Below are 122,049 nucleotides of genomic sequence, written 5' to 3'. Positions count from 1 at the left end.
TTGCAAGACAAGTAAAACAAGCTACTTTCCAAACTTTATCCACCAATCCACCGTCAGATAGAACTATGATTATGTAGCTAGAGCAAAACTTGTAAGAGAAACAACTTAGCAAAGAAATGAAAATGCACCAATCTACCCTCAGTGGGCACTATGATTGTGGAGCAAGACTTGTAAGAGAAACACTTAATAAAGAAATGAAAATGAAAATGGAACAAGACTTGTAAAGAAATAACTTGTGAGAGAAACAACTTAGTAAAGAAATGAAAATGCAAGTCAATTCTTAACACCATATTGGTGGTCCACTATTCTATAGCTCCTTCGCACACAAAAAGCTTAGCAAACGTGTGTGTGTTCTATACTATCATCACTACCACATAAATAAGTGGATCAGATATAGAACTAACCACATAATCATAATCAATCAATTCCATTACATATCATCAAATATATTATATAAAGTAGTATCAATAATGGAAAATTGATTGGTAATCACCGCCATTGCATATAGTCAAATACATTATACAAAGCAATAGTACCAAATAATGGAAAATTAACTGGTAATTGAAATTCCACGTTTTCAACATCATAAAATTGATCGGTAAAAAGAACCACCAATCGCTAAAACTATGGTACTTTACATGAAGCCATCTATGGTCATAGTTAAGACATGGTGACATGTATTGTTTGTTGATGCCAAGTAATGAAGCTATATCTACCACCACACAATCCATGAGCCTAGAGGGAAGGTCAATGAAGTTGTTTAGTGGGAAGGTATGTGTAAACCCATTATCACGTCATGTCTTTATGGACTAGTAACAATGATGGTTAACATAACCACATATCAAGACATCAAGAAAAATATGAGTGTAGGCTTAAAAAACTCTCAATCCTAGTGAATTTATTATGATTAAGCAAAACTAAAACGAATAAGATCACCATAACAAAATTTGAGTAAGTATTAAAGGCACATCGTGTTAAGTCCACTATATAGAGTACTACCATACATAAAATTGATAATGTAATCAAGGGAAATCATGTTAGGCCCACTATATAGAGTACTATCATAGGTAAAATGACTCATGTAATCAAACCTTGAAACTATGAGAATATAGCTTAAGAAAATAGCACTTGAGTGAGTGAGTACCAAAGACAAATTATGTTAGGTCCACTATATAGAGTACTACTATAATGTAATCAAATAGGAAACTATGAACATATAGCTTGAGAAAAAAACACTTGAGTGAGTGCCAAAGGAAAATCATGTGAGGTCCACTACACAGAGTGCTATTATAGGTAAAATTAATAATATTATTAAACCATGAACCTATGAAACATGAGAGGGAATTATTAGCACTAGAGAGCACCTACTTGGGCTACCATCCAAAAATGATTAAGTTAATCACTTTACTAAGATCAAAGAGCTAGAAGCTCTGATACCAATTGAAATGAAGAATTACTAATGCAGAACTTGAAAGCTAAGATATAGGAAATCACCATGAAAGCTTGCATGTAGTTAAGATGGTAATCACATACAAGACCATGATGCCTAAGTGATTTAGCCTCTCACAAGCCCAATGTATGCAAGCCAAAGGCTCCAAGATTGACCAAAAGATAAAATGTCCAAAGATATCAAAAGGTCAAAAGATGTCCTAAGCCCATGCCCCATGTGCATATGCACCCTAAACAACTTCATTACAAAACCATAGTCCCTAAACCTAGCTAATAAAGTTGTTGCTTCATCACAAGTTTAGACTTTTAGGGTCTAGTCCTAAGCTATCTTAAATAATTTTTTTAAATCCTCTTACTAGCCTTATGATCAAGAACCTCCCGTAGTAGGTGATGTAGCTGGGGAAGCATCTTGTGGGGGTTTGAATCCAGGATAAGCAAACACTTTCACCACTTGGGCTATCACTTTATTGGCATGATGAATCTAGTTTTAAGAGATCATTAAAAACAAAATGCCTATTGATATTAAAATTTAGGATTTTTAAACATTTTCTTGTGCCTTGTGGAAGGTGAAAAGGCACCTTATGTAAAAACACAAAAATAACTAAAAAACAAGACCTTTTATCTTTTATATGTGATGCTTTCTAAGTGGTGAATGCATGTAATCACACTAATGAAACCTTTTCTTAAAATGCACCATTTAACATGCTTAAATGCAAATACGTATATATTTTTTTCCTTGAAAACCCAAAAAAGGAATTAAATAAAAATCTAAAAAATATAATAACACACACAATCACATGAAGGGACTCTAGAAACCATTTGCCTTTCAAGGTGTGACCATCTAATTAACATCGAGAAATATTTGGGTATGCCCAACAGTGAGGAATATATAAAAACAAGGAACTAAGCCCTAAGTCTATCCTTGATGATGGCACCAATGATGTTTGGTTGGTTACAATCTTACCTTGCCAATATATGTATTAAGGGGACTTGTTGAGAAGAGCCAAAAAATGCAACTTCTGCATGTGGGTGCACTAGTATCTCTATTAATCACAGCATGAAGTACCATTTGAAAACCCAAAGTCTAAAGTGAACAAAAACTTAAAGACACATAAAAAATACACACAATCACACAAAAACCCTATGTCTTTCAAGGTGTGACCCTTAAACCAACACTAAGCAAGATTTAGGTATGTTTAATAGTGAGGAAAAGACAAAAACAAGGAACCAAGCAGTATAACTATCCTCGATTAATGATGTTTAGTCAAATCTTGCTCTCACTTGCCAATAAATGTATGGTGAGACTTGTTATGAACAGCCACAAATGCATCTTCCACATGTGGATGTGCCAGCTCTAATGCCGATATCATCTTTATGTTGTCATATCACAAAGTACCTTAAGATTGAGGTGGATGGAGAGAGCTTATCTCGCCTTTAAATGGAGTCAAGATAAGGTCATCTATCCTATAGAATCCGTCACTCAAGAGGGTAAGAAAGCTCCTAAGCTCTACACTCATCTATTCACAAGCTACCGTCTTAAACATGTAAGCATTGAACTAACCAAAGCAAGAGAGTACGACTGAAAGAAGGATAGAGCTACCGTCTTAAACATGTAAGCATTGAACTAAACAAAGTAAGAGAGTACGAGTGAAAGAAGGACAGAGATACCATCTTAAACATGTAAGCATTGAACTAAACAAAGCAAGAGAGTACGAGAGAAAGAAGGACAAAGCTCATAATATTTAGTTCAGAATATCAAAATACAAGAATATCCCAACTGACCTTACCCATCATAAATCTGTATAAGGTAGTATGCAACCAAATAAGAAAATAATAGAAAGAAGCCATGCCATGTTGCATGGCTTCTCTTACTTAGTAGTACAAACCACACATAAACTCCCCAATGAAACTACACAAGCCTACAACTAGTTCATCCAATGGCCACATGTCTTTCAATTCAATGTAATGTGTCATAATTCAAGTGCAATGAAAACCTCATGAGTAATCAGTATACTCTTGTTTTATAAATCTCTTTTCCATCAAAGTCTTGTTGAAAAGTTTTCTTTTTTGGCCATTGAAATCTAGTGTCAACATTATTATCTCAAGAAGGCATGCTAATGTAGTTCATACCTATAACTCTAATGTTATAATCCATAGCACAATTTCCACTTAGCTCTTGAATGATTGACAAATGATTTGACAAGTGTCAAGAATCCATATCTTATTTTACAAGTCCCAAGAGTATGCTATTTCTAATACTAGAGAAGAATCAAAGAGGGTGTGGAGTGCCTTGATCAACTATAGCATTTGTAAAAGTTTGCATTTGATGTGTGCAAGTACACTTAAAAACATTGAATGGTTGGTATTGAATTGTTTAGATACATTTCATGGAGTCTAGAAAACATTGAGAAAAGGTGTTTCATGACGAAAATATTACATGTAGCTTATAAACTTGAAAAACCATGCAAATATGGGTGCCCAATTCTCGTTCGCAATTATTTTAAGTTGGGGTTGACACCAATAAACTGGTGGAGCTTTAGCACCACATTTAACAAACAAAAAAGTTCAAAGGAGCATCGTTGTGTCACACCTAATTTGTTTGAAGTAAGTCTAATCAATATGTGTTATCACTTAGCGCCTCTTAATATCTAATGACACGCATAAGGGGATAGCTTTTCTATCTTAAATACCTAAAATATGTACTTTGTTATAATTGACATAATACTCATGTTACAATCAAGTATAATACCATTCAAATAAAGACATGGGTTTATGAGAACTAATACATTGCCTACTCTCTGCATAAAACATAGGACTTCCATCACCATCACCATCACCATCACCATCACCATCACCATCACCACAGAGAGAGAGAGAGAGAGAGAGAGAGAGAGAGAGAGAGAGAGAGAGAGAGAGAGAGTGGACCCTTTATGTTCTTTACCTTAAACCACTATGTCACACGTGACTCTATGGAGATCCACACATGAGGAATGGGACTTTTAACTACAAGGAATGCATTGCACAAAGATCTATATCACAAAGTTTATCTCAATAACTTTCTCTATTTGGGGGGTAAAAAGAGAACCATATTTCTTGATTTTGAACAATCTAATCTTTATTTTCTATCTATAATGAAAACCACTCATTTTGGAAAAAACTTCATCCATCCCATCGTGTCTGTTCTTCATACCAATGCTATGTCTCCCTCTCACATCGACCCACCAATCCCTCTCTTCCATACTTGCAGTAAAAACAGCGAGGGCAAAGTGCATGCAATACTTCCTTGAATGTGCTTGTCTTAGAGCTCTTGTTTTGGTAGAAAGGCTCGATAAATTTATTTTTGTGTATGAGGGGAGGTAATAAGGCACGGGCAATATAGAGGGGGGCCCAAGAATCATGGAGAGGATTTGCGAGTTTGGGGGGAAGGGGGTTGGGTGGGGCTAATGTTGCATGTCAAAGAGGGGGTTGGTGGGGCCAAGCTACTAAGGTCTCTCTTTAGTGTATTTAATGTCGGATTTGCACAAAACGAGGCACATGAACATTGAAGGTGCCTCGATGCTATACATGTCTCTATTGATTAGTGGACTTGGCTTTAGATGTGTGCTAAATGTACTCTCATCTTGCCCATTGTGGCTAGTTTTAAGTTTGATCTTTGTATGTATGGACACCTATTTGAATACTCAAAAAAGAGAGGTGAAATTTTACTCACTCAAAAAGTTACGTTAAACCTTCACCTCAAAAAATTGTATGGATCCATGCATTTTGAAGGGTGTCAAAAAAATTAACCCTCCCCTGCCATTGCATTTGGCTCATCTTGTTTAACTTGTAGCTTCGGTGGCCCTCAGGCCAGACCACACAATCGTGACAATCCACGCTAGACGAAACTGGCAAACTAGTTCTTTCAAAATGTTGTCCACTTCACAAGCACAAACGAGCTGAGACAACTTTCTTTTCTTGCATTTAAATATCCAACCAAAGTTGCAACCAATTGGCAATTTAGGCTGGATACACACTACACTACCGAGGCACCCAAATTGAGTGCCCAAGCCATAGGCAGACACTTGGGCGGGTACACACAGCCATCATTTTTGAAATATAAAAAGAAGCTGACAGCTTGAGGGATTTTACATGATTTTTGAAAAATTTAAAAATGCTGAAAGTTAAAAAAGCAGACAGTTAGAAAGACTTGGCCGGGGCAGTCCATGTTGGCTGCCCATAAAAATGATCTTTTGGGCATGAGTTGGCATCCAAATGCATTATTTGGGCATGAGCTTTGTGTGTAAAGGGCCATCACAAAAATTGGTCCTAGGCACTCCATTGTATTTTGTGCCCACATTACCAGAGAGCCAGGTGCACATCTGATTTGATCAAGGCAATAAGAATACAGTCAATGACATTGGTTTGCATAGAAAGAACGCGGCAGGTGGCGTTCTGTGTGTACCCACCCAGCCTCTCTGCCTCAGAGCAGCGTAGAAGCTAGGCTGCTCTCTTCTTTCTAGAGTACCCCATCTATGATTTAGGTCTTGAAATAGAGTAGTAAATGACAGTGACGAAGCTAGAGTGAAATTTGCGTAGAGAGGGAGAGAGAGAGAAAAAAGGTAGCGTTTCCCGATTTCACTGAAGTGTCGTCCTTTTTGGCCCACATACATACATACAGCTGCCAGGACCTGGACTCATGGGTGGGCCCTCCACATTCCCAATTGCTGACACTGCAACTGGTCGACTGTAGGTTACTAGTAGTAGTAGTAGTAGTACGTACTACCTCTCCTCTTGCATACCCCTGTGATGTATTGATTCTCTAACAAGTCCCCCCTGCTGCTTGCTTCACGTTGCGCTCTCTTCCTCTCATTCATGTGTGCCATTTCGTCCTTCTCAACTCTTGACTCTTAGTGTTGGGCTCTAAGGACTTCGCCCTTTTCCTCTTGTCTCTCTTTGCAGAAAAGCATGCGTCCTGTCCGACCACCATTCATGTCCCCGTGCTGGTGTAGCTGAGGAAGGAAGAAACAGCTTGGCGGTTTCAGTGACAAGAGGTGCATATCACACGAAGAAGAAGGAGGGAGGGAGAAAAGAAGGCTTTTGGCTGCTGTAGCAGGAATACAATCGTTGAGATACTCAACAGGACACACGAGCACAGAGGTTTTGTCTGCGGCTGGGGTACCAGAGTGCCGTTTGCTTGAGTGGGCTCTTTATCTTGTAGAAGAGAAGAAGATTATCCGGGTCAAAGCAAAAGGCAGCATTAGCTGCTGCCATTGCAAGTGAAGTGGAGCTTGCTTGGTTACGAAAAGATGAGCTTTACATGCTCTCTTCTTACATTGGTGTTTCAATGCTTCTTCGTCAGTCTCGGTTTTACTGTGGCAACACCATGGGAACAAACTAGCCATCCGCTGGCATGCCATGACCCCAGTAGAGTGTGCTCTGCCTACCTCTACTACATGTTGAGCTCCAACGAGTCCAAGGCAGACGTTGCCTCCCTCTTCAATGTTGGCCTGCATGATTTGACGTCAGACCCACACAGCAGCAAGCTTGATTCACAAGGCCTCTTCATACGAGTCAACTGCTCCTGCTTCTCCTCCATATATCTAGCCAATGCCTCCTACAATGCCACCTCAAACATGCGTTTGGCGTCCATCATCTTAGAGGACTATGCAAACCTTGCTTGGGCTAAGAACACATCAGGAACCATAACTGCTGGAAGCACTGTGCCTATCACTCTCCTTTGTGGTTGCCTAGACAACACCCGGGAATACGGGTACTTGCTCAGCTACCTTGTGCAGAGCCAAGATACTCTCTCAAAGCTTGCTGCTCGGTTCGATTCATCCATTCCATCCATGGTATCCCTCAACAACATCACCAATGAGAACCTGATTTTCAAAGACCAGGTCTACTATGTGCCCATCAACATAGGTGAGCCTCTCTCTCTGAAATTTGCACCATGCAATGTCTCCATGCTGAATTTGTTTGAATGGCGTTCTTTGCAGCACCGCTTACTGCGCCATTTACAACCGCAAGTGTTCCAGACAGTTTACCACCTGCTGTCTTACTTTCAGGTATGCTTGCTGCCACAGGCCTCTACTTTTGTGTTTACAGAGCTGTACTAGAAGAATAGTCCTATTATGTGCCAAGGGTCCTTTAATCTCTTTGTGCAAGTCAGTACTTGAGAGATCCAATTGTATGCCTTATCTAAATGTACTTCTTTTTAATGTTTTCTGGAGTACTTGTATCAGACCCTAGGAGGGCTCAAAAGTGGGAACAGTACCACAGAAGATGGGGCATTGTCTCATGTGGGTGAGAGCATCGCCTACATGAGGCTAAATCAATGTGTCTACATGCCAAAAGCATCCCCATCGGAAAAACACCCATAATACATCTCCATAGAAACAATTGTTGCTTAAAGGGCAATTTTCTCTTCCTTATCTGTCCCAATGCTGCTTTCCACCAAGGCAAGGATTTAGACATCCTCCCTAGATGATTTGCATGCTCATGAATCTTTTGGGGGGGGGGGGGGGGGCGCACAAAAGGAGCTTGTATGCCCCAGCAACTGTGAGCTGATGAAAAGGAAGACGTGTATATGTAGGGAGCTGCCTGTCAAAAAGCGAGTCTTTGAGTTGGCCTGCTTCTTGAAGCGCAGGCAGTGGCTGCAATGGTTGCATCATCTCCATAATGTTAGAAATTGTGCATCTCTGTGTATTTGGACTATGCCCAAGTGTTGGGTATTTATGCCATTTATGCTTTTTATCCCTTTAGTAGGTTGTCAGAGGCTGTCGGCCAGCTCTTCCTTTAGTCGGCCAGCCTCCTTGCATCACTATAAAAGGGGCCTCACATATTCACTTCATGTAATCCAATCCAAGCACAAGTGCAACACTTCCTTGCTGGCTATTGCCAGATCTTGTCCACAAGCTCTTTGTCTCCTTTGTGCTCTCTCTCTCTCTCTCTCTCTCTCTCTCTCTCTCGCTCTCTCTCTCTTTTTTTTCGTGAAATGGTGTTTTATATTATATGTAAAATGTACATCAGCCACATGGCTCACACAGAACCTCTCTCTCTCTCTCTCTCTCTCTCTCTCTCTCTCTCTCTTCTTGTCTATGCTTTGGCCTGTGCATACTCCAACATGGTATCAATCGCTTAGGATATCGGCTGCCATCATCTGCGATTCTGATCCTTCCATCTGCCGCGTTTTCTGGAGATCCAAACAGTGGCTGCGTTTTTCTCTGCTTTTTCTGCGTTTTCTGCTCCCGACGCTCTTCTTCATCAGCGTTTCACTTCCCCGGGCTGCCTTGCTGTTGCTGCTTCGTGCCAAGTGTCATTAACAAGCTCCTTGGTGTTGTTTTTCAGTGTTTGATGGTGGTGAAAGAGATGTTTTCTGTGTTTTTACAGCGTGGACTGCAGTGGAAGGTGTTCTCTTCTCATGTGGTGCAACTTGACAAGTGACCCCGACATCTTTGCTTCTTCCCCGGCTTCCCCTTCCTCCGGTTGGGTGTTTCCTGTGAGTTTTGGTGGACTGTTTTGTTGCTGCCCAGCCTCTTTCTATCTCAGATTTGAGAGGGGGCTGATTGGTCCTAGTCATAGTCACAAGGGACGGGGGACGGTGACGGGGGACGGGGATGGGGACGGGACGGGGGACGGCCATAAGTAGGGAACGGGGACGGGGGAGGGAACGACACTCAAAAAATACTTTTTTTTTAAAATTTTTCTACTCTACACTTATTCTACTTTGGAAGTACATCAAAATGAGCACAAATTTACACTAAAATGGTAAGCTTTCGAGTCATATTAATAGTTAAGTAGATACAAAATGAGTCATGACTCAAGAGTCAGGAGTCAGGAGTCAGGACTAAGCCTTAAGGAGGCAGAATACATGGACGGACTCAAATGAGTCAATGACAAAAAAGTGCTGAAGACTAGAGGCTAGAGGCTAGAGCTAAGTAGTAAGGCCCATGAATCATGATCCAATGATCATCCACGTGAAGTGCTCGCCTCATGGTCATGGGTAGCTTGTGCCAAAGAAGCATCAAGCTCATCCTCAGTCTCATCCTCACTGGCATGCTGCTCCTGCACCTCATCCTCTTGTTGCTCTTCTTGTTGACTCATCTCCCACTCGGTGAAGGAATCTGCCTTCTTGGTCACGCTCTTGCAAAGCATTCGCAAGTTCGCGCTGACGAAGACAAGGTCATTGGCACGCTCTACCCCGAGTCGGTTCCTCTTCCTAGAGGCAATGTGGCTGTGGGTACTCCAAAGTTGCTCCAAGCAAGAGGAGCTGACGGCCTGACTAAGTATGCGGATGGCAAGCTGCTGCAGCTCCGGTCCATCTGAACCAAAGTCCTCCCACCATAGAGTAGCACCAACTTTGGAGCGGTCAACATGTGCATCATGACAGCCATAGGAGCCATGAAATGACCTGTACATCGAAAGCTGGTCCCTGATCTTGCGCCTAACCGATGCATCAGGCACAAGATGATCCAAGATGATCCTCCATCCAGCACTCATCTCCCGGTCGCTCTCCTGCTTGTTGCCTTGGAATTCTGGGTCCACCACATAAGTTGCTGCATGCAATGGAGAGTAGTAGGAATTTCACCTTCCTAGACACAAGGCATGGATCTCCTCGTATCTGTCTTCGTCAGGCACGAAGTCTTTCAACTTCTCTATCATGCGATCCATGGCCTCGTAGACCTTGCCTATGCATGGTTGCATAGCGTCTACAATCCTCAGTAGGTGGACTATGGGTCTCACCATAGCATTTGTGGTCTTCACACGCTCTCACCAAGAGGCGTCATCCGCCCATAGCCTACACTCTTGGCCAGTGTTTGTATGGGACTCTTGCATGGCGACAAACATGTCGCTAAGGAAAAGCCCCCTCAAAGCATTGCTACAATCCTTCAACCGGCCTAACATGAGAAAGTTGTAGGTAAACCGGGTGTCGGAATATTTGAGGAGAGAGAGACAGGACCTCTTGTTGAACTCATGCCGAAGTCTTTGGTGGTTGAGGACAAAGGAGACCATGGTGTTGGCCTCCTCAATGAGCGGGTTGATCCATGGTAATGCCCCGATGTCCTTGAGGAGGTTGTTTAGGCAATGAGCCATTCAAAAGGACACCGTGACATGTCCATACATACCTTGGAGAATAGCTCCCGCCGCCCTATTCGAAGGCTCCCCATCCGCAACAAAGCCCACTACATGCTTGGGGCCAACGATCTCCATGGTGGTAGCCCACTCTGTCGCAAGCACATCCGCGCTCTTCCCAGTGCCGGATGCATCATGAGATGAGATGAAGTACATCTCTCCGCAGGAATATGCAACCATGCCGTGAATACTCCTCTTGCGGGTGTCACTCCATCCATCCACAATGTGGGAGACTCCGTTCCTCTCCCATTGCCGCTTATCCACCTCCTCCTTTAACTTGGGGTTCCAATTTTCCCCAAGTGTAGATTGTCGCCGTGGGCCACGTAATGATTGACAGGCCGTGGAGATGGAGGGTGCCGGCGTTGTGGATGGAGTAACATTCCGACTTGATGGTGAAGGTGATGGTGTGCATGATCCCGATCCACCACATGACTCCATTGTAGAGGCTTGAGTTCCTCTCCCCATCGTCGCGGGATCCACAGCCACTCGTGGTGTTCTTCTTGTTGCTTCGACCGCTTCGTAGACGCTAAGCTTGTCAAGAAGTTCCCGTCTCTTCTCGGGCGTGACATTCGTGCAAAACCTCACCTCATGCCCACTCTCATGTAAGAGGTGGGCTCGCACTTTGTCGGCGCCACCCGTTCGCCGGTACGGGCAAAGCTTGCATACCCATGGCCGAGAACCGCCTCCATGAGCAGATGGGGTATAGTTAACCTCCTCCCACCATGTCCATCCTGTTGTCCTTCTACGAGATGCCCCGGCACGTCAGGAGGATGCCATGGTTGAAGATGGCTTGACTCTTGAGCCTTGAGGGGAGAGAGAGAGAGAGAGAGAGAGAGAGAGAGAGAGAGAGAGGCCTAGAGCCTAGAGGTTTGGAAGTTGGAAGACTCGAGAGGCTTGAGGGAGAGGTGAGAGAGAGAGAGAGAGAGAGAGAGTCTAGATTCTAGAATCTAGATAGTAGGGTGGCGGCCCGCGGGCCTTGTGTGAGAGCCTAGAGGCTTGGAACTTGGAAGTTGGAAGCTAGAAGAAGCTTGAAAGCTTGAGCCTTGAGAGTTGTGTGTGCTTGTAGCCTTGTAGAGGCTTGTTCTTATATAGATAGGCAAGAGAGAGAGAGGAAAGCCTCAAAAGGACAAGAGAGAGAGAGAGGGCCAAGCCTCAAAGGCTCAAGGCTCAAGGGCCAAGGCCCAAGGCCAAGCCAACAGCCATAAAGGGCAAGCACAATGGCCAAAAACGGCGAGCGCAACGGAAAAGAAACAGCCAGCAACGGCTCTCTGCCGTCCCTCACAGAGCCGTCCCACACCGGCGTCCCGGTCCCTGCGGCATCCCCGTCCCCTGTGAGTGACGCGTCGTGGGGGACGTCCGTCCGTCCGTCCGTCCACCCCCGCCGCTGTTCCGTCCCGATTTCCTCGAAACAAAATGCCACCACGAACAGCAAGGAACTTTGCTTGGCTCCGAATTCCCACACAAGTGTGCAATGAACACCAAGAATAAGATGATGAGCTGTTGGACACACCATGCCCATAATCCCCAACAGGGATAACGAACACATCACATCCCAAAAGCCTCGAACAATGAACTTGGAACAGATCCTCTCCATAATCTCTGCTACACCAAAGATGACCATGTCCTGCCAGATTTTTTAATGCTTGGAACTTCGACTCACGCTTTCCATGCACCAGAAAATGGAGCTGCTACTAGCCACCTCTCCCGCCCACAAGCCTCCTCTGGCTAGAAGCATATGAGGGAAATTGTATGTATACTAGAGAAGTACACCATCTTGGTTCTCCCGAGCCGAAAGTGCCCTGGGAGCCCTAGATGAGTTAGTAGAAGTATCTGAGTCACTGTCGTGTGTTGTGTCTTTGCTCTTCTTCTGAGATGAAGACTTGTCCTTGGTCTTGTTCTTCTTCTTGGACAAACAATCCTTAGACAAATGTCCTCTCTTCTTACATGAGAAGCAACAACTCCAATCTTTCTTTTGGACGGAAGTAAGTGCCTGATCAAAACTGTTAAGAGACACCTTGATCTTACCATGAGAAACGAGAACGGACTCTTCTTCCGAGAGAAGGGAGCTCAGGTCATCAAAATCCAATTGAGTGGTTGTGACCTGGCACCTCAAAGCTCGAGAAACCACATCATACTCCGGGGGAAGCTTCATGAGGATAAGTGCAGCCAACTGAGCAGAGGACAAAGTAGCACCCACTGCCATAACTGGTCATGGATAACCTTGGCCTTCATGAGAAACAACTACATAGAACTGCTAGCAGGAAATAGCAGACCGTACAATTTTCCTTGCAAAGTAACTATCCGCATCGATGAATCTCGAGCAAAGAGATCCTCCAATTTGGACCATATTTGATGAGCACTAGTAAGAATTTGCACAGTCAGTGAGACCTCCTTTGTAATGTTCCGCACAAGCACTAAATGCGCCTTCGAATCACAATTCTCCCAGTCTTGTAATTCCACAAGGAATTCATCCTCTTGATCCTAGGTCCACCTCATCGAGTTTGAAGATGCTCGGGCTTCTTCTCAGTGCCCTAAACAATCTCCCATAAACCCTTATGGATGAACCAGATCCGCATACTCAGCTTCCAATGGACATAGTTGGTTCCGTCCAACTTGTCATCCTTGTTCGTATAGGGGGGAGCCATACCCACAGCAACAAAGTACACAAATCTCAACACTCCAAGACTCCTCTCGAGCACTTTCCAACAAAGCGAGGCACTGGGACCAGTCACAGGGGACGAAAGGGACGGCTGCTTGGAACGCGGGGACGCCTCTCCGAGGTGATTCCTGTATCTGTAGTACCAGAGGGTCCATGGTTGCATCTTCATGAGCTTATCTTCTTCAGACTCTCGCAAACTATGAACTGCAGAGGGGGTGTTAGAAAGTGTGCATCTCTGTGTATTTGGGGTGTGTCCATGTGTTGGGTATTTATGCTTTTTATCCCTTTAGTAGGTCGTGAGAGGCTGTTGGCCAGCTCTTCCTACAGTCAGCCAGCCTCCTTGCATCATTATAAAAGGAGCCTCACATATCAATGTAATCCAATCCAAGCACAAGTGCAACACTTCGTTGTTGGCTATTGCCATTGTAAAGCTTCATGCTATTATAAAAGGTGATCTTGTCCACAAGCTCTCTGTCTCCTTTGTTCTCTCTCTCTCTTGTCTATGATTCCGCTCGTGCATACTCCAACACATAATGACTCTCCAAATCGACCTATGATGCAATCTCAAATGACAATGTGTAGGAAACGAAAAAACTGTACCTTGCTCATCAATAATAACCCATAGGTGGCAAATTCCAAGCATAGAAAGGTTATAGGACTTCTTGGTTGGGATAATGCAAGAGGCACTTCAAACACTCTACTCCAATGAATGCTTTCCATAATCAAAAAAGTTTCCCTGGTTTGGGGGCCTGTCCGACCAATGTAGGTGGTGTAACAAAGCTTTCCATTCTTGAATGAGAGCAGTAGCACAGGGAAAACTCGTGATTTTGCCATTAAAATCTCCAAAAACTATATCATCATAATGGGTGACCCAAAGCCTGTATGTTTCTATACGCACGGAGACACACATATTGCCCAACATGCGAGCCCATGGCTTTGTTTGTGCCACAAAATCAGGTAGAAGTATTGCCTTTCTTACAAGGACATGATAATGGATATTGAGAATATTAAGTCCACCATGCATCTTAGGCGAGCAAACCAATTCTTGCTTCATCAGACGAAGGGCTTTTTTGTCCGCTTTTGTTTTTTACAGGCATTCTAGGACTTCAGACATGAAAAGGTCAATTTGTCTACCATACCAAGGCAGCAAAGGGAAATAGAATCGCACATACGCCATGATTATAGATTACACTATTTGGAGATGAATAGGCAATGGCCATGCATAGAGCTTCCAATATTCAATTTTGTGTTGTAGCTTCTGCATCACCCACTCAATCTCTTCTTTGAGGGAGATCTCCCATCCGATGGGATATCCAAGACGCCTTACTATTTGATAAGGTGGCACAATTTGTCTTGGCCAAAGTAATTTGTGCCAATCATAAATTTTTAATGGTAACAACTATGATTTTGCAAAGTTGACATTCATCCGAGCAGCTAATCCATAAAGCGACAAAGCTTGCATGAGAACCCTCACATCAGGCTTGGTATAGGCTTGAGCCACAAACTTATTTCCATCCGCCATGGAAATAAGTTTGGGTTCCAAGGAAAAAAGAAAGAATCATTGGCATAGGCTTGAGCCACAAACTTATTTCCATCCGCCATGGAAATTCCATGTAGCAGGCTATCATGTGAGAGTTTATACATATACAGGAGCATCGGTTGCATAGTAATGGCATATAGCAGAACACCAAGAGGACAGCCCTGTCTGACAAATTTGCCTAACTTCCAGGGAGCTGAAAATTCTCCTCCCAAAATGCATTTCGCTGTAACATCTTGATATAGCCAGAAAACAACATTTTCCGTTTTGCACCCCAATCCCATTCTATCCATTACGTGTGCTATGAAATCCCACTGGAGAATATCAAAGGCTTTAGCTATGGCCACCTGTATAATGAGGACATTGTGGTGTGTGTATTTGGCATATTCAATGCCTATATAAGCATTGGCTATATTGTCCACAATTTGCCTTCTTGGGATGAAGCCATATTGATTGGGATGAAGGCCAACATGCAATATACCTTTGATTCTATTCACAAGCATCTTAGTCACAAGCTTGTATACCATAGGCATTAGAGAGATGGGATGCCAATCCACTAAACCTTCACAAAACTGTTTAAGTAAGCCCTCTTCCCTGGATAGCCTTGGTTGATCACCGACATTCAATTCATGGGCAAGGGCTATTTGAGGATAGAGTTCGATATGGCAACCGTCCAATAGACCAACAGTAAGTGACCATTAAGAGGATGGGCTGTTTAGAACATCCCAAAATGCATGGAAGAAGTCCACCGTAGGCCCATCCCATCTTGGGGACTTTCATTTACCCAGATTTTTGAGAGCATCATCCGGTTCTTCCTCAGTAAAAGATGCATCCATACTAGCTGCCTCATGCGGTGTGCATATAGGTTGAACATACTGCAAGAGTTCATGACACGCATGGAATACTTCCTTAGAAGGGGGCTGAGGGGTAGCAAACATGTATGCAAAATGGTGATGACAAACATCAGCAAGTTGTGTTTTGTTACATGTCCAAGTTCCATGAGATAGTTTCACTCTTGCAATAGAGTGCTTTTGTTTGGATGTGTGCTAATTTTTAAAAAAGGATTTGGAAGAACAACCTTTATCCAGAAGTGGATTTTGTCGAGCTCGAGTTTGCCACTTGTTCAACTTCCGACTATCATTTTGGTCAAGACTATGTTTGGCCAGCACCATATTCTGGTGCTCATCAACTATCAAAGGTCGCAATTGGCTAATTTCAATGTATTCTTGCAGGGCTGATTTTGCATGAGCCACCCGCATCCTAGTTTCCCCATATACCATCTACCACACAGTGCGCACACGCGCGCGCGCGCACGCGCGCGCATCCAAAGATCAAAAGCACTCGAAGAAAAGCTGAATACAAGATGCATCCATGTCACCCTCAAGGCAAGCAGCATATACAGACTGTCGCAATGAGGCTCGGAAAGATTCATATGATTGGAGATTGTGCCTTCCCAAATATGCAAAATTGTGTTCACTCCAGATGGTCCATAGGGCCCAATATCTCACCCAAAATAGAAAAAGTGAGTATTGGGACAAAGTTCTGAGATGTCTGCCAAAGAGCCAGAAATGTTTCCCAAATCTATGAGTTGGGAAGCGAAGGCAAAGATAATCAGAAATACGCCTGAGGAGGATCCTAGAACAAGGACAATGCCAAAGCAAATGAGGAATTGTCTCTGAAAGAGCCATACATCTTAGACAGGTGGATGATGCAATATGGCGTCTTGCAAGTGTAACCCCCACTGACAATGTACCTGTCAAACATCTCCAGAGGAAAAGTCTTTGTTTCAAAGGCATTTTACTTTTCCATATCATTCGAATATTCTTCCTCCACCATGAAAGGGGTTTCCTTATATGCCATAAAGAATTGCCATATTGCTGGATCCATGGAGCAGGCTGAAGTAAAAGATAGGCTTTAATGGAGGTTAGAGCGGGGAGAGGAACAGGATGAGTGCCTGTAGTGGAGGAAAGCAGCTGCCAATCCATAAGCCGATCCATAGGAGCCATAGGAGGAACTGGTAGAAAAGGAAATAATAAATCAGCAATTTTCTTCCATATGGTCCTGTGATGCATTCCCAAAGGATAGGAAGCCATAGCCTGGGGAAAAGATAAAACATATCCCTGATCATCCACCACATCTTGTATATACCGAATTCCCAATTTAGAGAGGTTGTATGCTCGGATCGGTTCCTGTTCGTTTCTCTTTGGTTGGATGACTATTGCAAGCCTTGGAGCAAGTGTACAAGGAGCATAATGCAAGTGGAGTGTCAAAGATGGCACTCCAATGAATACTTTCCTGTCTCATGGAATTTGTCCCCGAGCAATTATTAGGAGCCCATTTAACTTTTGAAAGTAGCTGTTTCCAGTCCAAAATCAAAGCAGTAGAGAAAGGGCAGCCTGGTATCTTTCCTGCAAATCTCCCAATGACAACCTCCCAGGGATCAGTAGTCCATTGGCCATAAGCAGAAGTCCTCATATTAACACACATAGATGCAAGCATACATGTCCATGGCTGTTGTTGGCGGAAAAAGGTATGCACCATAGTGATTTTCCTTGCAAGGACATGATACCGCACATTTAGAATATTTAGACCACCATGCATCCTTGGAGAGCACAACAATTCCATCTTCATCAGTCTTAATGCTTTCACTGTCGCTTTTGTTCTCCAGAGTATTTCCATGGCTTGTGACATAAAGGCTGAAATATCCCGAGAGGACCAATGTAACAATGGCAAATAAAATTGCACATATGACATTACAATAGACTGCACTATTCTGAGCCTGACATGAAGCGGCCAGGTAGATATCTTCCAGAAATCCAATTTATGTTGCAGTCTTTGTAAGACCCATTTGAGCTGCTGCTTCCTAGTAATATGCCATCCTATTGGATATCCCAAATGCCTGACTACATCTTTTGAATTCACCACTTGCCCAGGCCAAAGGAGAGAATGCCAATCACATTGTTTGAGAGGAAGTAATTTAGATTTGTCAAAATTAATATTCAGACCAGCTGCCAAGCCAAACAATGAAAGCGTGGTCATTAGCATATGTACTTCCTGGGGTGAATTCTGTGGCATGAAAAAGGAATCATCAGCATATGCTTGAGCCAAAAAGGATGATGTCCCAGGGATTGTGAGCCCTTTCATCTGCCCTGTATGTGTCAGATGATCAAGATACTTTAGAAGGGGATGGGTGACAATGGCATATAGCAAAGCACTAAGGGGGCAGCCCTGTCGTACTGATCTACCCAATGTCCATGAGCGGGAGAGATTTTTTCCCAAAATACACTGAGAGGTAGATCCAGAGTAGAGCCAAAATACTGCATTTGCCATCTTGGGACCAAAACCAAGTTTGAACATAATTTGAGAGATGAAGTCCCAGTGAGCAGTATCAAATGCCTTAGCAATATCCACTTGCAAAATAAGTACATCTTGATGGGAGTACTTAGCATATTCAATTGCTGTCAAGGCATTGGAAATGTTATCATGGATTTGTCTACGCGGGATAAATCCATATTGATAAGGATGAAGACCCACATCCAATATCGTATGCAGCCGGTGCACCATCATCTTTGCAATAAGCTTATAAACTACTGGCATCAAAGTAATGGGCCTCCAATCCGACAGATGATCACAGAGATGTTTTTTAGGCACTAGTTTTACTATGCCATGTTTCCATGAGTGTGGCATCTGGTTTGCCTGCCAGGCTGCATTGATCATCTGTAATAGGACTTCTTTCAAGTTTCAAGTCATCCCAAAAGACAATATAGAATTCCACCGTAAGGCCATCCCAACCAGGAGACTTATGTCTGCTAAGGTGAAACAATGCATTCTCAAGCTCTGTGGCAGTGAAAGATCCCTCCATGGTAAGAGCAGCATCCTTATCCACTATTTCAGAGACATGTCGAAGGAATTCAATCCTAGCATCAATCATTTGATTTGATGGGGAGCCAGGAGGGGAGAACATGTTCTGAAAATAATTATGGCATTCATCTTGGAGATCAGAGAAAGAGTGCGTCCATGAGCCATCCAGCTTTCTAACTCGTAGGCATGAATTTTTCTTACGAGTAGCATGCAGGCCCTGAAAGAAAGCTTTGGATGAAAGGCCCTTATCCATGAGGGGCTTCGTTCTCGCCCTGATCTGCCATTTATGCAATTTTCTCTGATCATTGGCATTCAATTGAAAATGAGCATGTGAAAGAGCTTCCTGTTCACCCTCAGAGAGAGGTCTTGACTGAGAAAATTCAGTCAGTTGTTGTGCTGTCCTTTTTGCTTCTTTGATCTTATTTCTCCATTCAGACATATACCACTTGCCATAGCTGCAAATGATATTCTGCAGTCTGGTAACCAGGCTGTCCCATGCATAATTGATATCCTCCTGGGCATGCTGAAACAAAGGCTGTATTGCAAGTTTAATCATTTGCTGGAAATGTTGGTGCCTTAAATAGGCCTGATTTACATGCAGTAGCTTGCTAGAATGGGAAGGCAAATCATCCAAAGGCAGGCCAATGTGTAAATCCATCCAAAGCGGAGCATGATCTGATAATCCCAGGGAAAAGTCAATGGAGAGATGAGGACTGAAATCTGCAAATTGATGAGGATAAAAGAGGTACCATTTGTCTAACCTTGCCCAGTATGTGGTGAATGCATTGTGATGAAAAGTGTATCCGGGCAAGGTTTCCTGGAGGAGCAGCCATAAGTCTTCAGCCTGCACCGCAAGAAGCATACTCTCCCATTGCTGCCTTTCCAAAGATAACATGTGAGATTTAGAAGTAGTGTTATCTCTTGGCAGAGGGGAATTGTTAAAATCTCCACAGATGAATGCATTGGACCTCCATGGATATCTGGATAAGGAGTCCCATAAAGAAGCCCTCATGGCAGAGGTCTGCGAAGCATATACAGAGGCAAACTCAAGTATATCCCCATTGACATTGCATTGTATAACCAACCATCTGCCACTACTGTCATTAAAAGCTAACTGAGGCTGCAACTCATGTCTAGCCAGAATACATACCCCTGAATAAGTGGAGGTGCCAGCATAAAATATGTCATAGCCACTAAAATATCCATGCTGACCTGCCATGGAATGTTGATTGTGCTCTTGTAAACAGACAATATCAGGCTGCATTTTATGTACATAGTGCCACAAAAGTCTCCATTTTGAAGCATTGCAAAGACTCTGTACATTGTATGTAAAGCACTTAAGTGTTTGTAGCATGTAAAAGATATGTACAAGGTGACATCAGAATGTACAACATCAACAAGGCAAAGGATCGGCCTGCATGGGTTGTATTCCATCATGGCCCATAAATGAGATGGCATTCTCTTCTTCATCTGAATCACATATAGGGATGCCCTTTTTCAAAACCCCGACCCAGTTTTGTAGGACAGGAGCTGAAGTAGAAGCCTGTCCTGGTGAAGGAGAAGAAGCATCCCATTGTCGAGATTGAAGGGGACGTTGCTTTAATGCAATCACCTTCTTGGGTTGTTGAAACCCATCATGATCAATCACTGTAGATTCCTGCATTTTCTCTTTTCCTTTGTCTTTTGCTTTGGCAACAGGTGATTGTATCTGATTGATGGACTTGGCATTCTTTGCTGCATTTGCAGTGGGTGTCTTAACTTGGAGCTTTTCATTCTTTTCTCGTGTCTGAGGCGGCAATGCATTAGGGGGGGGCTTATGTAATACCGTTGGGCATTCAGATGCCAAATGTCCATACTTATGACATGCAAAACATGCACCTGCAAATACACCCCACTTCAATTCGAAATACTTCTTGCCCAGCTGCACTCCCTCCACTTCCACTGCAATAGAAGGAGGGGTAGGTATGTCGGTATCCCATAGGATACAAAACCTGTTACGGTTGCCCATGGGACGTGGAGGACAAATTACTTGTCCCAAAGCAGCAGCCAGGCCGGGCAACTCTTCACGCATATAATCTGGAAAATTAACAACCTCCACCCATACAGGGCAATGATGCCTGACAAGACTTTGATAGTCCTTGTTGGGGGACCATGGCATGGCATGTACCATCTGTTTCCCGTAAAACAAGGGTGAAAATTCAAGCAACCTTTGCTTGCACGCAGCATCCGACAAGTGCACCTCATAAAACCCTCTTGATGCAAAGTACACTCCCTCTACAAAACATCCTCCAAGGATAGACTTTATCCATTGCGCAACATCACTTGCAGCTGGGATTTTCCCTGGAAAGAAAATTATCACTGCCGTTTGTGACAACCTTCTGAGAGGATTCACTAGGGACGGCAATTTCAATTTATAAGTAACCTCCGGGACAGGTTTGCCCCATTCCTGACGGGACTGCAAGAAGTCATCTTTAAGTGTATCAAATACATACTGAGCTTCAACAGTAAGCGCATCATCTTGTATTGCAGGCTCTGACTGACGGCGTTTGGTCTCTGCTTGTCTTTCCTTACGAGCATATGTACAGATATCTGCAGCAGTAGCCATGTTGATATTTAGGCTGAAACAGGAGGGCAGATGTGCGAAGGGGTAAATATACAGAAATCAGAAAACGGCCTGAGGTAGACGACAGCAAAAGGGGGAGGTACAAGACAGAAAAGAGAACAGGGGAAGGAAGCTGGAGATGAAGGCGGCCAATCCTGGGTGCTGGAATCTGAAGCGCAGCCTGCAGGCTGTGGAGCGGCAGAGGGCAGAAAGACACGCGCGCGCGCGCACACACACACACACACACACACACACACACACACACACACGTTTCCTTTTTGGTGTGAAAACCATGCTTCCATTAACAATGACTTATGTACAATATAGGAGATGGACTCAAGATAAGTCCATCTCCAAAGAACATCAGAAGCAGTGGACAAACACCTCGAAGTGGCTAAAAGCGATGCCCTCCAATTGTAAGCAGTCATGGAGGGATTGTCGCAAATTTATCTTAAAGTAAGCATATGCCTCTAGAGGTGTTTGCCCAAACATAGCATTGTTTCTCATCTTCCATATTGTCCATAGAGCCCAATATCTAGTCCATAGAAAGAAAACATCAAAGTCAGGAGAGTTGGGTACACCGGTCCCAAATATCCATGATTGCTTTCCATATTGCATGCCTGGAAAGTGTTGTGATATCGGCCAATCATCGAAGAAACTCCCACGTCTCCAAACAATGCCATATCAGATGTGGTACAGTTTCAGAATGAGCTCCACATCAGCAAAAGATGGCTCCAACTATCCCTCTTTTAGTGAGCATCTCCTCAACAAGGAGGACACCCACTAAATAACGCCAAAGAAACAATCTTTGCTTTAGAGGCAGCTTACTTTTCCATAACCCTGGGGTGTTTTTTCCACCATCTTTCACTCTTTTGCATACCCCATAGAGTGTAGCCATTTGTGTGAATCCACAGTGGTGGAAGCAAATGGTTATACATGCTAGCTGGAATTAGCTTATCCAAATGTAATCCCTGAGCATTGTTGGTTTGTCCTTTCACTTTCGAGTCATGTAGCTTCTCATTTTCAACAAGTGGAGGTAATGGTTCATATGGCTGCAATAACCTTTTAATCTTCTTCCAAATCGATCTATGATGCAAACCCAAGCTATGCTCACTGTATGCCTGCAGAAAGGATAGCACATTCCCTACATCCTCCACAACATCCTTTAGCGTGCGTTTATCGAAAGATGCCAAAAAGCATGCTTTACATGGCTCTTGCATAGCTAGTGGTTCTGCAAACAAACAGGATGAGTGGAGACTTTCCAGTGACAGAGTTACCAATTGCTGAATTACATCCCACCCATTTGAGGTCTTTCAATGTAGTCTTCTAATCTTGCACCATTCTTGTAGCATATGGACAACCCACAATGTGGCCCTCAAATCGGCCTAGCACCGCTTCCCAATGCGAGTTCACCCAAATTCCATAAGCCATAGTTTTCATGCTTGTACACATAGTTGCAAGCATGATTGCCCAAGGTTGCTCTTGCCGAAAAAACTTTGGAATCATGGTAGTCTTTCTAGCTAAAACATGGTGGTGAATATTGAGAATATTCAAACCACCATGCATCTTCGGCGAACAAGTCGCAACAGTCTCAAGGTTTTTTTACTTGTCTCGGTCTTCCAAAACAATTCCAAAGCTTCAAACATGAAAGTGTGCAAATCTTTCTTTCTCCAAACAAGTGGAATTGAACACAAGTCATGATTACTGATTGTACAATGCGTAATCTCACATGTAAGGGCCATGTAGATAGCTTCCAATAAGCAAGTTTCGCTTTGAGCCTCTATAGTACCCATTGTGCTACCTTCTCGACCGTCATATCCCATCCCGGTGGGTATCCAAGATGCCTTACCATTTGATTTGTCTAAACTATTTGACCTGGCCATAGAAGTCGGTGTCAATCCATACAGCATAACGGAATCAACTTTGACTTCTCAAAAGTTTATATAAAGTCTTGCAGCATTACTAAGAACTCTAATGATGCGTGTGAGATGAGTTGGATCATTTTTAGGCATGAAGAAAAAGAGTCATTTGAATAGGCCTATGCCATAAATGAGTTCCATCCAGTTTTTGCAGATCGTGAAGTTGTCTTGTGTGCACCAATTTGTCAATGTCAATTTGTCAATGTACAAGAGCAAAGGATGCATAGCAATTGCATATAGTAATGCACTCAAAGGGCAACCTTGTCTTACCGATTTTCCCAACGTCCAATGTTTGGAGAGATCCTTACCCAGAATACATTGGAAAGTGCTATCCCTATACAACCAATAGATTACATGCTACATTTTTGTCCCGAATCCCAGAGTAGCCATTACATCAGCTATGTAATCCCATTGCTCTGTATGAAATGTCTTCACCACATCCACCTGCATGATTAGCACATCTTGTTTTGTATATTTGTCATATTCCATAGTGATATAGGCATTAGAAATATTATTCGTTATTTGCCTTCTTGGTACAAAACCATATTGTTGAGGATGCAATCCATCATACAAAACACCTTTCAGGCGGTTGGCTATCATTTTGGTGGCTAGCTTATATATTACAGGCATTAGAGTGATTGGGCGCCATTCACTTAGCGTTTCACACAATTCCTTTTTAGGAGCCAATGTAGTCAACGCTTATTTCTAGGATGCTGCCATTTCACTGCTTACCCATGCAACATTAATCATATATAGAATTGGGTCTTCAGATCCTCCTAGAATGTGTGGAAGTATTCCAACATCAGGCCATCTCCATCCTGGAGATTTGTAGTGACCCATGTCTTTTAATGCATCTTCCAGTTCAGTTTCACTAATTAATGCATCAAAATATATGGCGTCCCCATTAGTCACTATAGGGTTTACACATGCCAAGAATTCACTCTGTGCATTTTGAACATCTACTGTGATTTGTGAAGAATGCTCAAAATTCCGAGCGAAATGTTGCACACGTGTTTGCCAACTCAGCTTTTGTGCTTGTCCAATGACCATCAGCTTTTTTAGTTCGAGCAATCTTTTGCCTTCGTCTATTCGCATGTAGACTTTTGAAGAAGGCTTTGGAAGAGCAACCTTTGTCTATTATTTGTTTGTAGGGTGCCCTTACCTACCATTTTTGTATCTTCCTTTGCTCATCTAGACTAATACAAGTTTTGGTCTCACACAAAACCATCTGATAATGCATGACAATGGCTAAGTTTTGTCAATGATTGTACTATTTGTTTTTGTTACATGCGGAAGCTCTGGGAGTCTTCTTTCAGCCCTAAACACCATCTTGGAACATGGTGATGCAAAACGCATATAGAAGAGAGAGAAGAGATAGAGAGATATTTGCGATTTAGTATATTCTATGGTACAAAAAGGTACATCTTGGCTAGCCCATGGTTGCCCCTCAAAAGGTGGTAAAACTCCTAATCTATTGCTAATCTAAGACCGAGTCGTGGCTGGACTGAATGAGTCACAACAATGAGCCAAGATGCCTTACATAGGCCTTGGAAAACACCTATGGACTAGCCGACCTGTTGTCGGCTAGGTCTTGGACAAATAAATTCATAGTTATCATGTACGATACCATACAGTTCATATGATACGATACCATACGAGAAAATATGGTACAATATAAATTTTTTTCTTATCGTACGATAAAATGCAGTGTTTTAAAAAATACTTATAAACTTACGTATTTCCAATTTCGAGATATGGAATATTTTAAAAAGCTGAAAAATGAGATGAACTGGGGGAAAGGGAGTCAGCCCTTATATATTCCCCCAAAGTGCTGGTCGGCCAGCTATAGCAGGCCGACAGCAAGACAGTAGTATAAAATGCTTCAAAAATTCCTAAAAATACCAAAAAATGGTAGAAAAATGTTGAATAATCTCTGCTAAGATATACCAATGTAGGGCCTCATAAATGGCCAATACAAGCATGAAAAAAGGTGATGTAGACCCTTTGGAGATGATATAATCTAACACCTCTTCAGCACCAAAGGAAGCAAATAGAAAACACAGATGTAGGCCCAGGTACTAGACCTGTAAATGCTAGAAACTGATGTTTATTGCTGAAAACTGAGCATGAGGGAAGCTCGTAGGTGTTGTACAATGGTAAGAAGTAGAAGCAGCTGCTAATGACCTTAACTGACTGCTGAAAAATGAGATGAATTGGGGGAAAGGGAGTCAACCCTTATATATTCCCCCAAAGTGCTGGTCGGCCAGCTGTAGAGCAGGCCGATAGCAAGACAGTAGCATAAAATGCTACAAAAATGCCTAAAAATACCAAAAAATGGTAGAAAAATGCTGAATAGTCTCTGCTAAGATATGCCAATGCAGGGCCTCATAAATGGCCAATACAAGCATGAAAAAAGGTGATGTAGACCCTTTGGAGATGATATAATCCAACACCTCTTCAGCGCCAGAGGGGCTGTCCAATACCAGCACGCTGAAGTAACACCTCCATAGTAGCTCTCGGAAGTGGTTTGGTGAAGAGATCAGCCACATTGTCCTTGGTAGAACAATAGGCTAGTCGAAGAAGGCCCAACTTGATCTAGTCGCGTAGAAAATGATAATGCACTTCAATATGCTTGGATCGTCCCCGTATCATAGGATTTTGTGCTAGAGCAGTAGCACTTTGAGTATCCAAGAAAATAGTAATCGGGGAAGTGTCGGCACAGCACAAATGCTCCAGAATCTGATGAATCCAAAGTGCCTCAGTGGAGGAGAGAAGGTAGGATTTATACTCAGCCTTGATGGAAGAAGCAAAAACAGTTCTCTGCTTTTGAGACTTCCAAGAAACCAATCCAGTACCAAGTATGAAGCAATATCCAGATGTAGACCTCCGAGTATCAATGTAGCCTGCCCAATCAGAATTTGTGAAGCCAACCAAATCAGCACCACTGGAGTAGGTGATGCCATGATTTGAAGTACCTCGAAGATAACGAAGAACTCTCAAAGCTGCCTGCCAATGAGACCTTTGAGCAGCTAATGAGAACTGACTGAGGACACTCATAGCATAGGAGATGTTTGGACAAGTGTTGGCAAGAAAGCAATGAGCCAACAATCTGCCGGTACTCTATGGAATCCACCAAGGGTGTATCATCCTCCTTGGATAACTTGGCACATTGGGATCCATGTGACGAGAGAGAGGTACAATCTGACAACCCATAAGGTGAGAGCAGCTTCTTCACATACTTTTGCTGAGAAATGAAGATACAGTCATCTTTCTGCCAAACCTCCAGCCCAAGAAAATAACGTAGAAGGCCAAGATCAGTCATCTCAAATGTCTCTTAAAGCTTGGACTGAACCCATCTGAGCGAGAAAGAATGATGTCATCAACATACAAAACAATGACACAAATATCTTGTCACGATTGTGACGTGTTTATGTATCAGATTCTCTCTTCATTGCTGATTACTGTTACAGATGCAAAGAGTTACCAGCCAAAGGGAACCCCTACCCTCGACTGGTTGCGACTCTTCGTCAAAGGATGTACCTCTTCATCGAATAGCCACATCTCTTCGACGAATGGTTGTATCCCTTAGTGAATGGTTGTGCCTCTACATCGACTGGACACATCCCTTAGCCTAAAAGTTGTACCCTTTCGTCTAAGGTCATGTCCTTTTATCAAAGGACATGCCTCTTCAAATGTGTCTCTTCATCTCCTATATAAGAGACCTATTGTACTCAGTTTAATAACAAGTCAATTCAATCTTGTCTCAAGTGTTCTCCTGAAGGTTCTTGTTCTAAGTTAATTACTTAAGTAGTAATTAGTACACAATATGCAGGATTAACAACATAATCCTCACAGTGGTATCAGAGCAAATTTTTTCCTACCCGTGGGTTGTGAAGCCCTCACCCTCTCCGCGGCACTCCCTCATCCACCTCTCCTCTCGGTGTTGTATGGAAGAAGCAGAGCGATGGTAGACTTGGCGTGAATCCTTGCTTGCAGTAATGTAAACAAGCAGCAAACTTTTTTCCGTCCTGTGAGATGCCCAAACCCTAACCCTAAAATCAGTCTAAACCCTAATCCTAAAATCAGCCCGCCCAAACCCTAAAATTGGGTGTAGCAAGTGTTGAATGGAAGAGCAGGAGAGAATGCCCCATTTAATTCTATCCAATTTTGCCAATTTTGCTTGATTAAGCATTTTCCTAATTTTCTATTAAAAAAAAAACGATGGGAAGCAGAGAACCAGAGAAGCAAAAACTCACATCAAAGTGCTTGTAGTATGCCTGTATTCTACTGGAGGCCCTCATCGCATCTTTTCGGGCTGCATTTCTCTCCACGCAGGGTCGCCACCCTTTGATCTTGTTTTTTTTTAAAAAAACGTAACGTTTCAAAAAAACCAATAGCCTTATGATTTAAGGCTTATTACACGTGGCTCCACCAGCCACGAACGGCAACCCGCCAGCGCACGCAAGGAAACCGGCAGACCAGCGCATCAAAAAAACAGCGATTATTAAAAAAAAAAATCAAAGGAGCACCTCACGGCCAGCAATCAGCACATTTTCTAAAAAAAAAAAAAAAAAGAGAACCTGACGGCCACCGCCAGCGACCAGCGCATACAAAAAAAAAAGGGCCAACGGCAGCATGTGGCTTCATCTGTGAATTCTGCCAGCCACTTCCCAGGTTCACTCTCTCTCCTCCAGCGCTGGCCCATCTGCAAGCACCATCTTGCGCGCGCAATGGCAGACGAAGTTTTCGATGTGCCCGTTCCGTATCTCTCGTATGTAGACGAGGTTCCCAAAGATGAACTGTCGGCGGATCCTCTCCCTTCGCAGGAGATCATTGTCATCCCGGATTCACCCATGTTTGAGCCCGGGGTGATCATTATTCCCGATTCCCGGAACCAGTTCCCGCACCAGTTCCAATTCTTGCACCACAGGCAGCACATTTGTCCCAGGATTATCTGAGTGCCGGGTAGATGCGGTGAACACTGTTATGATCAAGAGATGGTCTCCATATTGATGGCTATAAACAAATCCTTGGAGCAGCAAAGTGCACAGCAACAAGCTGCATTCAAGCGGTTTGAAGCCATGTTCCATCAACAACCAAAAGCTCGTATCGATGAGCTTCAACATGTTTCTCAACAAAAATTCTCTCACCCTCAGCATGGTTCTTCAGAGACAACTAGACACAAAGTATCTTCGTGCGAGCAACGCAAGCCTCAGCATGGATATTCTTGGAAATGTTACAGTTCTAAGCAACCAACTTCTCATTGGAATCATCAGCAACAGAAGCAGCAACATGAAGCTTCCAAAGGATCACATCTTGGAAAGAAATCCGCCATATCAAGATGGGCTTACTTAGTGGCACGTGTGTCCGACCCTAGTCAAGTGCTCGGTCGTGAGCGCCGCGACGTTGGACAAGTTTCCCCTCGCGAGCAATGCCCTACATTCAAGTCCTTGCAAGCTCTTGGTGGCAGTGTTGAAGACTTACTCATTCTCACGTTGTGCAAGAGGATCCTTGAGAGGTCTAAGAGGCGCAAACAACCTCAACCTCCCCCTTCTACATTGGAAGCCTTAATACCTGCTGAGAAAGCTGAAGATTCAGAAGATTCTGGTACATGTGTGACAGATACAATGTCCACAACCCCTTTTTTTTGCCGTGACCCAGGCAGAAGCACTAGCCTCGTCACCGCCCGTGCAAAACGAAGTCTTTGCCTCTGACCAGATACCTGACGCCGTGGTGAATGATGATTCTTCTTCAAAAATGAAGACTCCAGTTCTTACCTTCAGTGGTGCAAAGGATAAATCAGACGTAGCCTCTTACAGCATGACTTCAGTCGCTGCAAATGAATCTTTGGACATAACTTGTCCCGAGAACAACTTTTTGAGCAAAGAAAGCATATGGAAGATATTTCTTCTCAACCTACGACAACACTTGAAGACTTTTGTGTTCCAGAAAAATCAGTGGAATCCCTTTCAGACATCCAACAGGTGGTCGTCGCCTCTTAGCCGGAAAGCGTGGTGACACAATCAGATAATTTACCAATAGTTTCACTTGAAGCAGATAAAGATTCAATCTTTTCTTGGACAAAGCTCGAAGTTCCCAATGATGTTAACAAAAGTTCTACTCAAGTTCCAGATATGATTCTCATACTTTCGGTAAAGATGAGACAAGTTGCAGATGCAGTTAATATTCAGTTTGGTATGTGCAAGCTTGTTATGGTCAACAATAATGCCATGACATGGGATCTAGCAGCTAGAGCTTTGGATGCAAAAGCAATTCAATCATTTTCCTTCTTCCAGAGTCTCAACAACTACCCCTGGATCTTATTTTAAGTGGGAGGGAATGTCACGATTGTGACGTGTTTATGTATCAGATTCTCTCTTCATTGCTGATTACTGTTGCAGATGCAAAGAGTTACCAGCCAAAGGGAACCCCTACCCTCGACTGGTTGCGACTCTTCGTCAAAGGATGTACCTCTTCATCGAATAGCCACATCTCTTCGACGAATGGTTGTATCCCTTAGTGAATGGTTGTGCCTCTACATCGACTGGACACATCTCTTAGCCTAAAAGTTGTACCCTTTCGTCTAAGGTCATGTCCTTTCATCAAAGGACATGCCTCTTCAAATGTGTCTCTTCATCTCCTATATAAGAGACCTATTGTACTCAGTTTAATAACAACAAGTCAATTCAATCTTGTCTCAAGTGTTCTCCTGAAGGTTCTTGTTCTAAGTTAATTACTTAAGTAGTAATTAGTACACAATATGCAGGATTAACAACATAATCCTCACATATCTCCATCGAAAAGAAGCACATAGAGATTGGTGTCAGCATATGCCCTCTCAAAGCCAAGAGATAACAAGAAGGCATCAATCTTCTGATATCAGGCATGGGGTGCCTATTTGAGACCATAAAGAGCCATCTGCAGAAGATAAACATGAGTGTCCTGTCCCTGAATCACAAAACTAGAATGCTGCTCAACATAAGCTTCCTCCTCTAAATCTCTATTCAGAAAAGCGGATTTGACATCCATCTGGAACACGGGCCATTTGGAGTGTGCAGCCAGAGCCAAAACAATCCTGATGGTGGTATACTTGGTTGTAGGAGCAAATGTCTCATCAAAGTCTTAACCTGCCTTCTGAGCATATCCTCGTGCAACAAGGCGGGCTTTGTACTTGTCCAAAGTACCATGTGCATGAAACTTGACTTTGAAAATCCATTTCACACCAATAACACGACGATGTAAAGGCCGTGGTACCAAAAACCAATTGTTATTTCTCTCAATAGAGGCCATCTTTGCTTCCATGGCTTGCCGCCACTGCAGGTGTGAAAGAGCCTCCTTTGGACTCTCAGGCTCATCAATCTCCTGGAGAGAACTCATGAGAGCATAATTCATTGTGTGATGAGATGTGGAAGCGCGAGATGAATGGCGAGGTCCATGGGTGGTGGTAGAGATCTGGTTATGGAGCTGTGCATTAGTGAGACTAGAATCTCTCTAGAGTTATTGAACCTACCAAGGTAGGCCAGTCTTCCTCTCAAAGCGTGAAGAAGAAGATCCAGTTGCAGTAGAGGACTCATCTGATGTTGCTGGAAGTGGTGATGAGGTAAGCACTGGTGTGGGTAATCCTGGAGTCAAAGCAAGACTCATAGAGGGATCGAGAGCTGCAGAAGCTAATGCAATGGGAATGGGTGACTGTGAAGGAGTAGCTGGCACCGAGATTGTAGCAGGGGGAGGAGGAGGAGTTGGACGTGGAAGAGGTAAAAGATCACTAGCATCTGTTGGGAATGGATCATCCAGAAAGTCGGAAGATGCATCAAGTGGAGAGGAATCAGTGCCAAACAAGCTCTCATCAAATTGAGCATCACGGGAAATGATGATGTCATCAACCTCATGATCCCAAAAGGTACCCTTTGGATTTGAGACTATAGCCTGTGAAGATCATCCTCTTTGACTTCGGTGGGAGTGTCGTCCTTTTCTTATCTAGAACATGTACATAAGCAACACAACCGAAAACACGAAGATGAGATACATAAGGCTTGTGTCCTGTAAAGGCCTCCTCCGGAGTCATCCCCTCAACCGCTTTTGTGAGAGAGCGGTTTATGAGATAAACTGAGGTAGCCACAACTTCACCCTAAGCAGGAGGGAGACCTGCGTGATGCAACAAAGCATGATCCATTTTTTTGACGGTCCGGTTCTTTTGCTCCTCAACTCCATTCTGCTGAGGAGTTTAAGGAACTGGAGTCTGTCGGTGAATGCCCTTCGAAGCAAGAAAGTCGTCAAATGGTTCAAACTCGCCACCATTATCAGTCCGGAGGAATGAAATTCTATCCCCAGACTGATTTTCCACCATCGTGATCCAAGTCCTGGAACTGGCAAAAGCATTTGACTTGCGAGCCAGAAAACATACCCAGACTTTGCGAGTGAAATCATCCACAAGAAGAAGAAAATATCGAGCCCGCCAAGAGACTCAACCTCCATATTTCTTGCAAGATTTGCATGTATAAGCTCCAGTCTTCGGGTTGCTTGATGAGTGGCCTCCTCTGGAAATGCATCTTGATGATGCTTGCCCATCATGCAGGATGAGTAGATGTGTGAGAGAGAAGGATGAGTAGATGTGTGAGAGAGACTTGAGCTGAGGTAGTCCACTGACAACCTGCTTAGAATGGAACTTCTGTAAGGTAGCAATGGGTACATGACCGAAGCAAGAATGCCACAGAGTAGTATCTGCCTCAAAAACCAAAGCCAACACGGGTGAGAAAAGCTGATGAATATGGGAATCAGTGTGAGGGATCTGGGAAGAAAAATTGGTGATCTTGTAGAGATTCCCATCATGGACTCCATTGGCAACAACTGAGAGAGTCTTCTTGTTGATTACTTCGATGACCTCATCATCAAAGAACACACCAAGTCTCTTCTGAGAAGCTTTGTATACTAAAAACAGATTTTTGGAAATTCGTGATACATGCAGAACATCATGTAAGGTGGCAGAGGAACGCAAAGAAACATTACCAACACCAGTGACAAGAAGTGAAGAGTTGTCGCCGATACGAACTGAAGAAGAGAGTCTGGTAGTCCTCCAAGATATGGGCTTGATTGGTCATGTGGGCAGAAGCACCACTATCACCAACCCATTCCACCGCTTTAGGTGTGATACTAACCTCTTCAAGAGAAGTAATATCGATGATCATGAGGAATGAATCCTTTGAAGAAGTGGATGAATCTATGACTGCCATGTATGCAACTTTGGCATATCCCTCCTTTGAAACTTTGCCTTTATCTTTGGTGTTGTCCTTGTCAGATGCTTTAGAAGCATCCTGGGCTTTATACTTGGCTTTTGCTGCTCAAGAATCATCACGACGAGCAAAGCAAGGAGTCTCAATATGACCTAACCTGCCACAATAATCACATTCATTGCTTTTGTCCTTGGATTCCTTAGAATCTTGTTTACCCTTGCCTTTGCCTTTGCCTTTGCCTTTGCCTTTGTTTTTGTTGTTGTTGTTGTTGTTGTTGTTGTTGGAGTTCCCTTTTCCGCCTTTGCCTTTGCCCATGTCAGAGGCAACAAAAGCAGACTTCGATTAGCCATCCAGATACCGGCTCCTTCTAGCAACAACTGAGTGTAGAAAGACCCAAGTATGATAGTTGATTGCTGTAAGCTTCATGGAGTCAGTGACTCGGGGAGGATTGTAGGATGGTATGTGGGTAGGGGTGGGAGCAAGACCTGGATGAGAGAAACTCAGAGAGGAAAGAATGGGAATAGGGACCACCTGCGGAGTGGCGGGAGTTTGGGATCCAGGCTGTGATGGTGCTGGAGAATCAAGAGGAGAAGGAGCAGCAATAGAGAAACCTCGTGAAACCATGTCCTCTGACAAGAAACCTTCTCTGAAGAAAGGGGCTGAAAAAAATCAGCAAGTCCTCCTCTCAGGCGGTGCACAGCAAGAAGAAAAGGAGGGAGGGTGGGAAACTGAAAGGAGAGGAAGATCATCTCTCTGTCACCAATTGGCCGACCATTTGGTCCATCTCCAGTTTTTGCGTCTCGTTCACTTGAGGCCAAGCTGGTGTCTCGTGTGAAGAGGCCAGTATTTTTGCTGACATGGATGGGAGCCAGACTGGTGCTACCCGTGTGTTAGCAGGATGGTGTCATATGGACGGGAGCCAGACCAGTGCCACCCGTGTATGACCTGGACTGTGTTCGACCCATGGGATTGTCACGCCATGGAAGAGCCAGTATTCGTGCCGTGTTTTGCCTATGGGACTGTCACACCATAGGGAAACTCGTGCCTGGAACTGTGTCTTACCTATGGGACTGTCACTCCATAGGAAGACCATGTTTTTATGTTTTATGTCGTGCCAGTTTTGTGCCGACAGATATTTTGTACTTGTTCCATGAACGGGAGATATGTCCATGTTACTATTTGCACATGCACACATGATTTGCATGTTTGAAATTGTTTTCGCATGACATGTATTTGTTTGTTTGCCTGCTTGACGTGTTACTTACTGAGCAGGGACGCCTGCCAGTGAGTCGTGAAGTCTGCTCTGTATTCTGACGAGTTTTGGTGCATGTGAACAGGTGGTAAGTATGTCGCACATATTGTTTTAATGTTTCATATTTTAACCTTTTATTTTATAAGGTTAGGTGTTCACATTCACTTAAATGTGGGCACCCCCTTTGGGCACCCACCTTAGGGGCCAAGGTGGGGAGCCCCACTTTAAGTGAGTGTGGGGGTGGGCATGGTCACCTACCCATACTCCCCACCCACATGCGAACGTGGGAATCACCAAAGTAAACTCCACTTTAATTTTATTAAATCGCTTCCATCCTTCAAACGTGGACACCACCCGACGGATCATTTCAACCTTGCGCTCGTTCTCCAACTGGCGGCTGTGTACTCTCTTTGCTCCCAGGCGGCTGAAGTTTGCTGCGCATGCTCCTCTGGTGGGCTGTGCGTACCATCTGCAGCAAGAATCTGCAGCAAGACTGCTGCGCATGCTGTTTTTCCCACTAAGCATGTTACCTCTCCCACAGGCGCATGCTTTTACCTTTACCATAAGCGACTGCTTCTAAGGCTGCTGGCTGCCCTATCCTCTGCACTACAGGCTGCAGCCAAAGCACCTCCCCATGCTTCTCTACAGGCGACTGGCTACTGTTCATGCTTTTCTACTGTCTATGTAACTGCTGGCTGCGCATGAGCTTCTACAGGCGGCTGGCTGGCAGACAGCAGGCGGTTCTTAGCAGACGGCTGCACTTCTCCCAGGCAACTGCATCCCCACCACCTATAGGCGACTGTGCACTCCATCTCCAATAAGGCAAGAGGCTGTGTACTCTAACTCCAGCAAGCTGCTCTTTCTCCCCACACAGCAGCCAGGTCTCTCTCCTCCCTTGCAAGTGGATGCTTCTTCTCTCACAGCAGGCGGCTGTGCCCTTTGTGGTGGTACTTGTCTTGGTGATTCACCACGAGGCAACTGTTTCTTCAACAAGGGTGGCTACATCTTCTCCACTGGTGTTCTACAAGGGGATTTTGCATCTCCTGGGTGGCTTCATCATTCCACGAGTATTGGTTTTCTATCAACCATCTACAAGTAAGTGAATTTCAGATTTAAGTAAAGTATTTTATGTTTAAATCTGATAAGGGATTCATCCCGCTCGGCCAACACCCGTTCGGTGCCGGGTTGTCCAAGCTCTATTGGAGAACCTCGGTCCAAAGGTGCTGAGATCGGGAGAGCCAGGCGTTAGTACGAGAGCGCCTATTTGTGCGTGGTCTCGGAACACCAGTGAGGCGCTCTCCGCGGAGTCCAGTGAAAGCACAGGACCGTAGAGATTGGACCACACTAGTGGTCGTACTGCTTCGAGCTTCTACATCAAGTTTCGACTTCGAGCATATTTGTTTGGTACTGTTTTCATATGTACATGGACATTATCTGGTTCTTGGAACCCATGGAGCATTGTATTTATTAAATACTCCCATTAAATATATCATATATTGAGGGGGGGGGGGTCGGCCCGTTCCGGCCCCAATGCTGGTGTCCATCTTTCCATTTCATTTCATTTAAATTTCAAGTCGTATTAAGTTGTCCATTTCAAATTTGTGGTTTTAAAGTTGTGCTATTAAGCGTGTGGGTGTCCAACGGAGTCTTTTCCACTTGACGGGATCGGTTTCACTCTCCAAGATGTAGTTCCGTGTCCTCAGCACCCTAGAAGAGGGCTTTAGCAATTAGAAAAATCAGCAATCTTTGCTGAAAATTACAACAGTCCCAAGTGTTAGATGAAGAAAACACAGCTTTCTTGAGGTAGCCTCTGCTCCCGGAAGAAAACACAGCACCTTCTACACGCTGAAATCTGCAGAAAACGCAGCAAACTGTCGAAGCCTCTGCCCCAAAACAAAAAACGCAGCTCTCATCTGCTCACAAGTCAGTGTTTTTGTCTGATACCATGAAAGAAAGTGAAGCAAATAGAAAACACAGATGTAGGCCCAGGTACTAGACTTGTAAATGCTGGAAATTGAAGTTTATTGCTGAAAACTGAGTACGAGGGAAGCCCGTAGGTGTTGTACAATGGTAAGAATTAGAAGCAGCTGCTAATGACCTCAACTGAATGCTGAAAAATGAGATGAACTGGGGGGAAAGGGAGTCAGCCCTTATATATTCGCCCAGTGTGCTGGTCGGCTAGCTGTAGCATGTTGACAGCAAGACAATAGCATAAAATGCTACAAAAATGCCTAAAAATACCCAAAAATGGTAGACAAATGCTGAATAATCTGTGCTAAGATACGCCAATGCAGGGCCTCACAAATGGCCAATACAAGCATGAAAAAAGGTGATGTAGACCCTGTGGAGATGATATAATCCAACATGTACCATCTACCATAGTCTGCAATGACAGATTGCATGCAATGAGCAAAGCGATACCAAGCTACATCCAAATCTTCTATTAGTTGACCTGAAAGTGACGCAATAGCAGCCTTCACCATTGCTTGAAATATGCCATGTGTAAGATAGGTGTTGTTAACAACCAAAAGGCGTTGATGCTGCAATGAAGGTTCGTGGACAGACATTTGAAAATACAAGCCCATCCATAAAGGTATAGGATCAGACGGTTGAGTAGCATAATCCACCCATAGCATTGCATGCGAATGCATCATACTGCCAAGCATTTAGCATGTACCATCTATTAAGATGTGCCCAATAGCGATTAACAACATTACGTTTAAATGTAAATCCAGGTAAGTATACCATATTGGCCAACCACATATCATTAGCATCCGTCTGAAGGATGAAACTCTGCCATCATGTCTTTCATTCATCAGCATATGAGATGCATAGAAGTATTCATCTCTGGGGGAGTTATTGAAATCCCCACATACAAAAGCATGTGTGAGCCAAGGATAGGTAAGACCTTGCTATGGCTCCTAGTGAGGTGAGAGAAAAGTTTTGAGGGGATAACTTTCACACTTGGCAAACCAAGGTAAAATTTCATCAACCCTTGTAACAACTCTTCTAAATCTTCAAACTCCATCTCTCATCGACATTGAAGCTTCTTTCTTGGAAGAAGAGAAGAGGATTCTAAAGAAGAGTGAGTACCATGTTCATGGTGCGTATTTTGTCAAAGGGCAAGCCTCATCCTCGAAAGCCACTCCTCAAACCAAGAAGACCTTCAAGTGCACTTTTTGCGGCAAACTAGGACATCTTGAGGAGTTTTGTTATGCAAAGAAGAAGGCCCAAAAAGCCTATCTTGCCGAAGAGAAGAAAGAAGAAGACTCTCCATCAAAGGCCACCCATGAGGTCAACCTTTGCTTTAATGATTATGATTATGCCTTTTGATAGACTTGGTCCACTCTACTCTCACATTTTGTTTAAAGCTTAGGTCATCTTTCACATGGACATCTTTCTTTGTAAGACAACCACTTTTGTTTGTGGTCCTCACCTTAGTCATCATAATCATTGTATCTCAAGCTTTGTAGGTATCTTTGATCGTGGGAGAGCATTCAAGTCTAGGTCATCTTAGCCTTTTTTTGTCTTATACCCATGTTTGGTTCATGGAAGAGTGTTAGAAATAGTGACCCAAACATATGGTTGTTTGGTTCATGGGAGAGTGTTAGAAATAGTGACCCAAACATATGGTTGTTCTCTTAAGGTCTCAATAGACATTGCGAAGCCATGTGTCCAAATTTACAACATTGGAAACAGGCTTTAGCAAACACGCCCGAATTAAGCTCATAATATTTTCTGCCAATAGCTAAAGGTGCAATTCTAGGTTTGTGCACCCCATTAGAAATGTGAGGGATAGTGGGTTTATTAGTGTCCCACAAAATACAAAAACGATTTTCATTTCCTGTGGATCTAGGTGGGTATATAATCTTACCTAGCAATGTTGCTATGCTTGGGAGATGAGCGTTGAATTCTTGCGGGAAGTGCACCACTTCCACCCACAGAGCTATGCGGGGAGCTTCTCCCGACTAAGGGGATTTATCAGATTTTCTATATGTTTTTGTGTGTGAGTGTCAAGGGTGTTTTGCCTGGGATGACCCCTTAAAAAGATTTGTAATAAATGTTTTCTGTGTTGTGTTGGTACTGCCTTGTGTTATAAAAGGCTCTGTAACTTCCTCATTAACCCTATTTTAAGTCAGGTGGTAGTCTGGAAGAGTTGATGAATCTTATGTGTGGTCAAGCTCCATTTGCAAGCTTGACTATGATGTGTTATATCATGTCAGGTATGGCCACTGTGACCTTTTGCATCACGCGGTGCCAATGATTCCAAATTGCCATAAGTATGACCGCCACTTCATAAGACCTTCGCTCCGAAGGGGCTTTGTTGGGTATTCCAGAGTCTCTTATGTCTTGTATGTCCACCACGTATACCTGTCACTATGTGTGCACCCATCTATGTGATGCTAATACTATTGATGATGCTGATGATGATCATGCTGAGGATGACCATGCTGATGTGATACTACTGATGCTTCTGACTAATGACTGAACTGCTGATTAGTCAGGGATTATTGATATTCATGCTAGGGATTAGTCATGGCACGGGCGTGCACGTGACACTATAAAAGCATGTACTTAGTATACTTCAAATTACATCAATCTAATCCAATCTACATTGATCGTGCCAATACGCTCTTGAGAATAGTTTCCGCCCCCCCTCCCCCCCCTTCTCTCTCTCTCTCTCTTAACCATGGAGAGATTTCACCTGCCATAGCCTTTTGTTCTGTAACCATAGTAGGCTCGACCAATAGTCACATAACCTTCAGATGGACTACCTATCTCCCCTTTTAGTATAGCCTTGACTCCCTCTTTCATGATCTTTCGTGGCAAGAGATCAATAGCATCATCCATCTTGACTTGACTTGGATTTATATAGATTGGGCATTGAAATGTGGAGCCGAGCTTTCCGAGAAGCTCTCATCATACAAGGAGCACTTCTTGATGGTCACTGAGGATGGATTCATTGAGAGGTCCAATTAACTTCATTGACACATGTTTCATGCCAGACAATTGTGTTATCAAAATTGCCTTTAGATTGAGACAAGGAGATTACAGGCCATTCCACGAGATAGATAGATATGAAGGCAATGTAGTACTGGTAGGAAGATAAGAGTCACAGGATCATGAATGCTTAGATCCCCCGTGACCACTACCTCGGGTTCTGGCCTTTGTCATGGGTGATGCATTACAAAGACCAAGGATGTCTTGGATTTCACTTACTAGAGCGCAAACATCACAGAGATAGACTTCTGAGGCATCACAGACCTGCAAGACCCTTTGGGACCAACGAGCCCGTGACCAAGCCACACGACATCATCAAGTGAGCATCTTGAGGCTCGCGGTAGGCCAGCACCACGCACTCGTGGGGGTTACTTTGTGAGAGAGCACATGCCCTTTTTAGAGCTAGATGCCCCAGGTCCAGGAGACCTTGACACTCGACATTGAAACTCCAGATCTGGGACCTCCACTATAGGTGGTGGTTATGGAGGCCAAGCACACATGACACATTGGTTCACCAGCCCGGACATTTTCCAGCAAGAAAGGGGTTTGGTGGACTCCATGACGTCTAAATATTTGGAGAGTACAAGCTTTGGGAATGGGGGATTATCCTATACAAAAGCTTGGTCTGGCGCTCAAGATGGTTTCTTGGACACAAAAATGGGCATTGGAGCTCCAAGTGTCAAGTGGAAAGCATGTATGGCGAGCTTCGAAGGATTTGGGAGAGATCTAGTATTGAAACATGGTTCTGCATGGTGCTCACATACATTTCTAATAAGGTGGAATACAAAGGATCACACTTTGAAAATCCAAGAGGGTTACTATTTTTGGACAACCCCCAATTAAAATTCCGTTCATGTCATTACACCCATTAACTAAGCAAACAGGGGGGGCTTGTTGAAGTGCCTTTGATAGAAGCTCTACAAGTTGAGATATTTTCAGAGATGAAGTTTATGGATGGGAACCATCTCTTAAATTGGAACATGTGGCACGGCAATGGATCAAAGTGAGACAAGTGGCCTCACACTTGTCACCTCAACTCTCCACTTGTCATTATAGCTTTTACTTTCCATTCTAGCTCACGAGAGTCCCAAATCTCAATAAATCGAAGCCCTCTCTCTTCACTTGGGCAAGCTCTATTGCTGCAAACTAGACTCTTATCATATTGGCAACTCTTCTCTGTTCTCTACTCCAAGGTAGGAGAACTAGAGGCAACGTACAAAAATGCAAAACTAGAACTGAAAGACAAAAATAAGGAGGTAATCTTTCTTGAAGCCCAGTGTAGCAAAGCTAGAAACCAACTTCACGATGCTAAACGGATATTTGAAAAACGGCGTTAGGATTACCAAGAAGAGCATAACATAAATGCAACTAGAGTGCAAGAGCATAGGTATGAGGGATCTCAGAAGGAGTGTCAAAGCTTGAAAGACAGGGCCACAAAATTGGAAACTATAGTTCAAAAACAGCCGTGTTCAGCCTAGTCTTGCAAGAACAGGAAGATGCAGCTGCTCTCATGGAAACTCTCTCTAATCCTGCATTAGAATTGGCAATTGGAGTTAAGGACCCTTCAGCAAACCCAACAGTTATTCACCTCTACATTGATACTATCCCTTACAGAAAGGGGTATATATTTAGGCAATTAGTTATGATGATGTGGAATGGATTACTAGAAAGCTGTCCAAGCGAAATGCCTCCACTTTTATAATGGCAGTTTTTCATGGTGATTTCGCCATAGAAAGCCCCGAAGAGCTGTTTGCATTCCCTCAGCACCCTATTATCCTAAATTGTAGAGCATGGGTTTGTTTATTACTATAGTCCCAGGAATTTCCAGAAGATGGGCAGCCAATTGTATTAGATCTGCCGAAGGGGCTGGACTTCAACAACCTAGGTCTTGATAAACACTCCCTACCACTGCTTACAGGCTGTCCTATTGCTAGCTGCTCTCTCAAGAGGACCCAGATTGTGCAAAGAGGAGGTGGAGAGCCCATTCCCTACGCCAGCTCTTTGAGGCAGCAGACCAGCGCATACTGGGGAGATTCATTCTAGACATACAGCGTCACACAGAGACATCATTACAGGCTCAGGCAGCTCCAGAGGGGGGACGACAGACACAGATTACTACATTTTTTCAGAGATCCACCCCACTCCCAGCCCCTACACAGCAGGGAATTACTCTCCAAAGAGCAGAGACACTCAGAGCCCGCAGGAGATAGAGGACACTGGCTTTCGGACACCACGCCTATACCAGAGAGAGATGACAGAGATCAGAACTCAGTTTCATAGAGAGGGTGCGGAGCGAGTGGCTCGCTTCAGAGCAAACCTAGGCATGTTCTTCAGGGAGCTGTGGACACCCCCTTCATTGATGTATACCATTTTATACCCCCAGTATGGTACAGGATGGAGCTAGCTAGGTTGCATATCATTGATTGTATACTCCATGCATATAGCTTTGCATTCTCCTAGTAGTAGAGCTCCATCCCCTCCCCACTCATTGTACTTATTGCACACCCAGATTCAGCTTTTTAGTTTAGTACTTTTTCATTTTGTTGGGATGACAGAGGATACCCCACACAGGTACACTGATTTGTCTCATAGGCCGAGTTCGGTCTTTTGGAAGACGTTAATAAAATCTTTCTTTCTTTCTTTCTTTCTCTCTCTCTCTCTCTCTAGTTGCTGCTTCCGGATGCTCCCTACTGATGTATTGTAGGGCTAGATACTTACCTTCAGTTCTTTCTTTTCTTTTCCAGACAGTGTATCAGATGTCACATGGTTGTAACTTTGGTCTCATAGGTCACTTTGGCCTTTTGAAGATGTTAATATAACATTTCATTTCATTTCATTTCTCTTCTCTCTCTCTCTCTCTCTCTCTCTCTCTCTCTCTCTCTCTCTCAACTGATCAGCATACATGGATCTAAGGAGATATTTGATCTAAGGAGAGGGCAACACTTCAACTGATCAGCATACATGGATCTACCTGATATATGTTTTCTAGTCTTTTCTAGTATTTTCTACTAGTATCATCTCGGAGTCTTACAATTTTGTTCTTATAACTGTAAGACAATCAGTTTATTGTACTTTTTAGTCTTATTTATTTGTTCTCTTTGATGAGACACCAACTTCAGATGTACTCTTAGTTTTGGTCTCATAGGCCATTATGGCCTCTTAGAGACGTTAATATATCATTTCATTTCTCAGCTGTCCATGAAGTATACCGGATGTTGGAGATTGTTTTGAAGGCTTCCATCGCGAAGAAATATTGAAGGCAAGGGTATTTGATTTTTTTATTATGATTCTCAACCACTAGCCATTTCTCTTTTCTAATTGGTTATATATGGACAGCCATTGGACACTTGCTACAGCAATTTGGCTTGTATTTGAGCCATTTGGCACTTGCTATTGCCGTGGGGTATTGTATCTCAGCCATATTGGCTTATGGACAGCTTTATGGGCATATGATTCAGCCATATGGGCTTGTGGGAGAGCTTTTTGGACTTCTAATTCAGCCATATGGGTTTATAGATAGCTATGTGGGCTATTGGATAAGTTATATTGGCCGGTATCCACATGAAGTATACATATTCTTGGCATTTTCATGGGGCGTTTTTTGATGACAATCCATGTATATGAATTATTGATGGTTGGATGTGGATAAATTTGGGAGCACACTGGATAAATCTGGAGCGTGTGCTCCCCCAAAGCTTGTACATGATATTTTTCTCCTTGGGTAATTGAATACACCAAGAGGGAGGGAGGGGGGTCGGTCCATTCTGGCCTCTATGTGGTGTCAAATGTGCACATCTCTCTTTTACAATTTTGTGAAATTAAGTGGCATATGTTTAAGTTGTGGCCAATTTAAGTGCTTAATTGCATTAATAGACTAGTGTTTTGAGAAACCCCTTCTGTCCCACGCGAAGTTACATTAGTATCAGAGCTTTGGCTCTTTCACCCTCGTGTGAAGACGATCCTATTGGGGTCGCATAAACACTGGCTATTAGTGTAGGTAAACACTGCGAGCTTATCTACTTATGGGAGGAGACATGCATCATGAGCATGAGCAGAAGAATGTCTGGCTTATGGATATATGAGTTCGTGTAATCTACTTTGGAAACATAGACTTTGTTTTATGCCTGGACTAGTTTATTGATATTTGGGTTATTCTATCAAGCCCATAGCAATCTCTTCTGGACCCATGACAAACTTGACAAATAAGAGAAATACTTTACCATTGTTATTCGTTTTGTGTTTAGCAAATATGCTTGGATAAGTGCTTACCCTTGTATATGTATACAAGAAACAAGGTGAATTGTTTGCCTTGAGTTGTTTCAGGGAAATATTGTCAATGGTTGAAATGCTTGGTATCTATGGTATACATGATTATCATATGGATTTAAGGCTCCCTTTGTGGGATGTATTGGATTCATGGAGCGTATGACAACTCATGTAGTGAGGATTATTCTATGGATTTGTGCTAGCAACCGAAATGCCGATAAAACTATTGGCGCCCCAAATGCCTATAAACTATGTGTAGGAGAAATGTTTATGGAGCACTAGGATATGCATGCCTATGAGTGATTCTTATCTTATGTTACACACTTGAGCCCATCTTGCCTCCAAGGTGTGCGATTAGAGTACCAACACAAAGTGCAAGTGGTAGAGTGGACATGACACCCTGGTTGGCAGGGACTTATGTCTACGCCAAGGGTCATGTGGACATGATGCCTGGTTGGTAGGGGACTTATGTCTACGCCAAGGGTCATGTGGACATGACGCCTAGTTGGTAGGAGACTTATGTCTACACCAAGGGTTATGTGGCTGATGCCTAGTTGGTGGAGAACTTATGTCTATTCCAAGGGTCGTGTGGACTGACACCTTGGTAGGGGACTTGTGTCTACACCGAGTGTCAGTAGACTAGAATCTGGTATGCCAGGAATTTGATATCTACGCTCAGATCTAGAGGACGTTCTACATCCGTATGCATGGTCAAGCGGTCTTCTATTTCTTGGCCTAGTGTTCACATGTATGGCAAGCTATACTGTGTCAGTTTCAATGGTTCGGTAGACCTCCAAATCGGGGAAACTCACTGTTGTTGTAGAGTATTCATTGGAGCAGGGTATTTGATCCAACGCTTGCTCAAGAAAGGCATATAATCTCTCTACATTGGGAATTTGTCACATTAAAAATGGTTATGTTCACTTTTCCACGTGTAGCCAGACAATGCAACTTGGGGATGCATCACAAGCCAATTTGGAGAGTCATTTCAGAAATGATGCAGCCCTTTCAGCCAGTCCCAATGCTTGAGGAAATAGAGAGACTTCAAGATTGGTGTTTTGATACATACTCCTCTACCTTTTGCCAATTTGTTACCACCTCCATGGATTCAGGATCATGCAAATCACCTCTCACATATGTCAAAATCTCTTGCTTGGTGGAAAGCTGCACTAAAAAGAATTTAGAAGAGTGGATTGCTCCTCAAGCAACGATTGTTTCTGTGGAGATAATTGGTTGGATTATTCCCAATGAGATATCTTTTGGTACAAAGGTGTATTGCCATTGCTTCTTGTCAGCGGTGCTCCCATCTCTTGCTTGGTGGAAAGCTGCACTAAAAAGAATTTAGAAGAGTGGGTTGCTCCTCAAGCAACGATTGTTTTAAGGAGCAACGAATGTTTCTGGGTACCCAATGGGATCTCTTTTGGTACGAAGGCGTATTGCCATTGCTTCTTGTTGGCGGTGCTCCTATCCTACAGAGACAGTGCCTCACCTTCTTTGAAATTCTTTACACTCTCGGGATTTTCTTCATGAATTGTCTGAACATCTTCGGGCTCGTTTTCTTGGGATGCGTTTCGGTCGAATGTTCTGGCTCTTTGGTTTCCTTTCTCCTTCCCTACCAGACTATATATACTTCCTTGACTGGACTAGATTTTGGGCATTGTGGACTATGTACCATGCTTGAAATCAGTTGCTCTTATCTGGAAATTCTGTCCGGCTATTTGTTTATTTCCGGAGAACCCTTTTCCAATCCCTCTGAGATTCTCATGAAATTGGGGGCCTTTCCTTCCCAGATTCTCATGAAATCAGGGGCCTTTCCTTCAAGCAATTAGAAGTGTTTTCCCACTGTTTCTGAACTGAGTAGTAGCCGCCCCGATTTGGGACAACTATGAATGTATAATTCGTTTTTCTTAATGAGACAACGGTTTTACTAAAAAAAAGAAAATAAAAAGAGTCTGTTCGGAATGTGTAGGATAGAGCACAATTCAATGCTAACCAAAGCAATCTGGGAAGAAGGCCAAATGGTGTACTTGAGAATTCCTAAAGATTCTTAGGTAATGAGAGGACTAGAAAAGTTTTCAAGTTATCTCCGAGATATTCTAGACCATACTTAATCTTGAAAAGATTAATGAGGTAGCGTACAGATTGCATCTTCATGAGGGAATACATTTGTATCTAGTCTTTTATGTTAGTAGATTTAAATACAAACAGACGTGATGGCAGGGAGTGCAAGGTATGGACATGTAATTTGTGTGGATACTGATGATGCCAGGTTCTGCATGGCCTCTAGCTTGGGGGTGGCTTCCCATTGGATTTGGTTTGGAGCCTATGGTTGGGTGGCAAGTGCTAGCTGTTGGGAATCAAGGTCTTACTTGTGTGAACCCACTCTTGTGAGTGTGGTAGCGTTTGTGTGTGAACCACCTCTTGGAGGGGTTATAATAATATCTAGATATTTGTGTGTGATATGACATAAGCAGTGATCTCAGGAAAAGAACCTTTGTAACTCCTAAAGGTACATAGACTTCATTGAAGAAATGAATCAAAAGTCACATCATTGAGTCGTGTACTTTACCCTCTCTCTAGCAGTCTTCTCTCTGAAAACTCACCCTTTATCTCTTTCTGCTCCATGGCCATGGTTGCCTTCACCTTCAAGCCACCATAGCTTCACCCTAGCTGTGCAGCTCTACCATGAAATTTATTTAAAGTTTTTTTAAAAAAAGTTGCTTCTAAGGCGATGCCTTCCGCGTTTTGGCCTCCCCTACCATGCAGTGTTGCAATGAAATGCGTTTCATTCCATGTGAATGAAACGAAACGTTTCATAGGAAAGAAACACGTTTCTTTCATGATGCTGGGAAACCTACGTTTTTTCAACGTATTCTATCTAGAGAGCACGTTTTTCGAAAAAACGTCTACAGGCGACTGGGAAATTGATTGAAGGAGCTCCCGCCTTGCACAAATCAGCTCCTACCAGCTCCTCCCGCACTTTCGAGGTTCTGTGCCCGCCAACTCTCTGGTTGGTTGTGCTGATTTGTGCTTTTTTTCTTCGATTTTGTAAAAAACACACAGATTTTGAAATTTGGGGGTTTTCATGCCCTGCTTTTGTCAAGATGCCTCGCAGTAAGGATGCCATGTGGGCCCATGTCACTCCCCTATCTAAATATGGTGGTTCCGGCACACAAAAGTGGAAATGCAATTTTTGTGGGATTTGCTCAGGAGGGTCCATAATCCGTGTTAAGGCCCATTTCACAGGTTTAACTGGGGAAGGCATTGGTGCATGCAAACTTGTGCCTGCAAACATCAAAGCTGAGCTACAAGAATGGAAAAGACAGCAACTGACAGGACGCGGTTGTGGGCCTGTGCTTGAGGATATTGGGGTTAGTGAGGATACATGTGAGGCATCAAAGAGAACACGGTTGGGTTCAGAGGAAGATGCACAGAGCCAAGTAGGATTTGGGGGTGCTTGTAGTTCCACTCCCACGGCAACACGAACCCCTTTGCCCGCAGCACCCAAAGCCTCTCTAAAGAGAGCAAGCATTCAAGCAAGCATGCAAAGGCAGGCAATTAAAGATGCAACTAGAGAACTCACTAGGCTTTTCATCCAATGTGCTTTCACATTGTGTGCACACCACGATGGAAAAAGGCCATGAGGGCAATCAGCCGCATTGGATGTGAGTGGGAGGGACCCTCCTATGAGACCTTGCGCACTAAAGAGCTCAGAAGAGAGCAACAAGCAGTGGAGGTGGAGATGGAGCCATTAAAAGCCACTTGGAGCAGGTATGGTTGCACATTGTTATGTGATGGGTGGTCAGATATATGCAAGAGGAATGTGTACAATATTTTGGTGTCCTCTTGCAAGGGCACTATGTTTTTGCGTGCCATTGATGCATCTATGCCTGGGATAGTGGTGATAGGAGCATTTATATGGTCACACCTCCGCGAGGCTATCATGGAGATAGGCCCACAAAACATAGTGCAAGTGGTCACAGATAATGGTAGCAAATGTGTCTCTATGGGACGGATGCTAGAGGATGAGTTTCCACAGATTATATGGACTCCATGTGCATCCCATAGCCTAGACTTGCTCATTGAAGATCTTGCCAAGATTAGGTGGATTGCTGACATCTTTGACACTGCGCATAGCTTGGTGAAGTTTGTTACGAAGAGGCCCAATGTTTTGGCAATGTTTCGTGCCAATAGTGACCTTGAGCTTTTGAAGCCGGATTAGAGAGGCTCTTAACCAATGCACTCTCTTGACAGATGAGAGGTACTGAACTTCCAACTAGTTGCCTTCTTGTTGTAACTTGTAAGTTTGTTCGTACTATGATCTATCCTAGCCTATAGGAGTGAGCTAATAGCTTTGATCATTCATGGCTAATTTTCAGGGGGGTTGAGGACATTCGACGGGTTTGGAATGACCGGTGGGATTGGTTCCATAGACCAATCCACGTGGTTGCCCACATATTGCACCCTCTCTGGCGTAGTGAGGCCCAGTATATTAATGAAGAGTTGGAAGATGGATGGCAAGATGACATTCAGAACTGGACAGGAGGAGACGTGGAGCTCATGAGACGCTTGGAGGATGAGCGGCTAGTGTATCGGAATGCCAGCCACGCATTTGGTAGACAGACTGCATGCATGCGAGAGACACAGCTTCAGCCAGTCTCATGGTGGGAGAAGTATGGGATCAGTAGGCCTCACTTGGTGAGTACAACTCTAAAAGACAAGTCTGTTATTTACATAATACATTGATCAATGATGATTATACTTAGACTTTAGTACCTTGGGGCCTGTACTTACAAAGTTTTTGTACTTTAATGGCAGAAACGCCTCGCCATTCGAGTCCTCTCACAAGATTGCAGTTCGGGTCCTCCTGAGAGGAAGTGGAGCACATGGGCCCTCTTCCATACAAAGAAGAGGAACAGGTTGTCTACTGCTCAGTTGGAGCGGTTGGTGCATTGCCATTGCAATCTCCGCCTGATTGAGCAGTCAGGCAATCCGATAGAGCCTCGTCAGGTCAATGTCGATAAAATTGACATTGAGAAGATGAAAGATGTCTGAGAGATTCCTCACGAGGAGCGCGACATATATGCTATGTTGTATGAGGAGTTGATGGCACCTGCAAACAGTTGAGCCAGCATCATCCTCTTCTGAGGGTGACATTGAGTCTACCGAGGAGAGTACTGATGAGGACATCGAGGATGTTGAGGATTGAGTGCCCAGTTGGTAGTGCCCACACTCCATATTGAGGACTTTAGTCTTTGGGGCTATCAAGCTCCTCTAGTTTACTAATTGTCATCATTCATGCATGATTGCATCTTTCAGGCTTCAGCATGCTTTACTTTGTGTATTTCAGACTTCAGTTTACTGTTTTTGTATCAGCTCAAGATTCAAACTTTTTGTGATCACTTTGAGTGCCATTATTGAGTAGTTTCCATTATTGATGATGAAATCCAGATCTTGATTCTTGATGTTGCCAATTTGTTAGTTTTAATGTGTAAATGATGCATGTTTAATATTGTTTTGTAGGGAAGGCAACATATTTTTAACATATTATAAACCTGTATATAAATTTTGAGCCCTGTACCTCCCCTTTTTGTATGAAACGTTTTTGAAACTTTTGGAAAATGAATGAAACGTTTATGAAACGTGTGGCAACTATGCTGCCCATCTCCAACTAGTTCGCCATTCGTTGCGCTTTAGTACTACTCGCCTACATGTGCCTCAACATCTGCTCTTGCCTATCTATGCTTCTCCAGCACATCAACAGGCTGTGTCTGCGAATAGCACTACCCGACCCACAATAGAGGCCCTGGTGTAACATACAAACAAGAGATGACTGCTAACAGTTCTGACCACATGCAGAAGCGGCGGGAAGCTTTCTTGAGGCTTTGGAGGCGTGTCCCGTTTCTCACAAAGAGGTGGTGACCCCACTTGGCATTACAGACCACCTGTGTGGTTGTTCCTCGCCTCCCCCCCCGGCCCCGCGCGCTCCGCTTGTTTGAGATAGCCTTCTCCTCACAGAGCGGCTAGCCGGAGGAGGAGCGACTCTTCCCCCTTTTTGATCTTTCGATCCTCGCTCTTAAAAGAGGCGAGTTTGTATTTAGTCCTTCGTGGTTGTATCTAGCCCTTTGTTGGGTATTGGACTCACACACTCACACACACAAACCTGCATATTAGGGTTAGGTGCAGGGTAGAGAAGCTCACACAAAGAAATGAGAGAGAGAGAGAGAGAGAACCAAAAGTGTGGTATCCACAAAATGCAAGTCAACCCTTGCATGTGTGCCACATCCATATAATATAGAAGTACAAAATATTATATGTTAGAGTGTCCTTTCACACTTGATGTCCAAGGGGAAAAACCACATGGGAAAAAGTGCCCTTGGTTAAGCCCTGTTCACACATAGCACTACCATAAGTGAGCATATGCCTACAAATCCCCCCTGTAGTGGAAGTGTGAACCTGTACAAGGTAGCAGATCACTCTCTGTATGAGAGTAAGCCCAAAGCTTTGCGGAAAGCTTCAAACTTTTCTCGAGGTAAAGCCTTTGTGAATAGATCTGCAACATTATCCTGTGTAGGGCAATAAGATAAACTGATCTCCCCTGCATGTAGCCTCTCTCTGACATAGTGATAATGAATCTCTATGTGCTTGGTACGTGCATGAAATACTGGATTTCGTGCCACGGCCATAGCACTCTGGCTATCAGTGAGAATGGTGGTGGGTGTCTGTTGATACAATGTGCTTTCAGCTGGACTATTCTCATAACCTTGGCTGGTTAGATGAGCATGTATCTTATCATACCAAGCTCTTGGAGCTTGCTTTAACCCATACAATGCTTTGTGCAACCTGCATACTTAATGTTCCTCACCAGGAACTACAAAACCAATGGGCTGATTTACATATACTTCCTCCTGTAAATCCCCATTTAAGAATGCAGTTTTGATATCCAATTGATGCACTTTCCATCCTTTATGGGCAGCCAATGCAATCACAGATCTTATTGTGGTCATTCTCGAAGTAGGAGCAAAAGTCTCTTCATAATCTATTCCCTTTTTCTGGGAGTAGCCTTTAGCCACAAGTCTTGCTTTGTACCTGTCAATAGTACCATCAGACTTTCTTTTGACTTTGTACACCCACTTTGTGCCAATTACATGCTTGCCTTTAGGCAATTCCACAAGATCCCATGTATTATTCTTCATGATAGAAGAAATTTCAGCTTGCATAGCTTGCAACCAATGCTCATTTTCATGTGCTTCTTCATAAGAAGAAGGCTCTTCTGAATCAAAGAGACCACCCGTTGCGAATGCAGACTCCTCACGATGTACATTCAAGGCATGGCTGGAACTAGCCCTTGTTCTACCTGTGATGAGTGGAGCTGCAAGTTTGCTTTCTTGCAAAGTTTTCAGCAACCATCTTGGCACTGACTTGGCTGTGTCTATGGCTGTTTGCTCTTCCCTGACAAGATCTTCCACTTCTTCCACAGAAGGGGGCTGAATGGCTGGCTGGTCCACATCTTCTACATGTGGATTTTCTTGTGTAGGGGCTGGCTGATCTGAATCCCCCCTAATTGCAATGGGTAAAAGTCCATCAAACATGTCCTGTATGCCTGTATCATTGCTTTTATACAAGCTGACCATGGGCTGTTCTGAATTTTCAGCAAATACGACATCTCTACTCACAAAAATCCTTCGTGTAGTTGGATTATAAAGACGGTATCCCTTGCTTTCATTGCTGTAGCCCACAAAAATGCATTTAATTGCTTTGTCATCAAGCTTTGTTCGGAGTTGTTCTGGCACATGTGCATATGCCAAACACCCAAATGTACGCATATAATCCACTGTTGGCTTTCGGCTATACCAAGCCTCAAATGGTGTTATGGTTTTCAAAGCTTTTGTTGGACACCTGTTCAACACATGAGTTGCACACATTATAGCTTCCATCCAAAATTTGTGAGGCAACTTTTGTGCTTTCACCATGCATCTTGCCATCTCCATGAGAGATCTATTTTTCCTTTCAGCTACACCATTCTGCTGCGGTGTATAAGGCACAGTACATTGGTGTTTGATGCCCTTTTGAAGCATATAATCCTTGAATGCATTTGACATGTATTCTCCACCTCTATCGGAGCGGAGTGTTTGGACTTTACATGCACACATATTTTCAGCCATTGCTACAAAGTGTCGAAAGCATGTAAACACATCTTCTTTCGCTTTCAAAGGGTAAGCCCAAGCAAACCTGGAGTAGTCATCAATGAATGTGACAAAGTAAAGATGCCCCCCTATGGATGGTGTCCGCATTGGACCACATACATCACTATGTATGAGCTGTAATTTACTTTCAGCTCTAACAGCTCCATCTTTGGGGAATGGTTTCCGATGCATCTTTCCCAAAATACACCCCTCACATACATGTCTTGGCGGAGACTCAAGAGGCGGCATATTATCAACCATATGATGCTTCTGCAAAAGCATCAAACTCTGAAAATTTACATGCCCAAAACGAGCATGCCATAGCTCTGCATCATGTATTGCAGGAGTGTGGGCAGCCACTGTATTTGCATCATAAGTGCACTTGTCATAGCTGTCCAGCTTATACAAGCCTTTGTATCGTGTTCCAGAAGTGACTATTTCATAACCCTTTGATGGGTCTTTTACCAAACACTTCCCATCTTCAAATTCAACCTTTAAACCTTGGTCGTTTATGGCTGAGACGGAGAGCAGATTTTTCTTTATCCCTGGAACATACAATACATTTTTCATACATATATTGGCACCATTGGCTGCAATAAGTATGACATTACCAATTCCCTTTTACTGGATATGTGGTATGATCTGCACATGATACAGTGCGGCCATTTGAAGCATAAACCAAGTGCTGAAATACATCTTTGCATGAAGTGATGTGGCTCGAAGCACCACTAGCAAAATACCATGATGCATTCTGTCTGTCAGATGCAATGCAAGACATATCAGTGTCTGAAGCACCTGGTGTGTCACTAGTGCATGTGACCAAAAAAGTGTACTCTTCCTGGATTACATTAGCTGATTGCTGTGCTTTGTCATCCGAAGAGTCTGCTACTGCATTGCCTGCTTCTTTCTTTTTCTCTTTTGCAATCCTTTTCCTACATTCATTGATGTAGTGTCCAGGCTTATGGCAGTAGTGACATTTTCCCTTCTTTTTGGGCTTGTTTGCATCCCCTTTGTCAGACTTTTCACCACTAGAAGAGGGCTGTCCATGACCAGCCTTGCTAGACTGTTGTCCCCCATGCTTAAAGCTCTTTGCTTTACCCTTATCCTTGGCTGTAAATGCCTTTTCTCCACCACGGTTGCTCAATATGTTTGCTCTTGTTTGCTCTTCCTGCAAGAGTAAACCTACGAGCTCTTCAAAAGTGACGGGATCACCACCTCCTCTCATCGAGAGGTTGAGAGAGGTGTGAAAGCCCAAGTAGAAAGGCGGTAAAGAATGAAGAGTGTTGGTGACCATCTGTCTATCTGGGATAACCTCATCAATGTTGAGCAATTGTTCCTGCAAATCTTTCACTTTGGTGAGATGATCTGCCATAGAGTCACCCTCATCCATAGAAAGAAGATCCAATTGCCTCTTCAAGTAGGCAACTCTTGCTTCGTTGCGTACCTGATACATTGCTTCCAATGTGTCCCATGCAAGCTTCGATGTCTTGCATGAACGAATGTGTGGAATAATAGTCCTTTTCACTGAAAGGGCTATCAATGACATGGCCTGTGCATCTCTAGAGTCCCATCTCTTCTGCTCTTGTGTGGGAGCAGGATCTGCATCAGGAGCTCTTTGAGCACCTCCCCTTTGAGGCGTGGCTGGCTGAATAGTATGTGGGCGTGTGTCATCACCACACACAATACCCCAAAGCCCTTTGGCTACCAGCAAATTACGGATCATAAAACTCCAGAGGGAGTAGTTAGATCCATCCAGCTTGTCCTCCTGGGTGAGCACACCAAATACATCCGTAGCATTTTGTGCCATGTCAACAAAGTATAACTGCAAGCAAACCAAGCACCAATGTGCACTGCCAGGCAACCAAATGTCCTGCGCAAATGTATGCCTGCAAACCAATTCAAGTGTAAACCTGCACCAAATTGTCCAATTACACTCAATGTGTATACATACGCGACAAATCGCAGCTGTAATGCCCAATTGCATGCTCCAACTAGAAAATCCCCAATTTTTATGCACTCCAATTGCTTCAATGTGCATCTAATTGGCCAATTTTCACAAAAGCCCCAAATTTCTGCAAATGTATGAGCTTCAATTTGCCAATTTTGACCTCAATTTTGAAAACCCCCAAATTTCTGCAAATTAGAGAGGTTCAATTTGCTGATTTTGACCTCAATTTCAAAAACCCCCAAATTTCATCTGTAATTTTCTTTTCAATCTGACTTGCACAGTATTCATTGTCTGCAAAATCGGCATATGACCTGCCCTGCAATGGCTGCAGATTTTGTATTTGAGTTTGATAAAAAAAATTGCACAGAGAAATACCTTCCTGCAGGGGCAGCAGGCTTGGAGCAGACAATCAAATAGAGTTGACGGCGGGAGCCGGTGGAGCTGTGCAGAGCTGCAGGTGTCGAGGAGAGCAAAGCTGTAGACGGTTGCAGTCGTTGCAGGTGGAGGCGTTAGAGGGAGTGTTGCAGGGCGGCGGTTTGCTGTGGGCAGCCGACGGGGAAAAAAGCAGATGGGCGCTGGCTAGGCAGCTGGTGCGAACAGCAGAGGCGACCTGGCAGGCGGAGTCGGGCGCTCAAAGCAAGGCGAGCACGGAGGGCTTAGGGAGCGCTGGGCGCTGCTGGGCACGGTGATGTCGGGCGAGCAGGTCTGAAGCGGAAACCGCTGTAGTCGCTGGCGGGAGCGAGCCGGAACGGAACGTCGAGCAGGGACGGACGTGAACAGGACGGAGGGGCAACGCCGTGTGCACGGAACACACCGTTGGAGTAGCGCCGGAACGGAACGATGCTGACGACGGGCTGGAAAGCGGGTCGAGACGACCTGAACCGAGACGCCGGAACCGCAGGACCGACACGTCGGCCGGCGACTGTGTGACCCTAGGTGGCGGCAGAAGCGGGCGCCGGGTGGAGGTGGAAGAACCGCGGCTGTAGATGGCGGCGCCGCCCGCGAGCTGGGCGGCGGTGGTGGGCTCCCCACTAGTGCCGCCCGTCTCTGGCGGCCGGACGGCTGAGCTCCGATGGACGGAAATACAGCGGCGACGGAATCTGACGGACGGAAAAACGCAGGCGACGGAATTTGGCAGCCTGTGGATGGAATTTCACAGAAATTTTTCCAGCAGCAGTTTTCCAAGGCCAGCTCCCAGCTCCCAGCTCTGATACCAAATGTTGGGTATTGGACTCACACACTCACACACACAAACCTGCATATTAGGGTTAGGTGCAGGATAGAGAAGCTCACACAAAGAAATGAGAGAGAGAGAGAGAGAACCAAAAGTGTGGTATCCACAAAATGCAAGTCAACCCTTGCATGTGTGCCACATCCATATAATATAGAAGTACAAAATATTATATGTTAGAGTGTCCTTTCACACTTGATGTCCAAGGGGAAAAACCACATGGGAAAAAGTGCCCTTGGTTAAGCCCTGTTCACACATAGCACTACCATAAGTGAGCATATGCCTACACCCTTTGTGGCAGTTTTTTCATTAACTAACAAAAGGATCTTTTCTCGGGAAAAAAAAAGAAAGGACTGATGAGAGAGTGATTGTCCCACTATTTGAAGTAGTGAGAGCAACCTTACCGACTCCTTTTACTGGATACGAGGAGTTGTTTGCACATGTGGCTGTTCCTCCTTGAGGTGCAGACTCAAGTGAGGAAAATAAATCATGCTGAGAAGTAATTTACTTGCTAGCACCACTATCAAAGTACCAGACATGCTAAAACTGACATGCATAGGTGATGGAAAGAAGGATCCTAACTATAGTGCACATTGAATGCCCAATCATCTTGTGCATAGTTCACGGATTTCTTCTTTTCAGCACTTGGTGCTAATGCATCCGCCACAGCCATGCCTCACTCTTTCTTCCTTTTCTTCTCCAGCCTTTTCCTACATTCGTTGATGTAATGGCCTGTCTTATGGCAGGAGTTGCATTTGCCTTACTTATCACCCCTCTTCTCAGCATTCTTTCTAGAAGACTGGTTTGATTTTATCTTTGGCTTATAGCTGCTATGAGAAAAGGCTTTGCCTTTACTTTTTTGACTGGCAGCAAACCCCTGATCTCCTAGATGCATACTAGTTTGTTTTTGTTGAGATTTCTCTTCTTGCAAGAGCATTGCAACCAACCCATCAAAAGTAAGGGCATTGGGATTATCCTACATCATGAACCGTAGTGTAGATGCAAAACCTTGGTATGAATCCGGTAGAGCTATGAGAACATAGTCACAAGGGACGGGGGACGGGGACGGGGACGGGACGGGGGACGGCCATAAGTAGGGAACGGGGACGGGGGAGGGAACGACACTCAAAAAAATTTTTTTTTTCTACTCCACACTTATTCTACTTTGGAAGTACATCAAAATGAGCACAAATTTACACTAAAATGGTAAGCTTTTGAGTCATATTAACAAAATACGCCAATCAAAGAGTGAATGCATTGACGGTTGAGGATGATGCTATGGTTGAAGATGGCTTGAGCCTTGAGCAATGAGAGAGAGAGAGAGAGAGAGAGAGAGAGAAAGAGAGAGAGAGAGAGAGAGAGAGAGAGAGAGAGAGAGAGAGAGAGAACCTAGAGGCCTAGAGGCTTGGAAGTTGGAAGACTCAAGAGGCTTGAGAGAGAGAGAGAGAGAGAGAGAGAGAGAGAGAGTCTAGATAGTAGAGAGTAGAGCCTTGTGTGAGAGGCTTGGAAGTTGGAAGTTACTAAGTTAGAAGAAGCTTAGGGGAGAGAGACTAGAGAGAGTAGATACACTCATAGAGTGTAGCTCTCATGAGGCTTGAGGCTTGAAAGTTGAGAGAGAGAGTTGCTTGAACTTTGAAAACTTGAAGGGGTGTGTGTGTGCTTGTAGCCTTGTAGCCTTGTAGCCTTGTTCTTATATAGATATTAGATAGGCAAGAGAGAGAGGCAAGGGCAAGACTCGAGAGAGAGAGAGAGGCAAGGGCCAAGCCTCAAGGGCCAAGGCCCAAGGCCCCAAGGCTCAAGCCTAAAGGCCAAGCCTCAAGGCAAGAGAGAGGCAAGGGCCAAGGGCCAAGGCCCAAGCCTCAAAGGCTCGAGGCCTCGCCAAACGGCTAGAAACGGCCAAGGCAAAACGGCTAAGAACGGCCAAAAAAAAAACGAGTCTGACTGCGCGCAACGGCTCCCAGCCGTACTCGTTCCTACTGCCGTCCCCTTCGTCGTCCCTTGTGAGGGACGCCTCCAAGGGGGACGTCCGACCGTCCCCTACCGTCCCCGTTGTTGAACCGTCCCGACCCGGCGTCCCTCCGTTCCAACAGTCCGTCCCTTCCGTCCCCTGTGACTATGTACGAGAATAGTAGATACCAAAGAAGTGTCTGGATAGGTCTCATCAATATATGCCAGCTGCTCCGTGGGATCTTTAATGCTTGTGAGGAACTCATCCATTAAATGTTTCTCATTCATATGCTCGGACTCTCACTGCTTGTGCAAGCAGGCCACTCGTGTCTCGTTACACACTTGGTAAAGCGTAGCAAGCACATCCCAAGCATGTTTCACAGTTTTACACGAGCGAATATGAGGAATAATGCTCCTTTTCACTGAAACTGCCATTGCCTGTGCATCCCTGCCATCCCACTGGGCTTGTTCTGTTGTGGGAAGTGTGGAGGGAGATGCCATAGTTACATCAGAATTTGTATCATCATCCAAAGTACCTGTACTGTGTTGGCAAGATATGGTGTGTCTCGATGCCAATAACAAAATTCCAAAGCTCTTTGGCGACCAATACATGGCGCATCATATAAGACCACAATGGGTAGTTGGTCTCGTCAAGCGTATCCTCGGCAACAGAATAAATCCCAAATCATCACCGCTTGCCATTGTGCTTGCAAATAACTAATCTTTGACACAAAATGCAAATATCCCAACTACTTGTAGATACTGTCAATGCCTATTGAATGCAACCGAAATGGCTGCTAGTAGAGCCCTGATGACAATGATGATGGAAACCTGCAAAGTGTATGAAAAAGTATAGAATGTAAAGTGTGGAAATGATATTTAGTAGGAATGCACGAGACAAAGGAAACATGCCATTGTCACACCAACATGCTTTCTTTAACTAGATGGAGATAAGAAGAGCATTTCCTTCATGGTAGTTTTCTCTTACAAGAGATGGATAGAGAAGAAGCTCATGAGAGAAAGAAACCTACACTCAAACCTATTCAAGCAAGCGAACCTTCAAGGTTGCAAGAATCCAACAAAACACACAAGTAATTAACAGTAGAGAAGAGGAAAGCTTACAAGTATTCTATTGTAAGGGAATGAATGTGTATTAATATTAAAATTGACTTATATATAAACGACTAGTCTTCATGCAAAGCTGGACAAAACTTTAAAATAGTTCATTGGCACTAGCTCTACTCTAGGGAAACATGTACATTTTCACTTCTGCATTTGACATTAAGCTCACAGTAAGGCCGTTGGAGAAGTTTGTCAATTCTCCATTTGACATTAAGCTCATGGTAGGACTACTATATAAAGAAGAACGGAACGGATAGGTGGTGCACAACAAGATAGTAGCAAGGTAGCTAGCAAAGAGTAGGAAATCATAAATTATTTCCTGATCCTCCTGCTTTTGTTTGTATAATCAGAATCTTCTTCGAGCAGCAACAATGGGTTTCCACTCAAAATGGTTCTAGCCATAGTTGGAGGAACATGCTTACTGATTTTGGCTGCAGCTGGTGTGGTCATATTTGCTCGTAGGGTTGTGGTCAGCAGGCATGCCACTACTACAAATCATGGCAAAGGCAAGTCAAATAGAGACAAGGTGCAGAAATGGTATTTGTGTGGAGATAATAGCTTGAATCTCGTGGCATTGTGCCTCAAGGGAAATCCCGTCGTAAACAGAAGTGCAAGACGGCCGATCAGTATCTCTCGAGGTAGCTATTGTTGTGAATTTGAAACTATGCCCACTCTATTATATCAATTTTCATGGTTCATTGTCCTGCTTGTTCTTTTCATATTCTCAGTTGCCGGACTCTGTAAGTTCTAATAACAGGGATTCAACCCCACAACTTGGAAGCATAAGCCAGATTTCAGGGCTGCCTCCAGAATGGATTATGCTAGATACTGGATTCAAACCTCTAATGTAGGTAGATGGTGGATAAGCACTGTAGTGGTTAGTAACATAAACCCCTTCGAGCTGGTGGTCGAAATAGAACTGTGTGATAGGTAGCCTGATGTACAATGGCCTTTTTTGGGATTGCACATAAAAAACTCAAACTAATATAAGTACGACATTATCCCCACAGGAAGGGAGTTGGTGGTAAGATCTAGCATGCTGTGATTAAACCTTGAGATCCCACGACATAGTCAACTGTACTAGTGCCCTCACGAAAAAAGCAAGCCAGCCCCTTTTGAAATAGGCCGTTCAGATAACCAAGTGTAAATGATCTGCCCACATGCACGCCCTAAATCCAACGGAGGCCATATGTTGTAATGTTTCCTTATCGTCATAAGTCTGGCTGTCCTTGTTTCCTTAGGCTCCCACCTCTAGAAGTCTAATGCATCTTACCAACCTTTATTACTTGTTGATTTTAAGTTCTGGAATTTAAACTTACTTGTTGATTTTAAGTTCTGGGATTTAAAGCAACGAACCTTTTTAAGCTCTGAAATTTAAATCTCCTACTAGAAGGGGGGAGGAAAGTAGCATACTGCTATGTATACATCTTTGTCTGCCTAGGCATTTGAAGCCCGCTATATGTGGAATGTGCATCCCTATGTACTATTGATAGTACCTTGTTCATATGTGACGTGTATAGCATGCCCACTCCTCTTGATCCCTTAACTCCCCCTGACACACATGTCAATGCATTTGAGTTCCTAGACACGTGGCATATGCATCCCTTCGTACTACTCAATATACATTGTTTAAAAGTGACATTATAGCATGTCCACTCCTCTTTACCACTTGACCTCTCCTTAGGGCTCGGCTACTCATTTGGTGGATCACTGAACAGCTTTCTAGCAGCCCAGTTCAGACATGGGAGGTCTTCAAAGAGGTTTTATGCAAAGTTCTTGCCTCCCATGCTATGGAGATGATCGTGAGCAAGTGGGACAAGATAAAGGAGAAAGATAATGAGTATGTGCAGACATATGTGAACAAATTTTGGAAGATCTATTTGGAAGTCTCTCCATTTTTGCTACATGCAAAAGGGTGGACAGCATTCTAAACCCTTTGTGAAAGATGTAAAGAGTTGCGAGAAGGCTGAAAATACGCAGCCCAAGGATGCTTCTCAAAAAAAGCGCAAATTTAGCCTAACCATTGAGCAAAGGGAGCAATATGTGGAAGAGGGGAAATGCTTCTCATGTGGCAGCCAAGAGCATATGTTTCGTGAATGTCCTAAATGCAAGAATAAGGACAATGAGAAGCTGCAAAAGGCAAATGTGCATGCCATTCCTGATGTGCAAGGGAAGTCAAGAAATAATGACAAAGAGAGGATGGTTTGCAAAGCTTGGGGACAGCTCAAGGATCAGGTTGCGATTTTTATGTTTGCTGATTGTGCCACATATAACTTCATTTTTGTGGAGATGGCATCCGCATTGAGCATAGATGTAGAGGAGATGAGACTCCGTATTGAGGCGGAGGCTGCTTTTGTGGGAAAGCAAGTGCAAGTGACCCCTATCATTGCACATACATATCCATGGGTACCCTGATCATGAGAAATTCTTGGTTGCACCATTACAGGGATGTGATGTATTGCCGGGAAAACCGTGGCATCACGGCACCGAGCCACACAAGGAGAATCACTTTTATTCACAAGGGCCGCATGCATGTTATCGAGTTGGTCAAGAGGGAGACTCCATCCAAGTTGTATCTCATGCCCAGATTAATAAAGCAATGAAAAAGTGTGTTTCTGTGTACTTGGTTTTTGTACGTGACATTGTTAAATGTGATGATGTGAAAGTAGACACTGTTACGAGTGATAGGCTGAACCTTTTAGATGCATACAAGGATTGGTCAAGAGGGAGACTCCATCCGAGTTGTATCTCATGCCCAGATTAATAAAGCAATGAAAAAGTGTGTTTCTGTGTACTTGGTTTTTGTACGTGACATTGTTAAATGTGATGATGTGAAAGTAGACACTGTTATGAGTGATAGGCTGAACCTTTTAGATGCATACAAGGATTGTTTTGGAGATGCATTGCTAGGAGAGTTACCTCTTGAGAGACCCGAGAATTACCACATTGATTTGGTGTCGGGTAGTTCCCGGCCAAATAGACCCGCATATAGGGTAAGCGGAGTAGAGCAAGAAGAGATCATGAAAGAAGTGGCTGAATTATTGCATTGAGGCTTGGTTCAGCCAAGCTCTTGGCCATACTATTCACCTGCCTTGCAAGTGCAAAAGAAGGATGGTTTCTTCCACGTGTGTGGATGACGATACTTTAAACAAGCTTACCATTAAGAACCAGTTTCCAATCCCACGTATAGATGACATCCTCGAAAAACTTGATGGGTTTGCATGTTTCAGTCATATTGATCTTAAGGGTGGATATCACCAAGTGCATGTGGCACCACAAGATGTACACAAAATGACATTTAGGACATGATTTGGTTTGTATATATTTTTGGTTAACCGTTTGGACTTACGAATGCTCTGGCCACATTTAATAGAATGATGGATCACATTTTCCGTGAGCATGGGAAATCAAAGGTGTGTTTTTCGATGACATCTTGGTATTTTCCAAGAATGAGGAGGAACACTGCCAACATTGGGCTTTTGTGTTTGAAGAGCTTTGTAAGCACAAGCTCTTTATCAATGTGAAGAAGAGTGAATTTTTTCTCTCAGAGATTTATTATTTGGGACACATTGTGTCAAAGGATGGCATCAGGATGGATCCTGCAAAGATAGAAGCCTTCCGTACATGAAGTATGCAGCTTTTTGGGTTTATGCTCATATGACATGCGTTTTATCACGCACTTTGCATGGATTATTTCACCATTGCATGAGCTCACTAAGAAGAAGGTAGTATTCAAATGGACAGTTAATGAGAAAGAAACTTTCTTTCACCTCAAGGATGACATTATGAGTGGGCTTGTGTTAATCATCCTAGACTTGCAAAAAAACTTTCTTTGTGAAGTGTGATGCATCGAGAAGTTGAATTGGGGCCCTCTTAAATCAAGAGGGACATGTTGTAGCTCCATAACTCCGGTCATGAATTGAACGCTTGTCATCAACAAATCTGACCACTAGGCCTACCTTAGCAATGGCAGAGACTAACAACAAGTTCTTTTTAATGCGTGAAACAAACAAGACTTTTTAGAGAGTGATTATCCCACTGTTTGCAGAGCAGTGAGAACAACCTTACGAACTCCTTTAACTGTCTATGAGGAGTTGTTCGCACATGTGATTATGCCTCCTTCAGGTTTGCTCCGATGAAATTAGACAGGCACAGTCAAAATCAATGACGCTAAGAAGTAATGTGCCTATCAAAATACCAGACTGTTGGAAGGTTGGCGATTTCGAGCGTGTGATCTATGGCTAGAAGGTGCCTTGGATTATCCCATAAGTGAAAGCATGGGAAGTTGAAGAGCTATATATAGGCTAGAGTGGCACCTTGTCATAATCATCTCCTCCGGCCGGTGTTTTGGGAGGCAGCTCACCGGGAGATGGGAGCCCGGTGGAGGGATGCTGTAGTGTCCGTTGGGGGTGTTCGTGGAGCTCGATGGTGATGCGTCTCCTACGTGCGTTAGTCTTCCGCTCCGCATTCTGACATGGTATCAGAGCCCGGGCGTGTGTGGTCCTGGGCGGCTCAGTCGTGTGTGGTCCTGGGCGACCCCCCTCGCGCCTCGGTGGCTTGCGGAGCTCGAATCGCGAGGGAGGGTGTTGGAAGGTTGGCAATTTCGAGCGTGTGATCTATGGCCAGTGATCTATGGCCAGAAGGTGCCTTGGATTATCCCATAAGTGGAAGCATGGCATATATAGGCTAGAGTGGCACCTTGTCATAATCATCTCCTCCGGCCAGTGTTTTGGGAGGCAGCTGACCGGGAGATGGGAGCGTGGTGGAGGGATGCTGCAGTGCCCGTTGGGGGTGTTCGTGGAGCTCGATGGTGACGCGTCTCCTATGTGCGTTAGTCTTCCGCTGCGCATTCTAACATAGACATGCTAAACAGACATGCTAATCTGTCACACTAACATGCATACATCATGGACACAAGGGTCATTATTGCTGTCCACAATGAATGCCTAATCATCATGTGCGTAGCTCCTTGATTCCTTCTTTTCAACACTTGGTGCTGATGCATTAGACACAGCCACACTTTCTTGATTCTCCTTCTCCAATCTTTCTCTACATCCATTGATATAATGGCTTCGTTTCTAACAAGAAGTGCATTCTTCTTTCTTCTTAGACTTATCACTCCCCTTCTCGACATCCTTGCGAGAAGATTGGGTTGATTTTACCTTTCGCTTGTAGTTGCCTTGAGAGAAGGCTTTGCCTTTACCTTTTTGACCTGCAACAAATGCCTGACCTCCCACACACGTATACTAGTCCGGTTTTGCGGGGATCGCTCTTCTTACAAGAGCATTGCAACCTACACACATCAGGGCATTGGGGTTACCCTTCATCATGAGCTGAAGTGTGGATGCGAACCCTAGTATGAATCCAATAAAGGTGCAAAAATAGTAGACACTAATAGATTATCCGAATGGGTCTCATTAATACATGCAAGCTGCTCTTTAAGGTCTTTGATCCTTGCTAGAAACTCATCCATGAAACAAGGGCATTGAAGGCAAGAGCTTTGCGGGTGTGCACAGAGGGAGGGCTTTGTCGCGCACAAAGGCGAGGGGGGGAATGGAAGCAATGGAGGCGAGGTGTAACACATGAAAGAGCTGCCTGATTAAGAACTATGCAAAACACAAGTTTAAACAGAGAGAGATTTCGTTGTAAAACAATGTTTTGTGTATATATGTATCAAGATGTACATAGATCCTACCTCCAAAAGGAAACACCTAAGCCTTAGAGCGTATGACCTGTCCCACCTATGAGGGGTCAGATGACTTATGATTGAACTGGCCCTTGCTATTTATAGGGTCATGGAATTGCTGCTACAACTACTGAACTGTTGTGGGCCAGGTCCTTGGATAGATAAATACGAAAAATCCCATAAAAAGCTGGTTAATGCCGGAAAGGCTCCTAATTATAGCCAAAACTTGAGAGTAGCATGTCCACATGTTGTGCATGTGACATCCCCTCCTGCTAAACTTGATGACGAGAATCCAATTGATACTGACATCTTTCCTTTATTGCATGTGGACTCCATCCTCGGCATTCTGCTTCTAGAACTTGAGGCACTCTTTGACCACTTGGATCTTGTCTTGAAAACCTTCTGTTGCAACCTTGGATTGCTCCAATCTCTAATGCTTTGTTTTGCGTTGAAAAATATACACTTGCTCTTCTTGTCCCCTTATTGGGCTGAAAACCTGTACCTTTCTTGGGTTGAGAGCTAGATCCCTTCTTGTAATCTATGACTTACATTGTCTTTGGTGCTGGCAGACTTGGTTGTCGGGCTGGTGGACTTGCTTTTAGGGTTGGCCATGCCCTCTTTTGCCTCAAAAGGTGTGTCCAAGTGCACCTATCCTTTTTTTAACCTTTTGGCTGCCTTTTTGGCCCATGTTTGGACCAAATAGTCCATGGCCCCAAAAAACATGCTCCATAAATTGATACTGCTAGTCACCTAGGGCCTTAGGCTCTGACACATATGGACACTTATTTGACACATTTGACTTCTACAAGCTTTGCCCAGTGTCTAGACATATCTGGCGGCGACCCTAATAACTGTCCAACACAACCTCACAACATTGCAACTTGCAAGTGGGTTACATTGCAGATGTGGGGGACCTGCACATAAAACTAACACTGACATACTTATGGCCTAGATGGTGCCTAGTGATATGTCCTTGGACAAGGGCTCACAACATGCACAACGCCCATCAAAATATGTCGTGAACGTACTAATTATTCTGAACGTCCATGTGGCACCCTAGTTCAACAGGTTTGCCAGTGAGATATATGTTGTCAAAGCAAGGGAGAAGGAAGCAATCAACAGAGGCAATGGAAATCTTGAAAGGCACATCAGTCGCACACACCTGAGAGAGGCTCAAGAGTTGGCGGTGGAAGCTCTCGTAAGAGTGGTGAGAGAGTAATCATTAACAAAAGATGTGTAACACCTAAAACAAAGGGCTCAAAATGGGTCCAAGCAATGTCTGCCATGTGTCTCTATAAATGTGGCTAAAAGTGGATGACCGGAAAGCAGACAGGCAGATGGGTAGGTCCGCCTTCTCTGATACCATATTGGAATTTTATGGCAAGGAATAGTGATAGCGGGTGTAGAGCATAGGAGAGACATGTTAACAATGAAAACATTGCAGATAGAAAAGTTGCACAACTCAATGATGAATGTAACGATATTTGAAATCTTCACCAAGACATGCTTTTGTAGGCTTTGAGCCTTATCTTATGACCCACCCAAAGAAATCACACACGCACACTAAGCTGATGACACGTCTCACTTATCCTATCTACTCATGAGAGGGTGTTCACACCTAGGGAAGTGTTCACACCTACTAACACACAAGCAGTGATACCTACAAGCTCCAAATCGCAACACTTTCCCAATAGGGCTTTGCTCTGAATAGCTCGGTCAATGATGCCTAGACCACCACGATGATGAGGTAGGCTTGGAGCTTTATCTTATGACCCAAAGAAATCACACACACACACACACTAAGCTGATGACACGTCTCACTTATCCTATCTACTCATAAGAGGTAGTTCTAAATCCCAACACTTTCCCAATAGGGCTTTGCTTTGAATAGCTCGGTCAATGATGCCTAGACCACCACGATGATGAGGGTGGATAATCACCCTCCATGCCCACACAGGCCGATCGTCTATCGTGACTCCTGCCCAAAGAAAGTCCCTAATCAACCGTTGCATCTGTCCAAGGCATGCCTTGGAGAACACCCAACAAGAAGTAAAGTACCACAATCACGTTGCCGATGAAGTGAGCAAAGGAGCTTCTTCCGAATGCCCAAAAGAAGAGAGGGAAGCTATTTTCAGGTGAGATCTGTCCCCACACGAAATCCAAAATATATGTCATAGTGCCACTGGGAATCCACCTGAAAAGACTCAATTCGACGCCAATTCACGTTGGGTGAAGATCCAACCCAAAACCCACAGGACTTGTGCTAGTTGATATGAGCGCCTGAAGTTAGGCAAAAGTCCTTAATGGCAAGCGCAAATTTGTGAAGATCCCCTCCCTCTCCTGAAAGGTAGGTGGCTGTGTCATATTTAACACACGCAATGACTAAACCAAACTCGACCTGGGAGTAGCCGTGCATAAGAGAATGAATGTTGGTGATTTTTCTGGGCTTGCCAATGAGGGCTACTTGCAGCAAATCTCAAATTTGACCACGTGTTGGGCGTCTCCCAACAATCTTGCAAACTAGAGAAGAGGCCATGAGGGAGGAGACTATAGATGCCAAGAGCTAGAGGTCTACTTCAGAGAATAGGCAAGGGGCGGCGGCCTTGGTGGGGGATGATGGAGCGGTTGCCATGGAGTCCTCCTGGATGGATAAATACCTGAGAAGACGACTCTCACCAAGAGATCAAAACCCGTGGCATCTTACCCTTCCAATAATTGACTCATATATGGCAATGATATCCCATAGCATGGAGTGATACAAAACTATCCATGGAAATCTTATCATGGAATATCAGAAGCATGAAACATGAGAGGAGCATCAGCCCCTAATAGATTGTATACCACTCTTCAAAATATCAAGCATGGGGCTAATGAGTATGGTCGAGAGGTCTCCCTCAGCTACGTCACATAGAACGGTAGCTCGATGGCGATGGTGCATGTCTTGGATCTAGAGTTGATGGCCAACGTCCAAGGACCCAGGGTGTGAGGCATGCTAGAATGTGGAGGCCAGGTTTGAGGTAGCTCCTCTTTGGCGAGGTGGGTCCGGAGAAGCCCTAGGTGGGTACACGGAATCGACTATATGGGTGTCCTCCTCCTAGGTCCAAAAGAAGCTGGTGATGGTTGGTTGGCGAGGGAGGGGTCGGGACGAAGCTCTCTTAAGAAAGTGTTTCTATGTCTACGGAGTTGGAGCAGGAAGAGCCCTTGGCAACATTGGTCTGGGAAGTCAATGATCTTGGAGAATGGGCCAAATCCCTCATGAAACAGACAGTGAAAGCTCTCGGGATCTCAGAGTATACTAGGTAGTGACTTATGTAATGCTCCTCTGTCTCACCCTGTGTGTGGCATAATCGGTAGATCCTCTCCTCCCTAGGTCTCCTTATGAGCGCCCTGGCTCTAAAGACACTCAACTCTTCCTGTCTCCACTCTGAAGTAGTGGGATGAAACTCGTATGTGGCCAATTGCAATCTGCATGGCATGGGACATGTGAACACTCTGGTAGCCCCCGGCTACTAGATGAATCGATCCTCAAGGAGCTTGAGGAAGTGATCTCTGTAGAAGTGAGCTTCAAAGGGGGGTGGCAGGATGGAGAAGTTGGGGAGAAGGTTTACCAAAGCCGGAGATCCGATCAAGTAATCCAAGGTGTTGGTACCTCCCGAGTAAGGGAAGGAGGTGAGGGCATTGGAGGAGGGCCATCGGGACTTTCGGTTATAGATAACAAGACCATGTGTAGCTCCCAGCTCTAAGAAATGTCTCCCATATATCGTGACCTCCTCATGGTGCTGTGATGATCTCTGTAACCCCATGTCAGTGATATCCAGCTTGTGTAGTCTGATAGGGTTATCCAGATCAAGTAGTGGGACCTGCTGACTCCCCGTCCTGGCGTTGAAGGCTCCGAGCAGGAGGACTTCCCCCCAGCTCTAATATCCCCATATAATGGTAAGTACGGTGACTAGCCATCCTGTGCGGCGCAAGGGGAGTGGCTCGGTGCAAAATGACACACAACAATGTGGATGACTTTGTCCCCGATAAGCTGTAGCCACACCCAAAGATACTGTGCATTCTCCATCCTTACGGATGATGTTGAGAATATGTCGGAGGTGGGGTCTAAAAAGGACAGCTACCCCTCCCGAGCTCCCGAGCCACAAACTCCTCCCGATGTGCGAGTCTCACTTCCGAAAGTTGACTCCCACTCATACTTGGCTATGTATGGTAAAACCCTTTGCGGGTTGGGATGAGTCTCTGTATAGAAAATGACATCTGTGCCCATGAGAATCTCACTGAAACCTTTTGGATTCGATCACACAATGCCATTACAGTTCCATACTACTAACTTGAGGTGTTTGGTCTCATAGACCTTGCGTCCCTATTAAGGATGGTGCTCAGCAATAATGACCCTGCCATCTCTGTAGACAGCCCACTTGCCCACTCTACGGGCCTCATGAACTGTCACCATCTCCTCACGCCCGGTGTGCCACCTATGCTGGGGTGAGATCATCCCCCATGTACACCTGTGTGCCCTTGAGGGAAGCCCCTCTGTCTAGAAAGGCCTATCTGGTGGTGGCATCAGTCATGTCATCCTTATGTGCCTCTATGTATCTACAAAGGGGGGCGGTCCCGTGCACTCCTATCATCTTGCAAAGCATCATGGCATCTGCCTTGGGGGAAGCCCCCACATTGGCACACGGAGGGCCCTATCCTTCCTGCATTTCTCCCCCTCGAGAGTCTCATGCATGATGCTCTCTAGGGGTTAGTGCTTCTTCCTCACCTCCACCCAGTCTTTCTTGGTGGTCTGCAGTTTTTCCCACAACTTATCGCTTGCAGCCTTCAGCTGCTCCAGGTCTGTCCTTAGACCCTCTTGTATATTCAGTTCTCCTTCCTCCACTATATGGTCTTTGACAGTAGCCTTAGGACTTTCATTTTTGCCCGGAGTTTCCCTATCTCTGGGGTGGCCTATGGCGTTGTCTGTTGTTGCATTTGGGTCTCTTTCAACGTCCGAATCTCCTCCTCCTCGTGATTCACCTTTGCCTCCAATTCGTCAATCTTGTTATTCTTGCCTTGTAACTCCTTGTGGAGGCCTTCAAACTGTTTTTCATGTTGGTTCAAGACCTTATCCAACACCTTCTGCTCGCCCAGCGCCTTCTTGGTGTTGTCCTCCAGAGTCTTGATGTATGCCTCCAGCTCTTGTAGGTTCATTCTCGCTATTCCCCCCTAGTTTCTGCCTTCGGAACATGAGAAGGGTAGGTGGGATAAGTGCTACGGAAGGAGTGCGCAATGCACAGCTCTGCAAGACAGTGCAACGCTGTGCACGGCAAGTCGAACAGGGCAGTGCGCCAGAGGGAAGGGGTGCAGACAGCGTGAGCAGGAGGATGGCCACCAGCATGCGCCCCGGGGGGGTCGAAGAAATGAAATGAAATGATATATTAACGTCTCTAAGAGGCCATAGTTGCCTATGAGACCAAAACTGAGAGTACATCTGAAGTTGGTGTCTCATCAAAGAGAACAAGACTAAAAAGTACAATAAACTGATTGTCCTACAGTTATGAGAACAAAACTGCAAGACTCCGAGATGATATTGAGTAGAAAATACTGGAAAATGTATATCAGGTAGATCCATGTATGCTGATCAGTTGAATTGTTGCCCTCTCCTTAGATCAAGTATCTCCGCCATGGGGCTGTCCAGAATGGAGAGGTTGTAGAAGCGAGGTAGGCACCTCCGATGCCGAGCAATAATGGCTCTGATCTGGCGATGGTGAGGATGTCGTGGTCGGGATCCTGGTGGGCGTGGCCGACGAGCACGACATAAGATAACTGCTCTATCAGTGTGGTGACTCCCTGGGAGCATGGTCGGTGCCCTGATGGCCCAATGGAGGAGGTATCAGGAGGTGTGTGGGCTGGGTGTTACCATATTATAGTAGTGATGTGTGTGAACACACTTAGGACCGCCGGGGCACTTTTTCCCTCACTAGGAGGTTTTTTCCCCCGTGCATTGTATATACGCCCATTATCTTCTAGGGCTTGTTATCTTTCATTTTTGGCACTCATAATACACTACTGTGTTGTGCTCAAGCTTCCTCATCTTCTTGAAGTTGTGTGTGCATTCCTGCAACCCTAATTCCAACAATTGGTATCAGAGCAGGCTTCCTCCTCCCGGGCAGCATCACCGGCACCTGCCGCTTCATCTCCTCCGATTGCGACGAGGTTTCACGAGCGTCTGCAGGTTAGTATATGCCGTGGGAAAGCCCGCAGGGCTTGGTCGTTTCAGAATTTTGATCTGAAGTCATTTCGCCCTCCGTTTTTGCATTCCAAGTACTGCGCAGGCAAAATCGTCCTACTGTGCAGATTTTCTGTCAAGATTAAAATCTGCAGGACAGGTGCCCATTCGTCTGTTTTGGGCTGTGCTACATAGCACAGGTCGATTTTATACAGGTTTTCCTCTTACAGACAGCATTTACATCTAGTAGTACAGTCATTGGCCATGGCTGACAACAATGATGTATTCCGCATGTTGGCTGCTGAGGATAAGTTGGATGGCACCAACTATCCATTGTGGGCATATATGATGCGACATGTATTGGTAGCAAAGGGGTTATGGAACATTGTGCAGGGTATTGATGCACGTCCTATTGTGGCTGGGAATGCTGCAAACACATCAGAAACAGGTACTGTTGATGATGGTGCAGGCACAAGTGCTGTAGCAGCTGTTCGAGAACCACCACTTTCAGCAGAGCAGATTCGTTGGGATGGTAGAGATGCGCAGGCTCATGCCTTGATTGCGCTGTCTGTCAAACGTACCATTATCCCACATATTCGCTCCTGCAGGACTTCTAAGGATGCTTGGGATGTACTTGCCACATTGTATCAGGCAAGAAATGAGGCTCGTGTTGCTTACCTCCGAAAACAGTTGGAGAGTGAGCATATGAACGAAGGTGATTCTATGGATAGCTTTTTGACAAAGATCAAGGATTTCAAAGAGCAGCTCATTTCTGCAGATGAAATCCTGTCAGACAGTTCACTTGTACAGACTGTTTTGAATGGTCTACCAGATTCTTATCAGGGTTTTGCTTCCACTCTTCGCTTGATGATGAAAGGCAATCCCAATGCCTTATCATTTGAGGAGTTAGTTTCTGTTTTGCTGCAAGAAGACCAGTCAAGGCAAAACAGGAATATTATGCGTGTCGCAGATCAAGCTTTCGTTGCTGGTCAGAGAAGCGGGAAAGGTAAAGCTGGCTTTTCTTCTAGTAAGCAGAAATCTGCAAATGCTGCGCAACCAAAGAAGGAAGACAAAGATGAGAAGAAGGGTGACAAACAGAAGACATTTTGCAAGTACTGTAAGGGAAATGATCATGTCATCAAAGCGTGTCCTAAGCTGGCTGCGAAAGAGGCTAAGAAGAAAGAGGCTGGTATGGCTGTTGCAGATGCCTCTCCTTCTAACAATGAATCTGCTAATGTTGTGCTAGATACAGAATGGGCATTCAATGCGCAGTGCAGTTATGACCCATCCTTGCATGACACATGTATGTCTGCAGTAGATTCAGATGTATGGTACTTTGACAGTGGTGCCACTAAGCATATCACCTCGCAGCGCAGTTTATTCACTTTCCTTGAGTCTGCTCCCACAGGGAATACTGTCACTTGTGCCAATAACTCCTCTTATCCCGTTAAAGGAGTTGGACAGATTGTGCTGAATGTTGCAAATGGCAACACCTTTACACTTTTTGATGCATTGTATGTGCCAGGGATCAAAAAGAATCTGCTGTCAGTCTCCGCATTTGCCAAAACAGGTTTGGTTGTAAAATTTGTGGATGACAGATGTACTGTTCATGATCTCTCTTGTGGTGACATCATTGTAGCATCTGGTTCACTATGTCGAGGGCTGTATAAGCTCAATATGAATGGCAAATGTGTAGAGGATTCAGCATGTGCTATTATGGATACGCAGGCTATTTCAGATGCAAAACTGTGGCATGCACGTTTTGGTCATCTGAATTTTGCAAGTTTGCTGCGCCTGCAGAAATCTGAAATGGTGTCTTCTTTGCCTAAGCTTGAGGCACCTGTCAAGCATGTTTGTGAGGGCTACATATTGGGTAAAATGCAGCGTGCTTCCTTTCCCAAAGATGGATCAGTGAGAGCTGAACGCAGATTGCAGCTTGTTCACAGTGATGTTTGTGGTCCCATGCAAACTCCATCATTTGGAAACTACCTTTACTTCGTGACTTTCATTGATGATTTTACCAGGCATGCATGGGTATATCCTTTGAAGGCAAAGTCCGAAGTGTTTTTGTGCTTCAAACAGTTTTTGGTTATGGCTGAAAATGTGTCAGAAAGTAAGATGGGCACCCTCCGTTCAGATCGAGGGGGGGAGTATATGTCTTCAGAATTTAATGCATTTCTGGCTGAGCGTGGGATAAAACACCAATGTACAGTGCCGTATACACCACAGCAAAATGGTGTGGCTGAGAGAAAAAACAGGTCTCTCATGGAAATGGCAAGATGTATGGTTAAGAGTCAAAGTCTACCACATGGTTTTTGGCTTGAGGCTGTCATGTGTGCCACTTATGTACTAAACAGGTGTCCCACCAAAGCATTACAGGTTGTCACTCCATATGAGGCTTGGCATGGCCGCAAGCCATCTGTTGGCCATTTACGTGTTTTTGGTTGCCTGGCATATGCATTAGTGCCTGTGCAACATCGCAGAAAATTGGATGACAAAGCTGTCAAATGTATTTTTGTTGGATATAGTGCTGAGAGCAAAGGGTATCGTTTGTATCATCCACAGACAAAGCGCATTTTGGTTAGCCGTGATGTTGTATTTGTGGAAGATGCAGTTCAGCCCTTGGTTTCATGTACTAAGGAGACAGATATCAGCTCACGTGATGTCTATGATACATTGTTGCCTCTTTTCAGTGGTGCACAGTCAAGTGCAATACCTCATGAGGCAGTTTTTCAGCCTATGCAGGTTTTAAATGATGGCACAGATCAGCCTATATCTGATGCAGATGTGCATGATGCACTTGAGGATGAGAGACAAGAGATTGAGGGCTCTAGGAATATGCCTAGATGGCTGGTGCAGACTTTGCGTGACAGCAAGTTGGATGCCCCTTTGTCTAGTCGCACTCGTTCTGGCTCTCATGGTGCCTCTTATGCGTCAGATTGTTATGCATTGGCTGTTTCTAGTATGTGCGATGAAAGTGAGCCTGTTTCATTTGATGAGGCACAAAGTTCAGAAAATTGGATGGCTGCTATGCAAGCAGAATACGATGCTATTATGAAGAATGGTACATGGTCTTTATGTGACTTGCCCCCTGGCAAGAAGGCCATTGGCACTAAGTGGGTATACAAATTGAAGCGTAAGCCTGATGGCACAGTGGATCGCCATAAGGCTAGGCTTGTTGCAAAAGGTTATGCTCAAGAGAAGGGCATTGATTTTGATGAGACTTTTGCTCCCACATGTCGTATGACCACTGTTCGTAGCATCTGTGCATTAGCAGCTCATAATGGTTGGAATGTACATCAGCTGGACATAAAGACTGCGTTCTTAAATGGAGATTTGCATGAGGAGGTGTATGTATCGCAGCCTCGTGGTTTTGTTCAAAGAGGGCAGGAAAACAAAGTGTGCAGGTTAAAAAAGGCTTTATATGGTTTAAAGCAAGCTCCACGAGCTTGGTATGAAAAAATACATGCATATTTGACTGCACATGGGTTTCAGAATAGTCCAACAGAAAGCACTTTGTATGCTAAACGTGTGGATGGTGTACATCTAATCATTGCTCTCTATGTCGATGACATGCTGCTCACAGGACCAAATGAGAGTCATATTGCTGATTTTAAGGCTGATTTGAATGCCTCTTTTGAGATGTCAGATTTGGGGCATTTGCATCATTATTTGGGGATACAATTTAAGCAGTGTGATGGAGGTATTGCTTTGTGTCAGACAAAGTATATTGAAACATTGTTGCGGAGATTTGGCCTTGAAGACTGCAAGCCTATTGCTACTCCAATGGAGACAGGTTTGAAGTTGAGTCTTCATGATGCTGGAGATCACTTTGATGTCACACTCTATCAGACAGCTGTTGGTTGCCTCATTTATGTATGCATTACGAGGCCAGACATTCAGTTTGCAGTCTCACAGGTGAGCAGATTTATGCATAGCCCAGGCATTAAGCATTGGCGGGCAGTGAAGCGTATCTTTCGCTATTTGAGTGGTACTCGGCATCTTGGGTTGTTTTATCCCAAGGGGGGATCATTGCCGCCAGATTTACATGCTTTTTCAGATTCTGACTGGGCTGGTTGTTATGACACACGCGTGTCCACGAGTGGTTTTTGCTTCATGCTTGGAAGCTCATGCATATCATGGTTGAGCAAGAAGCAGCCTACTGTGGCCACTTCTAGTTGTGAAGCTGAGTACAGGGCAGCTTTCACAGCTACGGTTGAGTGTGTGTGGCTCAGACGCCTTATGGCTGATTTGGGTGTTGGGCAGCCATCTGCCACCACCATCTTCACTGACAGTCAGAGCGCTTTGGCAGTTGCGCGGAACCCAGTGTTCCATGCTCGTACGAAGCACATTGAGGTGCACTACCATTATGTCAGGGAGAGACTCTCTGCAGGAGAGATCAGTTTGGCTTATGTGCCAACACAGGATAACCTTGCAGACCTTTTCACAAAGGCTCTGCCTCGTGAGAAGTTCGAAGCTTTTCGCAAAGCTTTGGGCTTACTCCCTTTTGTGGATTCGTCCACATAGCTAGACACTTCCCTATACATGAGTGCTAGCTCTTGTTCACCGCATCACTCCAAGGGGGATTTGTTACCATATTATAGTAGTGATGTGTGTGAACACACTTAGGACCGCCGGGGCACTTTTTCCCTCACTAGGAGGTTTTTTCCCCCGTGCATTGTATATACGCCCATTATCTTCTAGGGCTTGTTATCTTTCATTTTTGGCACTCATAATACACTACTGTGTTGTGCTCAAGCTTCCTCATCTTCTTGAAGTTGTGTGTGCATTCCTGCAACCCTAATTCCAACACTGGGTTGCTGGTGCTGGTGCCAAAGAAATCTGCCAGGGTCCTCTGTCTAGGTACATCATGGCTCGGCCTCCTGTCTGCCAAGAGGGTCTCTCTGTGTCTCCTGAGCTCAAATAGAAACAATCCGAGGCATCTCTGATCCTCAAACTCCATGACCCTGCGTAACGGCCCAAAAATCTCTCGGAAGAGGCAGTGATATCTCCCTCGGATCTCATAATAGACTGTACATCGGCAAATGTAGTGTTCCTCTGTCTCTACCTCCTGGTAGCATAGCTGACAAATATCCCATGTGATAGGTGTACATCCATGTATGCCGGGCGGGTGATAAAATCATTCGGTGAGAGGTGTAGAAAATGGCTCTTGTAATGAGTCATTTTCATGCCCAAGGGCTCAAGGGGGCTAGTCCATGTCCTCTCTGTGTCCACTCTGATGATATCCATCCTGATCACGCGGTTTTGCTCTGAGCGGGTGAGATCCAAAAATGGACAATCCAGACTGTACTGAAAGGGTGGTAGTGCCTCTATCCGCAAACCATGTAGGTCAAACCATGATCTCATCTGAGCGTACCAACAATGAGTATCTCCATCCTCTGCCAACTGTATGGATGAGGTCAATGCCAAACGGGAGTACCTTTGCTGAGGGAGCTCCCATAGCCGCTGTAAAAAGGTAACTGCCTGGAATAGGGCCTTGGTTACTACTGGTGGGGCACCCAGCTCAGCCCGAACAATCTCATGTGGTACTGATGATTTGCTCCGAATCATACGAGCAATCATCATAATCAGTGGTCTCTCCATTTGCCTCCATCCCTCATCTGTCCCTCTCTGAGATCTGTGATGTATACTGGGCCCCCAAATTGGAGTTCCGTACAGGAGAGTCGGTGTGACAAGCGTATCAAATAGCCACAATTTGGTGCGTGGCTCCTAAAACTGTATGTGTGCACACTGCCTCTCAAGTGCCCCCAAGGCTACATGCCCTCGAAGAGAGAGAGAGAGAGAGAGAGAGAGAGAGAGAGAGAGAGAGAGATTAACGTCTACAGAAGACACCAAGGTTCTATGAGACCATAAGTAATACAATGATACCATGAATATACTGAGCCATGGAAGAACTGAAAAAGAAATGAAAAAAATAGAAAAAACACCAATGTGTGTATACATCCAGAGATCATCCCGAGAGAGAGAGAGAGAGAGAGAGAGAGAGAGAGAGAGGACCTATAAGTAGTATGCTCTTCGCTTTTGGGAACCATTTTCTATTTTTCCAAATTTCAAAGTGGGTTTTGTGAACCATGATGGTTATTTCTAAAGATTTACATCTTGGAGTAATTTTCAGTGATTTTTCTTTACCAGAGATAATGAATGCGGGCATTAGTGCGGAAAAGCCAGTTGTTTATGCCTATGAAGAGATGCTGAGTGCGACAGATAATTTTAAAGAGTCTAACATTGTTGGGCAAGGAGCATTTGGCATTGTTTATTATGGAATGTTAAGAGATCAGGTAGGATTGCGAGCCCTTCAACACTTGCTCTTTGAATCATATATTTTTTAACTAGATTCTTAGGAGCTGTTTTTTGTTTTTGTGATTTGAAGTCTTGTGAGAAGAATCTCGTGGAGTCTCACACTTGAGTTTTTGTTCTGTTTGGGAAATAATATGAACCTATATTTATGCCATATTGACGGCATGCATATTTCTAGTGAAGTCTTTGTGTGCAAGTGTGGCCAGCTTGTTTTTTTTAATTCTTTCTACTGAAAGGGGTGCACTTAGCCCAACCGGCTACTTTGCATGTGTGTGTGCGCACTCTTGTGTTCTCTTTAGGGCTAACCATCATCATGATTGAGTGTGCGGTGGATGTAAGTGAAAGGGTGGTTCAGCCCCCTCTTTTGGTAAAGATGCTAACAAGGGTGACAATGAGAAGCCCAAGAAGGAAAAATGCAATTACTGTCGCAAACAGGTCATTACATCAATGACTGCGGGAAGTGCCTTGCAAAGGAGGAGGTGAAGAAAGATCCAGGCATGGTTGTGGCTGATTTTCTTAGTGCCTAGTGCTAAGAAGAAGGAAACCACAAACTATGCATAGGATGATTGGGCTTTCAATGTGCAATGTAGTTATGATTCTTCTTTACATGATGTATGCATGTCAGTGACAAACTCACGTGTATGGTACTTTGACAATGGTGCTAGTAAGCACATAACTTCTCGGCGTGGTTTGTTTTGCTCTCTTGAGTTTGTCCCTCAAGGAGGCATTGTCACATATGCAAACAACTCCTCTTATCCGGTGAAAGGAATTGGAAAGGTTGTGCTCATTGCTACAAATGGTGGAACAATCACTTTGTGAGAAGTCTTATTTGTGCCAGGCATTAAAAAGAACTTGTCGTGAGGCTTTGCCATTACTAGGGTAGGCCTTGTTGTCAGATTTGTAGACAACAGATGCACAGTCCATGAAAAGGTTCATGGTGATACTATCATTGTCTCGGGTACATTATGTCATGGTTTTTATAGGCTAGATGCTTATGAGATATTGGCACGAGGCATGTTCTAATGTTGCCACACATGCTATGAGTGATGTGGAGCTATTTCATGGTCTTTATAGGCTGGATGCTTTTAGAGATTGGCACATGAAGCATGTTCTGTTACTGCCATCATTGCCTCAACTACATTATGTCATGGCCTTTATAGATTGGATGCTTATGAGAGATTGGCACATGAGGCATGTTCTATTACCGCACACGATGCGGAGCTATGGCATTCCCACTTTGGTCACTTGAATTTTGGTAGTTTGTTATGCCTTCAAAGATAGGATATTGTGTCAAAGTTGCCACAGCTTGGAACCCTTGTCTAACATGATGTGAGTGGTGTATTTTAGGCTGTGAGTGGGTGCATTTTAGGCAAAATGCAACGGGCATCATTCTCGAAAGATATATCAGTAAGGCTGTCCAGAAGTTACTTAGAGAAAGAACATGTCACTTATGGAAATGGCAAATTGCATAGTTAAGATTTGTCTCACAATTTTTTTTTTTAAAAAAAAAGGAAGAGACTTCTATTAAGTATAAGAAAAACATACAACAATCACAGCTATAAGCCGGAAGAGACCACTGAGGAGCATCATGATGCCATGTAAGACCTGTGGTACTAGAGGAAAAGAAGATGCCATGGTTCCATTCCCGCATAAATATCACACGCTTCGCTTGCGCAGAACGAGAGGGCCCTTGAATGCGAGCCCAAGTAGCCATAAGAGTGTGGATGATATCACCCCATATAGTACTAATGCATTGAGACCCAAAAATCTGGACACCCTCAATAGCCTCCGTGCATCTAGCTCTCTAGATCTGCCATGCTGTAATAAAGGCAATAATCTCCCAACTGGTGTCAATCCTCTGTCTAGGGGGTGTATAACCAGAGTGAGAAACATCCTGTAATAGACCATGGTGGGCAATACCTCTACGAATGAAAAAAACAGAATCTGTACCATTGCCCTCATAAAAAAGTTGCAGACCGGACTGGGAGAGCCAAGCAATTGCCCCCCAAGTCACATGCATGGCTCGGCCACTCAATTTGCCCATAAGTTGGGCTATAGGACCCCAAATCTGCTATGCAATGCTGCACCCTTATAGACAATGTTGTACGGACTCAGAATCTGCTGCACATCTAGGATAGGAAGGCGCTACACGGAAAACTGATCTCCACTTATTGGTGGGAAGACCACCATGTAAGAATAACCAAAAGAAATGAGAGATCTGGCTCCTTCTGTATGAGTGCCAAAGTCTATGCCAATATCTGCGCTGTATCACTGGAGAAATATCATAGCTCTCCCAATGGGGCCTGAGAGTAGGGATCCTATGCATCTGTCGAGTGAGGAGAAGCCTGGCATTCCGAACAGTGAAACTGAAAAAAGGAAGACTTTTCAAAGGATCGAAGGCATCAATCCACTCCCACTCTCCTGGATCCCACTGAAGATATCTGATAGGACTGCCACCATATAGCCACAAACACCAAGAGCCATGAGTCACTATCTGAGGAGAAGGGTCAATGAACCAATGCTTCCCCGCGGCGAGCGACCAACAATCCTCACTGGACTAAGCCTAGTGTTTGGTATGATCTCCTCCATACTATATCTCCTCAATCTCCCACCAGGCATGATAGAATACATGAGGAAATCTGTATACTCTTGGCCTGGCAGAGCAATGACCTGCAGAGGTATGCCTATCCTCGAAAAAACTCCCAGCCAACTTGGATGATAGTCTCCGTGAAAGGTCCCAGAAAGCCACGAATGCGAGAGCCCCTAAGATGCTGAGTGGATGCAACTCTTCGATCCTCCGGAAGACTCTTAAAGGTCTTCCAAGCAAGAACTGTGTATGCGCATCTCTCCCATCCTGACTATTGCATATAACGAGATGCTCGAAGTGGCCGACCAACCTCATCCCTAATGAACTCGTTCCACATAATAGGTTGTCGGTCAGCCTCGTCCAAAGACCTAGGAAGCCTTTGTCGCAAAAAATATCTCATGCTTCTCCATGCTCTGACAATGGCTGCAATAAGAGGGGAAGATGGTGCCCTAATATCAGCCTCTGTGAACAAAAAACGTGTGTTGGGCATCCAGTCTCTCTCGACTGTGGGTGTACATCTGGAAATCTGAGACAAGAAAAAATCCTTCCAAGGCTCAGTGCCTGGTAGGAAACCTCTGACCACAAGAAAAATTGATGATTCTCCTGGCCAGTGGGGGTGATGAGCGATTGGCTGTGGCAGAAAAAGCCATAAGACCAATCAGGAAAAGTGGGCAGCCGACTTGAATCCAGGTAAAATAGCTGCTAGGAAAACGGGAGCAGAGGAAGGGGGGCAAAGGCGGGGAGCAGCTGGGGAAGCAAGGGCAAAGGGGCAGGCGGGGGCAGCAGAGGGGTAGGCGGGGACTGAAGAAGGCAGGGGGCGGGCAGCAAAGGGGGAGGTGGGGCAGCAAAAGGGGGGCTGGCGGGGGCAGCAAAAGGGGGCTGGAGGGGGGCAGCGAAAGGGCTGACGGGGGCAGCTGAAGGTCAGGCGGGGCAGCAAAAGGGGTAGGCGAAGGTGAGGCGGTGGGCAGCAGAGGGGGCTAGCGGGGGTAGCTGAAGGGCAGGCGGGGACTGAAAAGCTAGCGAAGGGCAGAAGTTGGGCAGGCGAAGGGGGGTGCGAAGGCAGCAGATGGGCAGGCGAAGGCAGCAGAGGCAGGCGGGAGCAGCAAAGAAACAGGCGGAGGCAACAGAGGGCAGGCGGGGGCAGCAGCGCAGGTTCACGTCATTTGCCTCACAGTTTTGGGATGGAGGGGCTGTTATGTCCTCCACTATGTGCTTAACAAGTGTTCCACCAAAGCCCTACAGACATTGACGCCTTATGAAGTTTGTAATGACAAAAAGCCGTCAATTGCTCACATGCGTGTGTTTGGGTGTCTTGCTTATAATGGGAGTGCAAGCATTACCCATCACTAGAAGGAGTCATTTAGCCAGATTTGAGCTTTGTAAAATGCAATAAGCAAGTAAACGCCATAAATTCTATCTAGAAATCTTAACAACATCAAGTGGGAGTAATAAAACGACTACACCTTGAATCTAGCTGAAGGCCTACATTTTGGGGAGAGAAAGTGGGTCAAAAGGAGAAAATAGTGGAGGATTTTGAGGGAATCAAGCTTGGCTCCTTATGCATGTAGTGTGCCAAGGTTTATGTGTACGTACTGTACATTGTGTATATGTACGTACTGTACGGTGTTCCGTACAGTAAAATTTTTTATGTACGTAAAAATACGTACCATTGGCAAACAATAGGACATTCAACACCTTTCTACATTTAAGGTACATAAAAGTTTGAAACATTCAAGAATCAAAATAAACCAATTTGCATGTAGTATGTACTAATTTCAAAACACACATCATATACTTGAAAGTTGACACAATGGCTGTCAAGACAAAATAGACGTAGAAAGGCTCATACTAGAGCATACAAATAACAAATGTCTGATGTCAACCTAAAAGGCTCATACTAGAGCATACAAATAACAAATCATAAATGTTTGATGTCAAGAGTCAAGACTCAAAAGTATAAAACACTAAGCAATAACAAAGAGTCTCGACTCTACTCTCGAGACTCTACTCTCTGAATCTCAAAACTCCTCATCGGATGAGGATGATGACACTCCTGAAGAGAGCAAGTCCCCATCTGTCAGGACGTTGCCCTCTTCATCATACTCTGGCTCTGCCATCATACTCTGCTGTCCTGGATCATCATCCTCCGTAGGCTGAATGAGAGGAACAGCCTCATTTGCCCGTCTCCGAGGAGTACGGACAGGAAGCTTTCCTCGCCGAATGGTCTCTCGTCGTGAAACTTCTGGACCTGCATCTCGCCCGACTAACAGGAGACTGAGAACTCGCGCACGTGACCTCGTCACACGTCGATCCACACTCTCCAGCTCTCTGTGCAGCATGCGAATAATCTCCTCCTGATCGTTTCTCACAAGCTGCTGCTGCTACAGCTCAGTCTCCTCTGCACTCCCCTCCGAGACCAACTTCAATTTTGATGGATCTGTCTGTTAAAAAACAAAATGCAATTCAGTGTTCACATTATTAACAGCGTAGAAAGTAGTAATTAGTAATTACAAATATTCGCTTGTAATATGTATAAACGCTAGCCCAAAGTTTCAACTTTCTAACCTGCTTGGGTGTCCCCAAAGCGTGGTAATCTCGCACAAGCTTCATATTTGCTCGGCAGTAGACCAATCTCTCTAGCTGTGCAGTGCTGAGTCGATTACGGATCTTCGTGTGAATTAGCGAATAAGCGCTCCAATTGCGCTCGCATCCACCAGCAGAGCAATCCTACATGTCACATGTGCATTGTGACGTGTCAATGGTGACAAATTACAATGGACATTGGACATGGTCATAGACAATAGACATTGATGATTGGACAATGAACCATGGTCCCAGGTCCATAACACATGTATGGAAAATGTAAAGATAGAAAACTTTACCTATGAGAGGACACGTAAAGCGATACGAGTGAGCTTTGGAAGACCTTGTCTTCCATAACTCTGCCACCATGTAAGAGAGAACTTCGTTGCCTCCGGCCTCAACGCCACAGCTCTAGTAAAGGATGACCCTAAATTATTTTCATAGCTTGCGAGCTCTGCATCAATGTCCAACTGCTCATCCTCCTCGCAAATCAAGCCAATGTACGCATCCTTGCCCTGTAGTAGACTCCTGTCATTAAAAAGAGTTGGCTTCTTGTAGAAAGGATGAAGCAATGCAGCCATCGCATGAATGGGCCGACTCATAAATGTCCATCTCTTGTCTACAATAGCCAAGATCTCTTCCCGACTGTAAAAGCATTGACGCAACATTAGTTAATAGGCTGAATTTTGATTATAGTATTTACTATTATACATTATAGTATTATACTAAATATTTAATAGACTCTAGAGTAGTCATTGCAGAAGCAAGTACATACCGATCAAGCGCCAGTGATCTGCAGCCTCTGATGTGTGTCTTCATCTCTGAGAAGAGATGATAGACTAGGCCCATGGTGGAGCCCTCCATGTCTGTGACACGCAGCAACACATAAATTGGCTGCAATGCTACTATCATAGCCTGCACCTCCGACCAAAAGGACTCATCAAGCACCCGCCGCTGTATGTATCTAGTGGACTCCTCTTGTGCGTGATGCATCTCTCTCCACTTCGGGTCCACTACTGTCTGTAGAAGTGGATCCCTCACTGCATAGAGTCGCTGCAACACAAGATACATATATGCAAATCTGGTCTTCAAGGGCCGCACCATGTCAAGTGTACTGTGACTCCTAAAGATAGCCAATGCCTTGTGCTTTTTGCGGAAAAAAGTAGTCATTTTTGTGGCATCGGAAACAATAGGCAACACCCATGTTAACTTCCCAATGTCCTCCATCAACAAGTCAAGACAGTGAGCTGCACATGGAGTCCAGACAATGTTCTTAAACTCTGCCTCAATCATCTCACCCATAGCCTTGCAATTGGAGGCGTTGTCAGTAATAACCTGCACCACATTCTCTGGGCCAACCTCAAGTATAGCCTGCCGGATGTGCTCATAGATAAACTCACATGTAATCCGCTCTCCAGCCTTTCCTGCATCAACAGCACGCAAGAAGTACGTGCCAAGGCAAGACGACACAAGAATATTAATGATGTGTCGCCTACGAATGTCACTCCAGCCATCTGAAATGATGGTGCACCCAAACTGCCCCCAACCTGCCTTCACTGGTACCAATGCCTTATCTATCAATGCTTTCTGCTCCTCAAGCGTAGTGGTCCGCATCTTATTGTATTCCAACCCCGACCAATCCTCTGTGTGTCCAACCTGGGCTATGGCTCTGACCATCCTCTGCCACTGCTCAGTCCTCAAGACATGAAAGGAGATGTTGCACTCAATGAGAGTGCGAGCAATCTCCATCTCAGCCACTTTCTGGCGCTCCTTCACCCAAGAAAGAGAGGCCACTCGAGAAGGCAAGGTAGTCTGCCTTGGTGCATGCATCTCTCCATCATCCTCCACATAGTCCTGCTGCTCATGCATGGTACGAGCCCTCTTCCTACTGCCAGTGGGCTGCTCCTCCTGAACCTGTGAAGAACCACCCAAGTCTCCCAAGAGTGCATCATGGAGAGCATCGTGTGTCTGTTGACTACCTTTCACCTTTTTCCCTGCACCCATTGCTGGAAAATTCTCAGCAATCAACTTATCCCTAATGTCCTTTGGTACTGCCTTGCACCCTGCACAGTTATTGGTTGTGCCAATGCCTGTCAAGTGCATAACGACGCGAGAAATGGTACTGGTGAGCTGAAAGTTGCAATACTTGCATTGCCATCGTCGCGTGCCAGATCCAGCTTGCCCTCGCGTGTTGACAATGCGGATCACATTGGTGTGCTCTTGCCAATACGGGTTAGTTGGCTTAGGCATGATGGCTCTTGAGACGTTTGTCTGCACCTGCCAAGTGCGCAGCACATATGCAAGAGAAAGAGATAAGACTCAAGACTCAAGAGGGAGAGAAAGAGAGAGAGAGGAAGATGCTCAGTTTACCTACACGCACGCCTGGCGGCAAAGTTCCAACGCTGTGGTCGCCTGGTCTTTTTCGAAATCTTTCTGCTCTCGCCTCTCTGTAACGCACGCTCTCTGGAGTCCAATAATTAAAGTTGAAAGGCCTAGTATGTACCCAAAGGCCAGCCGCCAGGCGGGCGCTCATTCATACACGCTCGGCGATTTTCAGCCAAAAAAAACCCACACGTACGGATCGATCCGTACGTGTACGGATCCGTACAGTACGGCCGTACGGTACGGATCAGATCCGTACGTACGTATATATCAACGAGTGTGCCTATAAAAGAGGCTTTATTTTATGGATAAATAACTGGTGTTTTGCTCAAATCCACCTCATCGGTCATTAGTACTCCATTAATTCTTAAAAGTGTTATCCATCACTTCAACATATAACTTTAACATATTTTGATACATAGATTTTCACCATTTTAATAATGGATGATGTTTTACTCAAGTAGGAGTTAGAAGTGGCCTAAAGACGTTTAGTGCTTTTAGAATGCCCAATCATCTTTGGCAGGGTTTTTCCCTTTATCTAAGCTTGAGGCAGGTTCCCCTTCCTCTGCATTGGTTGCAAAGTTGGCTTGAGACTTCTTCTTAAAGAAGCAATCCTTCTCTAAGTGATTGATCCTGTTGGTCATGTTAGTCCATGCTTGCCCGGGCGTTTATGGTGTGAACTCTCTCTATCCCTGGGCACTTTTTACCCGGATTGGGCAGGGGTTTTTTCCTTGTGGGAGAACACTTTAGTGTGTGGGCACTTTGCCCTAGAGTACTTTAGTACTCATGCATTGTACTTTTATCATTATTCATCGAGTACATCTTTACAGCTCCCTCACGTTTCTCCTTGTGCTTGAACTTGTGTATGTGTGTGCAGGCTAGCTGCCCTCTTACCCAACATTGGCATTAGAGCTTGGTTAGGGTTAGAGTGAGGGTTAGGGTTACACATTGGAGCTAGGGTTTGCCCTTCTTGCTCAAGCTTGAGCCTATTGCACTGAATACTGCTACACCATTGCTGTGCGCCGCCTCCCCTTGAAGCTGTGACCTGCGATTGTACCTGTTTTACCCGAGCAGCTGCTGTGCTCCCCCCTCCCCCCCCCCCCCCTCTTTGAAGTTGCCGACCTGCGCTGTCAACTCCTTGCAGCTAGCGCCCTGCGCCCCTTTGTAGCCGCCTGCTTATACTTGACGAATCTGCGCCGACCTGCTGTCCTGCGTAGTTGCTGCCACGTGTCAGGATGTGATTAATGCAGCTGAATTATCCAACCTTTGCTTACGAAACTTTGTGAGGATCTTCATTAGAGCATTGCTAAGAAGAGTGTGTAGTCAATTTTGGCAATGAATAAGTATGTGAACTGAATTACCTTTCTGTGTAGAATTTCACCACTGCCCCCTGAAGAGAGATTTAATGGAGTTTTTTGTTGTTGCTGTTGAACCTTGTGTATAAGAGACTGGTCCTCTCCATGTGGGGAAGCTGTTCCTTTGCTCAAAGTCCAGTAGAAAAGCTTCAACCTTTGTATTTGAGCTGATAAAGTGGAAAAAAGACAGATTTTGGCTGAGTCAATTAAACGCTAATAAAAAAGGCTTAATTGAGGTGTGAGGCTCATCTAGGATGGAAAAGTTGACTTTGATACCAATTGTGAATCATGGCATTGCACATTGAGCTATTGTGGTGGATCTTAACATGAGTAGAGCTTGATTAGCAACATGATTAGAGACTCTTAATGTTGATTAAGAGTCAATGGAGCACTAATGACCCACGAGTTGGATTAAAGCAAAAACATTGGTAAAATGCATTTTTGTGGGATATAGTTCAGAAAGCAAGGGGTATAGACTCTACTATCCGGCTACAAAGCAGATTTTGGTGGGTAGAAATGTGGTTTTCGTGGAGAATTCATTTCAGCCAATGCTTTCATGCAAAAAACAGCAAGTTGTATACTCACAGGATCTCTTTGATATGCTACTTCCCTTGTACAATTTGGGACAGCCACGTGGAGCATTCAGGTGCTCAGCGGGATACTAAAATTCAGTCCCTAACAGCTGCAAATCGGCCCTCTTTGGCTGAGATTGAGTCCGATTTAGAGCCCACAGATCAGCCCATAGATGAGGCTATTGTGGAAGATGGGCTGAATGAGAAACGGACAGCCATTTGGGAGTCCAAACGGGTGCCTAGATGGCTGTTGGAGACATTACGTGACACAACAGGTGGGAGCTCCTTTGCCTAGCCGGACACGTGGAGGTTCTCATTATGCATTAGGCTATATGTGGATTATGTTTTCATTGCCAACACATGCAATGATGAGAAACTTGTTTCCTTTGAGAAAGCACACGATGATGATCGATGGTTGCATGCTATGCTGGATGAGTATGACTCAACTCTGAAAAAATGACACTTGGTATTTGGCTATGCTGGATGAGTATGACTCAACTCTGAAAAATGACACTTGGTATTTAGTTGATTTGTCTCATGGCAAGAAAGCCATTGGCACAAAATGAGTTTACAAGCTTAAGCGTAAAGCATGTGGTAGTGTTGATCATTACAAAGCCAGGCTTGTTTCAAAGGGTTATGCTTAGCAAAAGGGCATAGATTATGATGAGACATTTGTCCCCACTTCTCGTATGACCAACATTAGGTGTATTATTGCTATGGCAACACATTACGGATGGAATGTGTATCACGTGGACATTAAAACCGCCTTCTTGAGGAGGTTTGTTAGGCTCCCAGAACATGGTACGAGTAGATACATGCATACTTGGTTGTACATGGGTTTTGTAATAGTCCAACAGAGAATACCTTCTATGTCAGGACGACTAGAGAGGATTTGGTGGTCATTGTTCTACACGTTGATAAAATGCTATTCACAGGCCCCGATGTTGAGAAGATTTAAGCCTTAAGGTTGATTTACAGGCTTCTTTTGAGATGTCATAGTAATCTTCTATGTCAGGAAAACTAGAGAGGATTTGATGGTTATCGTTCTATACGTTGATGCAATGCTATTCACATCCCTTGATGTTGAGAAAATTTCAGCGCTTCTTTTGAGATGTCAGACTTGGGTCGGTTGTATTACTATTTGGGCATTTAGTTTTTAAAGTGTGATGGTGGGATTGTCATGATGCAGTCAAAGTATAAACAGAGATTGTTGAAAAGATTTAGTCTTGAGGATTGTAAGCCTGTGGCTACACGAGTTGAAACAGGTAAGAGACTTAGCACTTAGGATTTTGGAGAGCCTTTTGATCAGACATTATATCAACAATATGTTGGATGCTTGATTTATCTATGCAACACCAAGCCAGACATACAGTATGGGGTGTCTTAGTAGGCTATGGAGCGGATTTCCTCGTATTTATAGGGCACTCAGTGTCTTGGATTGTTTAATCCCATGGGAGACTGCATGCCTTTGGTGATGTTGATTGGGTAGGATGTTACGGCACTAGGGTGTCAACTAGCGGCTTTTTCTTTCGTCTTGGTGATTCATGTATATCATGGCTCAGTAAGAAACAGCCAACAATGGCCACTTCAAGCTGTGAGGCTGAGCGTAGAGCAGGTTTTACATTGACAATTGACTATGTATGGCTCAACGCCTATTGGCTGATTTGGTGCACTATCATTATGTCAGGGAGAGACTCTACAGGAGAGATCAGCTTGGTCTATATGTCGACACATGACGACCTGGGAGATTTGTTTATGTGGTCTCCTCCTGGTGAAAAGTTCCAAGCTTTCAATAAAGCTTTGGGCTTATTGCCTTTTGTGGATTGATTGGCCATATCCTTGTACATGTTTATATCATCACTCCAGGGGGTTTGTAGACATATACCATATGGGCAATGATGTGTGTCAAAACACACTCAATAGCGGGGGTACTTTTTTCCTCACTAGGAGGGTTTTTTCCCCAAACATGTGAACACCCTCTTATTTCATATTATTAGGTGTACTTATCACATTGTACTTGCACTACTCACTATCTAGTGCAATCTATATGGAGTTGTGTGTTGGCTCCACGACTGTGTATTGGCTTGCTTCTGTGTCTGTGGTGACGCTGTTGCAAACCCTCGCCCAACACTACCTTGGATGCCAAGCGATCATCAAATCTCCCTGGAGTAGCACATAGTGTACCTTCTTTTGAGAATTCGGAGGAAGTTGTGTTGGAATTCTGCCTGATTGCTTTTGGTGGTGGTGACGCTTTTCATGACCATGTGGTACATTACCTCTTGCTAGGTGTTGTTCTTGAGATTGTGCATTAACAGGGTCCACGACTCATTTGTGGGCAGGAGAGGACGATCGTAGAGCCCTAAAACAGTAGCGAGGAGCGGCGTCATTTAGTGCAGGGCATCATTGACCACTAGATACAAAGTCGAGCTTTCCAAGGGTAGACTTATCGTCCGCATTCGCCAGCCGAGGGAGAGTCGGGGAAAGACTTTTTACTTTTATTGCAACTTGCACCCCTCCTCACAATGTTCCTTGGTCCCTAGTACCCGATGGATCTCGCATGAGGCTATCCCCCGCAGGTTTGGCACCCTATTTAAGGACAAATTTGTGGCTAGCTCGGGCTACTCTTCTATCAGTCCCCCATACTAGCAAGGAGTGTCTTCGGAAGCCCCTGGTTTGGAATTCCCTCATCCGCCTCCCTTCCTTTTCCCAACTCAAGCATAGCAACTTAGTTTCAAGATCTTCCCCAAAGTCGTGATTTATCAAGAATGAAATCTAAATAACTCCATAAGCTTTATGCATGCTAGCTCACAACCCATCCTGGATTTGTCTAGAGATCACCGGTGCCCTTGGGATGAAGGTAAAATTCCATCAAACTTCAGCAAGTTACAGTTACATATGGTGTCCCATTCTACCAAAACGTGCTAAGGAGCCTTCTGCTAGAATTTTCTGCTATGGCTATGTATCAACATTAGGATCTGTAACATGCGTGCAAAAACAGCGGAAGACTTAAACGATGATCAACGCTAAGCAAAAGATGGATTAACGCTTATCAAGACAGCAAACACAGAGAAGACCATAGACCTTAACTATTGTATATTGCAACGAATTTTACAATGATGTTCACAGATCTGAGACAGATATGCTGGTGCATAACTGTGCATGAATAATAATGAGGTTACCGATTGCCCTTCATGTGCAAACGCATATGAGAATTGCTGTCTTCTCTGATCCAGATCACGGATTACGGTTTGGAAGATCTGCCTCAAGACAATACCTATGAATCAATGTTGAATGCTTGAATGAATGCATTACGATGACCTTTGACTAAGTGTGTGCAATGCATCATATGTTGCATGCACGGGAGTCTGGTTGTACTGATCCACATCCCTAAGCTTGATTAAGAACAAGATGCTGACTAAACATGATTAAGACAGAGGATAGAGAAGAAATAAAGAGATTGGTGTCAAGTTTTTTTGTTTATTATATGGTACAAAAGGTGATATTGTTGTCTGCACATGCTTGGGCCCTTTGGGGCTGACCTATGGTCCCTTACATAGCTTCTATTGATTACTAGAATGATGAATGAGTGAACTGTTGAATGAATAACTGAAATGAGGACTTATGCGTTTATATTGGTTGAGGTGCTTGTTGGCCAGCAGAATTGTTGTCGGACGGCTCTTGGACAAGGTACCATGCTAAAAAGCCATAATAAATGTTGCGATTATTCCCTGGCTGGTCCAAGCCTGCTGTCGCCTCCCCTATGTTTGGCTGACTGGTTGCCTAAATCCCCTGCTGGCAGGCGCCTGCTGTTGGGACTGCTGAGTGGGCACTTATGCTCCTCCTTAATGCTTGCTGTACTGATCCACATCCCTAAGCTTGATGAAGAGACAAGATGCTGATTAAACATGATTAAGACAGAGGAGAGAGAAGAAAGAGAGAGATTGGTTTCAGGTTTTGTAAGGCCCCCGTCCCGAAGGGCGGGGGAATCCTTTTGATAGGCGGTCAAGTCTCGTGTTATTTTCCGATCGACGACACCTCGATCTCGTAGAAATACGAGGTTACGAGCAAACGGACGGACCTAACTCTATCTCGCAGGGGAAACGTAGTCATCCTAAAGGAAATTCTAATCCCCAGCACGAGATGTGCGTGGAGATGGAACAAGACCCACACTTGGTTCAAGGAAGCCAACGCCTTTTTCCCCCGTATTCATGAGGCACGGCCGCTGGCTCGGTCCCCTAAAACAAGTCTTGTTCGTGACTCTACTATTCCCTAAGTATCGTAGGTTACGACTAGTAGAAAGCTACCCGACTGATCGGGTCCACCCATCCTTAGAATGGTACCGTCAGGGCATCCATTCTCCCACTTTCCACACACTCACCCGTTCAATTGTTTCCTAATTAAGTCCTACCACACTGTGAAACACTTAAAAACAAATTCCTTTGTTAATTAATTACACTTGATTCCTTAAAGAAAGTCTTTCTTAGCACAACATTGAAATCAACGAGCATACTTACAGTGAAAAATATTTACAAAGACCCTGAAACCGGGCCGATATTCCAATCCAAACTCATGTCCAAACCATAACCATAACCACAACTACATCGATAATCTAGAATTCGATCTTCCAGCCTCAACCAGCTGGGTAAACCTCACGGACCGTCTCCCCTCGTCGTCAGCCAGACGATGAGGGCCAAGCCGTCCTGTCACCCCCTCAGGTACTGACGCTTGTACCAAACCCTCTCGCTCTTCGGAGGGGACGTCTCCTCATGAGGTGGGGGTTAAGTCACCGCACTAGCCTGGACCCACAGAACTAGGCAGCATATATACATCACCCTGATGGTGAAAACCAATTCCCAGTGGCATAGGAGGGGATTGCCCTGGGCCGACTCCCGGCCTCGCTATATCCTCCGCCCGGCTACACAGGCAAGCACGGAGTTAGCTAAGGGGGGGGAGAAGCTGTACCTGCATGTTAGCAATAAACCAACAGTATATCCAATAAAAAGAGACATAGCCTTAATTCAATGAATTCACGCATTAACAAAAACCATCGTTTCGGAAAGACAATGATTCGAAAGCAAGATTACTTTCCTATAACTTTACTTAAGAGTAACCATAAGGTACTTTAGGCCATCTATACTAGGGTTTAACCTTGGTTCCTTTCTTATTATTTCGAGAATCTTTGCATTAAGCTTGATAAGAGAGAATTTTACTTAAAACTTGTTAAATGACCAACCTGGTTATCATTTTCATGCCTATCCACTTCAAGAGGGGCGAAGTCGATTGCAGGGACGCGATTTGCTTCATTCCCTCCTTGGGCAGCGCGCGGTTCTTCAATTCGGCGGCGTTTCGGCGCCATAGGAGCACTAGAGTTTTAAGAGGATAAAGAGAAAACGAGGTGAATATAAGAGGTTGGGAGCGTGGAGAGAAAAGAGAGAATTCTACTGGTTCAAACGGATTCGAAAACGGAGTCCGTTTGGGGTAGGAAAAGCTTGTTGGGCTTATGGGCAGGAACGACCTCTTAGCCTAAGTTTAAGTCGCCGCATATGGGGGGGGGGGGGGGGGGGGGGGGGGGGGGGGGGGGGGGGGGGGAATTGAGAGGGTGTCCTTAACCTGGAGAGCTCTTGAGAAGAGTGTACGTCTAGGGAGGCCTAGGGAAGAGCAAGGCAAGGGTTGAAGGAGAGGCACACTTAAAGTCTATTCACACGGGGGGGGGGGGGGGGGGGAGAAGAGTGTAGGACATGTCCTAGAGCTTGAGAGAGAGCTTGCGCGTAGGGGCTTGCTGGGGGCTTGTCTGCAGAAGGGGGCTGGGAGGGTCCTTTTATAGGTGCTGGAGGGTGGACGTCCGGGTACGGGGAGGTGACACCTGGGTGGTGTAGGTGTCCGGGAGAGGGTGTGGGCGTGAGACACCTGGGGGTGGAGGTGTCTCGAGGAGAGAGAAAGTGTGACACATGGGGGTGGAGGTGTCCCCAAGAGAGAGAGAGCGCGACACCTGTGGATAGAGGGTTCTGGGAGGAGGGGGTACGTGTAGGGGTGTGCTGGAGGGTGCGTCTAGGTCGTGTACACGCTTGGGTGTCCCGGGCGGATTGTCGGTTTTTTTTCACGGGCGGCGCCCGTGTGGGGCCCACGCCGGCCGCCCGCCGTCGTCCGGGGGGTCAAAAAATATTTTTTGACGGAAATGTCCGGCCTTGCCCCGTGACCATGGGGGCGTATTCCGTTCGTTGATTAGACGCCTGGATAGTTACTATTTTTGGTCGGAAGTTCGCAGATTAAAGGCTTAAAAGCTTAATTAAACCCATTCCGGGTACCCGTTTTTAGTTCAGAAAAAACTATTTTAAGCGTAAAATTACGCGTAGATTCCAAATTTGGATTCAGAATTACAAATTTCTAAGCAAAAATGGCTCATTTTCCAAAAATAGAAGTTTTTTGATCGTAAAAATGACAAACTAAGTTATATTTTTCAACTCTGAAGCAAGTACATTGTTATTTACAATGGGTATGTTACATCCTTCCCTACTAAAAGAACTCGAGATGTCCTCATCTCGGCACGAACTCTGGGTAATTCTTTTGGAGGGTTGACTCTTCCTCCCAAGTGGCATCCTCCTCAGGGTAATCTTTCCATTCCACTAAATGTTCCCTAAGGATTCTATTGCGAAGCACTCTTTCTCTAGAGTCGATGATTCTATTAGGTCTCATTTCAAGGACTCCCTGAGTTGGCATTACAATTTGTTCATCATCAAGAACATGATCAGGATGAGGCACATATGGCTTTAGTAAGCTTACATGGAATACATCATGGATCTTGAGGTGGGTTGGGAGGCGAAGTTTGTAGGCATGTTTCCCCAAACATTTGATGACTTCATAAGGCCCACAATACCTTGGACTCAGTTTCCTAAATTTTCCAAGAGATAGAGAACTTCTCTTTGGCCGCACTCGAAGAAAAACTTTGTCTCCTTGCTGAAAAATTCTGTCAGATCTTTTGGTATCAGCATAATGCTTCTGTCGATCCTGGGCGGCTTTAATATCCTTACGAATAGCTTTGGTTTGTTCTTCCATTTCTTCAAGCATTATCCTGGAGGCTTCAACCTTTAGTGTGGGGTCAGAGAAATTTAAGGGAGACAAACATTCCTGACCATAAAGAGCTTTGAATGGTGACATCCCTATGCTTTGGTGATAGGATGTATTGTAAGAGAATTCCACTAGAGGGAGATACTGAATCCACTTCTTTGGTTCACGCCCACAATATGCTCTCAGGATGTCTTCTATAACCTGATTAACTCTCTCAGTTTGACCATCTGTTTCTGGGTGGTAAGCTGTACTGAAACAAAGTTGTGTTCCAATAGCCTGGAATAATGATGTCCAGAACTTTGAAGTGAAGTCAGAGTCCCGGTCACTGACTATTCTTTTTGGCAATCCATGAAGCCTAAAGATTTCCTTGATGAAAAGGCGGGCAATATCAGAAGATTTAAATGTCTTCTTTACTGGGATAATATGAGTGACTTTGGTAAGCATATCCACAACTACTAATATAGAATCATACCCTCCTTGTGTTGTGGGAAGACTTGTGACAAAATCCATACTGATACATTCCCACTTCATCTGAGGAATGTCCAGAGGTTGGAGTTTCCCGGGCATTTTGATTCTTTCAGCTTTAATCCTTTGACATGAAAGGCATTGTCTGATGTATTGAAGGATATCTCTCTTCATTCCAGGCCAAAAATAACTTCTCCTTAAGGCATTCAAGGTTTTTGCATAACCTGGATGTCCTGCTACTGGGCTATCATGAGCTTCATACAAGATCATCTTCTTTAGTGCAAGATCTTTGGGGATACATAACCTATGCATGAAGTAGAGGCATTCATCATCGAGGGTGTATCCCTTGATCAATATATTTTCCTTTTCTGTGGGTGCCTCCTTGTGAACCAGACTTACTAGCTTTTGGTAATCAGGGTCATGAAGTGAAACCTGCTTTACCTTCTCTAGGATGGGGTTATTTGGCATAGAGATTGCACTTAGGAAGGATTTGCGACTGAGGGCATCTGCTACAACATTATCCTTTCCAGGACGAAATTTGATATCAAAATCAAACTCTTGCAGAATCTCAATCCACCTCCTTTGCCTCATGTTGAGATTGGGCTGGGTGAAGATCCACTTTAAGCTCTGGTGGTCAGTTACAAGCAGGAACTTACGGCCTAGGAGATAGTGTCTCCATAACTTGAAACAATGAACAACTGCAAGGAGTTCCAAATCATGGGTGGCATAATTGACTTCATAGGATTTAAGCTTACGAGAAGTGTAAGCCACAGGCCTTCCTTCTTGAATTAAGACACCACCAAGTGCAAGGCCACTAGCATCAGTGACAACCTCAAACTCTTTGGTGAAGTCAGGGAGCTTCAGAACTGGTGCTGAGGTGAGGATAGCTTTAAGTTGGCTAAAACTGATTTGGTGGATTGGTAGCCATACTATCTTACATTCCTTCTTGAGGAGATCAGTTAAGGGTGCGGCTATCTTGGCATAATCCTTGATGAATATCCTATACCATCCTGTGATGCCTAGAAACCCACGGATTTCTTTGACTGTCCTAGGGGGTGGCCATTCCAATATATCCTTGACTTTGGCAGGGTCTACTGAGATGCCCTTTGAGGAGACAATGAACCCTAGATATTCAATTTGGGAAGTGAAGAAGGTACATTTGCTTTTCTTGGCATAGAGCTTATGTTCGCGCAGTATTTGCAATACTTTGCGTACATGCTCCACATGTTCCTCTTTTGACTGAGAATAGACCAAGATGTCATCGAAGAAGACAAGGACAAATTCATCCAAGTAGGGTCGGAAGATATCCTGCATCAGGCGGTTGAAGGTGGCGGGAGCATTGGTTAATCCGAATGGCATGACTGTAAATTCATAGTGGCCATAGCGGGTATTGAAAGCGGTTTTAGAGATATCTGATTCCTTGATCCTAATTTGATAGTAGCCAGACCTTAAATCCATCTTGGAGAAAACTTTGGATCCATAAAGTCTGTCAAGAAGTTCGTCGATGCGAGGAATGGGGTATTTGTTTTTGACAGTGACCTTGTTTAGGCCTCGGTAGTCAATACAAAGCCGAAGCGAGCCATCCTTCTTTCTCTGGAAAAGAACAGGCGCTCCCCATGGGGAATTACTAGGGCGAATGAATCCTTGCTCAATAAGCTGTCCTTGAGCTCTATGGCTTCGGGAAGAGACATTTTGTAAGGTCTCCTTGAAACTGATTCAGCACCAGGGATTAACTCAATCCCATGATCTACTTCTCGAGATGGGGGTAGTTTTGTAAGTTCCTCTGGAAAGATATCTGAAAACTCCTGGAGCCAAGAGGGTTCTAAATCTGGGTTGCTTTCTTCTACCTTGTTGAGTTTGACAAGGAAGATCTGTTGGCCCTTGCGCACTCCCTTAAGAAGACGATTAGCTTTGACCAAATGAAATTTGGGTTTACCTGTTTTTCCCTGGGCTGATACTACCTGTCCTTGACTATTCTTAAAGGTGATGCTTCCTTCAGCACAGTGAATGTCAGCATTGTTTGCAATTAACCAATCCATACCAAGGATTCCATCATAAATCCCTAATGGTAAGCTTCTAAAATACCCATGGGTTGATTCACCATCCAATTCAAATTCAAGATCTCCCACACAATGTCGGGATACTTCTTCTTTTCCACTAGCTAACTCAACAATCATTGCTTGGGCTGGTTTTTGATCTAACTGTAGCTTACGCAAGCATTTTGGAGAAAGAAACGAATGCGTACTACCACAATCAACCAAAAGCTGGAAAGATCTACCTTGATAAGTGGCCGGAGCTTGGATAACAGAAAACTGCTGATTAGGTCCTTGATGTTCTATAGCTGCATGAATGGTGGCTTGCTCTTCTTCTTCCATCTCTAAAGTCGGTTCACCAATCATAGAGCAGACACGGGCAGTCACTCCACGACCTCTACCACGTCCACCACCACCTCGTCCAGCCTGGCGGTTATTAGGAGTCCCACGACCTTGAACTCCCCGGCCGCCTTGTGGAGCAGGAATGACATTAGGATTGAGAGAGGATCTTGCAAGTTTGGGGCATTCATTCCGGAAGTGGCCAACTTCATTGCAATAAAAGCACCTTTGGTCCCCATAGGATTCTGAAGTGGAATTAGCATAACTGCGGGGGACAAAATTATTGGGGTACTGACCAATAGTGTTGTGGCGGAAATTCGATTGGTAATTCCTCTGAAGGCGCCCCCTTGGGTTAGACTCAGGATAGACTCTCTTCTTTGCTTGACCACTCTTTACTTCTTTAGCCAGAGGTTTGGCTCGAGTAAGAGCATCTTGTAAGGTAGTTGGCCTCATTGCTTCAAGGCGAGAATCCAAAGGTTCATTCAGCCCTTGGCAAAATCGGGCCACTTGTTGAGTGATCGACATAGGTGGAGCATATTTGCCAAGTGTGACAAATTTTGAGTAGTATTCCTCCAAGGTTAAGCTAAGCTGCTTGAGGCTGAAGAACTCGTTCATCTTAATAGATTCATGAGATGGGGGAAGATAACGGCCCTTCACAGCTTGCTTAATGTCACTCCAGGTTTGGGTATCTTCAGTGACGCCCTTATCTCGGCACCATTGCTTCCACCAAAGTTTGGCGTCCCCGGTAAGACGGAATCTAGCAAGCATGGATTGATTCCCAATTCCTGTACCAGCAGCCGAAAAGTAATCGTCCATGGCTTCTATCCAAACTTCTGCATCCCTTTCAATCTTTGAACCTGCCCCATTAAATGAGGGAGGTTGCATTTGTTTGAGGAGAAGCTTCTTCTCCTGTGTATCTGTATATAATGCATTGGGAGCAAGAAGTTGACGATCCTGGTTATCAATATGAAGCTAAATTTAGAATCATGTCACTTAGGCGGTTTAATACACATAAGACAATGAGTGTGAAAAATCAAAACCTTTTATTCCAAGCTTTAATATTTACAAGTAAACCAAGCCATTTACAAGTAAACCAAGCCATTTACAAGGATTGGACTAAATCCAATCTTATTTATTTACATGGTAGTCCTCTAGGAAACCTAATAAAGATCTGCGGTGGTAGCATTGAAAAAGTAGGGGGGTTCTCCCATGGTTTCAAGAACTCGATAAGTCTCTGGTAGGGGAGGTAAACCTCGTCTAGAAAGACGGGTAACGGCTACTCTATCAGGGGGTACAACTTGAGTCACCTTATCATAAACCCAACGATTCTGCAGCATGCGATTCCCATCGATAGTGACATAGGTGTTACGAGGAGTGCCAATAAACCAGAACAGGCGAACCATCCGCAACATCTCGGCATATCGGATCCGCCTCAAGTCGTTGGTGAGATTGCCGACGTGCTCAGCTCGAATGATGAAGTAGGTAGATCGACGATGCCAATACTCAGTTCTGTTCCATCCCCTTTCGATGCGAGTGTAAAGAGGAAGGGTTAGCTTGTCTACAATGTGCATCATAGTGTCACGGAACTCGAATTCGGAAGAGCGACAAGCAGTCATGAACATGCATTGGAATACCAGGAAGCGAGAATAGGGATCCATCTCGTCCTCCTGCATCCAGCAGTAACTAGATTAGTTTAACAAGAATTCCTAGAGCAACAAGAGAATACAATATAAAATCTCCCAAGTCTAAACGCGCTCTGATACCACGTGTAAGGCCCCCGTCCCGAAGGGCGGGGGAATCCTTTTGATAGGCGGTCAAGTCTCGTGTTATTTTCCGATCGACGACACCTCGATCTCGTAGAAATACGAGGTTACGAGCAAACGGACGGACCTAACTCTATCTCGCAGGGGAAACGTAGTCATCCTAAAGGAAATTCTAATCCCCAGCACGAGATGTGCGTGGAGATGGAACAAGACCCACACTTGGTTCAAGGAAGCCAACGCCTTTTTCCCCCGTATTCATGAGGCACGGCCGCTGGCTCGGTCCCCTAAAACAAGTCTTGTTCGTGACTCTACTATTCCCTAAGTATCGTAGGTTACGACTAGTAGAAAGCTACCCGACTGATCGGGTCCACCCATCCTTAGAATGGTACCGTCAGGGCATCCATTCTCCCACTTTCCACACACTCACCCGTTCAATTGTTTCCTAATTAAGTCCTACCACACTGTGAAACACTTAAAAACAAATTCCTTTGTTAATTAATTACACTTGATTCCTTAAAGAAAGTCTTTCTTAGCACAACATTGAAATCAACGAGCATACTTACAGTGAAAAATATTTACAAAGACCCTGAAACCGGGCCGATATTCCAATCCAAACTCATGTCCAAACCATAACCATAACCACAACTACATCGATAATCTAGAATTCGATCTTCCAGCCTCAACCAGCTGGGTAAACCTCACGGACCGTCTCCCCTCGTCGTCAGCCAGACGATGAGGGCCAAGCCGTCCTGTCACCCCCTCAGGTACTGACGCTTGTACCAAACCCTCTCGCTCTTCGGAGGGGACGTCTCCTCATGAGGTGGGGGTTAAGTCACCGCACTAGCCTGGACCCACAGAACTAGGCAGCATATATACATCACCCTGATGGTGAAAACCAATTCCCAGTGGCATAGGAGGGGATTGCCCTGGGCCGACTCCCGGCCTCGCTATATCCTCCGCCCGGCTACACAGGCAAGCACGGAGTTAGCTAAGGGGGGGGAGAAGCTGTACCTGCATGTTAGCAATAAACCAACAGTATATCCAATAAAAAGAGACATAGCCTTAATTCAATGAATTCACGCATTAACAAAAACCATCGTTTCGGAAAGACAATGATTCGAAAGCAAGATTACTTTCCTATAACTTTACTTAAGAGTAACCATAAGGTACTTTAGGCCATCTATACTAGGGTTTAACCTTGGTTCCTTTCTTATTATTTCGAGAATCTTTGCATTAAGCTTGATAAGAGAGAATTTTACTTAAAACTTGTTAAATGACCAACCTGGTTATCATTTTCATGCCTATCCACTTCAAGAGGGGCGAAGTCGATTGCAGGGACGCGATTTGCTTCATTCCCTCCTTGGGCAGCGCGCGGTTCTTCAATTCGGCGGCGTTTCGGCGCCATAGGAGCACTAGAGTTTTAAGAGGATAAAGAGAAAACGAGGTGAATATAAGAGGTTGGGAGCGTGGAGAGAAAAGAGAGAATTCTACTGGTTCAAACGGATTCGAAAACGGAGTCCGTTTGGGGTAGGAAAAGCTTGTTGGGCTTATGGGCAGGAACGACCTCTTAGCCTAAGTTTAAGTCGCCGCATATGGGGGGGGGGGGGGGGGGGGGGGGGGGGGGGGGAATTGAGAGGGTGTCCTTAACCTGGAGAGCTCTTGAGAAGAGTGTACGTCTAGGGAGGCCTAGGGAAGAGCAAGGCAAGGGTTGAAGGAGAGGCACACTTAAAGTCTATTCACACGGGGGGGGGGGGGGGGGGGGGGGGGGGGGGGAGAAGAGTGTAGGACATGTCCTAGAGCTTGAGAGAGAGCTTGCGCGTAGGGGCTTGCTGGGGGCTTGTCTGCAGAAGGGGGCTGGGAGGGTCCTTTTATAGGTGCTGGAGGGTGGACGTCCGGGTACGGGGAGGTGACACCTGGGTGGTGTAGGTGTCCGGGAGAGGGTGTGGGCGTGAGACACCTGGGGGTGGAGGTGTCTCGAGGAGAGAGAAAGTGTGACACATGGGGGTGGAGGTGTCCCCAAGAGAGAGAGAGCGCGACACCTGTGGATAGAGGGTTCTGGGAGGAGGGGGTACGTGTAGGGGTGTGCTGGAGGGTGCGTCTAGGTCGTGTACACGCTTGGGTGTCCCGGGCGGATTGTCGGTTTTTTTTCACGGGCGGCGCCCGTGTGGGGCCCACGCCGGCCGCCCGCCGTCGTCCGGGGGGTCAAAAAATATTTTTTGACGGAAATGTCCGGCCTTGCCCCGTGACCATGGGGGCGTATTCCGTTCGTTGATTAGACGCCTGGATAGTTACTATTTTTGGTCGGAAGTTCGCAGATTAAAGGCTTAAAAGCTTAATTAAACCCATTCCGGGTACCCGTTTTTAGTTCAGAAAAAACTATTTTAAGCGTAAAATTACGCGTAGATTCCAAATTTGGATTCAGAATTACAAATTTCTAAGCAAAAATGGCTCATTTTCCAAAAATAGAAGTTTTTTGATCGTAAAAATGACAAACTAAGTTATATTTTTCAACTCTGAAGCAAGTACATTGTTATTTACAATGGGTATGTTACAGGTTTTTCTTTGTATTATATGGTGGAAAAAGGTGACATGGTTGTTTGTACATGCTTTGACCCTTAGTCAACTCCAAAGGGGTTGACCTCTAGCCCCTTATATAGCTTCTACTGATTACTAGAATGATGAATGTGTTAACTCTTGAAGAAATGAGGACTTATGCTTTTATATTGGTTGAAGATGCTAGTCGGCTGGCTCTTGGACAAGGTACCATGCTGAAAAGCCATAATAAATGTTGCGATTATTCCCTGGCTGGTCCAAGCCTACTGTCGCCTCCCTTATGCTTGGCCAACTAGCTGCCTAAGTCCCCTGCTGGCAGGCGCCTTCTGTTGGGGCTGTTGAGTGAGCACTTATGCTCTTTCTTAATGCTTGTGATGATGATGATGATGGTGCTAATATTGATGTTGATGATACTTCTAATGAAGATGATGCTGATGATGACCTATATGCTATCCTAACTGTTGTCCTATCTAATGATTAATCGGGGATTGAGATTGTTTATGTTGGAGATTAGCAATGGCATGGGCGTGCATGTGACATTTCCTCCTGCTAAACTTGATGACAGGGTGGACAATGTCATCCTTCCTCCTTGGACTTATTGACTTTGACTTTGACTTCATACTTTAATTGACTTTGACTTTGACTTTGACTTTGACTTTGACTTTGACTTTGACTGATATTTTTGTGTGAACACTTTCACTCCTTATCTCCACTTCCAAGTCTTGGTGAAAAACTGAGCATCTGCTTCACTTTTGTCCCCATGCCTTCTTTTCCCTTGCCCTTAACACAACGGTGGGTCACTTGTCGGAACCGATCATGCCTGTTGCCAGGCCTTTGGAACTGATCTGAGAGCTTAATGATGTAGTGGTTCTGCGTACATACCCTCAGGGAATGCTTCCTCTAGCTTCGCCTGTTGTTGCAGACCACTCCATATGTTACCCTGTTGCATTCTTCTGTTGGAACTGTGCACCTTCCTTGGGACTATGCTTAGTGGGCTGAGCCTGAATGCTTTGATACCAATGTTGCATGTGTGGAAGCCTTTTTGTACTGATCCACATCCCTAAGCCTTGGGGCTACTGAGTGGACACTTATGCTCCTCCTTAGTGCTTGTGATGATGATGATGATGCTGATGCTGATGTTGTCCTAACTGTTGTCCTATTTGATGATTAATCAGGGATTAGGATTGTTCATGCTGGAGATTAGCCATGGCATGGACGTGCACTATGACATTCCCTCCTGCTAACGGGGTGGACACTATGTCATCCTTCCTCCCAAGACTCTACTGACTTTGACTCTGACCTGCTACTTTTACCGACTTTGACTTTGACTCATTTTTTTTCTAAATACCTTCACTCCTGATCTCCACCTCCAAGTCTTGCTGAAGAACTGAACATCTATTCCATTGTTGTCCTCATGTCTTCTTTTCCTTGACCCTTAACACAGCGGTGGGTCACGTGCCGGAACCGATCATGCCTGCAGGTTTGGAATTGATTTGAGAGCTTAATGATGTACTGGTTCTGCGTACATACCCTTAGGGAATGCTTCCTCTAGCTTCGCCTATTGTAGACCACTCCATCTGCTACCTTGTTGCATATTTCTATTGGAACTGTGCGCCTTCCTTGGGACTATGCTTAGTGGGCTAAGCCTGAATGCTCTGATACCAATGTTGCATGCGTGGAAGCTTGATCCACATCCCTAAGCCTTGGGGCTGCTGAGTGGGCACTTATGCTCCTCCTTAATGCTTGTGATGATGATGATGGTGCTGATACTAATGTTGATGATGCTTTTGATGAAGATGATGCTAATACCTATGTGTTGCCTTATCTGATGATTAAAAGAATGCAATTCTGTGTTGTGCTACATTGCAATTGCTCATCAGCATGGACGTCCTCGTGAGTTGTGCTGATGAAAGCGATGTGCTGTCTGTGATGCACTTCTTTAGATTGTTGCTGAAGTACTCACTCTAAACGAGAGAGAGAGAGAGAGAGAGAGAGAGAGAGAGAGAGAGAGAGAGAGAGGCATGGACTAGGTATGGGTGTAGGTCACCATCCTAAGGCAATAGCCAAGAAGGCCATGAAAGCTTGGGCATAAGCTCCAATAAGACAAGATGTCTATATCAAATGATAACATGATAGAAGGTACAATAGCCTAGACCGAGGTCAATTATATAGTGCCTGGCCATTTCGCACTAGCTAATCAATATGCCCATGTCTCAAATCTACGCTCAAGAGACCCAAGGTCTATGTGCCTAGGCCCATACCCATACATGTGCATGTGCATATATGGTGTTCCGTGCCCATAGAGTGGCCTCTCCATGGTGGCAAAAGTATGTCTTGGTTTTACAACTAATAGGCCACAGGCGTGGATCCTTAAGGGGATGTGGGGCCGCTTGCCTCTTGGATCGTGCTCTCATTAGTGATGCCACGGGTGTGTGGGGCCAAGGATCCCATGAGCAGGTGGGGTGTAGTCTCTAACCTAAGAGAGAAAGAGAGATGTTTGTGAAGGATCTTGCATCTCGGGCTGCTGCCTCAATAGTTTGTCTTTGTAGTGCCTATGCTCTAGTTGGTCTAGTCCCAAGCATCTTTGTGATCTCTATAATGTATGACCCGTGACAAGGGCCCGAACCCCTTCATGAAGAAACAATGGTGTCATCTGCAAATCTCATCCTTGGACTCAATCTCCCCATTACTACGTAGCCTACCTATCCATTTGTCTTGGGATGCCCTCTGCTGCTCTCCCCTTCTCAATCTGAAGGCAGTGTGACGACACTCTCAGCTTACCACTGGCGATGTTCACGGTGTGGGACGTGTGTTTGTGGAGATAAGTGGGCCCCTCAATGAATTTATCCAGAGTGACCATCAAGAAAAGCTCTTTGTAGCTTTGAGGAAAGCTTGGCTGGGGATATCCATGTCCGGTCTGTGTGAAGTTGAGTTGGATCCGAACAGATGACGTGGTTGATCTCTTGCCACGAGAGATCAAGAAAAGGGCAGTTTAGGTTGTATTCAAAGGGGAGGACGCAGTCCATCTTAAAGCCATATGACCTTAAACCAACTAGTGGTGCTTGCATGCCAACAGCTACTATGACCCTCTTGTGCCAACTCTTCAGAGGACTCCAAGGCCAATCATGGGAGGCGATCTCTATGTAGTGTGTAGACATGTTGTGTGTATGTGTGACAGCCTAGAACATGGTGTTTATGATGACGAGATGGCTGATCCAAACTCGGCCATTACTATGGTATGTGGCACTGATGGTTTACTCTTGATCATCCATGAGATCATCATACCTTACAGTCTCCCCACTCTCCTCTAGTCCTCCCTCTCAAGTCTGATCCCTAGAAAGACGCCCCATACATCATCGCCAGAAGGACTAAGTATCACCAAATAGCCAGCATTTGGTGCTAGGTTCATGGAAGTGGGCCTGGAAGACAGTCTCTTCAAACGAGTAAGAGCGGCATATCCCTCGTGCCTGGGCAGCCAGATGCATAGTAAAGAACGGGTGAGTAAAAGTAAAAGTAGGAGAGAAGGGGACATCTTGCCTGCACAATAGTTTGCTCTTGTGCTCATGAGCATTAAAAGCAGGTGGTTGGATTTACAGCCCACATTATATCTTTTCGGATGCAAAGCACCGACCACATCCTGTTCCCTTGGTAAGATCTATTCATAGTTGTCTCCGTACGATGCACGACGGCATATCGTACAGACTCCTACGGATTTTTTCGGGAAAAAAAATTCCCTGGAATTTTTTTTGGGGGGAATGGTCTTGTTTTTGCTTGTCTATGGCTGTTTGAGCTTCCTTTGTACTATGATGCTTCCCTCCTTTTTATGTACTCCATATCTCGAAATTGGAAATATCTAAGCTTATAAGTAATTTTTTAAAACACCGTATTTTATCGTACGATAAGAAAAAAAATTACATCATACCATATTTTCCCGTATGGTATCGTATCGTACAATGATATATGGTATTGTACCTGACAACTATGGATCTATTATGCGAGCCTGGGATTGCTTGAAGGGCTTCTTGGTTCATATTCCTCTGCAATCAAATGAAGAGGCTAACTGGAAGCCCATTGTGTGGAAAGACTTGATTTTGGATGAATATGGTAGATCTCTTCGGGCAGCCACTCCACTCATATCCAATGGGCTGCCTGGGCGACTCTTCTCCCTTCAGTGTTGGATTGGAAGAGGCTCATGAGCCTTACGGAGGATGAGAGAATGCTTCACACACAGCACTTGAGAGGCATTAGTCAGAGGTTTATGCAGATGAATGTAGCCATACCCAACCACTAGATCGCAGGGAACTTCGTGGATGGGCCTTATCACTTATGGTGTGGGGGTTTTGAGGGATAGGAATACCTCTTCAAGGCATGTGCCTTCCTACTTCGGGTGAGGACGAGGAGAGATGCCTACCTTTGTTTTGGTGCTGTTGCTTGGTTAACACAATCGGGCCCACAACTCCGGTTTGAAGAGAATGATAGAGATATGGTCATGAGGATTACCCAGGGAGTGGGTTGTTTTGGTGCTATTGCTTGGTTGACACAGTCCGGCCTGCAACTCAAGTTTGAAGCGAATGACAAAGATATGGTCATGAGGATTACCCAGGGAGTGGGTCAGCGGTGCCGTCTTCAAGACATGCCAAAGCTAGGCTACATATCACCAACACTGAGATTGGACACTGCATGGGAGATCATTGCTAGCATCACAACCTGGCACATTTGGAAGGCTAGATGCACTGGAGCCATGGATGGCACTTTGGTTTATGATACACAGTGCATTTGTAGGATGTGGTGCTGCCTCTCATATGGGACCTTGCTGGCAGCACATGGCACCGGACTGGTTGAGATTTCCCCCCTTGCTTGATGTGAAATCTCCCGTCTTGTAAATTTTTCTCATACTTAATAGAAGTCTCTTTTCCAAGGGGGGTGGGGGAAGTAGGAGAGAGTATTAATAACGTCTACAAAGGACCCTAAGGGTCTTTGACACCTTAAGTGATACATTGCTAACATGGATATATTGAGCCATGGAAAAAGTAACTGTGAGAAAAGGAAAATGACCATCACTAGTGTATACAGATGTGATATCAGCATGTGACCGTGTATGAGAGAGAGAGAGAGATACACCTTAAGTGATACATTGCTAACATGGATATATTGAGCCATGGAAAAAGTAACTGTGAGAAAAGGAAAATGACCATCACTAGTGTATACAGATGTGATATCAGCATGTGACCGTGTATGAGAGAGAGAGAGAGAGAGAGAGAGAGAGAGAGAGAGAGTCTTAAGCTGTGTGGTGTATCAGGAAGTTGCCATCAAAAGGATGAAGGCAACAATAACGAAAGAGTTTCTTGCTGAAATGAAGGTTTTATGCAAGTTTCATCACACCAATCTGGTAAGTGTTGTGTCATTGATTTAAGAAGGGTCTAACATGCACAATAAACGTTTAGCTTAATTGGGTTCGCATTTTTTGCTGGAGTTTTTATGTGCGTTAATGAAATTAATTTGAGAATGGTGTGCTTGATCAGGCTTCATTTGAACATGATATTCTTTGTGTGTTCTGGGATTTCGATTATCTATGTATGGCTGCTATGCATGCACTTGCATCTGGTTTGTACGGTTGTGTTGCTAATTCTTCTGTAAAACAATGCAGAATGAGTTGCTTGGCTATGCATCTTATGAAGACGAATTATTTCTCATTTATGAGTATGCTGAACATCGAGCTGTGGCTGACCGCTTGCATGAACCCATATCCAGAGGTATGTCCATGTTGCAATGGCTCAGCAATTGTGTATTGAGGCTTCAAACCACCGACTTCATTGTGCTCAGTGTGTGCTCTTTTTAAATCAATGATTTAATTTGATGGCTAAACTTCTTAATAAATTCTGCACAGGATTCACACCTTTGACATGGAATGCCAGAGTTCAGATAGCATTGGACACGGCCAGAGGGCTAGAGTATATCCACGAGCATACAAAGGAACATTATGTCCATCGTGACGTCAAAACAAGCAATATCCTGCTTGATGGTGATTTTCGTGCCAAGGTAAAGATGAACGCCTTGACTGTGCGTGTGTGAGGGGGTGTGTTGGCTTGCGTGTATGCGAAGAAGATGACTCTGATTTCATAGAAGGCACTGATCTCTATTCTTGTTGTGGCCTAGGTTGCAGACTTTGGGCTGGCTAAACTAGTAGAAAAGACGAGTGGAGGGGAAACTTCGGTGACGAGAATAGTTGGCACTTTTGGCTATCTTGCTCCAGAGTAAGGCTGTAGGCTGTTATGCTCCATGCCCACGTAGCTAAACAGTACACTTGTATCTTGCTCTAGAGCATGCACACACACACACACATACATATATGCATGCATACATCCATACATACATCAAGCATGCATGCATGTGCCTACATGTAATTGTTAAATGACACAGGAAAATGATCTTTTAAACGTAAGTTTCAGCTACCAGTTTGGCAATGGTGGTGATGATTTGTTGTCTAGAACGGGTCCAAGATGCATTTCTAAAGTACGGCGTGTCTTGTGAACACAGGTATAGTCGTGATGGGATAGCCACATCAAAGAGCGATGTGTATGCATTTGGTGTGGTCCTGTTTGAACTCATTACTGGCAAAGAAGCCATATCAAAGAGCAGAGTTGCTATGCCTGGCACTCCTGAGAGACGTTCCCTTATTTCAATTGTAAGAAATTGTGATGAGAAAATCAGACTAAACAAAGTCTCAGCATATATTTTGTTTGTTTGAAGCTTCTAGATTTCATAGTGGTTGCTTGCTGCTCTTACCATACTCAATCATCACAAGCTTTGAGGCACTAGTTCCTGTTTCTTATCCAGATGTCAAGGGCTCTTAGGGATTGTCCCAATCCTATACAGATGGGCAGACTTTGTGAGCTCATAGACCCGAATCTGATGGACATGTTCCCTCGGGACTGTCTCTACAAGGTGGACTCCAACAGACATTTGTTTCTTTTCTCACCAGAAAAACAGACAGTGTTGATCATTTTTTTCATGGAATAAGTATTTGACTTCAGAAAGTACTTGGTTGTTGTTGAACAGATGGCCAAGCTTGGACAACAATGTGTTGAGGAAGATCCCATCCTGCGGCCTGACATGAAATATGTTGTATTTACTCTCTCTCAAATATTGCTTTCTTCAATTGAATGGGAAGCCACCCTTGCAGGCAACAGCCAGGTCTTTAGTGGACTCATTCAGGGTAGATAGTTTCAGATGTGGAACATCCTTTACAATGTGTTGTACATTAAACCAAATGCAGCTTGAGAGCTGCAAAAGAAGATTTTTTTTAGCAAAGTTGCACCTTCAGTCAAGAGAGACGATGTTTCAAGGCTTTTACTGATTGGACTTACAAGAAAGAATATGTTTTTCCTCTGCTCTTTTTTGTAACTAGAAAGATCCTACTTGTAGAATCCATGTAGCTAAGAGCCTGTAAAACCAGATCAGATAACATGAAGAGTAGGAGAGAGGGTTTGGGTAGGGCTATCAGTGAAGCCATGAGCCCTTCACAAAATAACACAGCCTACTGGATATCTTACTCTGTTGTCATGGTCCCTATGAGACTCGTCCAATCAGAATGGGATGAAAAATCTTCCTTTCCCACTTAGCAGTCACGATGTCATGACTGTCCTGTAAGGTTCATCCAATCAGAATGGGATGAATAAATTCTGTCCTCAATCAGCAGTCGCCATGTTGGGTTTGGGAAAAGATGGGTTCACTTTATCGTGGAGCATGCTCATCTTTTGAAAAATCCACCTCGTCCTGAGAGGAGGAGGAAAAATGCCTCGAATTTTTCAAAAAATAGTAATCGGACGAAATCATGAAGAAAATACTTGTTCAAATTTGCCTTTTCCTCTTCAACTCATGGTGAGAAGGATTCATGTGAGGTTTACTCAAAAATGTTTCCTGAACACTGGTTCTGCATCCTCTGCCAAACCTGTTTATCTGGTGAGATCAGGGAGGGAATGGACATGGGGAGAAACGGAGAGCCCAGTTAGAAGCGACCCATTTTGTAGTGGGGAAATGGTCAGCCCACGTCTATTCTTGGACGTCATGAGTTGTGGGGAGCAGAGCATACGGACTCAGAAAACAAGGAGCCAGCTCGGATTGTGGAAAAGACAGTAACACAATGATTGAGGTGTGCACGCCAGCTCAGATTTCTGCAGAATGTTCCTCGTTTTCTGGGCCGAATTCTGGATGGCGACACGACTGGTCGATGCAGGAGATGAGGATTGATTCCATTGCAGAAAGGCACTCCGATTGTACGGTGGGGGTGGTCCTGTAATGTTTGTTGAATGAAGCTGTGTGCTGGGCTGCTCATGAGGTAAAGGTATTATTAAGAGCCCCAACAACAAACAAAAAAAAATACGGGACACATGCTAGCCGACCCAGGCTGCTAATGTGCAGCTCTTTGGTCGAACCCTGGCACATTCTTCTTTACCAAAATCTTGCATATAAAAGAGTGATGGAAAATGATTTTTGCGTCAAGAAAGCCCATCAATAATTATTAATTTGGACCATTTAGATTAGCAAGTAGAGAGACTTAATATATATTGTGTGTTGGGAGAGGGCATAGGAAAGAGCCACCTAAACCTACCCAGCGAGGTTACACCTAAACCTACCCAGCGAGGTTACGAGCGTGTTAAGCACGTATGGCCAATGGATGATTAGAAATGTAATGTGTGAGAGCAGTGAAGATGCTTTCGATGATGCATGGCTTGTGTAAAAGGATGTGATGTATTATATATAGCTCTTCTTCGTTTGGTCGTTATAAGAGCAGTATGGGGGAGAGAACACGATTGGCATCCAAAAGCACCTTTCGACACTATGGATTTGTCTTGTGCCCTCGTATGTGATGATCCTGTGCCTTGTTGCACCACCTTATCAAATGACACTTTACGGAACTGAGAGGAACCTGGTAGCACTTGCCTCAAAGTAACGTTGCCTCTTAAAAGTTGTGTACATTAGCCTCCAGCATTTGAGTACTTCGGATAATTGGGATTGATGAGTACTTGTTTGCATGATATGAAATCCATTAAGAAAGTTGTACACTTGTGACCTTGCTACTCTTTCCAATGCATCCTCAATGAAAGTCAATGGGCAGAGTTCCTACTTGTACATGCAGTTAAATGCTTTATCAAGTGGACAATTATGTGGAGTTTCTTTTTTGTATTAAGCACAATCACAATTGGGGAGGTAAGTATGCAGCCAAACCGATAAGTATGCAGCCAAATCGATAAGTATGCAATCGGGACCACCCCGAACCCCACCCCCATAAGCACTGAATTTGAATTGTTTTTGTAGGTACTTTGAGCAATTGGCATTGCATCGTCACCTCTGTTGAGACTCCTTTCATGTTCTTTGCAGCTCCATGTAAAACATTCTTTGTACTCCTTTCATGTTCTTTGCAGCTCCATGTAAAACATTCTTTGTACTCCATTAGCCACCTTAACATTTGCTAGCACATAGAGTCCTCCACACGTAATGCCAAATCTATCTCTTTGGCCTTTTCTCGGACCATCTAAGATGGCTTTCCTTGTCTTCATTTCTCGAATGAAAAGCATACTCTCCAAGTCTTCTAGATTCCAGATTCTATTTCTTCTAGCCTATAATACATATACTTAGGCTACATATTATAGCTATCTTGTGCATCCAATTGATGCAATCATCACTATGTAGGTTATCTTTATCTCCATTTGAGCTAAATTAGGGGTTCCTTAGTGTCAAATGCTTTGGTAAAGTCCCTAACACTTGCTAACTAGATTTGGGTTGTTTTTGAGCCATATTACCATTGCTATCATCAACCTAAATCTACCGAAGATTAATCTAATGTTGGTAGGAGCTAAGACCTAGAAATCTGAAATGGATCTAGACCAAGAGTCAAGGAATCAAACACACAAAAGATCAATTCTAGCATCCATTTGATGGGAGACGAGCACACATGAGAAATACATGAGATTATGAAAAAAATAAAGAAAATCCATGTGGACATGTAGCAAAGAAGGAACGCACATAAGGCCTAAGTGATTTAACCTCTCCCCATGAGGATGGCTATCAAGCTTGCCATGAGCCTTAGACCATGAATGAGCATCTCTAAGAAAGGAGCCATGAGTACCTGTAGATGTGCAAGTGATAAATGACAAAAAGATCCCTACAATGAACCCAAGGTCCTATTTATAGTAGCCTTGTTCATGGTCCATTATTTACATGTTTTTTTATCTTAGCTTGCTTTTCATTACAAACCATCCCTTTCCAAAGATCGTCCTCAAAATCATACAAGATATCTACAATTCAACATATCCTCAAATGAAACCAGTGGGAAGTGGTGAAGGTTCCAATTATGCTCTCCAAATGTAATGAAGTCCATGAGACTTCATCTCCAATGCATATGTGTGAGTTTCCAAAAGTAGCCATGTCGAAGTAGTATGAACCCATGAATCCATAACATGAGCAACGTAGAACTAGATCCTCTAATCATGAAAGAAGTGCTCTTGAAGCATAGTGAACTATTATGGTATAGCCCATGTCGATATTGAAACCACTTGTAAATCTCTCATGAAAACACTTCAAAATGAGTTCCAAATGACGTGAGCATGATGCCAAAGCATCTACATATCATAAACTACCATCATAGTAACCATTAGAGCTCATTGTAATCATCGAGAGACTCCCAAAAGTGTCTCTACCAAATCTGTCCATAAATTTCCAAAATGCACATCTTCCATTATAGAGTCATAAAAGCCCATATAATGCATATCAAATGGCCAAACCAATTTCTTCCATAATAGAGCTTGTTGCACATAAGAAAGTGGTTGCCATGCATCCTCATCCATAAGAAATTGTGTACATCTCTCTCATACATGAATCCCACCACTAGGGTCAAATGGAAATGTATCCTTTTGAAATGTCATGTCATCCATAATGTGACCATTATTCCAACCATCGGGGTTAAATAGAAACGTATCACTCTCTTTTATGGAAGAGTGATCCTCATGTGACTCCAGCTTCATGGGGCAGTCAAACCCTTCAACTTCATAGGACTCCTTGGTCCTCTCCTCTATCCATGAGAATCATGGTGGCTATAACCTTCTTAGCTTTGCATACATGCCCGGGTGACCATGTCTCTTTCCACTTGAAGCATAAGCCTTTGCTTCTTAACTCATCAATCTTTGGGTCATTCATCCTTTGAGTCTTGTTGAAGGTTTGAGGAGATTTCTTGTTGGAAGTATTCCTTTTCTTTGCATCAAAACGAGCTTCACTCTTTGGGCTCTCCACCTCCATAAATGGTAGTCAATCTAGGAATGAAAGAGGGTGGTATAGGAAGAGAGTTTGTACCCTTATTAGAAGAAATAATGGGTGGCTTAGATGAGTCATTCGTGAGTAAAGTGGACTGTGATTTTTTGTATTTGAACTTATAAAGCTCCGCCAACCTCATAACCTCTTTATGGATAGGTGGTCTTTGAGCTGATACATCCGCTTTTGATGAAGGAGTCCAACCCATGAATAAACTTCTTCATATTCATGTCCTTATTGAGTCTAGCCATAAACATAGAGAGTTTCATGAACTTTTTGATGCACTCTCTAACCAATATGCCCTTTTGTGAGAGTTCATACCATTCTTTATGGTATCAGTCAAGAACCAAAGGTGAAAAAATGCCATATTCATCTCTCTTCAATTCTTCCCAAGTATGTGGCACAGTCCCTTCTTTGACCAAATGTCTCCACCGTTGATGGGTATTTCCAAGTGTAAGGAAGCAAATTGTGCTTTATCCCACTCATTCTTTGGATATAGCTGAAAATATGTATCCATTTTGTTCATCCGTTCCTCCAATTCATGTAGGGTTGATTCTTCACCCTTGAATTTGAGGAGTGAGATCTTATCCCTAACATCCTTAGGAGTAGTATATGATGCATTCTCATGATAATTAGGGGGTTTGTACCTTTGCATTTACATATATGATCCCAAGAATTGTGAAAATTTCTTGTACTCCTTGATGAAGTTAGGCATTTCCATCCATCTATCATGAGCTTTCCTTTGCCTTTCAGTGAATGACATAAGCTCCCAATCATGTTCAACCACATCATCATCATCAACATACAACTCTTCTTCAAACATAGAAGATTGATTTTCCTTGAAATGTGAAAATAGTCTTTTGGGTTCTCCAAGGTTTGGTTCCAAGTGTTTAAACCAAGATGTATATTGCTTTCCATGTAATTGAGAGGGACCGGCCTCATTTCCTTCATGAGAGGTCTTCTACCCTCCACACATGAATCCACATGTGGCATTCTTTGTAAGATTTTCATGAGTAACCCTTGTAAAAGCCTCTTGTATATGTTGCTTGCCTTCTCTTCGGTCTTCAAAAGAGATCCCATGAAAGGGTTGCTTGTCTCCTATGACCATCATCATGCTTAAGTTGACCCATTGGCTGGGCTAACTTTTCTTTCATCAATCCATGGAACGATAGGCTACCACTTGCGTGGATAGCCTATTGCCCACCAAAAGATATTGATGTGTGAAGACTGAGTAGACTGGGAAGCCTTAGTTAGGCTCTTTGGCAATGTTTACCATACATATATATTCCAGTTAGAATTCACTGGCTATGTTGCCAAATAAATGCAGTGATGACCTGCATGTAAACTATTAAAACAGAGAAGGAAAAGAGTATTTTTGAAGGTAGACTACCTATAACCAGCCCACCAAAGGCACTATGGCTATGAGTCAAGCTCCAACCTCAATCTAGACAGCAATTCTATCTTTATGACTATCGGCCAGAGGCACAGTCATAGCAAGAATTGTTTGTAGACTTTCCTTATCCTTATATAGCTCAGCCAAAAGCTTAACCCAATCATTAAAAGACACGAGTTGTAGAAGAGAGCCATATTGGCACGCCTCTTGTCGAACCGAGGACACGATAATATATTGTGCTTCTTCGGTCTTGATGCATGCCAAAACATGCTGGCAGGCCTTTAACGGTGAATGGTCAGGAGGAATCTCTGACCCTCTGAAAAGGGGTAAAATCTATGAGACATAAAACAGAGTATTAGTCAAAATAAAGGTACTATTGAAGCTAGACTCCCTAAAACCAGCCAACCTAAGGGCACCATGGCTGTGAGCCAAGCTCCAACCTCAATCGGCATATAATTCAATCTTTAAGACTATCAGCTAAAAGCACAATGATAGAGAGAATTGTATACGTCTAAGGTATAAAGAGTATGATGGACTATCTCTAAAGAGAGTAGCCCTTGTAGCTAGAGTGTGTGTTTTCGTTTTAAACATAATACAATACCCTACAGCTGAATACCAAATTCAAAAGACACTCTATACTCAAGATATGAATGGAAACATGATATATTTTATCATCTGTGTAATACATCATGTTTTTGGAGCACTGAAACTTCAAGATGAGATTTAGATCTAGTGAGAGAAAAAAAACACAAAAAGCCGAGGCAGATCCTCGGCGGCAGAGAAACCCTTTTTCACACATGCAATCCAGAGAAGGTGAGTCCTGTTACCTGCATCCATAAAAAGAGACAAACAAAAGTGTTAGTCTGGATGTGTCTTGCAGGTGTCAGGGGACTCAACCACTTGTCATCAATGTCACTCAACACTACACATATCATAGGTCTCTATATAGTAAAGAATTTCACAACACAAGTTATATCAAGAAAGCAAGCTATACCCAATCAATGCAGCCATTGATTAGACCAAGAGCATTGAGAGAATACCATTATCAGAATTAAGATTTCTCTTTTATCAGTCTAAGCCAAACCCATCTTACTCACTGTATCAGTGCTATTTGCAGATTCAGAATCTTTGTAGAAAAAATTTGAATCCTAATTCCAACCCTGTTTGGTCAAAAAATCTTAATATGTACCTATAGAATATACAGATGATTGTTTCCTAATTACAAAAGGAAATAAGAACTTTTCCATTCTATACGAAATTTGCCTATTGAGGTAAATCTTAATTGATGGAAAGTTACCCTAGTCTTTACAAAGTTCCCTGTAAGCTTATTATTCATATTATTTCATTCAATTTTAGAAAGTTTTTTTTTATTGTTTAGATTTAAGATCATCCAAACTATTCTAGAATTATAAAATTTTATCTTTTTGGTAAAGTAAAAGTGAATCGGTCAAAATAGAGAATTGAATTGTGTAACATTATAAAATCTGAGTGAGTACCTACCATGTACCAGAGTGTAAACAATCTATGCAAGAAGTAATTTGGAAAACTAAAAACTTCAGAGCTACGTGTGTATCAATAGGCTCTGCAACAAAGCTAGTTTCAACATTTTGTTAAAAGATGAGCACTTGGCAATTTTAGCATAGTTACCCCCCCTGATAAGAAAAGTTGGTTCTATTCCAGTCTATTTCAGAAAAGTGGTCCCAGGAACAGATCCAGTGGAGGCGGGGGCCTGTAGCTCAGGGGAATAGAGCACGTGGCAATGAACCACGGTGTCGGGGGTTCGAATCCATCCTTGCCCACAATCAATCATCCCTAAATGAAATGTCCCTTATATTTTGTTTTAAGGGAGTCGGCATGTAATTTCGGGCGTAGACCAAATCCGAGTAGAGCTTTAGTATATGAAAAAGGGCACTTGGCCAAAAAGGGTGAGCACTTAGCCTAATCAAGGACACTTGCAGATAAACAAGTTTTAGCAGTAAATTCAAAAACCAACAGTATCAAGCCACTCATGTTAAGGAGCAATATTGGCTAGTCCAAGATAAGCAGCAATCCTATTATCAAAAAGGCCAGCTACTACTGGAGGCAATAGTTAGCCTAAACAGTCTGAAATACTACAAGCAATAAGAAAAAATTCTAGAAGCATGATCCTGCAAGGCAGAGAATGTCGATGTTATAGCATCAAACTGGCCCACCCACAGTCATAGCAAGGGAATGTGTGAAACAGCCCCATTAGCATCATAACATACTATGTGCAATAGAGTATGTGAATCATAAAGCATGAACTAGAATGTGTGAAGCAGCATAGCAGAACCACACCACGTGATAGAGCTAGTTCTCTGCACATAGTAAACTAGTAATGACCGGAACACTGCTAATATGCAGGGTACCTCCAAGTCAACCTATGACATGAGTAGTAAGACTCATGGTATAATATCTCACAAGGAACAATGCTAGCTAGCATCATGTAAAAAGGGCAGCTCTTAGCAATATTCAAACAATCCATTTTTGAAAGCATATAAGCTGCAAAAAATAGTTCAGCAGTCTTAGCCTGCAATTCAAAAAGTATGCATGCCAAAGCAACAGACGAGACCTCCTATAATCATAGCAAGAGGATGTGTGAAACTGCATTAGCAGTAGCATGTCATAATATGTGCATCATAGTATGTGATTCATATTGATGAACATCTCAGAATGTGTGAAGCAGCATATCAAAACCTTCTACGTGCAATCAAGAGAATCGTCTAGAGGCACACAGCAACCTACCAATCCACAAACCCCATCCAATATGCAGGGTAGCCTCACGTCAACAAAAGAAATAAGTCTCATGGTAAAAATACCTCTGTAGAATTTTGCCCAGCAATATCTAGGTCCATGTCTTGTGGACACGTATTACCCATTAATCATTAGAAGTGAAAGTCGAGAGAACATCTATCCATAAGAGATGAAAGCAAATAAAGTCCCTAATACAGAGCTCCTATGTTAACAATACCTACAGCATACTAGTATTCAGACCCTATCTGTAGTAAGCCAGGGTTTACCATACATCATGAAGCCAAGTAGATTATTTAGTACATAAGCCACAGGTTCAGATTCTGTAACCATTCTGACGAGATCAGATAACTGCATGTAGTCTGTACATAATGTATTCCACAAGTAATTATCTCTTATGTGCTATGTAATCATTAGTGAAAAGAATCGTGTTTTCTAATAGAGCTCCATTATACAAATAAAGACATTGTGCAACCACATTAGGTAAAAATAGAAATTCAAATATACATTGCACCTGTGAAGAAGGGGAACCGATCATAGTAAGCAATAGAACCATGATCACAAAACATACCCAAAGGGCTAAGTGAGGGACCTGAGTAAGCAATAGACAAGGAGACTAGTGAGTGTGTGCCACTCACCCCAAATTTGTTTTGATTTATAGCAAATCCTCAGTCGATGCATCTTCATGCATCAGCAGTCCATGTGGCCTCTCATCATTGCAGGCATATAAATAGAGCAGTCCAAAAGCAAAAAGGGCACCATCATCTTCTTTGTGTGGTGTTACCCATCTCCTCATTGTAGAGCCGAAGTTAGGTTTAATATGATAACAATAAAGTTACTCAAATTGTGTTAACCAATAAGTTATATTTTGGGACTCCTCCAAGTCAAAGTATATATAGCCTAGTGCCCACATTAAACTAAAAAGATTATCCCAAGCAATAAATAAAAAAGATTTGACATTATGATAGGTATGATGTGTGTATTGTGTGTGTGTGTGTGTCTGTGTTCTATAGCAATAAAAAAGCCAAACTCTTGTATGGTCTCCAGATGAAAATCCAAGAGAAGCTAAAAAGAAATCTCAGCTCATACCAGAAAATGAATGAAACAGAAATTCTAGCCTTTAGTCATTAAGTGACCCAATATTGGGTTAAAGAACATGTTCAACACTACCCACCCACCCACAGGCTCCCAAAACTCTATGAGAAAGAGGTTAGAAAATTCAAGGGTCCAATAAAAACCCTTAGTTTAGAAAAATTAGGTAGCAAAATTGTATAAGTTAGAGAGATATAGGTGTGTGTGTGTGTACTCACCCCTGACCCCTGACCCGGGCATAGGCTCCACACAAATTCCTTAGTTTAGAAAAATTAGGTAGCAAAATTGTATAAGTTAGAGAGATATAGGTGTGTGTGTGTGTGTGTGTACCCACCCCTGACCCGGGCATAGGCTCCACACAAGTGGAGCGATAGGCTACCAGTTGCGTGGATAGCCTATTGCCCACCAAAAGATATTGATGTGTGAAGACTGAGTAGACTGGGAAGCCTTAGTTAGGCCCTTTGGCAATGTTTGCCATACATATATATTCCAGTTGGAATCCACTAACTAAAATTCTAGGTAAATGCAGTGATGACCTGCATGTAAACCGGGAGAAGGAAAGGAGTATTTTTGAAGGTAGACTACCTATAACCAGCCCACCAAAGGCACTATGGCTATGAGTCAAGCTCCAACCTCAATCTAAACAAGCAATTCTATCTTTAAGACTATCGACCAAAGAAGGCAAAGTGATAGTGAGAATTGTTTGTAGACTTTCCTTATCCTTATCTAGCTCAGCCAAAAGCTTAACCCAATCATTAAAGGATAGGAGTTGTAGAAGAGAGCCATGTTGGCATGGCTCTTGTCGAACCGAGGACACGATAATATCTTGTGCTTCTTCGGTCTTGATGGCACGGCTCTTGTCGAACCGAGGACAAGAGCCATGTTGGCACGGCTCTTGTCGAACCGAGGACACGATAATATCTTGTGCTTCTTCGGTCTTGATGCATGCCAAAACATGCTGGCACGCCTTTGACGGTGAACGGTCAGGAGGAATCTCTGACCCTCTGAAAAGGGGTAAAATCTATGAGACATAAAACAGAGTATTAGTCAAAAGAAAAGTACTATTGAAGCTAGACTCCCTAAAACCAGCCAACCTAAGGGCACCACGGCTGTGAGCCAAGCTCCAACCTCAATCGGCATATAATTCAATCTTTAAGACTATCGGCTAAAAGCACAATGATAGAGAGAATTGTAGACGGCTGAGGTATAAAGAGTTTGAGTATGAGTATCTGGACTATCTTCAAAGAGAGGAGCCCCTATAGCTAGAGTGTGTGTTTTCGTTTTAAACATAATACAATGCCCTACAACCGAATACCAAATTCAAAAGACACTGTATACTCAAGATATGAATGGAAACATGATATATTTCATCATCTGTTTAATACATCATATTTTTGGAGCACTGAGTGTCTCAAGTAAAACTTCAAGATGAGATTTAGATCTAGTGAGAGAAAAAAAACACAACAAGCCGAGGCAGATCCTCGACAGAGAAACCCTTTTTCACACATGTAATCCAGAGAAGGTGAGTACTGTTTACCTACATCCATAAATACAAATAAATAAAATTGTTAGTCTGGATGTGTCTTGCAGGTGTCACGGGACTCAACCACTTGTCATCAATGTCACTCAACACTACAGGTCTCTATATAGTAAATAAATTCACAACACAAGTTATATCAAGAAAGCAAGCTATACCCAATCAATGCAGCCATTGATTAGACCAAGAGCATTGAGAGAATACCATTATCAGAATTAAGATTTCTCTTTTATTAGTCTAAGCCAAACCCATCTTACTTACTATATAAGAGCTATCTATAGATTCAAAATCTTTGTAGAAAAAATCTGAATCCTAATTCCAATCCTGTTTGGTAAAAAAATCTTGATATGTACCTGTAGAATACGTGTGTGTGTGTGTGTGTGTGTGTGTGTGTGTGTGTGTGTGTGTGTGTGTGTGTGTGTGTGTGTGTGTGTGTGTGTGTTCTATAGCAATAAAATAGCCAAACTCATTTATGGTCTCTAGATGAAAATCCAAGAGAAGCTAAAAAGAAATCTCAGCTCATACCAAAAAATGAATGAAACAGAAATTCTAGCCTTTAGTCATTAAGTGACCCAATATTGGGTTAAAGAACATGTTCAACACAACCCACAAGTTCCAAAAATTCTATGAGAAACAGGTTAGAAAATTCAAGGGTCCAATAAAAACCCTTAGTTTAGAAAAATTAGGTAACAAAATTGTATAAGAGAGATATAGGTGTGTGTGTGTATCGAACCCTGACCCGGGCATAGGCTCCACAGAAGTGGAGCGATAGGCTACCACTTGCATGGATAGCCTATTGCCCACCATGTGTGAAGACTGAGTAGACTGGGAAGCCTTAGTTAGGCTCTTTGGCAATGTTTGCCATACATATATATTCCAGTTGGAATCCACTGGCTAAATTGCCAGGTAAATGCAGTGATAACCTGCATGTAAATCATTAAACAGAGAAGGAAAATAGTATTTTTGAATGTAGACTACCTATAACTAGCCCACCAAAGGCACTATGGCTATGAGTCAAGCTCCAATCTCAATCTAAACAAGCAATTCTATCTTTAAGACTATCGACCAAAGGCAAAGTGATAGCGAGAATTGTTTGTAGACTTTCCTTATCCTTATCTAGCTCAGCCAAAAGCTTAACCCAATCATTAAAGGACAGGAGTTGTAGAAGAGAGCCATGTTGGCAAGGCTCTTGTTGAACCGAGGAAACGATAATATCTTGTGCTTCTTTGGTCTTGATGCATGCCAAAACATGCTGGCAAGCCTTTGATGGTGAATGGTGAGGAGGAATCTCTGACCCTCTGAAAAGGGGTAAAATCTATGAGACATAAAATAGAGTATTAGTCAAAAGAAAGGTACTATTGAAGCTAGACTACCTAAAACCAGCCAACCTAAGGGCACCACGGCTGTGAGCCAAGCTCCAACCTCAATATAATTCAATCTTTAAGACTATCGGCTAAAAGCACAATGATAGAGAGAATTGTTGTATACGGCTAAGGTATAAAGAGTTTGAGTACGAGTATCTGGATTATCTCCAAAGAGATATCTCCAAAGAGAGTAGCCCTTGTGGCTAGAGTGTCTGTTTTTGTTTTAAACATCATACAATACCCTACAACTGAGTATCAAATTCAAAAGACACTCTATACTCAAGATATGAATGGAAACATGATATATTTCATCATCTGTATACATCATGTTTTTGGAGCACTGAGTGTCTCAACTAAAACTTCAAGATGAGATTTAGATCTAGTGAGAGAAAAAAACACAACAAGCCGAGGTAGTTCCTCGGCAGCAGAGAAACCCTTTTTCACACTTGCAATCCAGAGAAGGCGAGTCCTGTTTACCTGCATCCATAAAAACAGACAAACAAAAGTGTTAGTCTGGATGTGTCTTGCAAGTGTCAGGGGACTCAACCACTTGTCATCAATGTCACTCAACACTACACATGTCATAGGTCTCTATAGTAAAGAAATTCACAACATAAGTTATATCAAGAAAGTAAGCTGTACCCAATCAATGCAGCCCCACTGATTAGACCAAGAGCATTGAGAGAATACCATTATCAGAATTAAGATTTCTCTTTTATCAGCCTAAGCCAAACCCATCTTACTCACTATATCAAAGCTATCTGTAGATTCAAAATCTTTGTAGAAGAAATCTGAATCCTAATTCCAACCCTGTTTGGTCAAAAAATCTTAATATGTACTTGTAGAATATGTGTGTGTGTGTGTGTGTGTGTGTGTAAGTGTGTTATATAGCAATAAAAAAGCCAAACTCATTTATGGTCTCTAGATGAAAATCCAAGAGTAGCTAAAAAGAAATCTCAGCTTATACCACAAAATGAAAGCCAAAGTTAGGCTCTTTGGCAATGTTTGCCATACATATATATTCTAGTTGGAATCCACTGGCTATGTTGCCAGGTAAATGCAGTGATGACCTGCATGTAAACCGTTATAAACAGAGAAGAAAAAGAGTATTTTTAAAGGTAGACTACCTATAACCAGCCCACCAAAGGCACTATGGCTATGAGTCAAGCTCCAACCTCAATCTAAACAAGCATTTCTATCTTTAAGACTATCGGCCAGAGGCACAGTGATAGTGAGAATTATTTGTAGACTTTCCTTATCCTTATCTAGCTCAGCCAAAAGCTTAACCCAATCATTAAAGGACAGGAGTTGTAGAAGAGAGCCATGTTGGCATGGCTCTTGTCGAACTGAGGACACGATAATATCTTGTGCTTCTTCGGTGTTGATGCATGCCAAAACATGCTGGCAGGCCTTTGACGGTGAATGGTTAGGAGGAATCTCCGACCCTCTGAAAAGGGGTAAAATCTATGAGACATAAAACAGAGTATTAGTCAAAAGAAAGGTACTATTGAAGCTAGACTCCCTAAAACCAGCCAACCTAAGGGCACCACGGCTGTGAGCCAAGCTCCAACCTCAATCGGCATACAATTCAATCTTTAAGACTATCGGCTAAAAGCACAATGATAGCGAGAATTGTATACGTCTGAGGTATAAAAAGTTTGAGTATGAGTATCTGGACTATCTCCAAAGAGAGTAGCCCATGTAGCTAGAGTGTGTGTCTTCGTTTTAAACATAATACAATAATGTACAGCTGAATACCAAATTCAAAGGCACTCTATACTCATCAAGATATTAATGGAAACATGATATATTTCATCATCTGTGTAATACATCATGTTTTTGGAGCTCTGAGTGTCTCAAGTAAAACTTCAAGATGAGATTTAGATCTAGTGAGAGAAAAAAACACAACAAGCCGAGGCAGATCCTCGGCAGAGAAACCCTTTTTCACACATGCAATCTAGAGAAGGTGAGTCTTGTTACCTGCATCCATAAAAATAGACAAACAAAAGTGTTAGTCTGGATGTGTCTTGCAAAGTGTCAAGGGACTCAACCACTTGTCATCAATGTCACTCAACACACACATGTCATAGGTCTCTATATAGTAAAGAAATTCACAACACAAGTTATATTAAGAAAGCAAGCTGTACCCAATCAATGCAGCCATTGATTAGACCAAGAGCATTGAGAGAATACCATTATCAAAATAAATAGTTCTCTTTTATTAGTCTAAGCCAAACCCATCTTACTCACTATATCAGAGCTATCTGTAGATTCAAAATCTTTGTAGAAAAAATATGAAGCCTAATTCCAAGCTGTACCCAATCAATGCAGCCATTGATTAGACCAAGAGCATTGAGAGAATACCATTATCAGAATTAAGATTTCTCTTTTATTAGTCTAAGCCAAACCCATCTTACTCACTATATCAGAGCTATCTGTAGATTCAAAATCTTTGTAGAAAAAATATGAAGCCTAATTCCAACCTTGTTTGGTCAAAAAATCTTAATATGTACCTGTAGAATATACAAATGATTGTTTCCTAATTACAAATAAAATAAGAACTTTTCCATTCTATACAAAATTGGCCTATTGAGGTAAATCTTTAATTGATGCAAAGTTACCCTAGCCTTTACAATGTTCCCTGTAAGCTTATTATTCAGATTATTTCATTCAGTTTTATTGTTTAGATTTAAGATCATCCAAACTAGTCTAGAATTATAAAATTTTATCTTTTTGGTAAAGTAAAAGTGAGTCTGTCAAAAGAGAGAATTGAATTGTGTAACATTGTAAAATTTGAGTGAGTGCCTACCATTGAGTACCTACCATGTACCAGAGTGTAAACAATCTATGCAAGAAGTAATTTGGAAAACTAAAAACATCAGAGCTACATGTGTATCAATAGGCTCTGCAACAAAGCTAGTTTCAACATTTTGTTAAAGATGAGCATGGGCAATTTTAGCATAGTTACCTTCTGATAAGAAAAGCTGGTTCTATTCCAGCCTACTTCAAAAAAGTGGTTCGTGGAACGGATCCAGTTGAGGCGCGGACCTGTAGCTCAGGGGATTAGAACACATGGCTATACGAACCACGGTGTCCGGGGTTGGAATCCCTCCTCGCCTAAAATCAATCATCCCTAAATGAAATGTCCCTTATATTTTGTTTTAAGGGAGTTGGCATGTAATTTCGAGCATAGATCAAATCTGAGTAGAGCTTTAGTATATAAAAAAGGGCACTTGGCCAAAAAGGGTGAGCACTTAGCCCAAGCAAGGACACTTGCAGATAAACAAATTTCAATAGTAAATTCAAAAACCAATAGTATCAAGCCACTCATGTTTAGGAGCAATACTGGCT

At 43.9% G+C, this 122,049-nt stretch overlaps 3 protein-coding genes across 4 annotated transcripts; 1 reads left to right on the top strand and 2 right to left on the bottom strand.

Annotated features, from left to right (window-relative positions):
- The first annotated feature begins 5,619 nt into the window (after positions 1-5,619).
- Positions 5,620-106,626, top strand: LYK3 (protein kinase family protein / peptidoglycan-binding LysM domain-containing protein). 2 transcript variants are annotated; one of them, XM_086813129.1, is made up of 11 exons: positions 5,620-7,353; positions 7,428-7,496; positions 57,675-57,962; positions 75,375-75,520; positions 104,536-104,625; positions 104,884-104,989; positions 105,124-105,275; positions 105,393-105,490; positions 105,774-105,921; positions 106,074-106,181; positions 106,296-106,626. In XM_086813129.1, the coding sequence occupies exons 1-11, from the start codon at positions 6,735-6,737 to the stop codon at positions 106,458-106,460; spliced, it is 1,989 nt and encodes a 662-aa protein (XP_086669255.1). In that variant the 5' UTR covers positions 5,620-6,734; the 3' UTR covers positions 106,461-106,626. The 2 variants fall into 2 exon arrangements, with proteins under 2 accessions (XP_086669255.1, XP_086669256.1); XM_086813130.1 differs by lacking the exon at positions 57,675-57,962 and having other exon boundaries at positions 5,880-7,353.
- On the bottom strand, positions 80,726-82,974 carry LOC147628112 (uncharacterized). The gene is made up of 3 exons (XM_086813131.1): positions 81,485-82,974; positions 81,009-81,354; positions 80,726-80,853 (listed from the first exon to the last, which is right to left on the bottom strand). Exons 1-2 carry the CDS (start codon positions 82,957-82,959, stop codon positions 81,009-81,011), a joined length of 1,821 nt encoding a protein of 606 aa, XP_086669257.1. The 5' UTR covers positions 82,960-82,974; the 3' UTR covers positions 80,726-80,853.
- LOC147628111 (uncharacterized) lies at positions 95,990-98,265 on the bottom strand. The gene is made up of 2 exons (XM_086813132.1): positions 97,966-98,265; positions 95,990-96,587 (listed from the first exon to the last, which is right to left on the bottom strand). Exons 1-2 carry the CDS (start codon positions 98,086-98,088, stop codon positions 96,081-96,083), a joined length of 630 nt encoding a protein of 209 aa, XP_086669258.1. The 5' UTR covers positions 98,089-98,265; the 3' UTR covers positions 95,990-96,080.
- Positions 106,627-122,049: the final 15,423 nt, after the last annotated feature.

This window comes from Cibotium barometz, chromosome 19 (assembly GCF_041138505.1).
Source record: "Cibotium barometz isolate CiBa-2024 chromosome 19, ASM4113850v1, whole genome shotgun sequence".
Taxonomy (NCBI): Eukaryota; Viridiplantae; Streptophyta; class Polypodiopsida; order Cyatheales; family Cibotiaceae; genus Cibotium; species Cibotium barometz.
The sequence above is the reverse complement of the archived record's forward strand: the minus strand, read 5'-3'. Positions and strand labels throughout refer to the sequence as shown.

Excerpts from the sequence above, each read along its gene's own strand:
- LYK3 (XM_086813129.1), top strand. The coding sequence starts at position 6,735 with ATGAGCTTTACATGCTCTCTTCTTACATTGGTGTTTCAATGCTTCTTC. Across the intron at positions 57,963-75,374 it reads GCCGATCAGTATCTCTCGAG|AGATAATGAATGCGGGCATT; the intron begins GTAGCTATTGTT and ends TTTCTTTACCAG. Across the intron at positions 75,521-104,535 it reads ATGGAATGTTAAGAGATCAG|GAAGTTGCCATCAAAAGGAT; the intron begins GTAGGATTGCGA and ends GTGGTGTATCAG.
- LOC147628112 (XM_086813131.1), bottom strand. The coding sequence starts at position 82,959 with ATGCCTAAGCCAACTAACCCGTATTGGCAAGAGCACACCAATGTGATC. Across the intron at positions 81,355-81,484 it reads AGATCACTGGCGCTTGATCG|TCGGGAAGAGATCTTGGCTA; the intron begins GTATGTACTTGC and ends ATGCTTTTACAG.
- LOC147628111 (XM_086813132.1), bottom strand. The coding sequence starts at position 98,088 with ATGGCGCCGAAACGCCGCCGAATTGAAGAACCGCGCGCTGCCCAAGGA. Across the intron at positions 96,588-97,965 it reads GGCATGAAAATGATAACCAG|GAGGACGAGATGGATCCCTA; the intron begins GTTGGTCATTTA and ends TGCTGGATGCAG.